This window comes from Dromaius novaehollandiae, chromosome W (genome assembly GCF_036370855.1).
Source record: "Dromaius novaehollandiae isolate bDroNov1 chromosome W, bDroNov1.hap1, whole genome shotgun sequence".
Lineage (NCBI taxonomy): Eukaryota > Metazoa > Chordata > Aves > Casuariiformes > Dromaiidae > Dromaius > Dromaius novaehollandiae.
Genome location: NC_088130.1, coordinates 66,922,796 through 67,026,655, shown reverse-complemented (window position 1 = coordinate 67,026,655; position 103,860 = coordinate 66,922,796). Strand labels below are relative to the sequence as shown.

At 44.7% G+C, this 103,860-nt stretch overlaps 3 protein-coding genes and 1 long non-coding RNA gene across 6 annotated transcripts; 1 reads left to right on the top strand and 3 right to left on the bottom strand.

Annotated features, from left to right (window-relative positions):
- Positions 1-22,008: 22,008 nt before the first annotated feature.
- On the bottom strand, positions 22,009-23,596 carry LOC135324152 (uncharacterized). Its single transcript, XR_010385496.1, has 2 exons — positions 23,401-23,596; positions 22,009-22,230 (listed from the first exon to the last, which is right to left on the bottom strand). It is a non-coding gene; the product is annotated as an uncharacterized LOC135324152 (long non-coding RNA).
- An 8,667-nt stretch (positions 23,597-32,263) lies between these two features.
- Positions 32,264-78,319, bottom strand: ARK2N (arkadia (RNF111) N-terminal like PKA signaling regulator 2N). 3 transcript variants are annotated; one of them, XM_064500751.1, is made up of 5 exons: positions 78,191-78,319; positions 63,183-63,999; positions 44,754-44,936; positions 39,029-39,155; positions 32,264-35,263 (listed from the first exon to the last, which is right to left on the bottom strand). In XM_064500751.1, the coding sequence occupies exons 2-5, from the start codon at positions 63,904-63,906 to the stop codon at positions 35,074-35,076; spliced, it is 1,224 nt and encodes a 407-aa protein (XP_064356821.1). In that variant the 5' UTR covers positions 63,907-63,999; positions 78,191-78,319; the 3' UTR covers positions 32,264-35,073. The 3 variants fall into 3 exon arrangements, with proteins under 3 accessions (XP_064356821.1, XP_064356823.1, XP_064356822.1); XM_064500753.1 differs by lacking the exon at positions 32,264-35,263 and adding an exon at positions 36,583-37,489; XM_064500752.1 differs by lacking the exons at positions 32,264-35,263; positions 39,029-39,155; positions 44,754-44,936 and adding an exon at positions 50,315-56,884.
- Positions 78,320-84,119: 5,800 nt separating this feature from the next.
- Positions 84,120-94,847, bottom strand: LOC112994472 (HAUS augmin-like complex subunit 1). Its single transcript, XM_064500778.1, has 9 exons — positions 94,756-94,847; positions 93,968-94,142; positions 92,014-92,149; positions 90,792-90,926; positions 89,719-89,842; positions 88,852-88,917; positions 87,141-87,212; positions 85,969-86,016; positions 84,120-84,472 (listed from the first exon to the last, which is right to left on the bottom strand). The coding sequence occupies exons 1-9, from the start codon at positions 94,789-94,791 to the stop codon at positions 84,389-84,391; spliced, it is 876 nt and encodes a 291-aa protein (XP_064356848.1). The 5' UTR covers positions 94,792-94,847; the 3' UTR covers positions 84,120-84,388.
- Positions 94,848-95,235: 388 nt separating this feature from the next.
- Positions 95,236-103,288, top strand: LOC112994459 (ATP synthase subunit alpha, mitochondrial). The gene is made up of 12 exons (XM_026118814.2): positions 95,236-95,404; positions 96,469-96,547; positions 97,664-97,833; positions 98,683-98,856; positions 98,940-99,106; positions 99,255-99,403; positions 100,410-100,561; positions 100,696-100,920; positions 101,025-101,132; positions 101,838-101,982; positions 102,209-102,359; positions 103,081-103,288. Exons 1-12 carry the CDS (start codon positions 95,345-95,347, stop codon positions 103,160-103,162), a joined length of 1,662 nt encoding a protein of 553 aa, XP_025974599.1. The 5' UTR covers positions 95,236-95,344; the 3' UTR covers positions 103,163-103,288.
- Positions 103,289-103,860: the final 572 nt, after the last annotated feature.

Genomic DNA, 103,860 nt, shown 5'->3' with positions numbered 1-103,860 from the left:
CCTTTCCCCAACCTTGAAATAGGAAAAAAATCAGCTGGGGAAAGGAATTCATCCTTAACCCAGAAAAACCGAAATCCTGGCGTGCCAGACAGCTTTCAGCGGGACCTGCCTGCAGAGAGCAACCGGGTAAAACGAAGCTGCCTGCATCCTGGGGAGAGGCACTTGGAGCGAGTCCTCTCCCTGCCGGGGCCTTGGGAATGCGAAAACGTGCTGCTTGTGCATGCAGGAGCCCTCGGCTTTGACAGGCAACAAGAAGCCGCAGCCAGCTGTCTGGAAAGGGAAACTCAATATGTGGGCTTCCAAGGCTGCCTTGCTCCTGTAGCATCTGAAACACTCGCCGGCCACTTGGAGTTGCTGAGGGCCTGACTTAAAACGTCCTTAACTGCTTCTAACCAGCCGCCATGGACAGCTGGTAACCAGTGTTTAATGGAAGTCCTGGAGATGGGACCCCGGGAATGACCCAAAGACAACGCAAGAGCCATGCCCTCACTCCGTGCCTCAGTTTCCCTGTAAGATGCTGCATTGGACTGAATTTAAATAGGTGTTTCCCATTGCGGTCTCCATCAGCTCTCAGAGGGGTGAATCCAGGGATCTGATTTAGCCAGCACTGGAAATTGGGGTCAGCCACTAATTCCTCCTTATACATGAGCTGTCGTCATTGGAGTAGGTTGGGCTCCCTCATCCAGCTCCCCTCAAGGGCTTCCAGACCCCTGGTGACCTACCAGCCTTGTCCAGCGCAGCCACAAGCCAGACATCAAGGAGAGGGAGGAAAACCTGACCTTTATGGGGACACAAGCCCAGCCCGGTCTGGCCCACCGTCATCTGAAGAGCCACCTTCTCCCCAGGGCATCACCCTTTCCCCATCAAGGGGACAGAGGTGCTTTGGGGCATGATTTGTCTCACCTGGTTTAGACCTCCCTGAGAGGAGGAGGTTGGAGCAGCACTCGAAAGAGTTCCTAAAAACCCACCATTTTGCGGGGGATTATCCTGCACTGATCTCCTCTGTCTCCATTTTTTCACCCTGTGGTTCAGATGCGGCTGTAATTCCCAGTTGGCTTTTCCTGCTCTATTTATTTATTTGGAGCTGAAGCCCAGAGGGGCAGGTCCCACCCAGCACGTCAGCACAGCTCCAGAGTGACTGACAGTGATTTGGGGGGGGGGGGGGGGGTCAGGAAGCTGGTGGTGCATCTCAGCATTTCTGGGAACGGCCCGTTAGGTTGGACAGGGGATATTTTTGCAGTCCAGCTTTCTCCTTTGCTAGCTTCCCATGGCTCTCTGGCAAATCAGCACAAAAGCCCCAAATTTTTGACAACAGTGCACAGCTCCAAGCCTTTTCCCCTGTAAAATCACCACTTAAAATGTCTGTCAGATCCCACGGAGAGAGCAGTCCTAGGACAAGCAAGAAGTCAAGCAGACAGTTAAAGAAAGGGCTGTGGCAAGTGCCTGGTATGTAATTAGTGCCACTATTAATGCTGAGAGCTAATGAGTTTCGTAGCAGTGAGAGGCAAGGACAGAAGTCAGGACCCAGGATACCATCTTGCAAAGGGACCAGTTGTGCCACCCTCCAGATTTCCTCTGAAACCCTGCCGAGACAGGTCAGCTGTGGTGCATAGCATTTACCAGGGATATTGCAATCGATTTTTATCCCCGAGCAATCCGAGATGCTGATCAGAAATCAAGCCGTCGTGCGGAGCAGCCCGCAGCTGCTCACCTGGCTTGAACTGGAGCCTGGGAAAACCCTGGCCAGCATGAGCCCTGCCGCTCCGCGCCCGGCAATTCTTCTTCCACCCTCTGGGAATAAGTAGTTTCTGTGGCTGAAACCAAAGAGCCTGGAAGCCTATTCCTGTTAAGCCCAATATCCTGAAGTTTACAGGTATGTGTCATTCCAGGAGAGCGTGAGCTGTGTTTTAAGTACACGCGTGAGTTTCTCGATGCGGGAATAGCTCTTGCTTTACGTCTCTGCATGTGATCCTGGCATTAGTTCATGCCACTAAGCCTTGCTGTAATAATAGATAAAGACAAGCTCAATGCAGACAGCAAGAAATATGGATTTTATAGGGTCAAACGTAAAGTCATCCATACAGGTCCCATTTGCAGGTGGCAGGCTATCCGAGGGAATGCGGTTTGGGGGAAGTGCTGGGAGAAAGGTCACTAATCAGCAAAACCAAAGCTCCCCGAGCACCACCCCGAGCCTTTTGCTGTGTCACCTGGGAGCTGGGGCTTATCCTGGTGGGATGTTGCCTTGGGCCAGAACCGGGAAGGAGGCAGAAAATGCAGAGAGGGCCCCAAGGATGCCATGAAAGCCAAGACCAGCACGTCCAGGCTCCATCCCAGCAGCTGCAAGCGTGTCCTACACCTGGACCCTTAAAGCTAAGGCTGGATGTTCTCCTGATGGATGTCCCCTGGCTCTGGCAGGAATTAATTTAGGGGAGTCCCGTGGAGGAGGACGGAGTAGATGACAGCATCTGTCACTTCTGGCAGGAAAATCCACCCTTTTATGAATGATTTACCCTCCCGTTGAAGTCCAAGCAGGCTAGTGGCAAGCCACTTGCTTTGCCACTTCCAGGGGAATAGAAATCAGATTCCTGCTTATTCCATCAAGAGTATCCAATTTCTGTATTGCTGCATGCACAACGCTTCAGAAATAAATGCATAATTTTACTGGTAAATACGATACTGAGAAGCGGTCATCAGGGAGTAAGTGATAATGTCACAGGCAGAAACAGTAGGACTGCTGGTGGCCTGGTGGCAACCGAGTGGGATGCTGCAGGTATGGCTTCGTGTCACGGGCAGAGTCTTATTTCCCGGCTTCTGAAATGTTCTAACAACATCCGGCAGCCCCGACAGAGTTAAGCCTAAGTCAACGTTTCCATCATAAACCTCACTTTCGAAGGGCTCATAACTCTTGACATTTGTGCTCTCATGAGGCCAAAACTTGGCATAGAAGCACACAGACCAGATGCGGTTTTGTTTGGTAATAAATAGCTTAAATCTCATAAGCCATTTTTTTTTCCAGCTTAAGAATGTAAAATGAGAAAAGAAAAATGTTTGGGATTTGTTTTCCTACCTTCAGATAATTTTGAAAAAGCAGCTTATACTGAAGGAATGGCAGCTTTTTTTTTTTTTTTTCCCCCCCGGATACACACAATCCACAATGCCGTTCCTCAAATATCTTGCCTTTTTAATCTCTGCTCTTTAAAAGGATCAACGCCTTTTGTGCAGGGCTGGCAGCTCTGTTCACCCAGCCGGGATTTCCAGAGGTGACTTGCAATGCCAGATTATTCAATCTTTGGCACATTAAGCAAAGGCCTGACGTTCAGCAGGGGCTAAACCACCGGAAAATTCCCCAAGCCCTTTAATCAACGCCGGCAACGTTTCGAGGACGGATTGCTGTTTTAATTGTGGCCCTGCGACGTCCTGTTTTTCAGCTGTTCACACGGTCAGGGCAGCCCGGCACTGCCTGAGCGACCCTGAGACCCACCGCGCTGCCCGCAGACGGTGTAGACGTGCACCAGCAGCAGCTCCGGGTGACCCACCAAACCCGGGAGTGGGGAACCAGAAGCAAACGGCCCGAAGACGCAGGTATGCTTTTGGATGTCTGCCCTCAAATAACGCTGGCCACAAGCAGCACTGAAGCGTGGAGAAGTCACAGCAAGAAGGCTCTGATGTGAAGCTACCCCAACGCAGCAGAGCAACTACATGCAGCCACCCAAGAGAGGAAGACCCGCTTGGTGGCAATGATGCCCTTGCGAGGATTTTTAGGTGAGCAAATGGCAACACGAGGTCCAAGCTACATTCAACCAAAAGGTGTCCACACCTCTTATTCGGATGGGAAATAACCCAACTCCCACTGTTTGGTTCCTGGAGAAAGTGCCAGTCATGGTCCAAGGCTGGGAAGCATTTGCTTAGCACCAGGTCAATACGCCAGGTGTATCCACACTGCAAAACCACCCATACTAGCTTTAATCTATCTGAAAGAGAGAAGAGCGTCCATCTGCACCCCACGGGCTTGTCTCACTGGAGGGCTTGTTTTTTCCTTTTAGACCTAAAGGCAATAGGGTACTAGTAATTAAAATAGCCTAAAGAAGCACATGACACCACCTTGAAGAAAAGAAGTGTTGCAGAGCTGCCTGTGAACATCAAGGACCCAGAGACCACTGGCAAATCCAGAATGGGACTACCCAGTGACAAGGGAGGTCCATATGCAATCTGTAGTCCAAAGGGGACCTGCAATTTTTTATTTTGTTTCTTTTTCAGGTATGGCCAGCCACTGCAGGAGGAATAAGGGGCTCAGGAAGATGAGGAGATTGCAGGAGGAAGGAGGAGAGGGACCTTGGCAGCAAAATCGTCTCTCTTCCTCAAGTAAGATGTGACCTCCAGGAGTTTGCTCCCTGCCAGCCTAGTTCAATGGGCTAGTTCAGAGCTAAACTGGGTGGCACGAGGTGAGAAACCAGCCTGAATGAGGAGCCCTTGCCTTAAATCAACCACAGGGTATGTGGTCACGCATGGTGGGTGCCCTTGCAGTACGGGGAGCACCAGGAACCCAGCAGAGCTGCTGGGAGAAGAAGGGGCCCCATCGTGGGGGACACAGTGCAGGAGAGGGGACATGTTAAACCAGGTGGCCCTAACACAGCTGAAGGGTTGCCAAGCTAATGGCAGGACGGTTTATCTCCCTTTAACGTTTTTTTTTTTTAAAGTCCTGTCTCTTCTTATCGTGTGCAGGAACAAATAGCCTGGATGGGACCCGAACTGACCTCCCGTTATGATTTTTACCATTCCTGACAGTGGCTTTGCCGAGCCCGCTCAGACAGAAACATTTTCCTCTCTCAGGTGGATGCTGTTTTATTACAGCTACCTTGGAAACCTGCACGCTGCCATTTAACATAACCAGCAGGCACGGCGGGCACACAGAGGTTACGCAGCCCTCAGTGCTGCTGGACTAGTCCGTCGACCAGCAAACTCCCTTGGAGAGGCCTGTTAACGGCACCGGGTCACCTCCATTAGCTTGTTTTCCAATGCCAGCCTCGCTGTTGAGAAACAAAATTGGAATTCAGGAGGAATTCAGTGCTCAGGGCCACGCATACGGAAACGAAGAAATAAAGAAAAGGTTTTCGGTCTCATCCCTTTTGAGTAGCTCGCTCAGGTTACAGAGTAAACTATAGACAATTTATAGGGCTGGTTAAGTGCCCTGTAAACACAACAAGTGGCAATGCCTGGAGTGGGGTGAGCTGTCAGGCGGAGGTAAGGAAGGGAAGGATGCCACAGCCGGGAAAATGTGCATTTTTGGCACTGCTGCTCTCCCTGGAGAGCTGGGCACTGGGGTGCCCTGACGGCACCAGCACCTTAGCAGCCCCCCGAACGCAGCGAAACACCCAGCCGATGGCAACCGCACACCCAACCGGGCCCGCACACAGTTGTGCACCGGCTTTCATGGGTGTGGGACCCAGCAGCTCCCTCACCTCCTGGTCTTGGACCTCCAGAGGTCACAGGAGATCCAGTGCTGGGTACCAGCAATTGGACTAGGGGAGAATTACTGAATCCAGTTAGACCAGCAACCCATGTCATCACAAGAGCCAAGGAATCTGCCAGATAAATTAGCATGGTATTGTCAGAAGAAGATTGGTGACCTTGGTAAGAAATCCGCAGTCTTACCGAACTTTTTCCGCAAGAGTTTAACTCCTAGCTAAACCGATTCCTTGACTCTGCTGTTCCTCTTTCCCAGATGAAATTCGGGTTTGGCACAGTTCCTGCACTGACAGACAGCACTGATGTCAGACAAAGCCTTTAAAAAGCCAGCTTTTTCAAACAAATACAGAATCTGGTGATGTATCTGATGGATATTCAGAAACGGCCAAGCAGATCCAACTATACAGCACAGCCCGACTAAGGACTGCTTTTCCCACCTCAATGCAGGCCTAAATAAACAGTTAATAAATCTCAAACTGGCTCAAGCTTTCCTCCACCCCCCACCCCAAGAAATTCATCTTTCAGAGTGGTTGTCCCTCCATTCAAGCTGTATGAGGTGCGATGCTCCCGTTCCCAGGAGCTGGGACGTAAGACTGGCAGATGGACAACGTTCTGCTTCACAGCTGCTGATTAAACAGGGATGACGACGCTCGGCAAAATGCCAAATTAATTAGCACTAGCCACGTGATCTCCAGGTCCCTCTTGGCCTTAAAAACCTACGAATCTTCCAAATTCATTTTCACATACCTCACCAGCCCGACATTTTCCCTTGACTTTGCTGTTCCTGAAGTTGTATCTCCCTTTGATAGGTGGCTTGTGCCGTTTTTAGGCACTGTGGGTCTGAACATATGACAGAAGGAATTCAGGGCCTTTATAGCTCTTGGCCTTTCAGAGAGGATGGACTAATCTTTGGTTGATATTTAGCAGAGGCTTGTCGTGCAACACATGACCCCTCGCTTGATATTGTTATGACCTTTCAGCTTCATTTGTGAGACCATTTGGAATTTGTTTGATTTCGGTTCCTCGGCAGAGCCTTCAAGCAGACTTTTCGTGTCATGGTGAATCACAGTGCTCCCAAGGTAGCGAACTCTGTAGTTAAATAGCACGCTGGGACCACAGAGTGCTCACCCAGCACAGTGAGAACCGAGCTGGTTAACACACCCCGTTTTACAAAGGAAGAAAGTGGAAGGGGAAAGAGAACAAACTTGGTTTTGGACGGCAGAACCGGGACCAGGTCCTCTCCTCTACTTGCCTCCCGCAGAAAGGCATTTTGCACGCCTGCGTGTCCCTCACCAAGAGCTTGCATCCTCGCCAGCTCCTGGTGAGCTGTTGGGGACCGCACTGTCATTTGCCGTGTGACCGGCAAGGTCTCCCATGCCACCCGATGCTTGCAGGGCTTTTACAGTTACAACCTCAGCAGGGCTCCCAGGCTGATTAGCGCGTTGCCACCGCCAGTAACACAAGCCAAAGAAGACCCACAGGGCCGAGTTTCTAGCAGGAGCTACAGCCTCGTGGACCGTAAGGCAGCTCAGACTGCGTGTGTGGAGGTCACTCTTGCATCTAAGACCGGAGACCTTCCCAAAGGATCTCAAAATGCTTTTTACTAAGCGATGGCCCTGGACCTTCAGGAGGCATTTAGGAGACTGTAATTAGAGAGGGGAGGACCAGCTCCCGAATCCAGTGCGGAGGGAACTCGCATGGCAAAAGGCCAGTTTGGGTCCCAGCTGTGACACCTCCTCCCACCTTCTGTCTTCAGTACTCGTGGGGCAGGACCTGTCCGAAACTGGGACAGAGACCCATGTCCTCCCCCTGATGAGGTGCCCCAGCTCTGGGGTGCCCTTCTCCTGCTTTTCCTTCTCTCATCCCTGACGCCGGGTATGTATGGACCCCACAGGGCCCCCATGGATCTGGGTCCCACTGCACATCAGCCTGGTGAACCGAAGGTGCCTGGGAGGGCGGTGATGGCAACAGTACGGGGACACGCACCCATGGGACCCCCACGAAATTTTCCCTCAGTCCAAGGTGAACAGACTGTGCTGCCTCCTCCCCATGGTACACAAGAGCCTGCCAGGAATCTGTGCGGTTTCGAAGAAAAAAAATCCACCTCATTTAGCTCCAAATGTGACCCTGAAGCCCCAAGGATTTCTGCTAATTATTAAATTTAATTTATTTTGATGTCTTCTTGGGGCTGAGGCTTTGCGTTGCGGGACCAATATTGTTTCTGTTGCAGCCTGCCAGCGTTCAGAGAAACTTCAAATTAAATATCAGTCACACATTAAGGTCAGGTAGCTCAATTCCATTAACGAGTGGCTCGATTCAGCCTCCACATAATGAAAGCAGCCCTAGCATCTTAATGATGCTGCAAGAGGAACCGGGCAGCGCGGTCAGCGCCAGCACACAGTGATTGGCACCCCGCAGACGCAGGGGAGCACAAAATTGATTTTAAAAGTCCATTCATCTTCTACAAATCACAGCTTAAGTTTTCCTGACCTGTAACAAATCAGTACGAGCTTCCCTTTAAAGACAGAGGGAAAAAAAAAACAGATTTCAGCAATGTTGTTCCATCTCCGTTTCCAGCCCTCGCACCCTGCAACATATTTCAGCCCCTCGCTTTATAAGCAAGATGAAAGGTTTTGCATCCCGGTGTCAAGATTCCTGCCTGTCGCAAAGAGGGGTCAGATTTAAAGATGCTACAAGATCTTCCCCATTGCAGGACTCCCGGTCTCTGGCCTCACATAAGCCCATCCCAGGTCTGAAACCATCACATCAGAGATGTTTTAACATTGCAGTTGGGGTGGGAGGAAAGACATGGAGGAGGAAGGGGAGGGGATGAAGCAGGACCCCGAAGCCCTACCACAGCAAATGGTGTCTGGGTTTCAGCCTTTAAGATGTTGTGTCATTAGTGCCAAAGCTCTTGGAGGTTTATAATAGCTTTTTTCCTCTGTAAAATTCATCCTCCTAAAAGCGGAGCATTTATTCCACTTGAGTACAAATAAGAGTTAAATATGGGCAAATCAGTTTAATAGCATAGTTACTGCTATTAAAGTGACTGTAAAACTAACATCGAGGCATTTCACATTAATTCCCTTTCGGTGACTACAGATCTGATTTACCTTGACAAATCCACTGCTTTTCTAAAGCAGCAACGAAACTCGGTGGCACTGTCTCAGTTGGTACTGCCAAAAGTAGGTGTTGGACTCAAAAAGCTAAGCTTTATGAAATATATGGGGAGAGCAAAACTATTGATCAGAGCACTGAACTATCCATCTAGATAACAAGGTCATAACGTTAGTCTCGGCAATCTAGTTTTCCCCCAGATGGTTATTTTTAAGCAGATCTCACAGAAAAGATGAGATCTGAGTCACCGTTCTCACTATTGTAGTATGTGGCCTTGTGAGAATACCTGACCCTGGATTAAAGCGGAAGAACATTAAAACCATTCTTTTTTTAAAAAAAAGATATGTATGTACGTCCAAGACACTAAAAAAGAATTGTGTTTTTTACTTTTTGTCAAAAATCTCAACTCGGTCAGCTTTTTGTTTTGTTTCTAGATATGAAGATTTCCTAAAGAAAGCAGAGATGTTTCACCATGGTTTTGCAGTTCTAAAGACATCTCCTGTGACGTTTCCTTAATAGGGACCATGGAAAAGAGAAGGAAAACCAGCAATCCACTTTTCCCTATCTACATTTACATTTTTTGCAGGAATTTTACCGACAAAGGAGCCGAATGATACACATTTGTACTATCCCCAGAACTTAACAGCCGGTGGCAGCTCCATCTTCCGCCTGCCTGCAGGATGGGTATCGCTGGTTACGTATATGGAGAAATGAAGGCAGGAGACCAAAGACACTTACTAGACCTTAGGGAAGGCCACAGAGTCCGAGATGGGATCATCATGTTGTGTCAGCACGTCTGCTGCCCACCCAGACCCACACGTGCTTTTTCCACACTTCTTCACCTAGGAGCACCCAAGTGAAAAGCATCAGCCGGGCGGTTGGCCGCATGGCCAGCTGTACCATGCTCCCATGGAGACACCTCGGATAACAGCCTAACCAGAAGAAAAAGGCCCGGAAGGCAACAGCTCACTGCTCTTCCACGGCTCATTTTCCCTCCCGCTCAGGGCTGAAGTTGGGGAATGCTTCAGGGGCAGCTTGGCCGAGGGAAGCGGGAGCATGTCCAGCATTTTGGGGACAGTGGGTTTCTACTCCCAGCCGCAGATGCAGACTGGCTGCATGACCATGGGCAGACCCATGGTGGTTTGGGACCTTCTCTGCACAGATGCCCGGGAGATGTGGCCAGGCAAGTGGCGCTCCCTTCCCACAGAAAGTCCCCTTTTTTGGTGGGGGACACTCCACTGGAGAGCAGAAGGAAAGTGTCTAGAGCCAGATGTTATGGAAGGGTATGGGAGAAGGGAGAGCCCTGTTTTGGCAGTGGGTAGGGGGAATATCGTTGTCTTACTGTTGTGCTCCTGGTTTTGGGAAGCTGCCCTGGGATGCAGCAAAGTTCAGCAAAGGCAAACGCAAAGTCCGGCATCGGGGCTGGAAGAGCCCCGTGCAATGACACGAGAAAGAAGCTTTGCAGAAAAGCACCTGGGGGTCCTGGCGGATGTCACGTGGAAGAGGAGCCAGCAGCGTGAAATAATACTGCATGAACAGTACTGACCTACGTAATGCTCATTGCTCAGTGGTTCTGGCAGATATCAAAAATAAGAGAGGAAAAGTAGTAATTATAGAGGTGTGTTTCAGATTCACCCCAGCACTAGGGAAAAACAAAATCTGCTCCCAAGCCACAAACTCTGTTTACTCCACAGAGCTCTTCGTGACAAACAAAAAGGAATTAAAGTGAGGATCCAAGCTTTTAAGTTTACGCTTGTCTAAGCCTGGCATCTCCAGAATACAAGCTGAGACGCATGCGGCACTTCTAAAATTTCCCTTGTGGCTTGAAGAGAGAGATACTACAAAACCATACCCCATCTAGCCCCAGAGAGGAGTTTGCAGGCAGCCTCCAAGTCCCAAATACCTTCCCCCCCCCCACCATCCCGAGTAACCTGGATGGGTGAATTTTGATTTTTGACATTTTACAATGGGAACTATTCTTATTTTTTAGAGAAACAACAACAGCTGTATGGATGGAAAACTTCCTCCTGAGGACCCCAGGTTCAGGTGATTTACTCTTCTGCTCAATGGAGTATATGGATTTTGGCTGTCTGTGTTTCTAGCTAGTAGCACAGCAGTGTATCGCCCCACTAGCATTAACTTCAATATAGTTAAAGGCATAGGGGCCCTTGTACTACAGATACAGCTTGGGCAGAGTTGACAAACTCCTAAATCCCTGATTTTCCCTATGAAAAGATGTGCCGTGTTCAACCAAATCACCCAGCACTGCGGAGCAGTCTGACAGAGCCGAGGTTCAGCTAAACTTGCTTGACAAAAGTCTCCTCTTCCCTTCATTTTGCCAAAGCCCACCCAGGGCCACCTCTCCTCCCTGCCCAGCTCAGACACTGTTGGGTTCCCACAGCACTGCAAACGGTTGCGGAGGTCTGTGGCCTTCAGCAGGAGAGCACAAATGCTGCTAGGACCTCTCTTCAGGCTGATGAGCATCCCCAAGCCACGGCATGGCCCTCCTGTCCTCATTGCTGCTTTTCCCCTCGACCTTCTGACAGCTTCCAGGTCTGGCCCGTGGTACCGTGGCCCATCTCTCTTGGGGAAGGCTGGCAAAGGGGATCACCCACTGCTTCTTCCCCCGACCCAAGCTTGAAGGAAATCACACCCTAGCACAGATATTCCCACCAGTGACGTGTCCTTGTGTGCTTCGTGTGGCAGTGCAGGGGAGAGAGGGTGGTCGCAAGGCTCTTGCAGCTGGGCCCCCAGCCACTGAAGCACAGAGGAATGTCAGCTTTCATTCAAAGACAAGAATAAGTATCGTTTTCATCAGCAAGGTTGAAAAGAAAGCTTGAAAATGAGCTGCAAAAAGTTCCCCTACCCCCTAACAAAAATAAATTTCTAAAATCCCCCGAATGTGTTCTTTTTAGCAATCCTCTTCCTTTTGCCAACCCTGCGGTGCCAAGTGTGAAGCTGACAGCATCTTTCACTTTTGCGTCACCACCAACCCAGAAAAGATGCTCCCAGCATGGCCCTGGGAGCCAGCTGGCCTTCACGAAGAGCTGGTTTTGTTCTCGTCCTCCCTAGGAGGTGACGCTTAGTCTGAAGCAATTACCAAGTGGTCCGAAACCACGAGGGAGTTTATCATACAAGAGTTAATGAAGAGGGCAGGCCAAGAAGCCAGAAAGGGACTAGAGCTGAATTACAGTTCATCTCATGTAGACAGGCCCATCAATCAGTGGATGGGAGCTAATGGAGAGGATGCATCACTGTCGCTACTGGTGTTGGCATGTGTATTACACAGGGAGCTTTATCTTTCATTATCAAGCACTCCTTGGGGCTTCAGGCAACCATACAATATCATAAAACAATCTCGCTTTCTTAGGGACTCAAGCACAGATAGATGTTCACCAAAAACAGATGTTTCAGCCTACACTCGACATGCAGCTTTGGCCAGGGCCAAATCGCATGCACCGTGTTCCTTTGCCCCTTCAAGATTTTTCTTACCTAGTAATCCGTTTCCCAATACCCTGAGGCACGAACGAGCTGATGCAAGGCAGTTTGCTCTAAGAGGCACTGGGCAACGCTCAGAGCCGTGAAGAGCAGTCCACCAGCCACGCTTCTGGCCGTGAGCCCCAGCCACCGAGGAAGAGCTCCTCTCGGACATGTGTTTACTGGGCCGCAGGTCCAGGGTGGCATGGCTTCAAGAGATGGACAAAGATTGGGCTCTCCTCTCCTCTCTGCATGCATTTTCCCCCTTCCCAGTGCTCCTCAGTCCCCAGGCAAGAGGATACTTAGGAGGCCTAAAACCCTTGTCTTGTATTTCCTAAGCAATCCTGCTAACTTCTAAACCGGTTGTCTTAGACATAGCCTGAACTGGCTGACCAAGCCCCACCAGATAGGTGCACAGATCCCTAACCTGTCAGCCAAATTTGGCTTCCAGAAGGAGCCAATGACCAGACACTCAGCCCAGGAACACCCATGGGATGTCGGCGAGACCCACCAGCGAGGGCTGCCATGGAGGAGCGCTGCTCACACAGTGGGCATTGCTACTCCTCATTTGGATTTAGCCGAGGGGATTCCACCCATTTTGGCCACTTACGTGATTTCTGCCCCCTCCCTTTTCCTAATTTGACTGTAAACATTCCAGCATCCATGGTCCAGCATGGAGATAAGCATCCTGGTCCATAGCCAGCTACCCTGGAAGCCACCTGGGCTCACAGCAGTGCTGTGCGCTCCTCTCCTCTGCCATCACCCAGCACTTCCACACCTGAGCTCCACCAAAATCTACGCTTCAGGAGCAAATACATGACACAAGCCTCTGCTAACCTGCAAGGATAGGAAAGAGGGAGGAGGGATCAGCTTAAAGGCTGTGCTCCAGCCAACCTCAAACTGCGGGGCGACGCGGGAGGCCTGAGTAAGAACAAAGCACCTTTTCTTCAGCCTTTTGGTATCTGGACCTTGGCAAATGCTTTGCATTTTCATGTCACTGTTGTGTTGGGGGCTTTTTGTGTTGCTGTTGTTTAAATCACAAAGTCTCATTATACTTGCTGGCTTTCTAAAAGCTCCAGCTTCCTGGAGCGACGCGAATGGGCGTGCGTCACGGCAGCGCTAGGAACGGACTTGTTCTTTATGCCGAAACATGGAGACGGAAAAGCAACCAGGAGCTGGGTCTGTTCAGGGGCTGGAGAGACGCGTTCCAGCTCCTGGGGCAGGATGCCAGCTCCGCACACCCGCCCACTCCATCCAACTTACCTCCGGAGGGCTGGGTTCGGAGAGGACTCCCCCAAGGTCCTCTGCGGAGGAGGCAGCTCCAGATGGGGTGGCTGAAGCCCTGGCACGTCCCTCCTCCCCGCTGGCACCCACTCGCCCAGCCCTGCCTTGCAGGAGGTGCCCAGCGCCACTGCAAGGGCGTCCAGCTCCAGAGCTGGCCTGGATGGCAGCTCTCCCCGAGGGATGTTTTCAGTGATTGCCTTTCTGTAAAGCATTTTCTTCCCCCTGTTTTTCTGTTTGAATTGTGAGGCCTCCGTGAGCTTCTACGGGATGAGCCCTTGCTGCCTCCCCATCCCCCTCGGGCAGACCAGGTGCTGGCATTTTTCTTGGAAAGCATCTGTCAGACAACCCCCCCTCTAAACACAGTCTTTCCTGGAAGGAGCGAGGCCGGACAACGGACCTGCACCCCATCCCCGGCCGGCACCGCGGCATGGAAGGGGGGTGCTGGGGCAGACAGCCCCACTCACATGCCCCACTGCGATGTCACCTGCCCACACTCCCTTCTCCTGGCAGAGTGCTCTCTGCACGACAAGTGCTGCTTTAAAGCTAATGCTGCTGTTACTGGAGAGCCCGACTCATCACTGAGCTCCCAGCACCGGTTGTTATTACGGTATAAATCACAGCCACCCTCTGGGGTGGCGAGCAGAGGACAGCACTCGTTCTTCAGCTCCCACCAGCACGGTCTCCTGGTCCTGGCAGTGAACGCAGAGCTCCTAAGGAGGTCCTGGGTCTTCTGGGCGTGCTTTCCCATGGAGAGCAGCGCCTTTCTCCCTCGTAAACCCCCCCACGCACCCAACCAGCATGCCTGCGTGCCCCCAGCATTCCCAGGTTGGGCCTGGAACCAGCTCCGGCCCTGATGGAGACAAGATGGTCTCCAGAGGTCCCTTTGAACCTCAACCGTTGTGCAATTCTGTGGCTTTGGTGCCTGGAGAACGAATGCGAGGAAGGAGTAATTCAAGAAAACCCACTACGCCCAAGGGGGAGAACATGGCAGATGCCTAAAACAACCAGAGAAAGCGCATGGTGGGAAAGGAACCCGGTAAAGATAGAGAAGTCAAGTGAATAGAGTGCAAACAGCAGTGCTGGCCAGGAGCACTTCTGGGTCTTGCACGGAACAGGCTGGATGCAGAAATGATGGGCTTTGACGGGGGAATGATCAGGTTTGGCTTGTAGCCTATTTAGTCTGATTCCTTGCACTAATCAATGGTAATGATCTCTTCCAACCTTAAGATATGGGATCAGCCTGCATTTGCTGAAGGACGGCACACGTCGCTTCTCTGCGGATAGAGGATGAGGGGGTTGTGCCCACGTCCCCCAGCACAGAGGTCAGCCCGGGTTAAGAGCCGTGGATAAGGAGCTCCCAGGACAGGGGAGGGGGTTCAGCACAGCTCAGACCGAACCCTGAGGCCGCATGGTCCGGACGAATGCAGGAGCCAGGATAACACATCCCAAAAACCACTCTGAGCTTTCTGGATGCTGTCGAGGTCTGGCCCTTGATTTTATTAACGGTGCTCAAAACCATTTGTTATGGGAGAAGAAAGTGTCAAATCTGGCACTTAACAAGCGTGTGTTGGCTTCCCTCGTGCCACCTCGCCCTCCTCCAACTCCTGATGGAAGGACCCTGCCACTGGCCAAGGGAGGAGGAATTGGGTTCGTCTCTCACCCCCTCGGCCTATGTCCCACTCTTCCATGCTTTTAACCGCTCATGGATAATTTTTTCCTCTTGGGTCCCTGGTGTAACCCTTCCAGCCTTGCCTGGTTGTTTTTTTAAAGGAGTTTTAGAGAAGAAGCACTTGGATGGCCAAATGGGCCATAGGGATCTGGCAACAGAGGGTTTCCTTGCTGATGACTCATAACAAGATGAAACGATCTCATTTCCAGAGCACTTGCATTACGTCTTTTGGCAAAACACCCAGGGTTTCCACAGGCAAGTTTTTAATCATGTGGCATAGCTATTTTCCTGCACAAATCAAACAAGGCCATGGAGAACATGTCATGTGTCCCTTTGCGCCAAAGCAGCTTACTTGAGCGAGCCCACCGTTACTGAAAGACATGCGGACGGGGGATGAAGGACGCAGAGGGGGCCAAAGGACCCTTGTAGCCACTCAGCGTGACCAGCCAGATGCCACCCCAGCTCACAGACCCTGGTGCTACCAGCTCACTGCAGAAATACCTGGGAAAGCATCTGCTGGTGCCTCTCGCCTTGCAAACCTCTTCCCTGGCATTGGCTCCTGGGCATGGCCAAAGCCCCGGGGCAGGCTCTTTGCCTGACCACGTCGTGCTGCCCCAGTGAGTGTGAAACACCGACTCCATCTCTCCAATAAGAAACAAATTACAGCTAGCTGAAGTGTTTCGGTATGAATAACCTGACCGAGAGATTACGACGCAGCCTTTTCATTCTTTACCTCCAGCTGATGCTGTTTTAGACTTTGCCATAAGATCGTGTTTCACTTCTGGGTTTGTGGCCTGTTTCATCTCTGTTCAAATGAACCACTTAAAAGCTCTTCCCCCCCCCCCCCCCCATTTGGCTGCGAAACCCCAAAACAGTATAAAGCCAGGAAAGTAAATTTTCAGCCAGTGAACTGGAAAATAATAATCACCATCAAAAACAGGTATATCTGTTCTCACATAGCCCCAGTCTCAAGCAGTCCGGGGGAAGAGACGTGCCATCAGCTGAACTGCTAATCCGACAGCCACCGCTAACCCGCGCGTCCCCTTGTGCCGCTTTGGCCACCACATCCCTCGCTGCGGGGCTCGATTCCCGCACCACATTCCCACGCGCTGCCAGTGAGCTGCCGTTTCTCAGCTTGCGGGTTCAAGAAGCCGCCTCAAAGACCAAAGTTCAGCCGTCATGAGTTAATGCAATAAACGAAGAAGTCGGAGACGGAGCCAAGCGGCAGAGCGAAGAAGGAGGGACGGTGGGTTTTGTGGCTGCCTGCGTTGCTGGCACCCAACCGTGCGCACGCAGGAGCCGTCCACGTGCAAAGACACCCTCTGCAAACGGGACATTGCGCTCCCGGGGCTGCCAGGCACCCCTCGGCCTTTGCAGCCCAAACCACGTTCGTTATCGTCTCCGGACTCTCCCCACGGTGGCATTGGAAACACAGTATGCTATTATTTCCGATTAATACTGAAGCTCCCGTTTAGGTCAGCGAGGGCTGGATGGAAACCACCAAAGAGCTTCTGGTGCATTAGGGATGAAGTCCCGGCCACCCCGGCTGCGAAGAGCAGCCCACAGGACTTATTGGACCGCACCACCCTGGGATATGAAATGCTGACAAGAACCCACGTTCTCCAGCAAGTCCCGCAAAGCCCGTTCACAGCAGCATCCACACCTGCAGCAGGCACTGTTGAACAGAAAGAAAGTTCACGAGTTTTGGCACATTTCTCCACCCCTCTGAAAACACGCAATTGCACCAGCAATAAGAGCCGCGTGCTCTGAGCCCTCCTTTTTTTCCCTCCCCCTGCATTTGGCGACTGCACATACTTCCTCGCTATCGCTGCGCGGAAAGCAGCCTCTTTCCCTATCTCGGCCCCAGGAGATTTGTGGGATACCGCAGATAGCGCCTGGACAAGATAAGGCTTTTTCCAACGCGCCCTAGCGTGTAGCGTTGCCTGCCTTGAGCCGTGGGCCTGAAAGGGTCGGTGCCGGGGGATGCTACGTCTCCTGCGTTTGAGTGCGACCCTGCTCTTTTCTTTCTTTTGAGCAGATGTTGAGTTTTTCCCACCGTCGTGCCCTGGACACCCACCTCCGAAAGCCACCAACACCCTCACGTCCCACCGCACGAAGACTGAGGACACTTGACTTCGGCCAAGCAAAGCTTCATCCACTCTTGGTCTCTCCTCGCGCTGAGCTTTGAGGGAGCCTCTTAGTTTCAATTAGCTACTTGTGTCGTCAAACACCGCTCCAAGATGAGCGGGCAGGATCTGGCCCTTCAGGGCTTACCAGCGTGGTAATGCAAAGCCAGGCAACGAGATGTTTATAGAGCAGTGATTCATAACGCTGCAGAGCGTGCGGGCAATGCAACACCATTCATGATTAAGAAATGCTCTTATTTTCTGCTAAATATATAAAATAATCACTCATTTCCCCGAGCAGCAGATGCAAATTATACATAGTATTAGCCTCATATGCCAACCGGTATAATTCTGGTACAGAACGAAGCCATTTCCCAGGGCTCTAGAAGTCCCTTAATCTGCCTTTTGACGTCAAATGACAAATTTTCTTGCCTAGGATCATTAGGGGGATGACTAATGAAAGCTGATAAGTGAATTTATAAATGAAATTAAGACATTAATATTAAAGGCCAGGCCACAAGAAAGAGGAATGTGGATTTAGTGACAACAACAACAAGTGCAGTAATCTGCATGAGATTTACAGCTCCTTTCCTGCCAGGCAAATCAGAGGCGTGATATTTGCCACCCGGAGGCTGGGGAAACTGCCAGGCTTGATGGACACCTCTTCGGCAGCGTTAGCACCCCGATTACCTCCAAACGCCGGCTGAGATTTAGAAAGCCGCTGCTCGGACGCCTCTGCACAAATTTGCCAGCAAACGTCGCGCAAGGGCTGGAGAGAGGCTGGTGGGCTCATAAAGATGATGATGGCAGCACCAAACTCTCGTTAAAATGAAGGCACTTTTAGACTATGGCCATTTTGCTACCAATTCCCTTTTTTAAACACCTCAGGTGTCAATACCTCAGCATACGGTATAGACCCCGGGATAAACCCCAAGCAGCTCTCTCAAAACTGGTGGATTCATGTGGGGGTGAGCAAGAGTTGACCTGTAGGACTTGGGGTCTGATCCTGCGTCCTGGCAGCTTCATGGCACATCCAAGACTCCTTCCTCACGCCAGCTCCTTCTCACTGCTGAAAAGTGAGGTTTTGGGCAAACCCAGGTAATGCCACAGCGGAGATGTGGACATGCCAAGCAAGGTCCTACCCAACGCTGGTTGGGGGACGTAAGAGCAAGCAGCTTCTCCGCTACCAAAAGAAGGAGAAAAGCTCGCTTGTATAGATGTTCCCAAGCAGTCACATCACGGAAACAAGACCGGGCAGGTCTTGATTTATTTGAGAAACCAGCAGTGAATCCTCCACTGCCCCAAGGCGGTTCCTCCTAAAGCGTCCATAGCTTCAGGGGGGCAAAGACTGGTTTAGAGACAGGGGTATGGGAGCTCCCTGCGCAGACGGAGGCAGGGAGGTGGGTACCACCAAAAAGCAAACGAGAAAGCCCAGACAGGCACCATGAAAGCCCCGTGGGAAACGGTCCATTTGGGGGCACGGAGGTGCTTCCCAGCGCCCAGTTGCAATGGGTGCCCAAGGAACCGGGTGCTGGTAGCTCTTTTAAAGGCAGCAACATACGTTGGGGTTGAAGGAGAAAGCAAAAAAATCATTGCCTGCTTTCCAGGTGCATTAGCACACACGCAACAGACATTACACCTCTTCTTTAAAAATGTTGCTGCAGAGAGAAGAAAATCCAAGGTTTCGTTTAGGCAGCGGATAGAGAGGTACACGGGGAAGCCATTTGCCAAAAAAACATCTAAAACAGCCCAAAGAGATGCCCACGTTCATCCAACCAGCCCTGGAGAGAGCCCTGGCCGCTCAGGAGCGCTGCCAACCGCGGCAGCCTGGGTGACCCCGGCACACGAGCCCCGGCACGCGAGCCACGGCCGGCACCTTGGGCCAAGAAATGACCTGGGGCTTTTTAAGACGGAGAATTTGGCCGTTCCCCAAGTACCGGGCTCCTTCCTAAGGCAGTTTAGGAAAAGACCAAGGAAGAAGTAACCCTGGGGAGGTCCCTGTGTGTCCCCTGAGGCTGGCTCCCCACCGAGGACTGCAGCCCCTGACTCCTGCCCGAGCCACTCTGTCCCCACTGAAATTAGGCCCAGAAAGGGAAAAAAAATACAACGTTTTAAGCTTTGGGTCCTGGCCACGCTCTTGCTGCACAGCTGAGGCTGCTGCTCGGAGCCCCGTGGCCGTGCAAAAATGTCCCAAATCACTGCATTGCTGTCAAAAGCTCGCCTTATAGCCGATTTCCCAGTTCAGCACTGAGTTTCAGCAAGTTTTACGCTGCTGTTGAATCAAAAAGCCAAGTCTTAGGCGATCGCCTGCCTCTGGGAGCTGTGGGTTTGTGGAAAAAACATCAAATCCCGCAAGGTTCCCAAGCGAGTTGGGTCACCGGTATTGGTGACAACTGGTATTTAAGGCGATCGAGATCTGGGAGGTGATATGGGAGAAGAGCTCCTGCCCCAGCTTTTTGGCAGGTGTCGGGAATAAAGCCGCAGGAGCAGCAGCACGCCTTGGGATCGCCGCACGTGCAATGAGTTTGCAGGGTCTCAGCCCAGCCGCCCGCGCGAAACCCACCCCGACGCATGGCCACCACGGGGTCAGGATGAAAATCGGCACGGAAATGCCGATTTTGGCGGCGGGGCTGCCGGGCCGGAGAGGACGCGCTCGCTCCCCGGCACCCGCACCCCACGGGACCCCGAGAGGAGCCGTTTCCCTCCCCCGTTTTCTCTCCCGCTCCGTCCGGTTGGGATGGTGTCACCGTGCGGGACCCAGGGATGGCGTCAGCGGGGTCCGGGTCCTCCTCGGCGGCGGCGTTTTTGCATTCCCGCAGGGGTGTTCAAGCCCTTTGCCCAAAAATTATTAATATCACCCCGTTCCCTGCTGCAGACGCAAGTTATTTAAGGCAGCCGGGAAGAGCCGGCGGGGCTGGAGAGGGGCACGGGCGCTGCAGAGACCGCGGCACGCCTCCGCGCCGGCACCGGCACCGGCACGCGCCGCCTCTCGCGTTTCCCAGCCCGCGACGCTAAAATAAAAGCCATTATTTTCCCGGTGCAGGTGGCTTTTCGGGACGAGCGCGTCGGGGGGATTAAGGCAATAAACCGCGGGCGCAGTTATGAGCTGCGGGAGCGTGCTGGACACCAAGGAGGCAGGTGGGAGCGGGGCGGGGGGGGGATATTTCCTCCCGTAAGAAACGTGTTTCCATCCGGGCTGCGGCGGATAAATCCCTCAGTCCGCGCTGCCGTTAACCCCGCGGCTTTCCGCATTATTAGATCGCGCCGGTATCCTCAGAGTATATTGCACCGTTTCGCTCCGGTTTGGCACTAATTTGCAGAGTAGGAGCTGGGGGCTTATTGCGCTGGCTGCGGCGAGTCCCCCCCCCCCCAACCGAGGGGCAGCTGCTTGCGGATTTGGGTGTATATAGACCATTTATCCAGATCGTTGGAGAGCCAAGGGGGGGGGATATATGTATATATATATTTTTGGCATGAGCAAAATCATGTTGCATGGAAAAAACCAGTACTAACCGCAGGGGGGGAAGGATCAGCCGCGGCAGGCATGCACGTCCGCCGTCATGCAAGCGAGCAGCGGAGCCCCCTCGCCGGGGGCCGCGGGAACAAAGGGGACGCCCGCGGGAAACCCGCCCGCGCCGGGCAGAGACAGCGAAAAGGAAATATGAAGAAGGGGGGGGGGAAAAAAGGAAAAAAAAAAAGAAAAAATGAAAAGACCAGTGGAGGGTAGAGCGAGGGGGACGGGCAGGGCCTCGGGCTGGGGTCCGGGCGGCTGCGGGGACCGCGAGAAAACGCCTCGGCCGGCGGCTCCGGCGCAGCCAAGGGGTTTTTGCCGTCGCCCTTTCCCCCGTGGTGAGCCCCCCCCGGGCCCCCGCCTGCCCCCCGGGAAGGGAGGTAGCGGGAGATGCCCCCCGCCAGCGCCGGATCCGGCCCTGCTTGCCCCCAGCTTCCCATGGGCATGGGAAAGGGGGCCGGGCACAGCCAGCAGCAGCAGCCCCCAGGACTCGCTCCCCCCCCATGAAACCACTTGCCCCCCACCACAGCTTCCCCCCACCACCACCCCTTTTTTTTTCAATTTTTTTTTTTTTGCTTGCAATATTTTAAGGTTCGTGGGAACTTTTCGCACGCTGGCGGCTGAGCCCCTGGGAGAGGGTGGGCTGCAGCCCCCCCACGCTCGGCTCGGGGCATCTGGGACTTTTTTGACACCTTTTTTTTGGGGGGGGGGGAATGGCAGCAATATTTATAGCACCAGCCGCTGTGGGACCGGGACACCGCAACTTCTCGCCTGGCAGATGGTGGGCAGGGTGCTTTGTATATACACACATTTAAATACCCAGCTAATAAAAAAAAAAATAAAATAAAAGAGTTTTTTTTCTTTTTTCCTGGTTCATTTACATCTTGCAAACCAAATGGGCCAGTTAAAAATAATATCCCCCCGCCCCCCCCAAGGATGCACCTCTCCTTAGCAGCCTGGTAGCAGAGCAGATGTGTCATGTTGCAACGGGGATGAAATGAGCACCAGACCCCTGGTAAAACACCCCCCTCTCCCGCCCGATCGATGAGGGGGGGCTTGTGTTTATACACTTTTTTTGCTCTTCTGTCGCAAAACAGCGTTATACATAGGCACGATGGCGATACAGGATGTGCGTCTACAGAGTATGTACACAGAGACTAATGCCGGTGGTGGATATGGGGCCGCGAAGAGGCGTTAAGAGCCCCCATATCTGCGATGCTGGAGGAGGGGGGCGGAAAAAAACCCCCTCGCTCAAAACCTCACGATGGGGAAAGCGGGGGGGGGAGGAGGGGAGGGGGGATCTAAACAGCAGGATACGACAATAAATGGGAGAACAGCAATAGAAAAAGCACACTAGGTTAATAGAGGAAAAAACTAGTTTCTTTATTGAGAAGATCGTAGATTAGTATTAGTGGAGTCGTGTGTAACAATGTCGTCATGCACACAATACGAGAAGGCAAGGCCCACCATGCCATGGAGGGGCAACAGAACAAAAGCGGCGTACACGGAGCAGATGTACAGGCTACAGCACATTACGGTTCAGCGGGGTAATGTCTCTACGGAGAGCTTTACATCGGCAACTAGGTAATGTAAAAAAAATACAGACCATGCTTTAGTTTTAGTACAAGAAAAAAAGGTGAAGGTACACAACCAAAGGATAAATCTGATACAGGAAAAAAAAAAGAAAAAAAACAAAATAAAATATATATATATATATTTTTTTTAAACCCATGGAATAAGACCAGGAAGTAATTTGGCACAGCAGAGAAAAAAAAATGCTATCCCTGTTTAATGGAAACCCATTTTGCCACTAGTCTGGCTCTTCTGGAGAGCGGGTCTGGGGGGAAAGGGGGCGGATTCGGGCAGCGGGGCGGCCCCGGCGTCGATGCCCTTCCACTTCACCACGGATCGTATTCGCCAACTCTTGGTATTTTTTTTTTTTAAGTTTTTTTTTTTTTTTGGCAATCAGGCATATTGCACTTAATTGCAGCATTCCCCCCCAACACATTTTTTTTTCCCCCCAATTATGCCAAATTGCGCTCCACTGCCGAATTTTTGCCCCCTTCGGTGAATTATGCCAAATTGCACTCCACTGCCCAATTTTTCACCCCCCCCCCCTTTGGGTGCATTAAGGCAAATCGCATTCACTGCCGAATCCCCCCCCCCTTTTTTTTTTTTTTTTTTTTAAACGAAGCATGACAAATTGCACCTAATCGCAGATTTCCCCCCCCCATACACCTCCCCACGTTATTTTTTCGTTATTATTGATTTTTTGGGCCAGGACTGAGCCCCGCTCGGCCGCCCACCCCCCCCCCCCCCCCCCGCGGCAGCCCCCCGGCAGGGGAGGCAGCGCCCCGCGGCTGAAGCCACATGAACCCCGGGAGCGGGGACGCGGCGAAAATGGCTGTTACCGGCTGCGGGGGGCGGCGGGAGGGGGCGAATTAAAAACGAAGCGGGGGGATAAGAGCAGGGCGGAGGCTGGGAGCTGCACAAGCGGGCGCGGGGCTGCGCCGGAGCGGGCAAACGCCAAAAAATAAAAAAATAAAATAAAATAAAAAGCAAAAAAAAAAAAGGGATTAATCATTTCGGGGGGGGAGCGGCATAAAAAAATAATTCTTTTTTATTTTTTTTTTTTTCTCCGTGGTGGTGGGGGGACGCAGACCCCGCGGCCGGGCCCCCCCCGCCCCGCCCCCTCCCGCGAGCAGCGGCCCCGGGACGCGAACCCGCGGCCCCCGCGCACGCCGCGGTACCTCTGTTGCGCACGGAGCCGAAGACGGGCAGCACCAGGTAGCCGACGTGCACCAGGACCATGCTGCGGCCTTTGTGGCGCGCGCGGGCGGCGGCCCGGCTCGGTCCCGCCGGCCCCTCCGACGCTCGAATGGGAGCCGAGCGCAGCCGCCGCGCACACAAAGGCGCCCGCGGCCAATGGGCGCGCGCCGCCGCCGGCAAGCCCCGCCCCGCCGCCGAGCGCCGGCCAATGGGCGGCGCGGGGAGAGCGGGGAGGGCGGGGTGGGCGCACGGTGGCTCCGCCGTGCGGGGAGCTCGGGCGCAGGGGCGCACGCGCGGGCGCACGCGCGGGCGCGGGGCTGGCGCGCGGGCACGAGTGCGCGTGCGCGCGTGGGCACCTGCACGCGCGCGTGCACCTGCACCAATGTGCACCTGCACGCGCATGGGCACCTGCACATATGCACACCTGCACACGCATGTGCATCTGCACACACGTACGCCTGCATGCATGCACGCCTGCACACATATGTGCACACCTGCACACCTGCACACGCATGGGCACCTGCACATATGCACACCTGCACATACATGTGCATCTGCACACACGTACGCCTGCATGCATGCACGCCTGCACACATATGTGCACACCTGCACACGCATGTGCACCTGTGCACACGTATGCCTGCATGCACGCCTGCACACACGTGTGCTCCTGCACACATGTACATGTAAGCACACATGTACACCTGCACACATGTACGCTGTACATGAATGCACACCTGCACACATGCACGCGCATGTGCACCTGCACACATGTACCCCCGCATACAGGTACATGTGTGCAGGTGTGCACCTGCACGCACACTTACACCTGCACGCATAGACATGTGTGCACACATGTACACCTGCACAAACATGCACAACTGCACATGCATACACCTGCACACCCATGCACCTGCACACATGGACATGTGCGCAATGTGTGCACACATGTACATCAGCACGTGTGTGTGCATCTGTACTCACATACACCTGCACACTAGTACACCTGCACAAATATACACCTGCACACACAAACACCTGCACAAGCATGTACACCTGCACACGTGTACACTGGCATGCACATGTACATCTGCACACATGTACACCCGCACATGGGTGTGCACATATGCACACATTTACACCGGCACACATGTACACTTGCATGCACATGTACACCTCCACATCCCTGTGAACCTGCACACATGCACGCCTGTGCACACATGTACACCTGCACACACAGCCACATGCACACGTGTACACCCATGCACGCACACAGGCAGATAGGCACGCACACCACCCAAAAGCACGGGGTGCATACACACACCCCCTGGCACAGGCTGTGCACACATGCACACGGGTGCTTGCACACATGTAGCTGCAAACACGCGCCCTGGGGGGCACAGACACAGCGGCGTGGGGGCACACGCGCCCACACGCTGCCACAGCCGGGCAGCCCACGTGCAAGAGCCGGGTGAGAAAATTCCCTTTTTTTGCTAATCGGCCAAAGCACAAAGCCGCCGGGACGCGCCGCGGCCTCGGGCCTGCAAAGCCTTTCTGGTGCGACGCCGAGGGAAGGCTTCTCGCGGCCCTTGGTGCCGTTTCCAGCATTTTTTTCCTGATTTTCACTGCATTTTTGGCCGCATCCTTTCGTCCCACCGGTGCCGCTGCCCCGCGGTGGGTGGGAACCTCTTTAATCCGCACTCCACTTTATCCGCAGCGCACAGCTGGAAGACTTAAGCGGGCTCGGAGCGGAGCTGCGCTATGGATTTGCTCCTCTGGATTATTCTTTTTTCCTTTTTTTTTTTTTTTTTGCCCCGATCCGGATTAAAACGGGGCAGTTTGCGACCTGGAGCTGCTTAACCCTTTCCCTGCTGGAGCCGACGCCTGGACCCTACCTACCACCTACCCCAAACTTGGCTCGTTTGGCACAAAAAGCCGTTTGCTCCAAAGCCTCGGGTGCCCAGCGCATTTTGAAACTTCCCAAAAGCCCCGATTTCCCTTAAAATTAGCCCCCGCTTGCTCCGAGCCGGCGCAGGGACAGTCCTTCCCGCGCAGCTAACTCACAGCTCTGACCGAGACCCGAAATCTCCGCTCTGCCCAAACCCCGGTGTCTGAACCCCCCCCACGTTCCCAGATCGGACTCAGACACAAACATACTGCAATTCCCCATGGAAGGAAACACTTTAAGACACTTTTTTGGGACCGTTTTGCTAAAACCGCAACTGTTTTGTTGCAGCTGGCTTCATTCTCCATTTGGATTTTATACAGCGCTCTGCAACGCGATGCAAAACTTATATTTTATATGTCGCGGTTGCTACAAAATAAGCGCCGGAGCGGGGAGGGCGGCTCTGCAGGGCTGGCGGGCGCCGCTTTTGGCTTTTCCCCTTGGTTTTTTTCCTTTTTTCCCTCCGCATCCCTGCCGCCCGCCGTCCCCGCGGGTTTCCCGCACCCGCAGGAGCCCGTGCGTCCGCCTTTGGTGCCATCTAGCGCCTTTCCCGGCGCCGCTCCCGGATCCTGGAGCTGGAGACGTCGGTGGCCGGAGCGCGGCGAGCGCCGCACGCGAAATCCCGGTGTCCGTGCAGGGTGTTTGGCCTCCCTTTGCAGCCTGGGATGCCTCCAGTCACTACGCGCTTAGCGATCGCGATGGCGCAGGAGCCGAGCAGGGGACGCGCTAAAGCAGAGAGCACAAATCCTGGTGACGGTGACGAAAAAGCCCTGGGCTAGACGGCTGCGAGCTGCCTGTCGGAGATACCCCGCTTCTCCATGGGGGTGGTGGGGAAACCAGCTCCGCCAGCCGAGCTCCGCCGGGACGAGCCCCGCTCTCCGCGTCCCCGGTGGCAGCAGTGGGTCCGGCTGCCCGGGCTCGGGCGGGGAAATGAGCAGGGAAAAACCCTCGTTGGCGGCGCCGATCGTTCCCGGTAGCTGAGCAATGAGTCGCGTCCCGCTGCGGGGCACGGTAGCATCCCGCTCCCATCGCTCGGCCACCCGTCATCAGCCCGGGAAGCAGCCAGCTCTCGATTTCTGCCCTAAAAAGCAGCCACCAGCCCCGATATCCAGCCCCCAGGCACCGCTCCGGGGTTCTCCTGGGGCTGGCGACCAGCCGCTGCTTCCAGGTGTCTTCTGCGTCCTTCGGGAGCTGACGGGGACCGTGGCCTGGTCTCCCCATCCTGCCCCACCTCTGCGGTTTGCTCAGTGTTTTGTATCCTTCTCTGGGTGTCTGAAATCTCCTGTTTTCTTCCCACCATCATCTCTTACGGTTTGCATCTGCCTTGTCTTCCGGTCGCTGTCCCGATCCAATGTCGGGAAGGTTTCGTTACGATCCCAAGGACGAGATTAAGATGCTAAAACCGATCAAATATCGTACAACCTTTTGACTTTATTTTCCATGAAGTGGGGAGAAAAGGTGGGGAAAGGCGAAGGGGAGGAGAGAGAAAGAGAGAGAGAGGGGGAGAGAAAGAGAAAGAGAGATCACCACCCGTGGATCCAGCGTCGTCCCGTTGGTCCTCTTCACCCTGGGCGTAAGTTCTAGCGATGCGCGTGCAGGAATTACAACTCGAGCAGGGTCCGACCCGAGGTTCCCGCTGAGAAGTTCGGAGCCAAATCAAGGCAAATTAAATAAATAAATGGTAATGACCCGCGTGCAGTAGTTACAGCTCGAGCTGGGTGCCTCCGAAGAGGGACCCCGAACAGAGAAATCCCTGGGCAATTATAACTGTCCAGTCTAAGCTCTCCACCCCTCACGCGGTAGTTTGGACCCATAGTAACATTCAGGCCTGGGGTCTCCTGCTCCCTGTTGGGTCTCGTCGCTGTCCCTAGGCAGGCCGTTTGTCTTTACCGCTGCGGTTTCTGCTGACAGAAGTGTCTTCGTTCCTCGGGTCCTGCCCTTGTCCTCAAGGCCCTGACAGAGACGTTGTTCCAGCAACCAGCACTGCCCCAGCAGTGACAGCAGGTGTTATCTCCCGAGGTCCCGACGAAGGGGATATAATCCAGACCCCGACATAGTCCAGACCCCCCTAATCAACACCGTTTTAGCAGTGAGGGGAGGCCTTGTTTCCCAGGGTCCCGGCGCCCAAGCAGGCCCCGCTTCCAAGCCTTGACACCCTCCCTCCCGGAGCGCCAAGCACAGGGATGCAAACTGCTTGCAGCGCCCTTGTCACGCCAGTCTGAACCAGCTCTCAGGCCCCTTTTCTCACTGAACTAGGTACAAGTTCATTATTTTATCTAAGTGCGGCCTAAGGCTTCGGCAAATTTAGCTACTCATGCCAAGCAAGTTTTATAGAAGTCGTGCTAAGGGGCAATAATTTACAGTCCAGGTCCCAAAGTCTCTGCCCGGTCGTGCCCTGGTTCGGCGCAGGCTCGGTGTGTCCCGGGTGGTCGCAGGGAGACCATTTCGGGGGTGGCAGCAGCTCAGTCCTGTTCCCACCAGGAACAGACGGCTTGTTCGGGGTTATGGTTTGCTTGCACCTTATGGACCAAGAAGTGTTTAAGGCAAAAGTTCGCTCATCTGTCCGCCGCACGCGGGTGCCATCAACACTTGCCCTTCTTATATCCCCTTGTCTGTCCTTCCTCCTCCCGCTTCCCCCACGGATGTGGCCTGCCATCCCACGGGCACCATGCATCCCCACGCCAACGTGCCTGAGCGACCACTCGACAGCTTATGAAACGACATAAATGGAGCAGCCAAGCCCAGGTGCTGCCAAATGAGGAATCTGTGGAGCAGAGAAGCAGTAAATTCACCCAAGGGTGACCTGCCGTGATCCCACAACTTGCAGCACCAGCACCCTGGTCACTGCGGGTGGACAGCGGGCTTCAAAGCCCAGGGTGAACCCAGAGACCGAGTCTGGACTTCTCCAGCTCCCGCGTGAGCCAAGCAAGGCCTTAATTCCCAGTTCCCGACCTAGGAGTAGCATGCAGTGGGCATAAGGATGGAAAAAAGTGAATTAAGAGTAATATTGAGGGTTTTGGGACTTCCTGCGGCATTGGTAGGGCAGCACGCTGTTCCCTGTCACTTCATCATGTCCCAGGCATGACAGCTCAGGGCCCAAGGTGGTGACATGGGTCCGGCTCCAGAACGGGAGTCCAAGGGCTGCACTGGGGCTATCTGATGCTCTTCACTGAGGTTACATCTGACAGCCCGTGCAGATAAACTGGGGCTTAAGGCTGGTGGCAGCGGTGTTGGTTTGCAATTTCAACGGCCTGCGTGGCCAGCAGGTTTTGCGGAGACACGCTGGAGGGAGTTAAACGACCAGTTTACCTGTATGCTTGCTAAAGCTTTCCTTGCAAATACAGCACTAAGACACCTCCAAGGCAAAATAATACATCAGCAGTGGTACAAAAGCTCTGCTTCACTGGCCTGGTGGTGGTCGTGTTGTCAACACTACGTCTGACACTGCTGATTCACATAATCGCGAGTGGCTCCTCAAGGAAGCACCTTGCAAGACCTTTGGCTTGCTCGCGGAAGGACACACCGTAGGAAAAAAACACAGCGGCTTCAATTATTCAAGGGAAGGCATCCGTTTACTCTCTCCAGTCTAAGTAATGCATGATAATTTGAGCAGCTTCACACCTTCTCTGAAGCCTACAGACACCAAAAAGCCACAAGGTTGATTTAGGCGTTCAGATAAAGGGCTGCTGCTCTCTCGGGGAGCAGCGAAGTGGCTGGTTATTTACTGTGTTCTGGGATTGCTGGACAAAACGCCCAAAAATAAGCACAACAAAACAGGGACAAACATGGCAAGCGTATACAGTGCTTCCCACCGTGCTCCCAGCCCCTGGCCACCAGCTGCTCTGGCTTTTCCCAAGCCCGACATGATTTCTAAGCATTCGGTGACTCTCAGTGCTTGCTTTTTTCTTCATTTCAAGGGGAATTGGACCTGCAAGAACAAACCTCCAGCAGTTTGTGAGGCTGGTTGGAAAAGCACAGAAACGCAGGTGTTTCTCCAGACTCTTCCTCCTATGTCTGCTCCGCTGCCAGAACTTTGTCCAGATAAGCTCTCGTTCTTACATTTCAAGACCCACCAGGTTCTTTAAGACCAAAACAGTTCTCCGAAGAGTTTTGCTCTCTGACAAGCTGGGTGATTTCCAACTGCTGCCTCTTCTCTGATATTTGGTGACGTCCACGTTCACTCCAGCAGTGTGAGACACAACCTTTCTGCTCAGGGGGTCGGGGACCTCCTCCAGAAGATGCAAAGTTGCAGGAGCAGTCAAGAAGTCACCTACCAACGAATTACAGCTCCCCCTAGACACCCCTCCATGGGACCCACGGGCTCCCTTGCTGGGGGAGCAAGAGCCAACCCCAAATGCTCAGCAGAACCCCCCATTTGCCCAAATCTACTCATCAGCCCTCACCGCTGCTCCGTTACAGGCTTTCTCGCGGTGCCCTTCCCTGCTAGCAGAGGTCTCCGATGGACTGTTGCAACTCTGAAACTTCCCATGCCTCCCCATTTCCAACCAGCACCTTCACCCCGAGGTCCACCCTGGGGTGATCCAAAGGGCTGCAATCATAACCATGGGGGAAACTGGGGTATTTTAGGATGCAGGCAATTAAATGCCTACTGGGGGATTGTGCTAGATGTTGGAGCTCCTGTAGAGAGATCAGCTTAGAAACTAATCGACTTTAACGTTTTCACGAGTGAGCTTGGCATATAAAGTTGGTGTTTTCTATTAAAAATTGCTGATTTGACCAAGAACTGGCAGAGGGAGAAGCAGCTACAGCCTTCAGGGGGGTGGAGCACCCCTTCCTTGAGGAGAAGACTACAAGGCCTCCATCTGTTTAGGCTTAGCAAAAGGAGGAATGAGAGAAGATATGATTGCTGATAATTAATCAGGATAATTAATCTGCCCTTACTCGCCCTCCCCCAGGAGCAGCCCATAGCTGGGCTGCTGGGACCTCGCTAATGGACTTTCGTACCCCACCGCGTGGCATTTAGCCAGGTGGACCCTGCGTGGTGGCCCTGTGACCTTGGGGGCATTTTTTCCCAATGAGAGCTGTGTTGTAGCTCATCATAGCAGCATTTTTATATCACAAGTCCAGCTGCATCCCCCCGGGTTCATCTCCTAGGGAAATAGTGGGCTCATGGCAAAAGCAAGCCTGGGAGCCAACAAGCCGCCAGCCCACAGCTCCGACCCAGAAGGTGTTCCCTATCCATGGGGTCACGCTGCGGGGAGCACAACCCAGCTTCCCTTTGGATGAAACGAAGGCCGAAGACAGCCACGGATGCCACGGGCATCTGTCGCAGAAATGCATTTGCACTTCGATAAGCTCACCAGGATCAGGATATAGACCTGGAGGCTTTGGACTCCTCGGCCACTGCTTAGTTCCAGTAAGAGGAGGCCGCTCACCTTATTTTCACCAAAGATCAAATTAAATGCAGAACTTGTCCGTCACAAGTTTGTGTTTTGCAGGAGTGCTGCTCCTTGCCTTTGCAGAGAGGGGAAATTTCAGCTCCAGTCCTGTGATGCTCTGGAGAGCAATCTCCAGCGAGTTGACATTCACAGACTAAGGTCCTAAAAAGGAGGGGGAAAAAGCAGCAGTATTGCAGAAAGTGGAGGTGGTGTGCTTAAAGGATGCTGAATTTACAGATCCTCCAGGGAACTGGACAACTAATCCACTTACTAAAACCCTTTCATTTCCCATTTCAAGATAGACAAACTACATTTTCAGCCAAGAAATTAATCTGCTTTCCAACGATTTCACTGAGAAAAGCAACATAAATCGAAGCTGCTTGGCAGGCTTTTGTCAGTTCTCGTACTGCCCCAGAAATGACGGGTCCCACAAAGCTAAGCGGCAACATAAAGCAAACTAGTCTGAGCCACGAGGGATGCATTGAGTGACTAAGGAGAAATTTTAAGCACTCAATACTGTGTATGTTGAAGTCCAAACACTCAGAGTACCTCTTGGTGGTGGAGAAAAAAGATTCAGGGGATATGTCAGCTCTCATCTTTCCACATCTGCACCAAACAGCTGCTCTCCCTCAGCTGGCGATATGCATGAAATGAATTTTTGAGTCCTGCATCAGTGTCCAAAACAACCACCAGGCCCCTAATTTGGATTTTCAAGATTCACAAAAGCCAAGAACTCAATGGGGCTGAAAAGTCAACCAACTTCCCTCACATTTTCCGTCTTCATATTTAAAGTAAATGGATAAATGTCTCTCCTTTTTCACACTGCTGAGAGCCTTCTCATCCGACAAAAATATTGGAACTAAATCAAATTCCCTTCTCCACCGGACAAGCTGGAAAAGTAATTTTTTTTTGTTTTTGTTTGCAGTGGGGCACTGAGTTTAGCGTGATGCAAGTACACTTACCATCACTCTCTTCATCTGAAGCAATAAATTCCCTGGTATAGTTTGGTGGTTCCCAAAACCCTGTCCAGTGTGGCACCACCTCTTGTGGTCTGCGAGGGCCTGGCAAGTGCTTCATCCCTGGTCTACCCACCTATTTTAAATGCAGAAACAGCGGTAAGGAGGCTGTGTGGGCACCCGAAGGCGTGTTTTCCGTGTGAAGACAGTGACTGCACAGAAACCGTCTTGCTAGAAGTGCTCTGTGCAGGGTACGATGGACAGTGGCCTCACATCGCTGCCACCTGCGTGTCCACCAGCACCCCCCACCAGCACTATAATCAGAAATATTGTTCTTGCCCTGGTCTGGGAGATAAAAGCAAGCTTTTGTGGTCTGGAAATCACGTTTACATGCTAGACATTCAACATAAACACATTTCAGAAGGGAGTAACGCTCAATTTGGATAGTTGTAACCCGATCGTGGCACTTAGAAGGTTTACTTTAGAGACATGACAAATAGCAGCATATTGAAGGAAAATGGAAAAAAAATCCCAAACAAGATGATATTGTTTAAATAATACACTCTATTTTATTTTGTCTTAAAATAGTTTAACCTTTATGCTACAGACTTGTTTCAAAAAACAGAAGGTCTCATCTTGCACCAAAAATATATATATTTATATATATATAACACTCTGTTTTATTATTATTTTTTTTTCTCCAAAGACCATTAAATACTAGATGGAAAATGAGAACTAAATAATGAGTGTCAAGAATCAAATTTTGTAACTAGAGCCGCACGTTTTCAACATTTACGTTCTAAGCGATGATTTGTCTTCACTAGCGAAGATCCCAAGTTCAAACTCCAGCAACACAGGAACTGCTCAGCCACGAAGGGCTCGAGCCAATGCCCACCGAAGTCCACGGAAAGCCCCGCATCGACTCCGATGGATTCTGGATCAGGCCCCAAGTGCATTGGTTCTTAGCCATACAACGGCTAACGTTTCACTTTCCTGCTGAGAAGAGCAAAACTGTCCAGGCACCTTTTGCTCTCTTTAAAAAAACAAAACAAAACAAAAAAAACAAACAAACGAAAAATAAAACAAGAACACAGAAATATCTCTTAGCTATCCAGTGATTGTGGTTTTCAGATCACTACCCTTCCAAAATTCGTTAAGGATAAAAGAAAATATGTAGTGTTTTAAATAAAAGAAAACCTGCATCAGACTACGATACATGAATTGTTTAAACAAACACAGTGCACAATTGGAGGAAGTTTGGTTAGGATGCAGTCATTTTTTATATATACATGGAAGTCACATCATATACAAACTGAAAAGAAAAAACAGATAGTTAGTTTGCATTTCGAATGGAAGGACTACAAATGGGTCCCTGCAGCTTTCTTCAAAACCGACCTTGTCGAAAGACTTCGTGAAACAGCAAAAAGCAGCCGCACTAAATCACGGTTCAGAGTTAACTTACGGCTAGTCCACTAAAATGACGGCTGAGTCGCATGATTAGCAAACGAGGAGAAAAGACCGAGAGCCGCTACGGATATAGTGTCCCAAGAGTACAGGCTCTTCCCTGCTGCAGCGAGCACGGACTCCATTCGCTCCGCTCCCTCCCGCCCCCAAAAATAAAGAAATTGGCCACTAGAAGCACCACGTACATTTTCTGGTCATGCAATACACTTATCACAGTTCGATGTTTTAGAAAGCTTTAAACTGGAATATAAAACCCTTAACTAATTGCTCTTTAAAGTGCAGGCCTAACTTTTCTGCTTATTAAAGAAAAAGCTGTTTGTTGCTATACCGCCATAGTTATTGGGTTTTTTTTTTTTAAGCTATGTGATAACAAAATTAATCTTTTTTTTTTGCCCACAGAGAAAAAATTTGGAAATCAAATAAATTTAGAAACCAGCCAACACTAAAGCAAAACAGGACTTCTCATGTTCTGTCTGCCCCCTGTTCAGCCTTAAATGGCAAAAATCTGATGATAGTGCTGTATAAAATTTCCATTAAAAACATCTGAATACAAAGGAACATTTTAATTGCACAATAGACATTTAAAGTGAACATCATCTTGTTTTTTAGTCTTTGGTTTTTGCCTTGAGAAAGCCTCAAAATGACAGATTAAGGGCCAGGAAATTCAATATACACTAGAGGAAACCCGTGGCCACTCAGGTAAGGAGTTCCACTGATTTCAGTGTAGTAAATATGCCGGCAGAAAGCGTTCCCTGGATCACAACCTAAAAAGCAAATCCAAAACTAGGATAAGAGACATGACCTAAAGCCAGGAAAATGGTGCAGATCTAGTTTTTTTTTAAAAAAAAAAAAAAAAGATGACAAACTTAGGCCCTGATCCTGCAACATCCTTTAGGGCAGAGTTTTAAGCATTTGAATGGCCCCACTAGTTTCAGTGAACTGCCAGAGCTTAACGCTACTCATCTGCTAAAGTGCTTTGCTAGGCGGGGGCTTTACAAGTTTTTTGAGATGGTCAGTGAAGCAAATAAGCAACAAATGAAGACTTTGAGCAACACGTTTTGTTTCTCTCCCTCCCCTACCCCAGGCAAGATTGAGATATATGTAAAATTCAGATATATTTAAAACGGGAGAGGGATGCTGGGCCTTTGTATTACTTTTCTTGTGCTTTTGCAAAAATCAGCTGCTAGCAAGTCACTACTATTATAAAACTGTAACAAGCTGTGGGAAATGATCGGTGAAACACAGTAGTCACGTAGACAGAAGACTCAGCACTGAAAAGAGTGTAAACTATAAATTATATTGAAAATAAAAATCCTTTAATTAAAAGCTGTTCAGTGCATATGTTATGGGCCTTTTGTATTACAGACAGTCCCTCCTGCTGGTAACATAACCAAATCTGCTTGGGTATAAATACTCTGGGCCCAGTTTTTGGAAGTGTTGAATACCCCCAGCTCCACTGAAATCAGTGAGGACACAGCATTTCTCAAAATCACTGAGGCACACACAGCAAAACACTAACTGCTACAAACAAACCCAATATACTGATAAATTAAAAATGTTTTGAAGTTGGAGGTGAGAAAGGGTGGGAGAGCAGAACTTTATACACAGTTATTTCTTCAGATTAGCACACACAAAAAATTAGTAACTGTAGATGTGTTTTAAATTTGGAGCTATTGGGTTTTAATTCTGGGAAGAATCCTCCTTTGAGAAGGTAAAAAAAAACGGTTAAAATGATATTAAAATTATACTACATTCTTATGGAAACGAAAATCTTCGTGAGTTTGAATTTCATAATGCCAGGAATAGGGCTTCTGAAGCTGAAGCTATACCAATGGACTTCTGTGCCACAAAGGGGAGAAGGGATGGGGGCAAAAACACAGTGACACTGCATTACAGTAGATATTTGCGTCTGGTATCCTCATCCAGAGTGAGGTCTACTACTTCTGGGGGCGAAGACCAATTCTGCTGGGGAGTCACAGCTGTCCATGATTGCGTTTGCTGAGCGTTAATGTACTGTGAGCCCGAGCCATGCTTCCAGGAAGACACACTCTGAATCACACCTCCCCTAGGATGCACACACCTGCAGCAAGGCAAAAAGCAAAAAGGATTAAAGCTACTATTCACTGCAGGCACAAGACTCTCTTTTTAACCACTTTTTCTTTTTTAAACCGCTTCTGCATCTTGTTAACATGTCCCTCTCCGAAATTTCCTCGGGGCTTTTCCATTTGTAGAGTCAATAACACTTTAAAGCACCTAGTGATCTGCAAGTTCACCAATAACAAAGCTAAGGCTAAACTTAAATTTATATTGTTTGGTTTTTTCCAGTTTTTTCCAGCTTAATTTTGCCAGTGGGTGTAAAGTAACATTTCTTATGAAATGTGTGCATGGCTCCCAAGGATCTTGAAGAAGTCTGCCCCATCATGTGCAGTGCCATGCACTATTCAGAAGGTTTCCTGCTAGTAATTTTACCCACTGGACTTTAAAAAAGAGAAAAAATGAAGTGACAAAATCTTGATGAGATAGAGAAAAGATATCTTTTTTATATGGAATCAAAACCATGTTAAAATAAGGACATAATGATACTTTCAGTACAGTAATTATAAGAGCCATCTTGTAGCTACATTATTACAGCTATTATACTTCATTTTTCCTTGGCTATCTTAACCAAAAATTACAAACATATTGGGAAATGCTCACTGCATATCAGTACAGCCCCACTTCAGCAGAACATTTAAGCTTCCAGGAATTATAGTCAATGAGACTAAATCACGTATTTAAAGGTAAGCATACACTCAATCACATATTTAAAGGTAAGCATACACTCAAGTGCTTTGCTGAACTGAGGTACACGTCTACTTATCTGCACAGTAATTTTACTTGTTATATTGATAACGGATATGTAACAAGTGAGTACAAAATAACAGCAACTAGAAAAAACAAAATGAAAGAAAGATTAATTTTATTATACAATGAACTGATGACAAGAATTGACTGCAGTCTTTAAGACCGTCACTCCATTCACAGCTGGAAATCTTAAACAAGTGCTAGTAAAACTTTACATCCAGTGCTCCAAAAATGGTTTTGCTCTTGCAAGCACTGGCGGCAGCCGCAGCTGCTCCTGGCTGCATAGATAGATGAGCAGGAGACGTTTGGGTGCTGGGTCTCCTTTCCCACCTCCTTGCGATGGCACGCGTATTGCATTTCATGAACCAGCGTTTTCCACGCTGGTCAAGTGTTCCTGACATTTACATTACATTTTTTTCAATCCTAGGTGGTATAATTTAGTTTCTCCTGAACTACGTAGGTTCTGCTCATCTCTCGTCTCTGGTTGGAGACGGTTTCACGAAACAGAATGAAAAATCTCCTTCTCCAAGCTCTAATTTATCCGGGTATAAATGTCACATTTCTTTCTCAGATATGCTATTTCATTTTGGATGTGATCTTCAGAATGACTTTTCTATTACTCCTTCAGTCTTAAAATACATACTTAAAACACATACCTACAAAAAATGCATAATAAGAGACTGGAACTCTAACAAATGTAGGGATTTTTTTTAAAAACTTTCTTTTAAGAAGAAATACCTGTAAGCATAACTGACAAGAAAAGACTGTAACCAAAGTAAACTATATACGACACTTCTGTTATATATGGTCCACCATTCTGATACAGAACAGTCCTCTCAATGCTTATGCAAAGCTGATACTAACTTTTCTCCCTGAAGATGACAAAAAGTAGTCTATAAATTTCCTCATAGAAATGATACCTCGCAAAAATAAAAGCGTATATCCTCAAACAAGTCACACAAGCAGCCAAGAGCAAAACGTTCAATGAAACATTAGCTTAGGGAACATGCTTTCCAACCTGTAACTAAGGGGAAGATATCAAGTAAAGGCAATAAAACAAAAGAAAAAAAAAAAGGGAGAAACAGAGGAGGACTGTTTTATACACATGCATGATAAAAAGTCTACAGGACAAAAATCGAAACAAACTGCAAAATATGATTTGGTGTCCTAAGTAAATGCCAAGTAATATTCTAATGATGAGAAACACCACCAATTCACTAGCAATCTGAAAAACTACAAATCATAGACAAACTCAAGAGCTTCACAACTCACACCAATCCAACAACGATATGAAATATGGAGCACGGTAAAAAAAAAAAGAAAAAAAATAGCGTGAGCAAAAGAACTGAATCCAAACATCATACTAACTAAGCATGCAAAAATACTGATCAAAAACCTAAACCTTGTCCAAACGACAACCCTGTCAGAAGCCCATCAATACTTCATAACTGCAAGCCTAGACCTGCAAGAGAAATAAAATTCTAAATAGGATTCAAGCAACCAAAATGTGCAAGTATTCATCGGAACCAACAAGAATCGGTCTTTGATAGATGGCAGAGTGGTTACATGAGCAAAGGCGAGCACAACAAGGAAAGTGTGCTGCAAGAACAAAGCGTTACATGTCTTTCTTCTTTGCCGAAAAGCATGAATTATCATTTCCGCACAAACAGGTCTGAATCTACTACAACTAAATTTAAACAGCAACTGTACATTTATTTAACATTCCCACTGTTGTACATGTTAAATATTATTGAGGCAATCAGCATGGAAAGTTTTTTGTAAGGGGGACCTCCATCAGAAGGGATGCATGTATATAGTGCTGGACACACAAACTAGTGACGGAGGACAAGTCAACGGTACTCATCATTAGGACAAAGGCTGTGTAAGCACCGGGTCTGCTGGATAAATAGCCAGGAGGGCTCTTCCCTAAGGAGTCAATTTTCTTCCAAAAGAGTCAGTCATGGATTGACTTTCAGTCTTCTAAAAGTTAAGACCAAGTCTCTCTTCCTTCAGCACCTTGAAACGTCTTTTTTCACATCCAACAGGACTGGACTTAGGTCCTGCACGCCTTTTTTCCTTTCCTCAAGACAGACACGGTGAAGGAACAGTCAGAGAAAGCTCTGTTCCTTGCCCCTCAAGCCCCTTTTCCTCCTCCAAACGTCCATCAGGCAACGGACTAGTTTTAGATAGAGTTTGTGTGTTTACGGCAACAACTGTTTTTACATTATGAATTTAACTCTCCACACTATATAAAAATGCAAGTCTTGTTCAACTGTTTAATCCTACCTTAAACCACAGAAAGACCATAGACTACCGATGAGAAGAGACATCAAAACATGCCTATCTAGAATAAGAGCTGAAGCAGAGCTGGGCAGCTATCAGAATTTGAGAAACCTCTGGATTCCTTATCTACCTCCTCTTCCTTATCTACCTTCTCTTCCTTATCCCTGATTTATTCCAGGGATTTGAACTATCTTGTATCTTGAGATAAAACTAAGATTCATACAGATGTATTTTTAGGCTAAAGGTGCTATCTTATCACATTAGCCCCTGTGAAATTCATAGTATTTTTACTCCTAGGGCAACTGATTAATTAAATGAATTGGAAAGTATTTAAATGCTTAAAGTAGGTGAATATTTTGAAAGGAAACAAGAACCAACTCAAATATTTTCATTTATGTGCTTATGTATACAAATTTGGTATATGATTTCAATAATGTATATGTTTAGCCTTTTACTGTTTGATATTGAACCACAGGCTGAATCTAAATACATATGAAGATGATAATAATTCTAAAGAAAACCACTTTTTGACATTACCATGACCAGCAGAATAGGAAAAGAAGTGCAATGTTTGCTACCTTTTGTGCATCAGCCATGGAGGGATAAAAATAGTACTGAAAGCCAGCAATTTTTTTCTTTGTTAATTTTGGCAATATACATATTCTGATAAAATTAAAAAAATGCTTAAACTGGAAAAGGAAGAAAAACAAATTCATACCTGGCATGTTCCTGAACTCCAACAATCTCTACTTCGCTATCAGAAGAGGCGATATTAATTTCTTCATTGATCTGGGCATTACCAGCAGAGGTTTTGTCACTTGCAAGGAATCCTGGATCCAAATGACCTGTAGATCAGGAAAATGCATATACAGCCCACGTTTAACAGCTTAAATGACTCAGAAATCAGTTGTGAAAGGCATTTCTCAAACTAACCAAAAAAATTAAAAACCAAGATTGGAAAAGTTCATTAGATCATCCTATCCAACGCTCAATTTGCATAAGACAGTCTGATACATGATAATCACTGCATTTATCTAATCTCAATCGCTCTAGTGATGGTCTAGAGCTCAACAGCCCAACTACCGTGTCAAGAACTTCTCTGCTTTAGCTGTAATTACTCTTCCAGCTGTTGTTTTACAACAGTGCTAAGACTTAAACTGTTCCTAAACATCTTTGAAAAACAGCAATGTGACAAACTACTGTCCATAAATCAAACCCAATGATATTGTGACAAACAAAGTCTACAGGATGGATGGAAACATCACACAAACTAAGGGAAAAGAAAGTCCTGGTGTCTCAGCATCATTATTTTTCTAAACCAGAGGAAGCAAGTCAATGAAAAAACAACAAAACTATCAGTTTCTGTTACACGGTTCCACACATCTGACAGCCCAAAGCCAGCCATGTCTCCGGCGACCAAACTAAGACGCTTCTGCCAAACAAACTTTCTGCCTGCAGAATTGCTGGTACCATCTTCCAGGAAGAAGTCTTAGATGACAAAAGCCCCGTAGGTTTACGAACCGACTGCAATGTTTCAAGATCTCTAGTGCAACCCTGAATTCCCGCACCAGGAATTTACCCTAGGCCTTCTGTTCATCACTTAGTTGGCAGGTGTCTCCCAGGCACCAGAGGAGGGTGGCACAGGGAATATCGCGGTAACGTGCTCATTAGGACATACTAATGAGTCAAATGGCCTGTCACACAAAAAGACAGTTTTTGAATAAAAACTGTCTTCGAGTGACTACAAAGACTGAACAGTATGATACATTGTGCCATATCAAGATCACCAGTACAACCTCAGCCCCATCCAGCACAGATGACAAGTAAGGCTACATGGAGATCTAGGAAATTAATCGAAAATCTAGAAAATGAGCACCAATCTCAGTGCCTAGAGTACTGCTTTCCCCATCATGAAAATCAGCAGCCTAACTGGAAACTAGTCTTCGCAGGGAGAACAGGTAAGAAAACCAGATTTCTCTTATTCAGAAGGGTTCTCTTTCTAATGGAGGTAAGTAGGATATATAGATAAACTTAGGAAGCTGGTAAGTCTAACTGTTCTTTTCCAAGACGCTGAGGAGGATTTTGGTTAAGGGGATACTTGCCATTAGCACTAAATTAATTTACATTTCCTTAAGGTGAAATACGATGCTAAATAAGAGGCAGTAGCATCATATTCATGTCACACTGCTCTAATATTATTACAAGTACCCTTAGAGAATTTAAAGAATACAGGCATGACAAAGGACTGTTTTAAATTATACATGCCACGTACAAAAATATCCCATTTAGGAATTCTTCTTGAAAAATCTATTTTTCATAAGCTCTATATACAGCAGAGTTGTTCTTTTATTACAGTTACTCAATGGCTATGTAGTTAATCGGTTTGTCAGGCAACAACTCCTTTCTAAAAACTCTAAGGGAGTGTTGCAGGTTTTACTGCTAGTACTGCTAAAAAAGTACTTAATTGCAATTAATGAAGACGCATTGTGAAATATTAAATAATACTTCCACAAAAACCACAAAAATCATAAAATGATTGTTTATTTTACACAAAATAAACACTGCAACCTGTTGTCCCTCTTTAGTAGTAGTGGAGAAGCTGGGAAACCTTGAAGGAGATGAGGCTACCTTCAGAAACAACTAGCACAGCTGCATTACACAGGGGAAGAACCATTTTCAGAGCACAAAAAATTAAGTGGACATATTATACATATCTGGTCTGACTGGACACCTCCTCAAAGATGAGAGGAGGAGGAGGCAATAATGATCTACAGCATTTCGAAACTGTGAAAACATGCAGAACTGATTATACCCCCAGGGTAGAGGACAAGAGGACACAGAAAGAAGAAATTAATTCAGGAAAAGTGCCAGGAAAACGTTCTAATGACTGCTTAAATTCTTCAGAAAAGATGCAAGCAAAAAAAAGGGATAGGGACTATACCGTATGCTCACTAGTTTTGGAAAGTGAAGGCCCTTGCCACAGTATCTCAGCAGAGCTAGAAAGGGAAGGAAAGTTGTGTGCTGTAATGCACAAGGAGGAGGGCTTTCCACCTCACAAGACAAAAAAGATGTGTTAGCTGAGCTTAAAATGAGTAATAGCCAAGATGGACTTATCCTGACATTACAGTTCAGCTGAACATTTCTCAGTAAATGTCACTGACGATCAGAAAGTCCCCAAATGGGCTACATATATTTCTTAAATAGAAGCAGTTGGGCACACTTGTGAAGCATGAAAGTGCTCAAAGGCTTCGATTCAAGGGCTGGTGATGCAAACTGGGCAATTTATGTGATTACTACCCCAGTGGTCCGCATCGCCCCACTCCCAAATGTTCCTGCTGTTATAGCACCGGCAGCAAAACAGCAACAGTCCTTGGCCGCTTCCTATTTACAGCTTGCTCGCTGATTCACACAAACTGATACTGGTATCGGTCTGCCTTCGTATGCCGGCTGTTGTGACTGAAGAGCAGAGGTACCACCGCGCTGCAGCCTCTGCTAGACACGTGGTGATGCAGGGCAGAGGGGCAAAGCTGACAAGCTCTTCAGCAGCCCCAGACTGAATCCCCAGGGCTGTGAGTGAGAGCCAAAAGAGCAGTATGCTACCACAGTTTTATTACCGTTAAAGTTCAGACAACAAGAAGGAAGTCAGCAGTAGGGAAACCGAGATTAGCAAAGTAAATATTACACCGGTTGCTCAGTGTAAATCTGGATTATAGCATACAGGTTGATATGCAGTCTCTGCCCACACAAATTTCATGCCTAGTAACCTGCCTATGCTGTTATTCTCTTTGGACTACTATCTTTGGATTAGATGACACCTAGAGAAGATTTGTGTACCCTCTAACATCAGAACTTGCAAAAAAGCCCAAAACATTTGCCCATCCACAAAGATTTGACAGTGTGCCCTAGTAAGATTTTTCACTTAGATAATGCTTATGTTATTTTTTTTCCCATGTGAATACATCACTTAAAGTCTGCTAAACCAGATGCTGGTTTATGATTAAGGTGGGAACAAGATGCAAGATTTGAAAACTCTGGTTTCCATATGTGCAGTCGCAGTCAAGGTAAGGAAAGGTCAGCACTGGCACAGGTTACAGAGTCAGAAGTGTACTGAACATATGAAGCTCTGGGGCCAGATGTAGACAGGAGGAAAAAGAGATTCGTCCTTTTAGAAGATGGGACAGCCCCAACAGCAGGAAAGAATTCACTGGGACGAGCCCTCATAGGTTCAGGGATAAAGATATTTCATTAAGTTTTCTAGGTTTCTTTTACCTGACAAGCCCTTCCTTGCCAAAGGCAGACTGCTTGGATACAGGTGGAGGAAGGAAAAACGAATTCCCAACACATCCTTGTAGTCATAAGAAGAAAGTGGAAGGAAGCTTGGTAAGAAACTTTCACTTTTTATTCCTTTACATTCCTTTCTTTCTACTAAAGTACCAGACCATTAATGCTACGAAATAAAGTCAATTTCAGCTGTTCTAATAATTTAATAAATCATTTAATAAAGCATTGGGCGTGTTAGGGGTCAAATAGCTAACTGACTGTTAATTAGCTGCTATCCAGCGAGCTTGGGAAACACAGGCCAGCTTAAGAAAGACTGCAAGATTGTATCCAGCCAAAGACCATAGTGAAAATAGTATCACAGAGACTCTTACCTTCATACAATGGACTGTATAACCGTGGACTATCTCTTTTAAAGATTTACTACAGTCCCCTCTCCTTTTTTTTTTTAACGAATGTTCTTTGAGCACAGAAAGCCTCTGCCAATTAGCCCAGGTCATAACAAGAAATTTTAACTTCTAACTTCTTAAAAATAAAAAAAACCATGCTCCTAGGAGGACATTTTCACCACAGCATAAACAACGTTATTTCCGTATCTTCTCATTTTCAAAGGCTTTATCGGGATTGGTGTGGCGGACAGATGAGTGAACTTTTGCCTTAAACACTTCTTGGTCCATAAGGTGCAAGCAAACCATAACCCCGAACAAGCCGTCTGTTCCTGGTGGGAACAGGACTGAGCTGCTGCCACCCCCGAAATGGTCTCCCTGCGACCACCTGGGACACACCGAGCCTGCGCCGAACCAGGGCACGACCGGGCAGAGACTTTGGGACCTGGACTGTAAATTATTGCCGCTTAGCACAACCTCAGACCTAAATATTACTATGGGTCCAAACTACTGCGTGAAGGGTGGAGAGCTTAGACTGGAAAGTTGTAATTGCCCAGGGATTTCTCTGTTCGGGGTCCCTCTTCGGAGGCACCCAACTCGAGCTGTAACTACTGCACGCGGGTCATTACCATTTATTTATTTAATTTGCCTTGATTTGGCTCTGAACTTCTCAGTGGAAACCTTGGGTCGGACCCTGCTCGAGTTGTAATTCCTGCACGCGCATCGCTAGAACTTACGCCCAGGGTGAAGAGGACCAACGGGACGACGCTGGATCCACGGGTGGTGATCTCTCTTTCTCTTTCTCTCCCCCTCTCTCTCTCTTTCTCTCTCCTCCCCTTCGCCTTTCCCCACCTTTTCCCCCCACTTCATGGAAAATAAAGTCAAAAGGTTGTACGATATTTGACCGGTTTTAGCATCTTAATCTCATCCTTGGGATCGTAACGAAACCCTCCCAATATTGGACTGGGACAGTTGGTTAATCTGAAATCCCACATAATATTCATACTTGTTGATACAAGTCAGTAGGAAACATTCCCCCCTAACTCTCTGTATCCAAAACATAGTAGCATTTCATGTTGTTGTTTAACTCTTTCGTTAGTGAAGAGCTGCAAGTATTAGGCGGAGCTGAAAAATTTTGGAGGTATATGCGCTTTGAATCCTTCCATAATGTTTCAGCTCTTGCTTTCTTAAAACTAACTTCTTTGCTGTCTCTTGATGCTAAGCCCCAGCACCTTCTCACCCTTCATATCTGATGCTGGTATGTCCAGTCTTCTACACTATGTTAGAAATGTAGATGGCATAAGACAACGTTTGTATTTTAAAGAAATAAAAAGACAAACGAGAGGAACAAAAAAAAAAAGACAAATACACAGACAGTTGCAATAATTAAAGTGAGATTACGACCGCATTATTTATTGGTACGTTTACTAGCTGAGGGCAGGGGGATCTTAGTAACACTTTGCTCATCCTGGTATAAAATAAATAACAACACCCCCCTGCCCCGATTTCAATTCCAGATAGTAACTACAGGGAGAAGGAGCAGAAAAATAAGAAAACTGTGATGGAAAATATACATTGCAGGAATTTTTGTCAGTTCTTATCAGCTACATGATGGGATAGGTGTCGGGCATTTTTAATAAACACTCGTATTGTTTTATTGCATAATCCATACGAGGTGCTTTTAAAGCTATATAAATCACAAAAGTACTGCAAGGAAGGAAGGCGGGACACTGGCTGAGATGCTGGAACAACCACCAGAGGAGGAGAATTTAAACAAACCTGCATCAGCACTCAGTTCATCTAGCGGCCCTCTGGTCCTCCAGGTAGATCCTGAGTCTTGATTTCCTAAAGAATTATTGTGCTCTTGAACTACCGCAGCCGCCAACAGATTGTCCACATTTACCACTTCTGGGTCTGAATTTGTGTCTGATATATCATAATGAGCGACAACTGGAGGTCCATCTGCAGAAAGAAAGAAAAGCAATGGGTATTAGAAATCTGCATATCGTGAAAGACACTTTTAAAAGTACAAATAACTTGTTTTTAGGATCAATGCATCCTCCTATAGGAAGTTCTTAAGGAACTATCAATTATTAAACTTTAGTTAACGAACACAGTCTGAGATCACAGAGACATTTTAATGTTTGCATACATAGAAAAGACACATAAGAAAAACAGATGTTTAAGCTTGTCTTGTCATCGTATCAGTTATTTGGATATTATCCTTTACATTAACACATAAACGCCTCCATATCTGACAATGATACATTTACAATCCTAAAAGGATAAAGAAATTCAGTTTGAAATAAGAAATAGTTTTCTGAACTACAGGACATTAAATTTGGCAAGACAAGATACTTAACTAGAGAATTTTACAAAACTTAAGTGACAGCTCACATTACTTTAGGGTTGATTTGATGAAATTAACTTTCTGATATAACTGATCCAGTCACAATAAATTTAACATTAGACAAGTTTCCTTACAAAACATTTTCCTGTCAAGGACAGGAGAATTTTTCATAACTGCAGTGTTTTTTGGTTTTGCTTTTTTAGGATAAAGAATAACACAAGACAAAACTATAATGTGCAGTGATAAATATACTTTTAATTCTGTATGTTCACCCTATAAATCTTTGGCCACCAAACTGATGGGAGAGATTTTGTCTTACATGATTTGGATAACTATTATTGAGGAACAAAAAATGATAATTTTTGGTCTATTTTGTTAGGATGGAATATTGTCTTTGTGAGGAATGAAAATAACTTATAATTAGAAAGCATGCCAGAAACAAAAGCGGCTCAGAATAAGGTCAAATTCCAGACAAGAATTAATGTGGAAGCAAAGAGAGAACGGCTAAATATCGTAATTTCATACTGAAGCACATTTTAATCCGAATATAATGCTTCACCTAGCAACTACCGTTTACGGACGCAAGAGTGGGTGAAAAAGGCTGGAGTTCTCATGCCCCAAATGGCAGAACCGAAACGTCATTTGGGCTGAGACTTCACCCACAGAAATAAGTATCAAATGAAAAATAGTTTGGGCCAAAGCTCAGCTGCTTTGGTGGTATAACGGCATAAATCCAAAGCAGTCTCAACAACCGAATGTCTGAAGGGCTTTTTCATTATGAGATATGATATATAAAGAAGGTTATTGTTAATACAGCACACTAATAATGTCTTTAAAAAGATGGGACCTTCAGAGTTATAAAAGGATTAAAGAAAAAAGAAGAGATTCTTGAAAAACAAAAGTTTAAGGAAAGACTGGTTTCTTTCAGAAGTGTTAAATGTCCATTGCTGAAGATGAAAAGAATAGTATGAACTAGAAGCTTAGAATTTAGTTATCTGAAAAAGCAGTGTTTGTTTTGGTTTTAACTTGGTCCCTGAAACATAATTCAACACAACGTTTTAAGAAATTCCTGTTCTGTGGTTAGCAACACACTTCATGAAAGAGTGACCATATTGCTTAAGTTGTACTAAAGATTAGTTTTGCAACCAGGTATGAAGAAACTCACAAAGTATTTCAGATCAGACCTGCCTCCAAATTAACAATTTCATAAAACAATGTTATATTACAAACTTAAAACAGACCCAACAAAAATAAATGAGTAGTTAAATGTCAATGTATTAAAGACCAAACTGTTCGCAACATGAAACACTGATGATTATGACTGGAAAAGAAATCCGGATAATTAACTGAAAGACAATTTTTTGCTTTATAAAGACAATTACAAAATAATGGAATACCAAGTTTAAAATTAAGCTGGCTGATATTTGGTTAATTATTTGTGCAAGCCTATGATTAAATTACATGCAGAAGTTACAACGGGACTGAAACATGGAGGCGAATGTGTTCAGTCTCATCATCAGAGTTCAGCGTGAACATATATTATGTGAACTATAAAAATAAACAGTTGAGTGCAGAAGATACGAGGGTCAAGTACAATATTGACTGTTTGACCATTTTTACAGCAGGTTATCTAAAATTTCAGGAGCTATATACGATTCCTTCAGATTTTTGTTTCTCTCACTTCTTACTAAGATCTCCAAAAGCAGAAGCAAAAATTAATTTAGACAGACATGTCTACACAAGTAAAATGATATTTGGACAAAAGGCACTAATAGTCTCAAGTCAAAATTGTACCACTCCTACATGTATAATCATGCAAAAATGTATAATAAATGTATATACATGCAGAGTGATATTCTCATCACCTACCCATAGAAATAACTTGTGTGAAAGTCTTCATCAGTAGGAAATACAAGCATAAACTTGTTATCTGTAGCTCCACTCTTGTATCTTCCACACTTCCAAACAGCACACCTTATAACTTAGCTTAAATTTAGTATACATCAAACAGACAAAAATATTTTCAATATAATTTACATACTGTAATTATATTTGTCAGTGTAACAGCCACCAGTTTAAGGATCTGAAAAAACCAAGCTGACTACTTACAAAATATTCACAGCAGAGGTATATTTTTGCTTTTCTCAGCCTTGTCTTTCACAATCATATTTGGGAACAAAAGGCTCCCTGATACCAAGGCTATCTGTACCTATCACCAGTAAATGACCAGCTAGGCCAAGATAATGGCCACAAAACTCAAGCAAAATCCTTTGATTCTTGGCATGCATAAAAGAAGGAATAAGCAATAAATGCCTACAAAAGTAAAAGCTGTAATGCCCTCAAAAAAAAAAAAAAAAAAAAAAAGAGAAAAAACAGAAGCAACCAGGTCTCTCTGCCCAAAGGCACAGCAAAGAGTTTGTGGATACTCCAACAAAAAATACTCATTTTATCCAGATTAGCTGCCCAGGGTACACTTAGACCAGCTGAGATGTACAGTTTGGCTGTAAACAACTGTAACAAGATGAAAGTTGCAGCCAAGGCTTATCAAAAAATCCTCTAAAAATTCCCATTCCAGTGCCCTTTTCAGTGCTGCAAGGAAGGGGGAGGAGGGGTTAAATTTGGAAATAATCCTTCCCCAGCCGACTACATGATCAGCTGATGATGTGATGCAAAGGGAACGCGTGGTACCAAGAAATAAGGACAATTCACTTCAGCTAGGAAATAAAAAATGAAAAAATGCTTTCAGGTTGGAAAAGTAAAGGATTAACTAAAAACACAGTTCTAACTTTTATCAGCTGTTTTTTGGAATGGTGCTGCTCTTCCTAATAATTGACAGTAACAGGGTTTCAAAAGACAGAAAAAACAGACACCAAAACAAAACCATGACAGAATCAAAAGTCAATATAGCAGAAGTAGGAGGTTCTTTGGTCAGTAATTTAAACAAAACATTTAAGAAAAATTAAATCCTCTAAGAACCTGAGGTAGCCAAAAGATGTACACTACACTGGTGATAGGCTTTAATTCATTATTAAAGCAATAAATGCTTAAAAAAAAGACAAGGCTGAAAGTTAATAAGCACCAGCAGCAAAATATAGCTGTTGACATTTAATGTTAATGGGGAGGAAGGGAAAGACTGGGAGGATTTTTTTGAGAATTGAGTTTCCAAGAGTCCAATTGTCTCTTAATTTACAGAGTTCATCAGAACTAATTCCGCTCAAGACAACTGAAGTAAGAGCCACATGCACAGAAATCCAGGTCTATACATACGAAGTTTTAAGTTTGCAAGGTAGCAAATGCAAGAATTTCACATTTGCTAGCCCCTCGTATGCTTTTCACAGAGCCACATCTCAAAATTCAGGGACCTAAATTGCGTTATAACACATATACTTCTATTGCCCCCTAAGTCACCCTAATGGCACAAGCAAGGGGTGGTGGTGCTGCTGCAGATCAACCTTAATGTTCCAGCTGTAGGTCAAAAACGTCATCCTCTACAAAGCACCGCGACCACTGTGCTGACACGGCTGTTTATCAGTGCACCACAATATTGGGTCACTTTATCATACGAACAAAAAACATGAGCTAGCAGAAGCTGAAGGGGAATTTAGTCATTAAACCGTCATCATCTCTCTGTAGGTTTCTTCAAATTGGGCATCTAGTCTCTGCCAGGCATCTAAACTCCCTCTGTAATCAACAGACAGAGGCACTTTGGGGGGCAAGCAACCTCATCCTGGAAGAGAGGAGGAAAACTGGAGGTCTGAATGGCAGTTTATCATCAGTTTGCGTCATTTTACTACCCCCTGTAAACAGAGACGGCTCAGACAAGGCACCCCATTTTTAGAAAAGTTTAAGTTCAGCAAGCTGAATTGCAGCCTTAGGGAGGGGATTTACACCGACTGTTTTATGCACTTCACTGTATTTTCTCTACAAGTAGAAGAAAAGGACTGATGTCTCCACAAGACGATCCTGACTGAATCGATCCAAAATTCAAATCCTAATTTTGGTGGTCTCAATTGCCCTCTGGAGTGGTCAACGCCTTTCCAACCATGAGACAGGGAGCCTTATCTGGGTGTGAAAATCACCCCAAGCTTCGAAACGTACAGAACGGGTACAACAGTAATTACAGCACTTTATTCTTCTAAAAAGCTTTCCATTAGTGGCTCTCAAAGAGCTCTAAAGTGGTTATTATCCTCGTTTTGCCTGCGGGGGAAACTGAGGCAACCGCAGATTTGTGGCTTGCCAAAGGCCAACGAACAGAGGAGTCAGGCTTAACAGAGAACAAAACTTCTCTCAAATTACTGAGCTATTTTTATCTGATAAATTTTTGAGGATTAAAAAAAAGGGCGGGGGGTTAGGAATGTTTTCTTGAGCCATGCAAAACCTAAAATGGCAAAACACAGAGGCACCCAGATACTCATAAGCTTAAACAGACACAAGGTCTTCTGGTCTCACCCCCAGGTACCAATTCTGGATCTTCTTTATGAATATACGTATTACTTTGTTTTATCTGAGCCTCAATACTCTAAATTAAACTGCATTTGTTAAAATACTGAGATATTTTAGAAGAATAAGAGATCCAACAATTCCCTCATTTACACTTGGCACTTAAATTTAGGAGCTAAATCCATTTATTTTAAAATTAGGCAAGCCATGGAATGGACTTTTATAATTATATAAATTCTAAGATCAGGTGATCACTACAGTAACTAAAGAAAGCATATTGTGTGCCAAAACCTGAGACCTAGAGGATTGCATCCTAAGTGATTTGCCAGAATACTTTTACAGTAAACGTATCAGTAACTTTGATCCAAACAGAACAGCTTCACATTTAAGACTACAAGCTGACATGACAGCTTATGTTTTAGATAAGCAATACAAACCTGGTATTATTAAGACAACATCCAGGGCTATAGTTTCATAAAGCATGTGCAGTTCAAGTGGCATAAACTAGCTAAACTCCAAACCAAGTCCAAAAAAAAGGTGAGGGAAAAAATTTTTGCTTTTATATATTGTTTAGTAACATGAAACACTTTATTACTATTTATATTTATTTATTTATTCCAGGTTACAGTAGTTACATTTCAAAATTTACAGGGTTAGGCAAAGGATACACTGTAAATACAATAAAAACCATAGTAGTGTAACAACATTCTCCCTAAAATCATAAAGTGAACAAAAAAATTACTGATGAAATCCATGTTCCTCATATTTTCCTTCATTTCACACAGTAAAGTTTTTTTCTTTAATGGTAATAATAAAATCAAAATGACATGATTAAATGAGTATCTGTTCTCAGACTGGATCATTTTTAATATATCACACCAAAAGAGATCTCAAAAAATTCAAGTCTTGCTGCTCAACATTCATTCTTTCAGGCTTTTTGATGACTAGATGGAAAATATCTTGGATTTGATTCACCGAATTATATACAAACACCCAGTAGCGTTACTTTTGTTGTGCGTTAAGCAAAGGCACGTGGCACATGGGTGCGTGCTTCATATTTGATGTTTAACATATCATTTATTTTGCCACCCAATGACTGATTAAGTGTAGAAGCAGGCATATAAGCCAGGTCTCTACCCCACAGCTTTGCTTGCAGGGGGTTTTTGAAAACACTCACGTCCTACTCTTAAAAAGCTCTGCTAGCCAAAAAACCCCGATGTAGATACAAGTCACGATGGCCAAAGGCAGGCAAGCACATGCACGTGGCCCTCCAGGAGCCACCACCGGCTTGGTGGTGCACCTTCCCAGGGAAGGACCGCTGCGGACACAGCGCACAACTTCCACGGGCCGGACTAGCCCTCTGCTGCATCCGTCTGAGACTAAGCACAGCACCCAAAATCTTTTCTTTTTAAAAAAAAAAAAAAAAATGCTTTTTTTTTCCCCACGTGCCTTCATTTCGCTGATCTAACACCATATGAGACCGAGAACATTGGTGGGAAAGGCAGGTTTCCAGCATCACGTTTTGCAAGGTACCGTCCATCGTTATCAACCAGCCTGAATATTTAGCTTCTACAGTACAAATTATACAGCGCAATTGCTCAAAAACTTTCAAAGGTAACCGCAGCCGTCACAGCACAGACCTCGGTTATCTTGATTCGAAATCACACGCCTACTCGGCGGGCCTCATCTACGCCCGCTAACCAGGCAGAGACTCCCGCTAAAGTCAACCGGTGTATTCCCTGAAAAGCAGGCTACGCTCCGTTTGGAAGAGGAGCTGAAACGCTAGCCCCATTGAAACGAGCAGAAATTCTCTACTGGTTTTAATGGGGCTAAGATTTAACTTCTAATGCCCTTGAAATATTATTTAAAAAAATAATAAATTTACAGCATGGGATACAGGAAGAGAAAAAAATATATTAACAAGAAAAATCGCTGATAATAAATATGGTTTAATTTGTAAAATAACTGCCAAATATAATCCCAGTTTATTTAAGTTAAGATTGGCCCTCCATTCTTAACCTCAGCAGCTCTGACAAAATTCCCTAAGAATCCTGCAAAAACACTAAAGCACATTGCGAACCTGAAATATTTGAGATGTGGATTTCTGCCTGAATTATATTGTCCTAACACTGTTACGAGTAACACTTGAAGATCAGTATAACTGAAAGGTCTGAGAACTTTTTTTCCTTTTTGTCCTCTCAGTGGATTTATTTTTTGCAATAGAAACACTGAAGAGTTTTGCTATCTTTGCTTGAGCGAATTTTTGTTGTATACTTGAAATAAAAAAAAAAAAACACAATTTTTTGGCAATGAAACCTAAAAGGACACACATTTTGTTAGAGGCATGCAAAGTAAAACCCCTAGCCCTCAGATAAAATGCAACTAAAGGGAGGGAAGTGGCCCAAATACAGCCATCTCCGAGCCTGTGATCGTACTGCACCTGAAAGCCCGAGAGCCTTCTAGGGATTTCTGCACAGGGTCCAACCCTAGGAGCAGATCATTTACATGTTCATTTACTGACTTGTCAGTGTAACACGGATCCTTAGTGACACTTAAAGTTAGCTTTCTATAAAAACTTCTGTTTCATTTGCACTTGTAAAAAAATATTAATGAAGTAGCTATGTTTCACCTGCAACTAAATCCTGAATCTGCACTCACGAGTGTTCTGTTACTCCCATGCATGAACGTCTGCCATGCTTAAAAACCCCTAATTCGGTATTAAAAATGCCAACGTATAAAATTGAAGAGGCCAGACCATCAGTTGGTTTTAAACTGGCACCACCAACGCTGGAATTATGCCAGTTTACACCAGCTGATTATCTGACAGTGCATTTATTCTTTCATGGAAAACCGTAAGATCACAAATAAATTTTTTAAGAAACTAGAATGCTTCTTTACTCCCTTCTGAAATATAAAACATAGGGTCATTGGAGAAACTCTGAATTATCACCTATGATCCTACACATCTGCTTAAAACTCCTGTTGATTTCTCTCAGCCTAAATTTGGTGTTTTTGAAGTAACACGTTGACATCTGAACATACAAATACATTCAAAATTATAGCTCCAGGTTGAAGAGTAGAAGAGTTTCCCTCTGATACCTTTAAACAAGGCCAAACTATTTTAATGTAGTAGTTAATGGATGAGATTAAAATTTATGTTAAAATCTCAGTGGAAGAAATTTTAACTCCCTGAAAGTTTCTAGTCAAAGCCTTTTGAAAATAAGAGCTTATAATGGAAATCACGACAAACTTAACTACAGTCATATAGTATAGCAAAAATATTTCCAGTTTTCCAAGGAAAAAAAAAATCTGAAACTGGATTACGCATCAGGAATCCAGAAGTCTGTTTTGTTGGAGAGATGCCAAATGCTGCTGCACACACATTTTAAATACAGACTCATCACGAGTATCAGTAGATGAAGGTCAGCTTCCTGCAATAGGCTGCATCTTTTCAATGCATAAAGCAAAGCAAGAAGACAGATGCTTCTGTTTAATTGCACATCCTGCCAATTCTGCAATCATCTCCATCAAGTATGTCATGGTACACCTAAACAACACCAAGGAAGGGTCCCCTCTCCTCTCCCAGGAGGAGAAACGTACTTCTTCACACAAAAAACAAGCTAATGGAGCAGATACTCAACTGTATAAGCCAACATCTGCTTTCACTTCGAAGGAGCTGACTTATGACAGCTGACGATCTTGCTCCATGTTTGAAGCAAATGAAAAGATTGACCAAACAAAACAATATTTACCATTTACAAAACCATTTACAACCACTGCTCTTGCACAGGTATTCTTAATACTATCTAGCTTTCATGGGGAAGTTAAGTTAAAATTATATCTAATACAAACCATATCCTCCTCAGGCTTCTGGATGCCTTTGACTTATTTTACCCTGGAAAGAGCACAGTTTAAAAATTTGTATGTTCAACTGCTATAATTTGCTGCTTGTTCTTTCCCATTCACTGTTGTTTGCATGGAAAAAAAACAATTAGCGATAATGGCTAGGTTTTTATTGTTGCCTATAGTAACCAAATCCAAATTTGTATCCATTAATATGCTTAAGGATCAGCTTCAGTTTTTTAAAAAGTTACCTAACCAAGATACTGAAGGTTGGCAAAAATTTCCCTGCCTACATCCCTAATGCAGTTATCCATTGTTATCCACTATTATCCATTTATGAGATCAGTACATAAAAGTCTTTATAAGTCTGAGAGAAAAATAAATTCAACTGATCTCCTTACACAGTTCATTTTAAAATACCTAATTGCTCCATAGACACTATTTTATAGAAATCGTTAAGGGCATGCTTACAGACATACTGAGTTAAGTGACTCCTACACATTAAAAAAAACAGTCACCACAAAAAGCCGCTTCTGCATGCATGGGAAGACATGTAAAGCTGTCATGCTTTAAAATACGCTGCTCTTATTATCATCATAAAGGTATACATATCAAATCTATGAACACCAGAAGGATTCAGTATGTTTTAAATCAACAGTTAATCTTCCCTGAAGGAGCTCAGCTTTTAAACAGGTGAGGACGAGTTTATTAAATCGCAATCAAACACAAAATAACTCCTTTAAAGTTTGCCTATAGTTAAAAATGCAAACATAATTTCAGATGAGGGAGTTTCTTACAAGTTCATATCAAAATCTTTGTATCAAAATTATGCATGAAGGTGATCTGTAAAGAATTTGCGTACTTAAAAATTATCCCCTGCATAGTCTTTCCAACAGTTACTCTGAAAATAATACAGCTCTCTAACCTCATTTTTTTTAATGAAGGCATCATATACTAAAAAAAAAAAAAAAAAAAAATTGTCTGGGCCAAGAAGAATATTAACACACCAATGTTAGTATTAAACTAAGAATAAAAAGCATTTCTTGAGTTCCCATTACAGGTTTGATCCAAAATCCATGTATATTGATGGAAAAACGCCCACTGACTTGAGAGGGTGGGGGGTGGAAATCAGGCCTACAGAAGATAAAGTGATATTTCCACCAAATTTATTTTACACTAAAATGATTTGAAAAAAACCAGAAGTGACTGTGGTGTAAAAAACAAAACTTCAGAGCCAAGAGAGACCTACAACGTTCTTTTTACTTAAATTATGTCTATGCAAAAAACTTATAATTTCCGTTATTATATTTTGATTTTATTTGCATTAGAAACTTTTAATAAATTCTAACTGATGATAAATATACATTTTTGGTAGCTATGGAGAATTTACTTCACATGAAGAAAGGCCTTCCTAGAGAGGTGACCAAAAATCCCTGTGTGTGCTGATAATAGAAGAATTAAATAGGTATTTCTAATATACAGTTTAAATTAATCCTACTTTAAACATCACAGTTTCAAGCCTGCCTATGCAAGATAACTATCAGTATAAAAAACTCCACACAATAGCAGTTATTGTATTATTTAAATGAAACTAATGTTCCAGCATTCCCAATCACAAGTAAATAACCATCTCAGTGGCTCTCAAAGGTGATGCAGAAGCTCTTGCTGTCTTATCCAGACCAGCAAACCGTATCTTCAGACCACCACAACGTTTACTAATCTGACTGTTAAGCCTCGTATTTTAAATTCCTGTGCCAAGACTCGATTCATCCACCGACAGCCGCTTACCTCAGGACTGACGCTACTATTTTTATTCCAGCATGAAAGATGCAGTTTGATCGTATATACATTGGAAAGCAGCAACGTCTTGTGTGCACAGGTCATGCAGGCACACACGCATACTTTGGGCGTGATTCATCTCGCCCAACTTTAGCTGAAAGTTATCTATTCTAAACTGTTTATACAGGGAGTTTAGACAACTAATGGGAGAGAAAGACATTGCCAGGAGGTATCTTTGTAGGTGCTTATCTCTTTCCCTTGACTCAGAAGGAGCTCAGCAGAAGAGCAAACCAGGCACCTAAAATTAGAGGATATGATTTTCACCCAAGGTGAATACATACGTATGTATGTATTTGGGTATCTGTGCACACAATGTAATACAGCCGCTTCCCCTAAATACGCCATATGCAACACAGCAGTGACATTAATAAAAGCTCTGGACAGAAAATGAACTACTAAATGGGAGATGAAAAATAATTGTGCACATTTGTTATATTGTTATAAGCTTATTCATGATTTCTGCCTTAAAAGGAAGAAGAAAAACTAATGTGTGTCATGTTCAAGTTGTAAAACTCGGGAATGAACAGATAGCTAAGGAAATGTTATGGGTCTGCTTCTAATCTCATTCTCTATGGTACTTTACATCTTTAAATATAAAGCTTATTTCATTATATAAATGCTTTAACATGCAAAAAGAGCATTTGGATGAATACTCTGAATGTTCCTATTGTAACAAACATAGCTCTACTGATCCCAGGGTTTCTAAACAAGGATTCTAAGTTATATTTTCCCAAGTTTGGTGAGGAAAGCTTAGGGTGGTTTTTTTGTTAAGAGCATCTGTATGTGTGTGCTGGCACATGCACATGGGTGTACTGTGGTTTTTTTTAAACTACATATACATTCTCTATAAATAAAAAAATGATACCATGGTAATAAAACCCAAAAGAGAAAAACAAAACAAACATATACGAAGAGAGAAGCAAACCTTGTTTATAGCATAATCCAAAGTAACATCAAGTTTGTAAAGATAATTTGTTTTAAGTTTGTGATTGATTCAAATCATGCTCTGCAATATTCCCATTTTCCGGAAAGATGGGTGGAAAATTGTTATTAAAAGTCGCCGGAAACTCTAGTGTAGCATCAACATTTTGATAGCCCACGTAAGAATTAAACGACTGCTGCGGAAGTACTTGGCTATCAGGCATCTGCATGAATGCCCCTGACTGCGTGGTAGGGGGGATTCTTTGGCCAACTAGTTGCATTTTAGGCTCCCTGGGCTCCAGTTGTTGCTTGCTTTCTTCATCCGTGTCAAGACGGGTTAGCTTTTCTATCCACATGCGAAATTTCTCCTCTGTCTGCCTCTGCATCTCGGCAAAGCAGTTCATGGCCTCTTCCAGGACATTGCCTATGCAGTTCCTATCCCACACGGTGCCCCTGTCAAGCAATCCTGGAATTTCCCTGGTCGCTCCTCCAGATCCCCCAGCACGACTGAAGCCAGCTTTAAAGACATTGAGGCCATTTGATAAGACATCATTAAGTAAGAACATAATACTGTTTATTAAGGCATGTTAACTCAGGAAAACAAACTTTTCTAATTGCGTCCCTTGGGTATGACACTGGGGGAGGAATTAGCAAACACCGAATTAACCAACAGCATTAACTTCCAGGAAAAAAAAAAGAAACATTTAACACCCATTGAGGTTATACTAGAAATTTTGGCTTCAAAATTGTTTTTTATTCTAGAATTATCAGACAATTCTGTCACAAAGGTCTCATTTGTTTTATAAACCTAGTTAGTCCAATTCCCTTGCAATTTTAGATACTTTTACTTGAATTCAAACCCAAAACATCATACAATGACAAGAAGCTTACTTCTGTTAAGTTGCAGTCCAAACTACTATCATTTAATTGATAAGCCTAAATAATTATACATTTTACTTAGATATTTTAACTCTTTTATGATGGACTGATAAGCACACACAAATTGCACACAAGAAAACAGAGATGAAGACTGATATAGTGATTGCAGCGTTTCAAGAAGCCAAGCCCAAACCTTACCACTCTTGGTTTAATTTTGGAAGAACATACTAAACACCAACGAAGAGAATATACAGCACAAACATATATACGCACAAACACAAAAAGATAGGTAAAATACTAGGCAGATACATGAGGGGGAAACAACTTCTGTTCATTCTGATAGGAAGACATAGCTGTATCACAGGAGGAATCCACGTAACACTTAAGTGTGACCAGTAGCAAACCCCTCATCCACTAGAATTGCACCCCTAATCTCAAAATGAACTGACTGGCTGTGCGTTATTTCTAGCACTATTTCATCTAGCCAGCGCAGAAACCAGCCTGGGTCTAGTTAGGAGGAAACTGTTCTCCTTGCATGCATCAGAAAGATGATTAAGCGACTGGTGTTGGGATTATCAGGAACAATTCTAGCAGACAAGGAAAGAAGGCCATCCTAATTACTTTGGTGTATATATCAACAAGAAAAGGCAGTGGTATCTATATTGAGTTTAGAGTTCACTCAGGAATCCTCTATGAGGGGAAAAAATACTAAGCTCTATACCTTCTCTGAGGAATAATAAATAATACGCATGTTGTCCTAATACATGACCATTACTTAAGATAATTTCAAAACAAGAAAAGCATCACATTAAACTACACAAAGCAGCTATATAACCTGACAATTTAATGCATAAACATGAAATTCATGGGATCCCCTAGTTTAAGAATAATAGAAAATATCTTAAGAGTGAGAGAAATCATTGCACATCCTAAGCAAATATTTACTAATAAAAGCATAAGGCACTAATTCTTTATTGGGACTTTACTGTATATATGAAATTACAATATTATTTAAACAATACATTCTTTAAAGGAGTTATTTAAATGAGGTATACATAAGTTCTTCGGTAACACCTAAACAAAGCGTAGGATTATTCTTTTTATTTCCAAGTGGTGCCTAGCGAGCAATGCTACGCTGGAGGGCCGAAGACCTACTACAAACCCTACTTTTTAAGGCTTCTCTCTCATCTGTTACCTATCAGACAGGCTGAAAATTCAGCATTCAGGTCTTCTGCTCAGAAATAAATTACTTTATAGCAACTAACTTCAATCCTGTTGACTGCATTTTAGCTATCCTGTTGACTGCATTTTAGCTAAAACAACCCAAACCACCCCTCGGGTTGAACATCCATTACGATTCTATTTATGCTCCCTCAATCAGGGATCTCCTCCCAAGCTCAGAGAGCTGAGTGGGAGTCGTTCTGACAAACACTTCTGTAAACTGAGGAGACTATATATTGAAATATATATTACCCTGCAATACCATTTTTAAAAAAGGGCATCGTATCTACACATCAGATATCTACACTAGTAGCAGCAAGTCAATCCATTTCAAACACCTCCTTTGCAGCTCCGATTCAAACGTTACAGGGTATTAGTTCGTAACATGCTTCAGTCAATCTTTTCTTTAGTGGCAGACTTCAGTGTTATGGAATTAAGTCTTAAAATGCATTTGGACAATATTAAAACGCTAACATTTATCATATTGGTCCCTTTGCTATCTGTAAACTTACAGCTCTAGTTTTAGAAGTTAAGTAGTTAACGAGCACAGAGGTACAATAATGATAGTATCTTAACTTTGGGACAGTATCTCTTGCAGAGTAACACCTATAAAAATCCCCCACGTTATCTCTTTATGGCATCTATTAAGTACTATCTAAATAATGACTAAATCCAAAATTACTTAGTCTAGGAAAACCAACACTGCAACAGTTTAAGAAAATACACTGCACCTTCATTCTAACTAGGAGCGGTGGGCTCCTCCATGTTGTTATGCTATCCTACATTTTTAAAATGAGTATCTTACTACAAATTACTCCTGACAGATTTTTCCCCATTCTTGGATAACTCAATCCGAGTTACTTTAATGAAACTCATCCCTTGTAAGATGCTTCTATCGAGGTCTATGCTCACAGCATCCACTTTGTGTATCATGCCCTCTCTCTGGATTCTTGCAAATTAAAAATTCTTTTCTTTTTTCCTTCTTTAAGCAAATGAGCCATAACACCTTTTTCAACGTAAAACTTCAAACTTTTTATCAGACTTCTGAAAGCCTAAAACATGAATTAAGCTTATTTCAGTTCCGATCTCTTTTTTCAGTTGTAGAAAGTACAGTGGTGGTGAAATGACATGTTTTTCATGTTGTATTTGAATTTTTTAAAATCCCTTCTGTCCACCAAAGAGTTTACATAGAACTAAATACTGGTGTCCAGACTTGTTTTCATGCAAATTTTATTCAGAGTTAATCTACATGGTCAAATTTGAAACCATTTAAAGGAAAAGCTTTTAACAACAACAGTTCTAGCAAAATCTATTTCAAGAATCAGTGAAGATCATCCTCTTTTGCCAAAAGTGGATGCTATCTGGTATTTGTTAAGGAGTAGGAAAATCCTAAATGCCAACAGAGAGGCTCAATTTTCAAAATGTAAGAGATTATTCCTAATTTTCAATAATTCAAAAATCATGGCATTTACTGAACTAAAGAGCCCAAGCTTGTGATTGCTCAGGTCAGTGAAATGATTCTCAGTAGTGTCCATGAAGTTCATGTCAAACCCGTATTTTCACATAAAAAATGATAGCATGTCATATATTCAGAATACCATATTACATTGTGCTTAGTTCCTACTGATCTCGCAATATGAGTATTGAAGTATCACCAATAAGATCTCATCACAACTCTTTAGTCATTGCCACGAAAAATAAGCCTGGTGGTATTTTAATGTGCATTATTACATTTGAGAACAGCAGGGAGAACTGACACTATTGCACAGCTGCTTGGTTTACAATTTGCGTGCACGTGCAATGAAGCGAAGCTAGCAGCACTACTGATGTTCATGGCACCATTTTGCCTTTCACTGAACATTTTCCTTACTTTACTAGTCAATCCAAACATATTTCTGAACCAGTCACATGGATGGTTTGAAACAATAACTACACTCTTGAAATGGAAGAGGCTTAGTGCCATGACATTTGCATTCTCAAATGAGTCACTTCAATTTTCAGACTACACACAGGTAGCAAACGGTCTTCTGTAACACTGTGTTTTGATAGAAGCTAAGAGTCAGAATATTTGTACTGTCTTTGTATATCATGATGGCCACAATATGCTGATGCTAAAAGTTTTAGAGCATCTCTGTTGGCAAAGCTATTTTCAGACAAGACACATCTGAAAAATCAGTGCCAATAGTAAGCTACGTTGAGACTGTAACTAACATTACTGCTAAAGCGTCCAACTATGATTAGACTAAGGGGAACATAGACTACCTGTATTACTCTTCTGCATCAACATGCACGGATTTTCAGAAGTAAATGCAAGTGTTTTTTCATGCTTATGTTATTCTGACAGATGCACTGCAGTTTCTTGATACTGAAGCTCAAATACTAAGTTAAATCTGAAGTTTACTCTCATCTTCTGATTGTATTCAGAGGATACCTGGAGCCTGAATTTCAGATAACGCTTTTGGCTACCCTGTATTAGATTCTGACTAGTTGTTCGTTTCCTAAATCTTGGGGATTGCACAGTGTAATGCTAAGTGTTCTATAATGGCTTTCTACTCAAAAAAAATTATTTAACTTAAGCAGTTTGCCAGTTCCAAGAAGAGGGATCACAGATGGCATGTGAATCTGTCCATTAGTCACTGGCAACAGGGAGCTAGGAATCCTAGTCAGGCTCATAGCTCCACTGCACCTAGTGCGATCACGAAGTTTCATTAACCCACAAATAGCACAGGATGCATTTTTGGTCAACCTTGTCCTTATCTCTACAGAGAATATTTTTCTCTTGTACTCAGAGATTGTTTCCCACAAGCCAGACTAAGTTCTTATTTAAAGGAAAACTGCAATCTGACAGATACACATTGCACCTAATACCAAAAGGACAGTTCAAAAGTTTTTGTCGCAAATGTAATTTTGTATCAGACAGATGATATGAGCTATGAAGTAAGAAATACAGGTCACTGTTCCCCAAGATGGTTTTTGCACTCCCACATCTTGCGCCCCATGTAGAAGTAGGCCTTGGTGTAATAATCACCAAATCAACAGGTTCTTCCATCTGTTACAGTGGGACCTTTTCACTGAAAGCCTCTCATGGTAACACCTAGGGCTCAAGGACCAAAGAGCCTAAAGATGCAGAAAAGTACGCTAGAGTAAGTTCAGAACTATCGAGGCAATGGAAGCCAGAAACCGAGGCAGATCTGAAAATACCATGTGATACATTTCTGGGTCACAAGGCACTAAAAAGCTGTTTCTCAAGGGGAAGGGATTGAGAGAACTGCCCCAAACTCAGTGAAAGAAAGTTTTCTTCAACAGGCTTTAACTCAGGCCTTAATTGCCCAACAAGTGTAAATGTAGTCAATAACAAGGCACTTACCTATGAAAGTTAGAAACTAGACTAACTATTAAGTTGGTAAAAATAACTTTAGAATTGCTATTAAAATTTTACTACACAATAATTATAGGAGGAATATGCCTTTCCCAGACTTTCCAATAATAAACATTAACTTCCTTTGTGAAACCTGCTTCCTAGCAATACGTGGGAAAAATGCCAGTTCTCATGGTGACATCCAGAATCACTCACCGTAATGAAGTCAGTTAAAACAGTGACAATTATTTGTAAAATCTGATGTATATTAGAATTTTAATTCAGCTGGCAAACATTGGTTTAGTAAGTTCAGACTAATTATTGCAGTTTTCCTTTAAATTTTCTTGCCCTATGAAGCTGATATTTATCTCCAAAAATCTTCTAGCACAAAATGGAAAAAGGCATGTCACCCAGTAAAAATTGGCAAGCCAAAAGGTTTATTTTTATGTGATTTTATTTTTGATTGCCATATGAAGATTACCATATGATGACGGTGCTATGGTAAAATATACTGCAAGAGTAAGTCACACAAAATCCTGTCCACAGCATTTGGGCTAATTAAATAACACAGACTCAGCAGACAAGAAACTTGAAGAATTCATCTTTCTTTTGCTAATGAAATCATGAGAAGGCCCCTATAATTTGCTGCTCTCATCTTTCAACAAGAACATGCCAGAAAATTAAAACTATAGAAATTATAGATCCCTATGACACAGAAAATGGTAATACCTTTGTCTAGAATGTTAAAAATTTAGGATTGGAAATAGCTTGGGCACCTGCGTAAATAAATTCATATTTATGTCCTAAAATAGGTGACCAGCTGCAATCTGCAAGAATGCAAATTACAATAAGGCTAAGTAGATTTGTCATGCACTGAAACATAGAGCTGAAAGCACAGCACAAGTGCAATAGTGAACAGGGCCTTACTGTAACACAGGCAAGAAATATGCCATGTTGTGTCAAACGCAGCTGCAGAGCTGTGGTCTTAATATATTATAGCAAAGCTGGCCACTTATCTTAAGAACGTATTTATTAGATTATCACCATCTAATGGGATTTGACAGCACTGATAGGCGTTCATATAGGCTTACAAAGGAAAAAATCTGAAAATTCCAAACTTCAAAGGTAGTCTTTCCTCCAATCTATCACTTCTATGTTTTGTTGGCGTGCAAAAGTGCACTGAAACCTCAGAACAGATTTTAAAATTTGCCATGTCTTGTTAATATACTGCAGTCTTCAAATTTACACAGAGCTGCAGTTCTCCTGGTTTTTCTCAAGGGTCACTCATCTAATTTAGCATGACAGCTGAGAAACGATGTCAGATGCGTTACAGTTCAGTTTAAAAAACATCCTCTACCTGGTATCTCTGCAGTGATTGTCTTGCTGCTCCCTGAAACCTCTTCATCATCATCTGATGAACTCGTGCTCGAGTCACACGTCAGGTCACTATCACTGGTACTGCTGTCCTGCAGCAGGTTGTACTTCTTGCGAGCAGCTGCCTCCCGTTTCTGCCTTAGCAGCCGGATTCTTTCTTTGTGCTTTTGGCTTCGATGACCTTTTACCTTGGTAACTCGGCCATTCTGCTTATCACTAGACTGTCGGTTTTTCTTGGCAGCCATTGTTGAAGTTTCACTTTCGGACCTGGATCGCCTGGATTTCCTCCCGACTGCAGCCCCAGACACCCCAGAAGGGTCTCCCTCCACAGCAGCTTCAGCTTGACAGGGCTCATTCTCTTCTGTGGAAGACAATGTATCTGAGTCAGCCAAATGCCCGCTGGAAGAAGGGGAAAGCATGCAATGATTAGAAGAGTCACTCTCATAAACTCGACCACCCGTTGGCTTATCGCTTTCTGTAGACGCCAGCTGAGACTCTGAGGAGTCTCGCCTCAGTTCCATCAGTAAGCAAGGCATGGAGGAGAGCACTGCAGAGTCTGCTACAGCGGGCACGTTATCTTTCTGAGTTTGTGTCTCCAGTTCTATAGGTCCATCTTCATCAGGAGCCGTCTCTTGCTTTTCAGAAGTCTTTGGTGGAACTTCTGAATCAACGAGTTCTTCTGCTTTTCCCACCGCCTCCATCTTCATTGCAGAATGCCGAGCTCCTGCAGGGCTCAGAGCATGGAGCACGTCGTCTGGAACACCGGGTGAACTAGATATGGATTTCAGCAACACAGCAACCTGCACAAGAACAGAACAGTAAGAATAATTGACACAAATAAATCACTCCTAGTCCTCACAATATTACCTGATCCATCAACTGAAACTATTGTTTTCAATCACAGACAGTACTGTTCAGCATAATTTTGGTTCTCTTCATTTATTTCTTCCAAGTGAACCCATCCTGTTACACTATTCTTCCTTCTAGGTACCCACGAAAGATAGTGCTGTGATTGCACAAAATGCAGTTCATCCCAATAAAATGATCACAACAGACCAAAAAATAGAAAAATTTCTTAAGTCTTACACTTTTTAAAATTTAAATCAATATCTCACAAGCAACATATGATGAATTTTTATTTATACAGAACTTTAAATTTATTTTACGGAGAATTTTAGTCCTCCTGAACAATGCCAGACTGAAAGTCCCCAGACTTGGGAGTCATCTACCTGGACAGACCAGAATACAATTCAGTTTCCAGATCCATGAGAAAGGTACTTTCAGCTGGACAGGACCTCAAACTTGCAATGTTTTTAAGGCACTTTACGAACTTACAGTATCAATATGACATAGAAGAAATCCAGTCATTCGGAGTTGAAACAGAGCAGCTGTTGAACATTACAGAGCAACACCACAAACAACCTTCCCAGTGGAATTGCTCTTGCAGTTGAGCATGGCAGATTGCACGTAGCAAAAGACATTTATAAATAAGTGCTATGAAATGACACCAAACCATCAGGAACACAGGCTTTCCTGCATCTACACACAATGCCTTTACAAACGTTAGCTCTGCTTTAACACCAGTTTACTCTCAACAGAGAATGAGCATGTGAGTCACATGTTAAAAAAAAAAAATATCAGCACCATCAAATACATCATTCAGGTGCTCTCTGAAAGTTTCTCATACAGGTACTAGTTGTATGAGAACCTACATACTGACCTGGTTCCTCTCTCAAAATCTGTCAGGAAAACAGCATCAAATAGCACGGGTTTCCAGCAAGAAACAGTATCCACCCACACCAGTATCCTACATTTTACTTCAAGTTATAATTTAATAAATTGCATCGCTTCAGTGCAAATATTAGGAACAAGCTATCTACCTGACTGATAATTTGCCATTAACAACCAAAAATGTACCCAACTCCCTTTAGGGAAAATTTTTAGAGATACAGTATTCATCATTTTAATCTTCATTTTTCATGCTCTGCCTTCCACCAAAATTTTAATTTGGAATTCAACCCAGAATAAAGTTAAGGAAAATCTTTCAATTACCACATCCACTTACAGACAAACTGTATGGAACTAATTGTTTATGGGTTTAAAAGTGTAGTAAACGGCAAATTGATGACACTTAAAAAGCAATGTAAAATTTTAGTCTGCTTTTTTTTAAAAAAGCACATTTCTACAGACAAGGACAATTAATACTGGAATAGCCTGAGAGAGCATGGATGGTTCAGAGACACTTCTCTGCATCCTGAAAAATCCTTCTTCAGTTTCCTGATCTATTGCAAGCTTTGTGTCAGGACGTGCTGCTTTTTTACCCCATCTGCAGCACAGAATAAGGCTACTTCCCTGCTTCAGAAAGGCGCTGCGAGCAAACCAAGCTCTCTCAGCCTCTCCTCACATATCACAGTGCTCTGCCAATGCCTTTCACATATGCAGCAGCCCAAAACGGAACACCGCACTCCAGATGCAGTCTCACGAGAGCCAGATAGAGGGGACGAATTGCTTCCCTCACCCTGCTGACAATGCTGTTGCTAGCACAGCTCAGTATGCAGCTGGCCACCGTTGCTGCAAGTGCTGCTGACCCCGTTCAGCCTCTCCCCAGGACCCCCTGGCCCTTTTCTGCGGAGCTGCTTTCTCTGCAGTCAGCCCCAGCCTGTCCTGCTGCACAGGGTTACCCACGCCAGATGCAGGACTTGGCACTTGCCTAGATGAACTTCAGGAGGTTTCTGTCAGCCCATTTCTCCAGCCTGCTGAAGTCCCTCTGATTTACAGCCCTGCCCTCCAGCACATCAGCCGCTCCCCCAAACCTGGCACGGTCCACAAACTTGCTGGGAGCGCACCCCATCCTGTTGTCCAGGTTGACATCAACCAGCACCTCCAGGTGCTCTTCTGGTCCCACAGACCCGAGTACGTCCTGTCTCCTCTGGTGTGTGTACTGCTTCGCTCCCTCTGCTAGGAGGCTCAGGGACCTGCGAGGTCTGAGGGCAGACCTCACCCGTGATAACCAATGCAAAAAGGGGACCAAGTACCTCAGGCTCTTCCCTGCTCTTGGACAGTAGGTCCCCGTCTCACTGAAGAGCAGGCTCACATTTTTCTCAATCCAAGCCAATTCGCAGTCCAACAGCACATCTGCTTATATCAACAGCAAAGGCAGACATCATCTTTGCTATATATAAGCATAGGAGTCTGAGGCGTACACATCTGTACTACTTTAGGGAATTTGTGTCTTCCTCCCCTCACACAGGGATAAGTGAATGATATTTTTAGTGAGAAGAAGGCACAGACACTGGTCAGCAATGATGCATATTCCTGTGCATGTGGAGAAAATACTCGTTCTGATGAGGCCTGTACTCTCCAGATCTCCTGAACTGGCACATTAAAGCAACAACAAAACAAATCTAGTATTAGTAAATATATAAAAAGGAACCTTTATATTTATTTTGGGGAAAAATGTCTGTCATGACTCAAACAGATTTTGCTGTAGGGAAGAATGTAGATAATCTTGGGAAAAAAGAGTCTATGCCAAGGAAAGCCAGGTCTCAAAGAAAAAGAACATACTGCTTCATTCTGCTTGAGAAATGTATTAACCAGAGAGAGGAAGAGACACAGTACTGAAATGCTCCCATCCCTCCTTGCCATTCACTTTTCTGGTAATAGTACTAAAAAAGGTAATCTCAGGGTAATCTTAAGGGAACGACCAGTTTCTTATGAGAACAACATAGCATGGAAAGATAATCTGTGATGCTTACAGACACAAGTGGATACTTAATTAGGTGCTGCTCAGAAATGTCATTCTCCTTTTTCTGATGCACAGATATTGCACTGAGGATTTTAAAAAAAAAGCATTTCTATAAAAACTGCAGTACTAGATTCTTCCGGTAGAAATGATTTTATTTTCCAATCATGCATAGAAAATAACAGTATGTAGAAGAAATATCTAACTGTACTTTTTCATAGGAAATGTTTTCAAAGACTGAAATCATGGACTCATTTCTAAAGGCATAAAATATTAATTTGTGCATTATGAAAACTGCACATTTGCAAATAAATCCAGAAGGATTCCAAAGGCGACATTGGCAGAGGCAGCTGAGCTAGTCTAAAGCTTGCTGCCACAGAGAGGGACAGTCTCCCTCTTTTACTGCCTACTCATGACTGTGCAGTCGTATTCCCCCCTGCGCACCAAAACTGGCTCACCCCTTCTTGGTTAGGCTCAACTCACTAAGCCAGCAGAAAACAAACCCAGAATGCAAGTGAAATTTTTTGCCAGAGCTCGCAAAGAGGATAGGCATGGGAGGGCAAAGACCAGGCCATCTCTTTACATAAAAAGGAATTTGGTGACAAACTACCTGATGGGTAGAACTCATGGGTCCTCACTAAAGTCACAAGAGGGTAGTGGATGTTTCTTTCACAGCTTTGCTGCAAGAAGAGATTTTTGAAGATACAAACAGATTAAAAAGCAAAAACTTGAATTTGAACAGAGCAGTATGAGCAGCTTCCTGAAGAACAACTGTTGTGGGATTTTTTGCTATTAAGTCATTTGTCCTACTGCACAAAGAAGTGTCAAATACAGCACGTGTGCTCTTTACCAATAGCTGGCCTCATATACATGCTCCTTAAAGTAAATATTCTTCTAATTGTAAATCCTGGCATTTCAGAAGGAAATGAATTTTCACCCATGATGAACAAATAAGGTCTGAAACCCTAAGGACGATATCCTAACCTTAATTGTATATTATCATCTTACATGTTATGGAACTGATTCACTATAAGGAATGCTTAGCTTAAATGAAGTGTAAGCTAGTCCTTTTTCTCACCAGCTGTGGACATGGGAGATTCTTAGTTAAGAAGTACTAACAGTTTTCTGTAGCAGTTTGCCCTAAAGAGTAACTTTAGTTTATGACAGATACATTTCCTGTTATTCAAATCCATCAGGCTACTTTTCCCCTGTTTATGACCACATAACTTTCTTGTGCCTGTTCTAGCAATTGTTTAACTGGAAAGAATAATCAAGCAAAACACTCCAAATACTTGTAGCTGTCTTTTAATACCATTTTAGCACTGAGAATCAGAAAAAAAAAAAAGGAAAAAAAATTGCAGTGAACAACCTTCTAGAGGATATTCTACTTCATAGCTCGTGTCATAAAAGTTGATGTTCTAATCTAATCCTAAATATATATATAATTTATACAGCATTATACATTTATACAGCATGCTAAAGAGCACAGTGGCTCATACCTATACAAACAATTATTTCCATCACCAGTGGATTATATCATCTCACATTTAGCCAGTGTAGCTGGAGTTGGATGGAAGAAAAAAAAACAGAAAGAGAGAGGTAACAACAACTTAGGTCAATTAAATTACATAAAATAGTTGTCTTTTTTAAAAGAAGCGTAAAGAGACAGATAAAGAACAGCAAGAGCTTTGAATCATAGATATCACAGACTATGCAATGATAAAGAGAAAGGGAAGCACAGTAGCAGTGCATGACCTGTGTACTGAAGAACTGACCACACCATTGAAGTTCACCAGAGTACAAGAAGGGAAAATTGTGGCAATCACCAAAATAAAGTTCACCCCGACGGAAAATCAGGCGACTCTGAAGATGTGATGTGCTAATAGCTCCAGACATTTCTGAACCTTCATCCAGAACCTCTGTAGGTGGTCCCTCATGTTTGTCATACCTTTTATTTGCTTGAAATGCCTCTCTCTCCTTTAAGAGAGAATGCACTTTTTCTAATTCAAACTCACCTGTGATATTCTAGTACTGGCAACACATACAGATAGGTCCAAGAACAAAGTATCTAAGCAACCAGCTCTCTATCAGAAATGCGAAAGTTTCAATGCTTTCTGCACTTCCCAACTTGTCTTTTGTACTTTCTTTCAAATCTCCTTTCCAATGGTACAGTAGATTTTTAGAAAATACCCTTTATTTTCTTATAAAAGCGTAACACATACCTAAGCACTTAAAACAACAGAAGTGTAACCAGGACTCAATTTAACTCAAGACAGTTGACTCAAATTTATGTGGATGTGTATGTGCGATGCTCTAGAGCAGATTTTTCATAACACTAAGCCACCCCCACACGGATACTGTGTAATTTATCTAGCGTTCCTTTGAAAATGCTGCCCTGGAGCTGACTCACTAGCACACAATTCTACCTAAGGCACATTTCTGGGAGTGGAGTTGGCTCTTTATCAGATGATTCATAAATCAGGCCTGGTAGCAATCCTAAAAAAAATAGGACCTTTTCCCAATCAACATGGTAAAAGAATCAAGGTGTGAAAGAAGAGAAGAAAGGATAAAAGTAATGCTCTGTTTCAACTGGCTCTGCTGCTCCTATTGAGCATTCAACAGGCTGTGTATACAAATTATCCAAGACCAAATAAAAAGTACAACTGGACAAATTAAAACAAAGGTTTGTGAAGCGTTGTTTGCAACCTCCAAGAACAACATTTTTCATCAATAAGAAACAAGAATTTACATTTAAATACATGTTTTCATGTTGTAATGCTTAGTGCACATAAACATTCATATTCTGCGTCTTTCAAATAAAATAGTCAGAACTACGAACTATGGGTTAGATTACAAGTCTGCACACAGGCTTGCAGAAACAGTCACCAGCTGTGCTGGAATCCCACAGAATCACAGTCCTTGTAAAAATAAATTCATTAGCATATAGAAAAAGGAATAGAGTTGGTGGTATTTACCCTTCTAAAATCTAATTTCTCTCTCACACAGGCCCTTTCCTCAAGTGGGCAATAATTTAAAGTCTAAAGCACTCTCCTCCTCCTAAATTAGAGAGAGGCAGCTTTTTATAACTATCTGTCCCTAAAAAAATTAACAGACCCACTGTTAGGTCTTCACCGTCCTTTCAACAAAACTAGTGGTAGAAATCAACACTGGGAAAGCCAGAAGTTTAATTTCTTTTTCTCTCTGCCATGTGTTAGTTTGCACAGATCATCTGGACCTGCACACAGATTTATCATCTTTTTCTAAGATTTTGACTTTAACAACAAAAAAAAGTAAAAAAAGATAGAAAATTACGATTCAAAAGAAAGTACTCTGTGCTTCCTCCTTTAGTTTATGCCATTCTATATAAACAGAGCTTTCCTTCTGAAGAAATGCTGGTCTACTATTCTACCATTGTCAACAAAATAAAGCTCACGGAAAAGCTCGATTTTAAACTGTTTGGGAATACCAGTAACACAAGCTAATCCTGCTCTTCAGAGGGAATGTTTGCTATTACGAACATTTATCTGTAATATCCTGAAAGTAATCACAGATTGCAATGTCTGCCAATAGGTCCAAACTGCAGATCATTGCAACAGCAGCGTAGCTTTGATAGGAAAAACATGTGCTATCTCCTGCAAAATCAAAGCCGGTCCAGCACGGACAGGCACAGATGACTACTCCGTACCCTGCTATTTCTGCTATTTCTCAAAGCAGCTTTGTCAAGCCCTCCCTAACGCTCCTGTTCCCTTTTCGGTAACAGTACTGGCTACCTAACTGAACCTGCATCTGCCGTTTGCAGCTCCTTTTGTAGCTAATGCATGGGACAAAGGGAGTCCTCAGCATCTCACAGTCTCTCAAAGTTACCTGAGGACAAGTGTCACTGAACTGGCAGTGGTATGGACTGATGACATCCATTTGTCTCCAACAAAGATGATCTAACACAGAGATACCATATGTGAGGCCACACAGTTTGTATTTAAGTATTTTACGACCAGCCCTATTTATGGATCTTTACCTCATGCTACTATACAGAAAACAATAGATATACCTGCAGGTATTTTAAAGCTTCACATATTTTAATTCAACATGAGTACTGTATCTTTGTCTAAAGTCAGTACCATCCTGTCACACAGGGAAGTAACATCTATTTTACGGCCTGGTCAACTGAAGAAGAGAAATCAGTTGACACGTCCAGATTCTACAGAAAGTCTGGAAAGGTTCTGTAATCTAAACCCAGACCTCTAGGCATTTTCTCATCCACAAGCTATTAGTCTTGGTCATTTGTTATTTTAATTATGTCAGCAGTGTAAAATTTAATGAATCCGCAGTAGGTATAGCACTTACGAATAAACATCAGTAAACTAAAAGTGAATTCATTTGCATTCAGTCAAATTATGAAAATTCCAGTGGCAGTAAGAAACTAACTGCTGTTGGGCTGTTCTTGATACCAAGTTCTCAATCATTTAAAAACCAGTCATAAGATCTGCCAATTGACTTCAGAGTACACCACACTGCTAACAATTTATACTGTAGCCGCTACATGTTCAAAGTGCTCCTGACGATGGAAGCATTCATATTGGTCTGCCATGGCCTAAGGACTCAGTAAGCAACAAGGATAACTCCGCTGAATATAACCCATTACCTTCTCACTGACAAAGTACACCTACGGTACTGAATCGTACTCAAGACCACAGCTAACTCCTAATCTAGGCAGCTAACCTTTTAGTCTGTACCTTCAGCCTATAATACATGGCTCCTCGTTGAGTCTCCGTAAGCAGCTAATACAACCAAAAATATGAAATTCTTGTAGGACATGTCAGGTGTAGATAGATGTCTGTGGGCACAAGAATTAGTGAGGCTGTGGCGTGACCTGTTACGGAAGTAGAAGGAAGCATGATAAGGAAAAAATATAATGCAGGAGAGGGTTCATTTGTAATAATTTTTTGGCACATGAAAAAATTAGTATGATGCACACTACTTTAGGCATTTCAAAACCAGAACTGACAGGGTCAAAAGCCAGTTACATGTGCATTATGAATAATGCTGCTAACACGATGTTTACCATCAGATGCTTCCCACAGTATTTACAGGTAAAGAAGTCTGACCTCCACTTTGAGAGGACAACAGACAGACAAGGAAACACACGTTTCTCTTCCTCAACATACACAGGATTTTGCATATATTTGACTACAGCAATTAAATAAGAGCATACGTAAGAAAATAACAAGTTATCAGCTATAAAAAGAGCAAAATAAAACTAGAAGGTAGCCATGCTGATGAAAAAACCTTAGGCACCCTCAAATAAAAACACTATCTACCCCATAATGATTTGCTGCATTATTATTCTTTATTAGGGAAAAAAGGATCAGCTGTCAGAGCTTCCTGAAGAATAAAACTACTAGTTAGCAATAGAAGACATGTAGACAATACATACAGCCTCCTCAGCAAAAGCAGAGATGGGAGGTGAAAGCATCAAGTCTGGAGTATTTGTTCAACCCCATTCTGCTCATTGAACATGGTCTTACTATTCCACACCACTTTGCTGTAGTTTGATGAGTACCTTACATACAGCAAAATTCACTACAGACATTAAACAGCAGGAAGAACAGTTTGACCTTGTACAACACACACACACTCAAGTGTCTGTCATAAAACCAGCTTTCTAAAAATTGATGTAAATGAGGCCTATAGCCTCTTAAGCCCTTAAAAATTGGCTACTTGTGACAAGATACTCACTAAATTTCCCCAGCATAGTTCTGCAATATTTAACTTTTAAAAAAAAACAAAACAAAAAAAACCCCCAAAAAACAGTGAGCTGATAAAGGCTGCAAATGCATGGCCTGAGATCCAAAGCCTGTGAATAGCCTTTAAGATGATTCATTAATTGGAATCATGGAAGACAAAACTTCATCTTACAGGCTTTTTAAAACAAAGGAATGCTTCTTCTAACTCCTCACATATTCTGCCTAGTGCTGATTAAAAGGTATTACTAGTTCTAGAGGGACTACAACTATTGACAACTCAGGCTGTCTTAATCAGTAGCTCAGCTCATAGGCACTGCTACACACAAGTCCAGTCTTCCCCAAAATGACAACTTCATCTCCAAAAGTCATTTTACTGAATACAGTGAGGCCTCAAGATATTGGTATTTGCATTCGACTTACTTCATTAGGAGAAAGAGCCTAACAAAACCTTATCTTACACTGTAATCCCAACAACAGTAGCAAGTACATGGAATTAGTAGACAGTTTCCCAACCCACCCTTTATCACTCAACTTTTCCCTAAAATTTTGCTTTTGCCAAGGTACTTACAGCGCTCTCTAGAGCAACAGCTGGCATTCTCAGAGAGCAAGAAGAGGGAGAGCAGACTCGAGAGACAGGCAATTAACACTGATTACAAAGTCACAGTACAACAGAGTAGTTCTGTCTTGACCTTAACCTGACTATCATATGCTGCTTCTTTTTCCAGAAGAAAGTTTTACAGCATTACTGGATCATACAGGGGCAATCCTAAACTGGTATCATGGAAATGTATCAGTCCCAATGAAAAACAAATTGCTGAAATGGTAGAAACTACATCATCTCGCAGACAATTGGTATTATAAAGTCTGGCTTGCTGTTATTCCCAGCTCTGCTACTGTGAGTGAGTCACTTCGTCTCTACCATTTCAGACGCATGGAAATGAAGTCTGCCTTCTCTAAAACAATGCTGAAAGACTAATGACCGAGCACTGTGAAATAAGACATTACAGCAGAAATGTAGTAATAACAACATTATCCAACCATGGACAGGCTCTGCCTGCCCACTTTCAGGGAATTTTAAAGTGTCAAAGCAGAACAAAGTTCTACTGGACACTGGAGAAGTTTCACTATAAATCCAAAGCTATGACCCAAGTATACTGAAATCAGTATGCTAGCTTGAAACTGTCTCAAATACCTCCAGTTAATTAAGTGACCGCTTGTTTTGCTTATGATGAAAAAAAAACTGTCAGACTGAGTCCCAGCAGCTTTCAAGCATTCCTCTTGGAGACTGAATATCACGAGCTGCAATATGGCCAAAGCCTGTGTACTGTTCTGCCACTTAAGTTATCGAACATTCAAGAGACGGACGACCTGGTCAAACTGATATAAAACCCTAAACGCCCTCTTAAATAGAAAGGGTATGATGTTGGATCACCCTGGATCTAAAGCCAGCTCACCACATGACCATGGGCATGTTACTCGACCTCCCTGTGCATTCAGTAATGCATCTGCAATTGTGTAATGGCAACACCTCAGTGACAGGGCTGCATCTCATTTTCGTGTCTGAATGAGTAATCATTATGTACCTGAACTGTAGAAACAAAGTCACATCCACGAAGAAATCACTATACCACACAGCCTCTATTAATACTAACCAGACAAGTAAAGAGGTAACACTACCGAGTTTGGCTCCTGAACAGGAAACCACAAATTTAAATTTTAACCCTCAGCCATAACACCAAATAAGTGGCAGAGGGTATCAGTCACACCAGTCTACGTCAGAGATGTACTGTTATGATGAAACAACTGCAGAGGTTAATACTTACACTATACCCACATTTTCATTTACAAAAATCTCTTTATTCGTGTTTTCCTTTTGCCCAGGATTGTACATTTGTAAGAGTTACTTTCTACATCTCAACTCACAGACTCCCAATTGTATTATGCCTGAAAAATTGGAACAAAGATGCGACAGAATGACAACACAAATTACAATGAAAATAAGACTTAAAGTTCCATGCAATGATTTTTGTTGCAGCTGATTCCAGTGCCATAACAGTTCAGCTGCTTTCAAGTTGGATTGCTAAAGCTAAAGGCAAGAGTGATGGTTCCCTGCCTAACTTGGATTCTGAAAAACTGAGACAAAAATGGTAAGTTAATTTATTTCCTTGCACATAAGCCTTAGGTTGTCCTTGAGTTGCAACCATGCAGCAACATGCAGCGAACAACACAACTTTATCCCAGAACTCTTTCCCAATACTGAGCCTGTCCATTTCTCCTACTTCTCCTTGTTCATCTTCAGCTCCCATTGCTCCTGATCATGTTCAAGGCAGCAAAGATCTTCAAGCTTTAGTACTTTTTAAAAAAAAAAAAAAAAAAAAGAAAAAGATCTTGTTTCAAGGTGTGGGTTATACGCTTTCAATTATGGTATTTAAATCTTTCACTTTGATCTAGTAAATGTGTTATTAAATCAGTTTCTCAGTTTCTGTCAATGTTTACAGCTTTAAGTCATTTAGTCAACTGCAGACGAAAACATACAAGCTGAGAATGACCACAGATCTAACCCTGTCAAGTACTATCAAAATACTAACACTGAAAGGTTATAGAAAATGAAATACAGGTCGCTTGAACCAATTACAACTTACTTATTTGCAAAGCTTTCATTTTTTCAAAGTTTTTAACTGCAATATTTTAGCCAGAGGGGTTCTGCATGCTAATACAGTCGGCAGCCACTTTAACAGTGTGCTACATAGGGACTACCATCTAAGTAACAGCTGTTTATGTGAGCCATTGATATACAGGTGGGTCATATATGGCACGTGCATCTTTGTTGAGCAGGGAGTCAACATGATAATATATAACAGATAGAGAAGAGTGAACAAAATCACTTAAGGCTTTAAAGGCAAGGCAAAGAAGCTTGTACTTTAATGGTAAATAAACAGCAAGGAGATAGGGATCAGGACAACCACGACAGTAATTTTTTGTTGTTCTGATCAAGTTACACCAACTTTATCTCCCTAATGCTTAGTGTTCAAAGCCCCTCATGATTCTCTATATTTGCTCTTTGTTCATCCAGTCTTATCTTACCTCATCTCATTAATCCTCACCTCCTCCACACTGTCAGCTGCCATTGTGATTTGCCCATTTGTCAAGTGCACACAAACATCCTTCCTACCTCCTTTTTATCAGCTGGAGCAGTGCTTGTTTTGTACGTGCTGTGACCACTGCCTGTCTGCTGTTCTTAACTGCCTTGCTGCTGGCTTCACATTACTTCCCCTTTTCCCTCCCTCCACTTGTTCGATGCATCCACTCCATCCCAACTTGGTTGCGGAAGGTAATTTCTACCAAGCAGGCAGGCTTCGTACGCTTATCAAGCGCGAGCATAGGTGGCCAGGCTGTACTGCAATACACATCCCACGCTTGAACGTGCAAGACCACAATCCTTTCCTCTTCCTGATTTCTCACAAATTTCTCATCCGACCGCTTCTGCGATGCCTATACACTAGCCAACCAGTAATTAGTTTGAAGAGCAAACAGAAATAGTTGACACATTATAATTAAAAATGCAACTATTGAAAAATGAGTCAGAACTGTTATCCTCACACTTTAAGGAATACCAGCTGCCTATACTCACGTACCACCTTCCACCATCCTCCCCATCCCTCCTCTTAATCATCTAGACACAGAACCAGCATTACTGGTATGCCAGAATCACAGAAAGCAACAGCTTACCAGCCTTTAATGGCATATAACCATATTCTCTGGAGTTTTTTTTTCTTTTTGCCAGTACTTGACCTCTCTAACTCACTAACTGTGTGAAGAACTCAGAAAACGATACTCAAAACTGACTGCCATTTGAATAGCCGAGTTCACTATCACTCACTGCTTTTGCATCACACATTCATATGTGACCTGAATTCAGTGCGGCGGGGGAAGGAAAGTGTTTGGGACCACCAAACACACCCCAAATAATTTACTGTTCTACTTAAAGTTTGTCACAAACCTAAAACTCATTCTGCAAGGCAACGTTTCCCTTGTCCGGGGCAACAGGGGAAGCTGTACCGTTCTGCCTGCCTTTTAGCACTCGTATCACAGAAACAGCAATTACGGCTGTTAATTAGGCCAGGAGAACCACAAGATGAATGCCTCAAAAGAAGAGCACGCTACATCCAGTTTCCACCTATTTTGAGTACATGGTACATCACTGAGGTCAAACATTAAGTTTTTAAATAGATTTCTTCAACATAAGATACCTTAAAACAAATATTTTACATTTAAAGTTTGTTTAGTGTTCTAAGGGGGGGACCTGTTACACTGTTTGCATTTAAAATTAAAATAGAAACACGCTAGCTCTTGCCTGTAAGCGAAGCTACTATTTAGCCTTATGATGTTTGACAAGTACAAGACAAATGTGAATACAAAGTATTTTAAGCGACTGAAGGGAAAGTTTACATTTTTAGAGAGACACCTAAGAGTTCAAAGATTTATTACTGCCTGATTTTAAAATGTAGAATTAGATGTCAGTTAAAAACAAAACCAAAAAAAAAACAAAAAAAACCCTAAACCCAAGATATACACTTCATATCATAGCATCTCCATAAAGTTCTCACAGCCTCTGAAATGCAGTTAGGTACTTGGTGCTAGTTTTCAGTACTTAACTAGCCATAGCCAAGACCTCGTATAACTAAGTTACTGCACTTACCAATTCACAGTGGGATGCACAAACTTTAGCACAAGCAGTTTAGTTTCACCGTTAAGGAACGGAGACGCGCGCACAACTAGATACGCGGAGCTGGAAGCTCTCCCTGCCAGCTACAGAAATGACCCTACGAAAGACAGGGAGCCTTTGGAAAAGCGGCCTGACAATCCTCGCGCAAACGACGCTGCGGTACTGAAACTGCGGAAAGGTTCAAGCATCACAAATTTGCTCAGAGCAGCAGGTTTTCTCCTGAAGAAAGAGCACGGCGGCAGGGTTACATTGCGTGTTCCCCTGGGGCTGCCGCGCCGCTCGGGGCCACATCTGCGGCGCACGGGGGGACGCGGGCCGGGCAGCGAGCGGCGGCGCCAACTTCTCCGTGACCCACCTACGCCCGCGCCGCTCGGGTAAACAAAAGGGGGAGGCGGCCGGCGAGGCCGCACGCTTTGCTCCCCGGAGCCTCGTTTCGCTTTCTCCGAACGCCTGAAACGGCCGCGGAACCCCAGGGAGGCGACGGCAGTCGCTCCCCAGAGCCGGGGCCGGGTAGGGCAGCGGAGCGGCGGCGCTGCCCGAGCAACGCGCGCCCGCCCGCGGCGACCGGGGCTGCGCGGCCGCGACCCGCCTCCGCCTCCGCCTGCGCCGCCGCGGCGGGAAGCGCCGGCGCGGGGCGAAGCGGCACCGCCGGGCAGCGAGGCCGCGCCCGCCCGCGCAGCGCCGCCGCGGCCCGCCCGCAGCGCGGGCGGCGGGGCCGGGCCCGCCTCCCTCCCGCCTAACGGTGCCGCGGCCCCGGCGCCGGCCCCGGCGCCGCTCACCTGGACGACGCGGGCCCCTCCTGGCCTCCCCCTCGCGGGGGAGCAGCTGGGGCATGGGCGGCCGGGAGGAGCCGCGTCTCGCTGCTGCCGCCGCCGCCGCCGCTCCGCGCCCCCGACGCCAGAGAAAATGTCACCGGAGGCCGCGGGGCTCCGCTGCCCGGCGTCACTTCCGCCGAGCCGCCGCCGCCGAGCAGCCGCGCGCCGGCCAGAGCGGCCGCCGCACGCCGCGCCCTGCAGCGACCCCACGCGGGCGCCCGCGCGCGCACGGACACCTCCAGGCACACGCCCACGCCCGCCCCCCCGTGCAGCCACACACACAGGTGCGCACTGCTGTGTCACACACACACACACACACGCACGCACGTGCACACCCACGTGACACCATGCGCACAGCCCTGTGCGATGTCCGACTGTGCGGCACGCAGTCCTGGTGTACATCCCTGTGCGACACACATGCACACCCCCTCACACACACACGCGTACACATATGCACGCCCTCATACGCACCCCCTCACACACACCCCACCACACCCTCACAGACACACTCTCACACACACACAAAAACACACCCCCACCCCCCACAAACACCCTCACACACACCCCCTCACACCCACACACAAACACCCTCACACACATCCCCCCACACACCCCCCACACGCACTCCCTCACCCACACCTCACACCCACACACCCCTACACAAACACCCTCACACCCTCCCCCACACCCCTCCTCACACACACACCCCCCCACACACCCCCTTACACACACACCCCCACCCCACGCGTGCAACACCCCCATCGGCACTGCCCAGGCCCGACCTGCTCTAGGCCAGGGCCCCGTCAACTCCCGAAACCTGGCGGGCGACTTCCAGGAAAACAACCCCGAACCCGAGCTCGAGGGCAGGGACGGGCCCGGCTCCCGGCCTGGGGAGCGGAGCCCCTACGCGCCCCGAAAACGCGGCGGCAGCGAGCGTCCCGCAACGGAGGGGAAGGAGCCCGGAGAGCCGCGGCGGGGGGGACCAGCGGCCTCCCTGGGGAAGCGGTGGAGGCTTCATGGTCTGAGACTCTGAACGCCAGATGAGGAGGAACGCCAGGGAAACGACCCTGAATTTTGGGGGAGACGGGCCTGAAGGATTAGGAGGGGAAGAGGAAAGCCGGTCCGTGCCAGAGTAAAAGCTGCTTCTTGCGGGACGTGCGTGCAACCACCGCCGCTTCGCAGGGAAAATGTACGGCCCCAGCACACACCCGTCCCCCAGCCAAAAACCCCCCCAGGGAAGACAGAGAGACCAACCTTTACTTGCTGCTGTTTTATTCCAGCCACCGTTGGCTAATTAAACAGCTGCGCTGCTTAATTAGCATTAAAGGAGCATTTAGCATGGGGCTAGAGGAAGCACTTGTTAGATTAGCGTGTGGTTTTGGAGCTTTCATTATTATTATTTCTTTTCTCACCAGAGATTTTGTGGTTCAGGAAGGACAGTGCAACGCAGGCAGATGGAGGCAGCGCTGTATCCTACCACGTAGGTGGTACCCAGCTGGGAGAGACGACTGCGCCAAGGAACTGCAAGTCTTACTTCAAACAGATACTCACTGGCAAAGCCGCAGCTTACTCGCTGCCGAGTTTTGCAGAAGAAATATTTCTGAATCGGAGGAGCAGAAATCCTCCCGGCCAGCTCTGGTGCGGAGCTGCTTAATGAAGTTAGCGTGTAAGAAAACACGAAATGTTTCTAAAGCCACTTTAAGTTATTAATGGCAACTGCGGGCTCAGATACAAAGCTGGAGGATTTCCTGCAAGGTACAAAGCCGAGCAGGCCAGAATTACCATTGTTTCTTCAGTTTTCCGCAGTAATTTAAAAACTCAATGAATAGTTCAGAAATACAAAATCCTTCCCAGACCTATAAGGACCAAAGTCATATTTCTGTTCAGTACTAGATGTAATTACAAAAATCCTAAGTACTTTTACACAAATATTGCCATATGAAATACATATTTGTTTAAAATTTCCCCAAATGGAAGAATATTTGGAGTGTTTTACTGAAGATATTAACAAATGGAATCAAATGTTTTAAAATATGAAATGACTGTAATGTATTTTAAATTTACTTAATGGCAATGATTCCGGATTATTATTCTGTATCTGCTAAAGTAAGAATTGATGCAAATGAAAAAACTGTCAACACTTTCAGTCAAAGGAAGCTTGAAAACAATTGCAGTGGAATGTTTGGAACAAAGAGAAAATTTCTATAACATGGACTAGCTAAAACATAGCTAAAACGTGCAGCCAAAACACTTTCCACTCACATTGTTTGAGTCAATGAATTCTGAGTAGTCAAATAAGTATATATTTCAACTCAATAGCCTTAATTTTGCCCCATATATATTTCTCTAGCATTTTAATTGATGTTATTCTTGTTTTAGCATCCAAAAGTTTTCTTTTAAATAAATCCATATCACGTAGTTTATTTGACAGTAAATTCTATTTTTTTTTCTAAAGCAATTAAGTTAAATGTTAGGCTGATAAGAAAAGTATATCACGTCGTGGTAAAACTGATACATTTATGCAAGTTTTCACTTGAGGTTGACCAACATGTTTACACATCTAAGTGTTAAATTTTAATTAATTACTTTTTGGGGGGGGTGGAATTTGGATCCTCCTATTTTCTAGGTGGAGGAGCTGGATGCGCTGCAATAAAGTGTGTGTGTGCTTTATGCTTTGTAAGCAAAGCGGGGCAGTCTGCAGCTCGGTCTGACCTCAGCTGCAGTCCCGCCGTGACCTGTTACGGCTGTTTAACCTCCCGCAGAGCCAAGAGCTGCCCCGAAGTTGCGGGAGCCCCTGATTTAGTCCGAACTTGGGCTGAAGGAGGAAGGGAAATCCTCTCCAAGCATTTGGGTCGCTCTGAGTTGAGTGGTTATTTCTGAATATACAACGGGCAAGCGGTCCAGCTGGCAGCCCCATCCGCACGCGGCAGCTCCTCGCGGCTCGCTGTGACCCCTGTGGAAATGCAGAGCAGATGCCAGGGTGGAGGGTGAAGCCCCAAATCAAATATTTTCTGCTCAGACTCGTGAGCCGCTGCTTCTGCGAGGGGTTACTGTGCTGGCATTCGATCCCCACGCCAAAAAAGCTGGATTGCCCTAAAGTAACCATGGTGCCGTGAGGCGCCTCTGACCGTTCTGCAAGGCGCTCTGTCCATGCAAATGTGTAACTGAAGAGCTGAGAAATCTTACTTGAAGTCCACCAACTGCATAAATCTAGTTTATTCGACTTTCCCTGTATCTATCAAAAGCAGCACTGTGTAACCTGACAACTGGCAGCTGATTTATGCTGCATGTGCTGCAGGCGGCTCAGCTGTGGCCCATGGCGAGGATGCAGCTGCTGGATATTTTTTCTCCTGACATTTCCCCTGTGAGTAAGCAAAATGCAGCTATCTTCGGGCCGAGTCCAGCCCTGCTGATGTCCGTAGTCAGGCTATTTGCCAGCATATGGTCCCTGGCACATACTGTGAATTAACTTGCACGTCGTGGTCTGCTCTGCGAAGCTGGGAAGTGAGGGGGAGCCCTAGGGGCGCAGCGGGAGAAAAACCCTGAAGTTTCCCAACTGCAGCTGCATTGTGTGATTAGGTGGCACCAAGGGAGATGCCACAAGCTCAGGAAACCTGCCTATGCCTGGAGTCATGATAACACACATGGGCAATAAAAGGCCTTTGTCTAATGCTAAACTGAATAAATCTCAAGGCTCTCCTTGAAAAACAGGGCCAGTAGTGTCCTCAAGCAGTCATCTAATCTATCTTCCTATGCCAAAGCATGATCGACTTCCCCTAGCATTATAAATGTTTAAGCAAAGCATTTCTGATGTTCTTAAAAAGCTCCAGTAATTAAGATCCCTTAACCATCATTGGCCATGAACTCCAGGGCCTTACACTGGCTTTCCTGTTAAACTGCTCCCTCATGTCTACCTAAATGTCATTTGATGCCTTTGAAGTCTATGCCTTCTTTTCCTTTCTGCAGGGGAAAAGGAGATCAGTTTATGCTCTTTCCAGATTCAAAGACCACTATTTTGCCTTTTTCAGTATGGTCTGTGGTAAGCTACAGCTGTATCTGTCCTGGGCCCCACACTGCTGTGACTGCTCTGCACTCCACGTGTTACCTCCTTCAGGTAGTTTCCCCTTAGCCTGTTTAGCCCACCTGTGCAAAAGATAGTTCTTCCACTTGCTCTTGCTACCTTGACTTCTAGGCTACAAAGAATCAAGGACGAGTAGTTGTAAAACCAAGGCAGATAATCCTTTCCTAACATTTTAATTAGAAAAACCTGAAACTAAGCAGCAACTTCCTATGGATATGGAAGAAGAGACAGAAGATTCCTACAGAAGTATCAGCTCTCAGGGCATCTTTCAATTTTTTCCCCGGCAAGGTGAAAGAAATACCCGAGGAAGGCCACAATGTGATGAGGCTGCAGCAGTTTACTCTGACTGGTGTTTTGAGTTTGCACGTTCTTGAAAATCATCACAGAGATGCACCCCAAACTAAGCATTATCATAGATACAGATCCCACAATCCTGTTGCTCCAAGACATGAAGCAATTGAAAGAATATCCCTTGCTACAGATCAGTGAGACCAATTCCTGCAGTGAAGTAAGTAACAGCTACTGGGGACAGGCACAATACAATATACCGTTACCATAATCTTCTGCGACTCTAATTGCAAACTAAGTTATGAGCTGTCACCAAGAGAGCATCACTGCTGTTTGAACACTGCCCACTACAGAAGGGGCCCAGTCTGTCCTTGATCCTTAGGTATTGCCACTATTTAGATATTTTGCTTCTTCCCACAGGAGCTTTTGGACTCTTGCTTTTTAGTACAAAACAGCTTTTAAATGCTGGGGGTGTTTATGGCTAGTGTGGTAGTGACATGGAGGGAAGAGGTGGCTTCTGTGGACCCATTTGAGGAGACAGCGTTAGAAGGAACAACCTATGTTAAAAATGATCACATCCCACAGTAGATCTGCAAAAATACCCATGTATTTTCAGACTCAGAAAGGTCTTACTGTAAAGCCCATTTTTTGTTTGTAAAGCTATTACTTCACTATCCATAAAGCTATTTTCCTACTACCACTTACTTAGTGCTATTTTTTTTTTAAGTTGTCAACAGTAGAATTAGTGTTGAACAATGGCAAACCTTACATATTAGTACAATGAATTTCCATTTTCTCAGACTGCAAAGACACTATGGATAGTTAGAGGGTTGATGCTGGTGCATTTCATCTCAGCTTTTACCCACCCGCACAAGCAGTAAAATTTGTTACCATGTGAAGCCTGCACTATGACCCACATGAAATAAGTCAGGGCTCACTTAGTTCCCAAGAAAGTAGACAACCATCACACAAAAGAGAAAATCCCCTCTGTTGGCTGTCTCAGACTGTAGGACTTAGGCACTGGGAACTAGTATTCTCAGCCCTAGATCACGTTTTCCATACAAGTCATTTTGATTACTGTATCAAATACCTGCTGAAGACATTAAATGGAAGGGAGCAGTTAAATTTCTCGATGCCCAAAATGCCCAAACCTACATGTGCTCTAGACATAAGTCTAGAATTCATCTTCACAAAATTGGTAAACATTAGACATGCTATGGGTGGAAAAACTGGATGTGTCCCCAGGTCTGAGCTGAGAAGGCAGAATAAGATAAATAAGCAAAATCCCAATGATTTAGTAGGTGTAAAGAGTCTGTCATATTATATTTGCACCACCAAAGAGGGGACCCGGGGGAGAAAAAATGCATTCCAGAGCCTGGACAGGGAGAAAGAAGGAAGCCAGACTCCCAGATCAGTCAGATTGCTGGAGGCAAAAGGGTCAACCAAATACTGACAGGGACATTTCCTGATGAGGATGCCATCTGGAGGCCACTTACAGATCTGTATCACCTACAAAAAAAACTGTTTAAGGAAACAAGAGTGTTTGGAGTTTATTTTATGGAAAAATAGGTGATTTTTTTTTTTTTTTTTTTTTTTTTTTTTTTTTTTTTTTTTTTACAAATGCACGCTACACAAACCCTAAAAAATGAACATGCTTGCTGAAAGGTCACAAGTGTGCCATCCAGCAGCAAGAAAGGCAGAAAGCTGCAAAAGTACATTTAGAAGTCCAATAGGTTTTACTAGTGCAAATAAATAGACAGTTAGAAAGGACATCTTCTTCCACACAGGCCACTTCAGGTGAATTGGAGTTTGCTGGGCTCTGGCATCGAAAGAGTCAGCATGTCGAGCTGTGATGAGAACTCGGCCTCCAAGGCATCCTAGCAAGAGAGAGAACCAAGAGGACTCATTAACTGCAAAGCAGTTTCCTAATAATTCTTGTTGGACAAATACTGCTACAATTATCAGATCTTGGGAATACTATTAGCACCAATTAACCCTAGTATTGAACTGGAAGTTCTCACTACTGCAAATGGCGATTTGACAGTATAAGCGATTTTGAAGTTAGCAATGCACCAAAGACCAGGGACAAAATGACCCAACACTATCTGGTACTTTTCAATACTGCACTGTCTTCAGTACCATTTCCAAAAGCAAATTAAATAACTAAGTGAGGCATTTTATGCATCAAATGTATATGAACACAACAAGCCAAAAAGGTTTGTCAGCCTCAATGGTCATCAGACCTTTTGCAGTAGCAGTAAAGCATTTCAATCCAGTTGCATTGACTGACCAAGCAGGGCATTTCAGACACCAACAGTCCATGAAGCCCTGCCCTGCATCCTTGGAGTGCAATGTTTTTAGAAACAACCACCAGGCTGAGTAGAAATGCAACTCCACACCTCAATCTCTCAATTTCTTGCAACATGACACAGATGAGGAATGCTGTTAAATCAGAGGCTTTTTGTTACTGAGCTTACAATGGAAAGGAGTAATTCCTTTTATAAGAGCTATCAAAAAAAAAAAATCATCAAATGAAGGGCTAAACAAGCTGAATGGCCTTTATACTGGGCCCTAGTGGGACTTTCAAGCTGAACAGGTACTCACTTCAGAGGTGAGCATTCTCACCTGATAAAAGCCTCATGCTGGTAAGGCAGATTTATATTTCTGAAACAAAAACAGGTGCCTCACCAGCCCAAGCAATCCCATCCAAAAATGTATCAAAAACTCTCAGGCAACCATGATTCTGATCAGAGCTTTAAGGCTTATCACTAAACACCCTGCACTGTGTCTACAAGCAAGCAGGATGTAGCCCAAAGACATAAAGACAGGTTTTGTGCACAAATTGGGCCCAGGTCACCCTGAAAAGCTACACATGAACTTCCAAAACAGCTTTGGATTAAATGTTTCCCAGTGATCATGCCTGCAGGTTACACAAGCATGGATGAATCAGGTACGACATTTTATAGAGGAAGATCTATACTGCAGACCACAATGCAGTTTATTTAATAAAACATAGGCCTTATTGCCCTTTGAGAATTCAGAAGCAGTAATGAAGGTCATGGGACCAAGAAGCTGCAACACGAGTGAAAACACACTCTGGCAGGTGAAGCAGACAAAATCCAGAGGGCTATAGCTACCTAATCCCCACTGGTATCATTATGCCTGACTGCCTTTGTCGCTTTAGACTTCATCCCTGCAACAGTTCCTCCTACTGATATGTACTGCTTCTGCCTTACGAAAGTAAAATTTCCCGCTGGAGATCATTAAGACCACAGTCTAAGGTAGATAAATCCACAACCAATTAATGCATATAGCTTGTTTTGGAATGACAGCACCCATTTAAGTCTCTATGAAAAATTAAAAAACCTCTTACCAGTTCTCGTTTTGCTTCTTCAATCTTCACTTGTGCAAGGGAAGGATTCTAAAGAGAGAAAAGGGCATAAAAAGCAGTATTTCAGCTCGAAACATAGAATCCCTGTATCACTGCAAGACTTTAATGACATGCCGTAGGGTAATTTGGGAATAGTGAAATCAGATTTGCGTACACCCTTCAAATGCAAAAGGTACTGACATCAAAAGACTATCATCATTTTGGTTTGGGTGGTCACATATGATTCTAAAGTTTAGTATGACCTAATGTCTAAGAAAACACAAGTTACTAAAAACTGCCAGCCAAGGAACTGGATTTTAAACATATCCAGGCATGAATCTTCCAAAGCACAAAAAGCTTCTAGCAATGTGCAAGGATAAGCCTTTCTCCCTCACTCCGCCTGTACCAGAAGGGAGGCACCAGGGCCCTTCCTGTCTCCACTGACAGCAAGATGGAGGGGCAGCAGGGAATTGAAGAGCCTAATCCAATTTGAATGGCCTGTTTTGCTTGAGGAATGTCGTGGCAGCTGCCTCTTGGAGTAAGATGGATTAAAAAGATGAGGAGGTTCCCCCCCCCCCCTTCATCCTTTTCTAGTAGAAGGGAAGCAGTAGCCATATGAGAGAAAACTTAGGTTGCAGCAAGATGTGTTTAAAGACAGGAACTCAATGCAGGGACTGAGAAGGTAAAAAGAGAAGGGTGGTCAGCAGGCAGGTCCCTAGTCTACAACACAAGAGACTTAATTCATCATAGACTTTCTATGTAATTTTGGACAAGTCTTTGTTTCTCTGGATCTCTATGCCCCATTTGTAAAAACTTCGTCTTTTTCTCCCCTCACACAGAATGATTATGAAGTTAGCTATATTACAGGTTGTTAGGTGCTCAGATACAGAGGCAACAGGGGCCTTATCGGGTAATTAAAATACAACTGTGACTGTCTAGATTACAGGTTTATTTAATAAAACCAAAACCCATTCCGCAGTCCTCCCCAGTTATTGCCACATTTCCCCTGAATGTTTAAGTACAATATTCTTTCAGACAGTTCATTAACAGATCTGTAGAGATTTAAAACTGCAAATATTTGTCCACTGAAACCACTGCAACAATAACCTTTACATTTTGAACTCCGTTAAAACTAATCTGATGGCAATACAATAGAATGGAGAAAAAATAATTACAGGAGTTAAATCGAGGTAGGACTCCAGTTCCTTCTTCAAAGGCACAACTTCTTTCTCTAATTCAGCCAGTTTCTGTGAACAGAGCAAAGTAGCAGATTTTATTCTACAGTCTTATCTGTAGAAGTGATGTAAATCAAGGAAATACATCTACAATTATCTACAGCATTTCAGAATCCACACATGTTGGTTAGAGCTCTGATGATCTTTCTCAAAAGCTATGGAAAAATAAAGACCTACAGTTCTTTCAGTTATCACAGTTATCAGTCAGTCAAACCCAGCTCAAATGTAACAATGAGCATATATTAATTTTTCTTCCTTTTTGAAAATAAACAGCTTCTCTTCATACAGTATAGCCACCTGATCTTACCTCCCTGAAAGGAGAGAGGTTTTCAGCTTAGAATCCACCAGATAGTGCTCTTTTGCTGGCAACCTTGCTGTAGGCCAGGACAGAGAACTGAGGAAGGAAGGAGCGAGCTACAGGGCTTTGCACATGTGCCAGCAAAGAAGGATTCCCCTGCCACTTGCACTGCTTTGCTCATGCGATGAACACGGGGAGATAATTTCTCTCTAGGGCTGAAAACCGAGCACCTTCCATAGCTCTCAACCCTCTACAGATAATCAGCCTAAAGTAAAAAGTGCACTATGAAGACGATCAATTAACTGAGCTGCCATTCCTATATCTGCTTTGCTGGAAGTGAGTCAAACCTGCCCTTATCTTCCAGTTTTAGAAGACAAAGGTCAGATAAAGCTTGAGACCTACAGAAAATTGCCTATAATTTTTAATAAGTAAAATTCCAAAGCAAATGATTTTTGGTTAGTACTCTTCTGAAACACTGCAATGTAAACATTGCCACCCAGTGCTGGTTCATGAGAACCACAAAGTAAAATCAGCGTAGCTATTTTCATTGTTCAAAGTAACTAACATGCAGGAAAAGCCAAAAAAAAAAAAAAAAAAAAAAAAAAAAAAGAGAAGTGGTTAGTAATACAAGAAACATGCTTCTTGCTTTAACTTATTACCCTGCTGGGCTTACAATACATCCAAAAATGTTCTTTTTAAAGACACAAGAAGGCACACAGTAGTTCAGAACTTGGACTTTGCACTGCCTCTTCCCCCTGCTCAAAAGCATTTGAGAGCGGGTCTATTTCATACATACTAGAAGGAATCACTTGGGTCATTTTAGCTAGTAACTCCCAAAACACAGGCAACCATGTAAGAGGATATATTCCACAGACTGTCCACACCATTTACAGCAGAGATCAGAGTCAGACAGACCGGGGACTGCCGATTCCCTGCAAATATTCCTTCAATAGCTTTGTATTTATTATATGAAATTTTCTAGTAGACTACCTTCCCAATCATGGGCAAAGGCAGAAAGCAGAAAAGGGGGAAAAACCCAAAATACAACAAAATAAAGATTCCAGTTGTTCCACTCAATCAGTCCAGAGGGAAAGCTTCTTCCCAAGTCTAAAATGAGTGCTCATTTAACCGTCAAGAAGAGGCACAGCTTCAGCACCCATAGCTTCTCGGCTTCTAGGAGAGAGACCCACCTGACATTTCTCAGTTCAGAAGTCTCTGCCTACAAGATTTTCCTTCAGGCCTCTTTTTTCTGTTCAGGTAATCAAATGACAAAGTACATTTCCTGAAACCACCCAACAAACAAGACTGGCCCGTACCACTGCAGAAACGTCCATCTTGTACTGGAAGACCTACCTCAGACAGGTTCACTAACGATTGATGGGTCAAAGACTGGTCCAACCCTGTGGCAGCAAGCTGCTCCTACAAATGAGAAGACAGTTTGTACAATATGCACTCTCCTACCACACAGACACAACTGACAGCAAAATATAACAGCAAAATCTTTCTCCTCTCTGTTAACTGTGAATTTGATCAAAACAGAAACACAGTTTGCTAACAACAGAAACATGTGCTATTTGAACTGTAGATCTAGCCAGTATATGAAGTCAGCTACTGCTAAAATTTATACTACTAATAACAAATCTTTCCAGAAAACTAGTGGGAGAAGAGCATCTGCAAAGGCTAGGAAGAGGTTTCCCAATAAAATGTCTTTAGTTTAATACAATGTTTTCCACCTCAGATTTGTCAAAATATTGGACAGCATCCAAGAATTACATAGAACATTCACACATCCTTCATGATGCAAGAAAGGTGAAAAGACAGTGCAGCTTGTGCCTTCGACGTTTAACCATTCACTAATCTCAAAAATGGCTATATTCAGAATTTTGACACACAAGCTACCACAGTGAGTCAGCTGCTCTGCTGCTAACTGACTGTATGCTGTTACACTAAAGTACCTCAGAGTAAATACAAGGTAATCTGAGCTAATATAGTTCTATGTGAAAGAAGGAAAAGTGTCCTTGCATCTACTACAGCATGTCACGGCAAAAAAGCATAGTAGGAACAACCAAAGCATGGTAGCCAGAGTGCTAAGAGGACCACAGTCTTATGTCTCGGAGTCTAAGAAAGACCAGGGATGTCTCTAATTATAATTTTGGGCCCAACCAGCCACGGCTGTGCTACTGCTTTACAAGGTCTCATGGGAAAATCCCTTCCATCTACCTCAGCAGCCTTGATCCTGATTTTGAAATCCTCAGATTTGTCTTTCAGGAACTTCAAGTTCTGGGATCGGCTCTCAGCTTTTGCTTTTTCTACCTCCAAATGTTCCTCTGTTTTTTTAAGGTCCCTTAAAAAAAAACAAATACAAAAGCAAGCAAACCTTTACATTCAAAGACATACCAGTATATACATACTTCTTAATCATCTATAGTCAAGCTAAACCCTGCAATACAATCCATACCAGAAGGGAGAGAACAGAGAAAACAGCTGCATTTCCCTGCAAGATTCTCCAGTGGAGTCATCCACGGTCTGTCATCTCCAGACCACCAAAAGTCATTTGCCTAACAGCACAGAGTAACACTATGTAACACAGTGTACTTTACTAATTAGAGACCTGCTAAGCTATCTAAACTTAAAATCAGAAAAGGACCATGGCAAACCTGGGATAAGCACACAACTACAGTATCTTTGCTACAAGCAGCACCACAATTGCAGCTTTAAATGACAAAGACCAGAAAATAATTAGACTGGAAGGGACCTGTGGATATCATCTGGACCAATGCCCACTCAAAGCAGGGGCTGGCGCTGCTATGCTTCAAACAGATTACATCCTTTAGGGAATGAACTTGATATCGTTGTTTTTTTTTTTGGTTTTTTTTTTTTTTTGAAGTCTCCCATGCACTGGTTAAAGGACATTCCTATCTAGAAGTCTTTTCTGTTCTGCCTGCCTCCTTCATTTTGGCAACAAAACCCACACTAACTGTGGTAAGCAAAACAGGTTTACCTTTAACCTCAGCTGAAAGCAACCAGTGGAAGACACCAGCCCATATGTGAGAACTGCTTTTAGCCCATTTTGGGGTTAAAATAATGTGTTTGATGGTACGCCAAATCTCTTTTGATTACGAGATGTACCTATAGCACATGACTTTTGATAGACGATGTCAAATACTGTGAATTAGAGATGCATCATAAACCTGAAAATTCAGTGATCCTTGCTAGTGATCACAGCTGACATACCACACTGCACAGATCACCAATACTGCTTACATCTTTCCCCTTTTTCATCCATTACTCACTCTTGTAACCGCTTTTCCAGCATCAGCGCTGCAGTTAGTTTTTTCTTAATGCTGGTCAATTCCAGTTCCATTTCTCTGTTTTTTGATTCTACTGCAAGCAGATCTGAAGTCAGATCGTTGATGGCACAGGCGAAACTAGTGAAATGAGAGATTTAGTAGGAACGTTCAGGAGTCAGCTCTTCCAAAACTCATGATTATTTTTTTCCACACTTTCCACAAATGACTTGAGTTTTTATTCTCATGTTCTGACACATCTGAGAAATGCCAGCTCATTTAGAAGAGGAAAGTAAAAGAAGTCACCGGGAATAACTGCTTCCCTTAACTAACAAAGATTTCATCTGGAAAGGGAAATGGCCCAGCAATCTGAGTAGCGGAAAGGCCAGGCAAGACCGGGCATTCTAGCAAATATAACCCCCAAACTTGAAATATTCAGGAGCTCCACGCCTGGCTTGCCAAGCCACCTGTGAGAGAAACTGTATTCAGTCACTGAAAACACATACCACTGAGACATGCCCAGCAGTACGTCAGTCACCTCCTCCTCCCAAATGGCTCATAGCTGCCTGCTCTCTGGCTCAGCAAAAGAGCTAGGAGAGCAAAGCTCCCAAAGGGGGGAAGAAAAAAAAATATATATATTCCAAGGCAGATTTTGGCCTTTCCTTACTGCCAGCACTCAGCAAACTGCATTGTGGGTGAGGCTATGCAAGGAAGAGGGGCCTAGGAAGAGCAGACTAACAGCTGCTGTTTCTCTGTGGCTGAGCTATGGAAAACTCCTGACATTAAGTGAAGCTAGGTAAGGGAGGGAAAGAAGGGCTGAGATTGAGCAACCAGTTACAGCTCCTCAGTCCTTGCTGAAGCTGTGTGAAAGCTGCTCTAGCTTGTGCTACCTGCCACAGTGGTCCTCGTGGTAGCATCCTGCAGCCACTAACCACAAAAGCAGCAGGAGAAAGAAGAGAAAGGGGAAGGAGGAAAAAAAAAGAAAAAAAAGAGGGATTTAACCTGGGCTAGGATTTAACCTTTCAGACCTCAGAGACTTCCCTTACTAGTGGAATCAAGAGTTGCAGCCTTGTGCACAGTTCCCACATCCTTTAAAGTTGCCCAAGTGGTGTAAAAACAGCTGACAAGTACAAGTCCTGTGTGAAAGTACAGTTTGAAACCGTCAAATTGAAAAGCCACAGGGAAACAGCACAGACCATCATCCCTGGTGCAGAGTGGGAAGAACTACCTGGCAAGAGAAGTGTCCTTTGTTTCAAGTATCATCGCAGTGTTTACCAGCTCATTTAGGTAGCTGATGCCCTCACTGGACAGACTAGATAAGGAAAAACCCAGGATTTCTGTGAGAACGTCCTGTAGAAAGTTGGCTGAAAAACAAATACAAACCAAATTAGTCATTTCTATGCCACTGTTCTTCTGAGGCCTAGATGGCCCTCTCTGAAGCTAGAATTCAATCCCACTCTAGAAATTTTGGTTACATTTCCACTGTTAGGGGAAGAGCAATCTTAAAAGAAGACTTAAACATGCCAAACTGCTGTCACATTCCTGCTTGTCAAGCAAGTTCACTGTGTTGAGGAAGAGAGCTGCTCCACTCCTTCCCTGACCAGCATGTCTAAACACAAACAAGAGTTTATCCTTGCACTATGGTGATGAGCACGCTCAGGTTTTTGCTCTGCAGAGAACTGTGGAGCTCAGCCTAAACCCAGTCCTGGCATGCACATGCTTGTCACGACAGACCTGTATTAGTGTTAAAGAATAGTGAATTGAAACTGTCTAGAGATAGCCGCTTAGCACATCTTCTGTAAAACTTGCTTAGCATGAGTAGCTAAATTTGCTGAAGCCTTAGGCCGCACTTGAATAAAGTAATGAACCTTTACTTAGTTTAGTAAAAAAAAGTGCCTCAGAGCTGGTTCAGGCTGGGAAGATAAGGAAGCCACACGCAGTCTGCATTCCTGTGTCACCCACACCGAAAGGGAAGAAGTCAAAACTTTGAAAATAAGACCTTGGGAGACAACTGCAAGACCAACAAAGATAAAAGTACAACCATCATCAGAGACCACAAAAAAATAAAGAGAAGGAGAAAAACAGCTTACCTAGGAACAATGATGAGATCCAATGAGGAGCAGGAGACCCCAGACCTAAAAATTACTATTGGTCTAACTACCGCGTGAGGGGTGGGAAATTTAAGTTGAAAAAAACTATAATTGCCCAGGATTTGTTTTTGTTAGGGTCCCTCTTGGGAGGCACCCAGCTCGAGCTGTAATTACAGCACACGCGTGATTAAAATTTAATTATTTAATTTGCTTTGATTTTGATTGGCTTTGAACTTTGCTTGCGGGAACCTAGGGTCGAGCCCTGTTATGGTGGCCGACAAGCCTAATTTGCATAACAAATAGGAAGGATGATCCTTCCTTCTGAAAGGGTCCGAATTTGCATCAGAACTTATACCCACGCCTGACTGGCAATGCCCATGTTCTCCGACAGCCTAATGCAACCATTTAGTCTCTATCATGATTTATTTGATGGCGAGTCACTAGAAGACTTGAAGGGAAAAAAAATAAAAGTAGAGTTTTGGAGGAAAATGTCTTCATGCGTACAAAATCAGTCTTTTCACAGGAAAGTAAAATTCCTTCTTGAAGAAAAAACAAATCCATTAAAGGTACAATCCTTCAGTATACGATATGCTAAAAACATATTACAGCCTCCTGAACCACGCACTTGCTCCAGAAAAGCACATTATCAACACTCACTCCAGATAGCTACAGCATAACTAAATTACCTCACTGTTGTTTCAGATTCCTCAAGCGCTTTCCTTAATAGGAGATAAGCACCAGCTCAGACTCTTAAATCAGCAATAGTGTTGCTCACCTGTCTATCCAGCCAATATTTCAGTGCTGTGCTGTCCAGTCCAGCAAGCAAGGATGTTTCAGCAACTAATCTCCTTGCCCATACTTACAGCCTGCTCAAGCTGGCTTAAAAAGTTGCTCTTGACCAACCTTACGTCACTAAATTTTGCTGAAAGGAAAGCATGAAGTATACGGTAGTAAGAGCTGAACCAGAACAAATGGTTAGCTTATTGATAGCCTTTCATAACTTTTTATAAGGTTTTAACAGAGACAGTCTACGTGGTCACTAAGAAAAATTCTTAGCATTGATGGAACTGAGAACTGGAGCTTCAAACTCACCTTCTACTTCATATTCTGCTGCCTTCTGGTTCATATCCTCTATCAGCAAAGAAACATCCCTATCCCTGGCTTCATTGTGTTCAGCAAGCTCATACAAGATATCAATGGTCCATGCATTCACTTCATATTGTGGAATGGGCTGATCCCCAAATATTTTCTTTAGCCATAAAGTAACCTGCCAGAAAAGTTGGGGGGGGGGGGGGGGGGAGGGAGAGACAATAAACAGTCACTGAATGAACGGAAAATAGCTGACAGATGCAAGAAATGGAAAGTGCTGCAAGCTCTAAATTCCTGAAGAAAAACTCATACTAACTCAGTCAAAAGACAAGTGGAAAAGTGGGAGACGCATTCCTTTGTCCCTCCTTCAGACACCCTCTGCAGTCTAGAAAACTATTTCTCTTCATTTTTAACTCTTTTTAATCTCCATCATTTCTCTGAGTATTTGCTTATCTCCAGATGAGAAAAGATTATCTTTCTATTCCCCCGAGCTGTTTGCTACAGAGGCACTAATGATCTAAGACATGTTAAATGGGTATTTGGGCAGATGATGAAAACGGCATTCAAGCAGGATAAGATAAAGTTTCCCAAACCGTTATTGCTAGAACAGTTTCTGCTGGCTAGCAGGGGAGGAAAGGCCACCACGACCTGCAGGCCTGAGCCCTGCAGACACCACCTCTGACACAGAAGAGGTCAGCAACAGGAGAGACTTCAAGGCAGTGCTTTCAAACGCCACAGGGGCGCACTGCAGCCCCTCACGGGGAGAAACCCGCCCCAGAGCCCACCATTACCCGCTGGAGCTTCTCCACCACAGCCTTCTCCTCCATGGCCGCCACCGCTGCCTTGAACCTCCCGCCTCCTTCCCAGCTTCCCCCGCGCCGCCCCCACCCCCTGCCGCCGCGGTGCCTCTTGGGACTTGTAGTCCGCGGCAGCGAGGGGGCGAGCCTGCACGCCGGGCGGGGGCGGGGCCAGGCAGAGGAGAGGGGCGTGGCCTCGCCCGCACCACGCCCCCGCCCCGTGGGCGGGGCTCGCGCCCCTCCGCCCGCTGAGGGCCGTTTCAAGGACACCTGCCGCAAGATGCTGTTTTTTTTTAAAAGCGCCGTTTCCTCTTTTTTATATTTTTCCGGAGCTGGGAGTTGCCGCCCGCTGCAGGAATGGGGGGAGAAAGAGCAAAACGACCGCGACGCGCTGAGGGAAAGGAGGCTTTCGGGAACCGCTTCCGGGTCGTGACCCCCCTGCCCCGTCGCCACGGGGCGGGGCGTCGGCGCCAAAAGGGGCGGAGCGCGCGGCGGCCATTTTGTGCAGAGAGCGCGGGGCCGGCAGCTGCGTCCCGTCTAGTCTTGTCCGGAGGAGCCGCCGCCGCCTGCCGCTGCCGCCGCCATGCTCTCCGCCCGCGTGGCTGCCGCCATCGCCCGCTCCCTGCCGCGGCAGGCCGGCCTGGTGAGCACGCCCTCGCCTCCGAGCGGCGGGCGGGGGGAGGCCGCCGCCATCTTGGGGGCCGCGGTGACATTGAGGGGCCGCGGCCTGTGGTGAGCGGCGGGCAGCCGGGGCGGCGGGAGGGGGCCGCTCCGACAGCGACGGCGGGCTGCGGCCCGGCAGCGCGGCTGTGGCGGGACCCTCGCCTCGGCGGCGCTGGGTGCCGGCGGCGCCCCGGCCGGCAGAAGCCACTGGGGAGCCACCGTCCCCCGCTCGGGGGAGGCGCGCAGGGGGCGCCGCGCCCTTCCCTCAGGACTGGGGGTGCTGTTGCCGGGTCCCGCTCAGTGGCCCCGAAGCTGCGAGGCCGGGGCATCCGCGCTGCCAAGCCTGGCCTCGTCGCGCGTGTCTTCCGCTCTCGGCGGGGTGCCGAGATCTGTCCTGATCCGCCTCCAGTCGCTGTCCCCGGTGAAGGTGAAGGGAGAGGCCTTCCCGGCCGGTCAGGGGAATGTCACGAGCGCTCCTGCGGGGCCGTACTGGGAGCTCTCTGCGAGATTTAACACTACCGTAACCACTTAGGACATTAATCACCCCCCCCTTTTTTTTGTCTCTTTAGAACTGTTTATATTCCAGCTATCCTTCAGCAGTTCTGCAGTTAGATTTTTTTTCTGAGAGAATCTGACCCTTAGAAGGCTCAATTTTATTTTTCCCTTGTGCAGAACTGTAAGGGAGGCACTGATTTCTTTAAGCGTCAAGCTTTTGATGCCGTGAGCAAAAGGGGCTGATCAGAGGAGGTGTTGCTGTGGAAGCTGCCGCAGTGCTGCGGTGGTGACGCTAGTGCAGGATGAAGGCCATGCAAAAAAATGCAGCAAGTAATGTAGAATGATTTCCTATATTATTTGTCCTATCTTAATAATGTTAGACCTGTTTGCAGAGCAGCATCTCATGAATGGGCTTCTGTGGTGCATAACTCAAACCTGAGACATATTAAGCATCTAACTCATAAGAATTTTCAGTGTGATCCCTTAAAATAGTGATTTTTTGATTAATCAAGGAAACTTCACTCTTATTAAAATAATTGTTTATGTTAGATTTCCAGAAACACCCTGGGTGCAGCATTCGTTGCTACAAGAAACATCCATGCCTCCAAAACACGTTTTCAGAAAACTGGTGAGTCAGGAAAAAAAAAAACCCTACATGCATAAGAGTACTGTTTAAGAACTTGCTCTGTCAAACTTGTTAACTTAGAGCAATAGCTAACAATAAATGAGAATGTGAACTTGGAATGTGAGGTGTGCTTGTCATTTAACAAAATCCTTAAGGGCAGTGATTGATAGTGAGCCAGATGTTACGCAATCGCATATTTGAGGCTTCACTTTATATTTTAGCAACTGTTCAAAATGTGCCCAAATCGAGGTAGCAGTCACACGTCAAACCTGGCTTTACTCAGTTTAGCTGCTTCACATGGGTTCAGTTCTGTCTTCAGCTCTTGCAGAATTATCTGAAAAAGCCTCAAATTCCAGTTTTATATCTGCTTTGTAATAGTAGAAGGGAATGGATGACTTTCCCAGGCATGCTTGGGTTTGACCTTATGTCCTTGAGTATAACTCTTACGCTGCCAGCATCTTGGTGTTTAGAGAAGGCAGCAGCACCAAATAGCTATATTTTTGGTCGTGGTTCATGTACAATTTTTGAAGTGGTTTGGGCCACTAAAACTACTAGGAAATGGCAGTCTCAGTGTTACTTGGCTACTACTTCCTAACTGAGGGAATCAAAACTTGTTGGCGACATGCTGCCAAACAGAATTTGGAACAAGATGGTGAACACTTTTTTTAATAGGTTATATTGAACAGCTTGCTTCTTAAATGTATTAAATGTCTAAATGTATTTGGATCTTGGATTAAAAATGAGTTGAGAATGTATTTTGATGCCCACAGTTAAAGTATGTGCTCTGCCTGCAGAGCTAGCAGTTCTGTACTTTCTGATCTAGGTCTAATCTATCTAGTCTAGTGGCTTTCCAGGGGGACAGATTGCTGACAGTGTAGGACATATTGAAGGACATAGGTGCCTGTTTAATTTAGTCATTAATGGTGGCTCATAATGATGAGGTGAAACTACTTTTATTGACTGTGAGCATGAAGAATGTTACTTGTGCATCATGTCTAAGGAAGAGTGATGCTCGCTTGGTCTTGTGGCATACCTGAAACAGGGTCAGCTCAAGACAAGCTTACTGATTTCGTACTGTGCCTTAATATGCTGGATCTTGTTTGAAACGTTTCTTTCCAGGCACTGCTGAGGTATCCTCTATCCTTGAGGAACGTATTTTGGGAGCTGATACCTCTGCTGAACTTGAGGAGACTGGCCGCGTGCTCTCAATTGGTGATGGTATTGCCCGTGTGTACGGCCTAAGAAATGTCCAAGCAGAAGAAATGGTTGAATTCTCTTCTGGGCTGAAGGTAGGCTTTCACCAAAACCCCTTGTTTAGCTTGGAAATATAAAGATGACTTTTCTAAGAAGAATATGAGATGATGCTTGGCATTAGTCACATGGGGCTTTTACTGACTTCATTATAACTTAAATATGGAGTAACTAGTTGAAATAACACTGCAAAAAAGAGATGTTCTTTTTATTTATAATGTGTTGCTTTCAATATCAGTATGTGTTTTTTGGCCAACGTTTGATCTTTATTTGCCTTTTCCTAGGAAGTATTAAGAGCTAATCTGCTGTAGGATTTCACTTTCTTTAGTTTCAGGCTAGCTTTTGTTTACTGGTGAAGAATGGCCTCTAAGCTCCAATACAGCATACAGTTTGCTGACTTCTTACAGTCTTAAGAACAGACCAGAGTGAAAAAGGCCTAGACTGCTCCCCAAAAGTTAGGCAGCTTTTCTTCCAGCATTTTTAATGAGCTAACTTGCTTTTTAATTTAGTGAAGCAGATAAACCAGATCTTTTTTCCCTTGTCCAATTCCTATTTGAACCTGCTTGTGTCTTCTGTATTCTTTAGGGAGAGAAGTGACTTCATGCTAGACTGCTGATAATAATAAATTAATAATAAATAATAGATAAATAAATAATAAATTACTTAATAGGCTGAAGAATTAGGCAGGTTCTCCCATCAGTATGGGAAAAGATGCATGCATTGCATGTAAAAGCAGAATACTGAGCATCGTATTGTTACAAATAAGATTGAAGTAGCCTCTGTCCAATATTCTGCACTGTAGCATAATCACGTAAGTACTAAACTGGCAAGAATTCACTGGGAATACTGGTATGGGTTTTCTCAGGATGGCATGATCTTTGTCCTAGGGCATGTCCTTGAACTTGGAGCCCGACAATGTTGGTGTTGTCGTGTTTGGTAATGACAGACTGATCAAGGAAGGGGATGTTGTGAAGAGGACTGGTGCCATTGTGGATGTTCCAGTTGGGGAAGAGCTGCTGGGCCGTGTTGTAGATGCCCTAGGCAATCCCATTGATGGGAAGGTAAGTGTAGCTAGGTGTTTACTGCCTCTATCAGCTTCTATGTGACATAGACTGCAACAGTTTTTCTTTTCCTTTTTTTTAAGGGTCCTATTACTTCTAAGACACGTAGGAGAGTTGGCTTAAAGGCCCCTGGGATCATTCCCAGGATCTCTGTGCGTGAACCTATGCAGACTGGTATTAAAGCTGTGGATAGCTTGGTGCCAATTGGCCGTGGCCAGCGTGAGCTGATCATTGGTGACAGGCAGACTGGGTAAGTTAAATGTCTAAGCTAAAATTGTTTCCATATATAGAAACATCAATACAGTGTGTTTGAGTGTACAAAGCTAAGCACAAAACGAGGCAGAGGTTGGGAGAACCATAGGCAGCTTAACTCAGTAATCTCTATTTGTGTTGCACAGGAAAACTTCAATTGCAATTGACACAATAATCAACCAGAAACGATTTAATGATGGAACAGATGAGAAAAAGAAGCTGTACTGTATCTATGTTGCAATTGGGCAGAAGAGGTCTACTGTTGCACAGCTGGTGAAGAGGCTCACTGATGCAGGTACAGACTCGAAGTGGGCTGATCATGGTGGGAGCTAGTGATACCCTGTTCTTGTTATTATAATGTGTACTAAATTGGAAGGTAGTGGGTAACCGACTGAAATGCTGAATGCTACTATGAACTCTTCTAGTTGCAAGTGTAGACAGAATTCTGTAAGAACCACTTGCTTCTCTGGACAAGAAATCCTTCTAGGTATCGCGGGGGGGAAGGGGACAAAAACTTTTGTCACTAATGTCACAAAACTAATGTCACAAAACGTGACATTAGAAGTCTAACAAGCCTTCCAGAACTACTGAATTGCTTCTTGAAGTCACACTCTGTTTTTTTTCCAGTGGTGTTTAGAGAGCTTCCTTTTGGCAGTCAGGCAAGCCTGGTTACAGTTATGATCTATAAGTATTTATGGATGTAGCATTTGTTTCAAATGTAGGCAAGTCAGTGTGAATGACAGTTGCAAGTTTAGCGAAGAGACTTCTGTTGCCCCACGTGTACGGGATTAAGTGGTGGCATCTTTCCAGCAACACTGATCTTGTTGACGAAGGCTGCATATGCAACAAAACTTGCAAGAGATTAGGCACCTTACCTCTTGTCTACTGGTCAAGTAGTCATACCTAGCAGAAGAAACATGTTCTAATGACACTAATTTGTTTGGAACTGTGAAACAGCAGGTACTTAAGGTAGGTCCTTGCAGAAGCCAGGAGACACTGGACTTCTAGGCCTCTGACTTCTAGTGCTTAAGTGTCTTTAATCAAAGTCTAAAAGAGAAGGAAGTCTGTAAGTGTTAAAAATTAGCTGCCATAACTTTGTTCTTAAAACTCCTGGAGTTAGTAGGATAGAACTGACATGCCAGTGTAGCATAGCCTTCTTTCTGGAACAGTGTAGTGCTCTCACTTCAGCAGATAGTTTTGTCTGCCTTGTAACTAGTACTTCACATGCATGTTTCATTTCCTGATTATTGGCATGATAACATAATGTACTTATGGTGTCATGTGTCAACAATTCTTTCCAGATGCCATGAAGTACACTATTGTGGTTTCTGCCACAGCATCTGATGCTGCACCCCTTCAGTATCTGGCTCCCTACTCGGGCTGCTCCATGGGGGAATACTTCAGAGACAATGGAAAACATGCTCTTATCATCTATGATGACTTATCCAAGCAGGTCAGGAAACATTACGTGTAGACTTCATATTCTAGTGTTGGTGTCTGTAGCTGTAAGATCATCTCAGGTGTAGATAGGCGAGCTTTCAAGTGAAGTATTGAAGTCTGAGAGCTGCCTTTATACCTACTGTACAGGCTGTTGCCTATCGTCAGATGTCTCTGCTACTGCGTCGTCCACCTGGTCGTGAGGCCTACCCAGGTGATGTCTTCTACTTGCACTCTCGTCTGCTGGAGAGAGCAGCTAAGATGAATGATGCCTTTGGAGGTGGCTCTCTGACTGCCCTGCCTGTCATTGAAACTCAGGCTGGTGATGTGTCTGCTTACATTCCAACTAATGTCATCTCTATCACTGATGGACAGGTAGGACTTGCTCTACATATGTCAGTATTTTTGTGTAACTTAGTGGCAGGTCTCTAAAGTCTTCTGGCTTCTGACCAAGATGATAAAACAATTTTCTTCTCTAGATCTTCTTGGAAACTGAGCTGTTCTACAAAGGTATCCGTCCAGCCATCAATGTTGGTCTGTCTGTATCCCGTGTAGGCTCTGCTGCTCAGACCAGGGCTATGAAGCAGGTAAGCGTGAAACTGCTTCTCACTCATTAGAAATGAATCTGCCTAACCCATTTCACTCTAACATGTAGTGAATACAGAGGAAACAGCATGAATTCTTTAGCATTCTAAAATAATTTCTGAAGTTCTGTAAGAGCAAGTCTGTGTGATCTCTTTGGTGTTTCCTGCTGAGAGGTGGGAAGGGAATGATCATCTGCTTAAAGATGCAGGACTAGTAAGTTTCATTATGCTTAACTGGATGCTGATCTACCTAGATACAGAGAATGCTTGCTTAACCCCATCCTACTTTTAATCTATGTATGAAGAGAGGTTTAATATCAACTGGAATAGCATGTCTCGTATAGACTCTGTTCTTGGTATCCAGCATATTGATTTTTCCCTTACCTACTCTCACATACTCCCTATCTTTTTAGTAAGCCTGGGCAGTGCTTCAGATGATCACTCTGAAGTGGAAATGATCAGATAGCAAGGGAAAGGTCTGAAGTGTGAATTGTAACACAAGTTACAAGGCTAAACAGACTGGGATTTTTTGGAAATAATGGTTTGTTCAAGATTCACATAATCATGTAATGATATGTTCACGATTCACATCATTGGTATGCAAGGCAAAACTGACTTGTGACAGCTGTCAGCTGAAGATAACCTGCTAACTACTAGACTAATTTCAAAGCTGGTCAAACTCAGTCTGACCTGTGTCTTGTATTGTAGGTGGCAGGTACCATGAAGCTGGAATTGGCTCAGTATCGTGAAGTAGCTGCCTTTGCTCAGTTTGGTTCTGATCTGGATGCTGCCACACAACAACTGCTGAATCGTGGTGTGCGCCTGACGGAGCTCCTCAAGCAAGGACAGTACGGTGAGTGTCTTGGATGTAACGAGTCTGCATTTCCTACAAGTCTTGTGTGCTAATCAGGTGGGTTTCTGTGGCTGTGTTAAGAACAGAGTTCTGTGGACAGGCTAAATGCAGACTTACTTGAACCATATTTTGTACATATGCAGTCAATCTTCAAAGAAAGGAGTATGTGTAGTACTGGCATATCCTGATGTAAGTACCACCAATGGTAGTGCTTTCTTTTATGCAGTTCCTATGGCTATTGAGGAACAAGTTGCAGTCATCTATGCTGGTGTAAGAGGTCACTTGGACAAGCTGGAGCCCAGCAAAATCACTAAATTTGAGAGTGCTTTCCTAGCTCATGTTCTGAGCCAGCACCAGGCCCTTCTCTCTACAATCAGGTATGTTGATTTGTTATCTTACTGATTCTGAGGGTACTGACCTGAGAACTGGAGCCTAAATGCTGACCGCTGCACTGTTAATGTATCCTAAAACATCAGGCCTTACGCCTTTCTCTAGAACTCCCGAAGTTAAATTAACCTGATGCTCTTAAACTGCAGTTCAGAGCTTGGTTTCTCATCTGCAGTTTTTAATTAAGAAATTCACCTGATGCTTAAAATAAACCTACTTACTTTCCTCTCCTGTAATTTGGTGTTGAAACCACTTTGCCTAGTCAGTTCCCGTATTTTTAATAGCTTCAAATTATTACAGTAATGTGGATTAAGTGCTGCTCGCTGCCTTCCTTCTCACTGAGTTGGCTATTGAAGGCTTGAGGATTTCCACAGTCCGATCCTGTCAAATGGTTTTAGCTTTTTTTCCCCCTGAGTCAGATCATGTGCCTTCCATCTGTGTCTAAAATTGTTGAGTCCTCTCTGTCTGGAAGAGCCTTGTTGAACACTAGGTACAGTTATTTTCAAAGTATTTATTGACAAACATTAGTTCCTATACAGTGCTAACCCTTCTTGGAGAGAAGGGAGCTTTAATATTGGCTTCAGTGGTAAAGCTTCATGCATCAAGCAGAAGCGAAATTGGAAGGTTTATTGTGAAGTTTTCTTGCCTTAGTTGAGCGATTGATCATACATTTACTCCTCGGTCAGAAGTTTAACTAAATTGTCTCAACAGGACTGAAGGGAAGATCTCTGACCAGACAGAAGCTAAATTGAAGGAAATAGTCACAAGTTTCCTGTCTACTTTTGAGGCATAAACTCTTAACCGTTCACACAGACCAGGCTGTTGTGATCCCGTACTCCAGCTCCATCAAAGGTGTAAAAGTATGTGCGACTTGAATGTACAGATCTCACCGAGAATAAAAGTTTCCATGTAAAAAGGCTTGGTTATTCTGACTCTTGTGATTATTGGCTTTCCAGTTGGCTACTTTAGCAACACATGCCTAGGGGAACAAGGAATTCAGCTAACGTGGACACAGGCTTGCTAAAGGAACTCAGAAAAATAAGGGCGTGTTTACTGTTGAGTGGATCAAACTTAACCATACTAGTACTTATTTTAGGGGTAGCAGTTGGATTTTGTGTTGTGGGCCATTTCTGTAGTGACAGAACTGAGTCATTGTAGCTTTTATTCTTTTTGCTAGACAACTGATCTGGGCCTCATAGTATTCTTTATCTTCTAGCAGCCACAAGTACTGATACTGTAACAAACTATTTCTCAAAGTTGCTATGTAATTCATTTTCTTGGTGCCTTGAGTTTCCTGAAGTTATGCCTGTCAAAGGAAGCTCAATAGGAGTGTGCCTGGCAGCAATTAAGCTGCTTCTGAAGTAGTCTCCTGCTACAAAGTAAGGCATATGTAAGGTTAGATTTGTCTTAAACAGAAAGCATGCAGCTGGAATATGGCACTCCAGAAGCTGTAGTAGGTGGGGTGGGGGGTGGAACCCTGGACAGTTGAAT

Excerpts from the sequence above, each read along its gene's own strand:
- ARK2N (XM_064500751.1), bottom strand. The coding sequence starts at position 63,906 with ATGAAGATGGAGGCGGTGGGAAAAGCAGAAGAACTCGTTGATTCAGAA. Across the intron at positions 39,156-44,753 it reads TGAACTGAGTGCTGATGCAG|GTCATTTGGATCCAGGATTC; the intron begins GTTTGTTTAAAT and ends CCTGATCTACAG. Across the intron at positions 35,264-39,028 it reads GGAGTTCAGGAACATGCCAG|GTGTGTGCATCCTAGGGGAG; the intron begins GTATGAATTTGT and ends GCCTTGCTGCAG.
- LOC112994472 (XM_064500778.1), bottom strand. The coding sequence starts at position 94,791 with ATGGAGGAGAAGGCTGTGGTGGAGAAGCTCCAGCGG. Across the intron at positions 92,150-93,967 it reads AGCAGAATATGAAGTAGAAG|CCAACTTTCTACAGGACGTT; the intron begins GTGAGTTTGAAG and ends TTTGTTTTTCAG. Across the intron at positions 87,213-88,851 it reads CGTTAGTGAACCTGTCTGAG|AAACTGGCTGAATTAGAGAA; the intron begins GTAGGTCTTCCA and ends CTCTGTTCACAG.
- LOC112994459 (XM_026118814.2), top strand. The coding sequence starts at position 95,345 with ATGCTCTCCGCCCGCGTGGCTGCCGCCATCGCCCGCTCCCTGCCGCGG. Across the intron at positions 96,548-97,663 it reads AACACGTTTTCAGAAAACTG|GCACTGCTGAGGTATCCTCT; the intron begins GTGAGTCAGGAA and ends GTTTCTTTCCAG. Across the intron at positions 99,107-99,254 it reads ATTGGTGACAGGCAGACTGG|GAAAACTTCAATTGCAATTG; the intron begins GTAAGTTAAATG and ends TGTGTTGCACAG.